We start from the raw sequence: 141,680 nt of genomic DNA, 5'->3' as shown, positions 1-141,680 counted from the left end.
TCTCACTGAACCGAGGAGTGGGCTGGCCCTGTGGATCCCAGCAACCTCCAAATAGCAGGAAATATTCCAAAACCTGAGTTTTTAACTGTCTTCATTATATTAATTTGATTTCATCCCCATTTCACTTTTTGTTTTAATATCTTTTTCGGTGTCCTGGGGTTTTACAGCGCACATTGCAAGGGGTTAAGTCTAGATAGGCTTTTCCTCTATAAAGATTGGGTGTAGAAACTCGTAGCTTTACTTTCTTATCGTTTCTGGGGAATAAAATAATTTCATGTGCCATATTTTCCCTTTCCTTCTTTCCCTTTTTAAGAACATGTTGTAACCAGTGGTGCACAAATGACTCCTTGCTTAGATAAGACATTATGTTTTTATCCTTGGACTGTGCCCCAGGCTCCCAGTAATGCCAGCATCAGCTAAGTTGGGATCTGATTACTCGTTCTTGCCTCTTACTCAATGTCAGCCTTGATTATTATGCCCATTAATCTGGTTTTTTTTAATTTAACTGAGCTGTGGGCACAATCCTGCTTCATTCTCAGCACTCTGCTCTTATTACAGCAAAGGTTTTTCATATTTCTACAACTCTGTTTGGTTTTATTTTTGTTTTTAATGGATTTCTCACCATTAAAATAGCCATTTTGGTACTTACCAAGCTTTTGGGCAGCTGTGGCTCAGAGAGGAGAAATCTGGGCTCCTGCCCTGATCTTGTTGGCTTTAGAGATCTCTCAATATTTTCCATCTCTCAGTGAGGGATGAGGATAATTTCCAAGGAAAGTTGTGGGATGAGGATGTGCTTGGACGATTTTCATTCTGAGAATGACAAAAGGTTATAGAGCAAATTTCATATTTCAGGACCAGATTTCAGCACCACATCCACACTGATAATCAGGACTGATTTGTGGAGGGTGGTGTTGGAGGGACAGAACCTGGCACTTTTTCCAAACAGATGTCAGAGACCTGTTCCAAACCACTCCAGCACAAAAGCAGCCCTGAAGATGGACAAAACCTTGCTGAGGTTTGAGCAGTTTCTCCTTTTTCCTCTCCCTGCTTTCTTACATAATTTTCTGAGTCACAGCTGCAATTCAGCTGGGACCTACTCAAGGCTGGGGCTGAATTTTGTCAATATCAGGAGAAATCAGACTCACTCAGAGGTGGCAGCACATCTCCTGAGCACTGTGAAGGGACAATGGCACAGCCAAGAGCCAGGAATCTCGAGCTGGTTTCTCCTTCCCCTTCCATGATCCAACCTCACAGAGCAGCCAGGGAGATGGGAAGAGCACTCAGACCCTTCCCAGACTGTGGCCACAGGAAGGATGGGTTTGAGCAGGGATTGGTGAGGCTGACCCTCACTTTCTGCTTGCTGGGTGTTTTCCTTGGGTGCTCAACTCACCTGCACAGGCACTTGGGTTGATAACCAAAGGCAAAACTGCTGGTACAGCTCAATCCTCCCAGCTTGGAAATGGATATCAATCCTCCATATGGACATAATCCTCTTTCCAATGTGTTTTCCATTTATTCCTGTTTTGACTCAGAGGGTGGATACAGTTGGAGGGTGAAGGGGAAAGGGGAGAAGAAAGAATCAGAGGAAAGTTTAATAAAAATAATATGAGCGTTCAAAGTTCGAGCTCTGGGAATGAATCAATGTGGATTCTCCTACGAGAGGGCACAGGGCAGGCTCTGGAGAACACATGGTCCCAATAAGACAACACATTTATTCCTAGAAATAAACTTCAGGTGTTTTTGTTAGACAAGATGGAGTGCAGCAAAGATAAGGACACTTTGATTGATTATGAGAGAACACAAAGTACTGTGGGCAGGGCGTCAGAAATAACATTTCTTTGGCAAGGTAAGTGCTGGGGGAAGATGCTTGCAAGCCATGGAAGCTGCACATCCATCTCTGGAGCTGATTTTAATGGAAAGGAACTCAGTGCTGCACATGGGGAGAGGTGTCTGAGAGACTAAACCTTAATGAAGGACTTGTTGCCATGCAGAATGGTGAGGCAGAAGTCACTAGATGTATTTTTGGAAGAGAAGTTTTCTTCTTTTATTCATAGAAAGCCATTTAAAATCCCCTGCCACCGTTTTGAAATTTTCTCTGACTGAAATGCAGCAATAATTCTATTTTTGTGAACTTGCAGGGTTCAGGAAAAGGATTTTTATGCAGTGAGCATGAATCCATCAGTGATCAGGTGGTTCTAAGAAACAACAACAGTCATAATATTACCTACCTGGACAGGTGGTGTCTGGATAAAAACAGTAATTTGAAGACAGAAGGTAGCAAGGTCCTTTTCTAGGTAAAATGTTAATTAGAAACAGTGTGCTTCTGACATTATGAGCAGTGTGACATCACATCCTTAACACGTAATTACCATAGCAGACATTAGAAAGTTATCTGGACCAGAGGTTATTAAATCAGCTCCCTGCTTTCCTGGGTGCAGTTTGATATTTGTCATAAACTACACAGCAAAAGGTTTCTTTACATTTTCAGATATTTCTTATTACCATGAACATTACATTTCTACATGTTGACTTCCACTGTGGGGGTTTCCTCGTTCTCCCAAATATCTCCCAGAAAGATTTTGTCTGTGCATGATTATTCATAAATAAAAATAATTTAAGAAATTTCTCAAGTCCAATAATAGACAATGACCTGATGGACGTGGGAGAGCATCACCCATCATGCAGGAGGATGAAGAGGAGAAAAAAAAAAAAAATTCAGGACCTTCACCTCCTTTCTCTCCAGACAAACTTATTTTGCTTTACTGTTGCCAAACACATTCAGTTATCATTTACTCATTCTGCTTTAGAGCAATGAGGTTTGCTCTTCCTTAACAACCTTTTGGAGTAAATAGAAACTTCAAAAAGCTCCAGGCACTATGCTGGAAAAAATTCTTTTACAACAATTTAAACAAACAAGCAAACAAACAAAATACAAACCACAATACCTCCCAAAAAAAACCCCACAACAACAAAAGATCAAACCTAAATCAAATTAATAAACCTTAAAAAATTCTTTCCACCAGGTTGGAATGATGGATTCTGGTCTTTACACATGGTCAGGTACAAATCTCCCAGACCCAGTGCCAGCAGTGATTTCAGGTTGGGTAATTCATGAAATTCCCATTTATTTCACCAAATACTCAGCACAGAGGAAACCTGACTTGGATTTGGGGAATAACTCGAAGATGTTTTACATTTTTCTGATGACCAAAGGTCAGGCTGATGACTTGTTCTTTCTGAGTTCACTTAACTTTTGTTCTTGGCTGCAGAGCCCTTGGCCAAGGCCAGAATTTCAGAAGCACAAAGGGCTCCTGTTGATTTCCAAATGTGCAGCAGCCTGAATTTCAGCTCTGCTGAGAAATGGGAGCTCCCACTGGGAACAACAACTGGATTTGCAAAGATGTGGCCACAGGTCACTGGTGATTTAGAAATAAATCCCATTTCTTTGGACACCTGAGTGAAATCTGATTAAAACCTCATTTCCTCTATGTGGGGTCTAAGATTTTTATAAATCTGTCCCTGCCTGGCAAATGCTTCAGAGCCAGCACCTGATCCATCCATGCACCAGTTGGAATTTCTCTCCTTTGTTTTCCATAAGCAGAAGGAAATTCTCAGAAATAAGAAATGCCTGCGATATTTTTTTTAAAAAAAAGTAAATATTTTTCCTCACATTAACAAATACTTCCATCAGTGGATATTCCTTGAGGATATTTCAGAGAACTTCTTGTCTCTTTTCCTTTCTGGAAAGAGATCAGCTGATCAACACTTGAAATAATTATAGCAAAACAGGAACAAGCTTCATTTAATACTTTTTTGTGGAAAGAATGTGTTGGTTCCATTTGTAATTGAACCTTGAAGGGAAGGCAATTAAAATATTTAATAATGAACAAAATTAAAAGTACTAAAAGGACAGAAACAAAACACTTTGGTTCTTATGTTTGTTTGCAAATGTTAGGCATGGTACCAGTGACCCAATTTTGGGACCCTTGGAAACTAAAATTAAAATTATCTCCCAGGTAAAAAAAATGACAAATTTGTGGGAACATCCTCTTCTGTCTGAAAATTTAAGAATTTCGACAGAGATCATATCTGGTACAATCAATGTGTGAAAATATCAACTTGTGAAACTCCACCTCACCAAAATTCAGATGGGACTTACTTCAATGAATTTATATTGTGTTTCACAGGTGAGATTTTAGCAGTGTTTAAGGCAGGGAAATGTTCTTTTCCCAGTTATTTCCTACAAGGATAGCAGGTTTTTTCTAGGCTGGGCTTACATGGGACAATCCAAACTCAAATAATTGCAAGAGTTTGGGCTGAGCTCTGCTCCATCTGAGCACAATCCATCCCAAACTCCTTCAAACTGTTGATATACAGAATAGAAACTGGAAACCACAGCTCTGGAATATTCTGTCCAGGAGACAGAAAGAAATCATCACAGAACCAAACTTCCTTTTTTCCCCTCAGTGCCCTTGGGCTGGGTTGTTCCCATGAGTTCATCCAGGATTTTTCAGTCAGAACTAGGAGGTTCCATCAGAGCCCCTTCTCCAGGTCACCACCACTCAGTTCTGATTTTCACCACCCCAAAGTAAGATTTCACACAGGGATTGGGAAAATCAGTAACTCTGCAACCCCTGAAGGAAAACTGGCAACTCATAGAATTATTAAAATTGGGAAGGACCTCCCAGAGCCCATCCATTCCCCCAGCACTGCCAAGCCCACCAGCATTCCACATCCACAGGGATTTTAAATCTCTGCAGGGATGGTGACTTCACCACTGCCCTGGGCAGCCAGTCCAAAACTTGATAACCCTTTCCATGAAGAAATTTTTCCTTCTCTCCAATCTCAACCTCCCCTGGCTGAGCTTGAGGCTGTTTCCTCTCCAGAGGGTGATTCATCCCAAACTCAGGTGTCCAAGAGACCTCAGAGGAACTGCACAGCAGTGCCAACCTCCCTCCTCAGAGCTCATGGAGGTGACTTCCACTCAACCTGCAAACTTTATGGAAGGTGAAGTCACAGAAAATAAACTCCTCCCTGCCAAGATGAAAATGTCACCTGGAGCCATCAGGAATTAGGCTCCACCGTGGGTGGAGCAAACAGCAAATAAATAAACAGCAAGGAGTAAATAGTAAATAAATCAGAAATAATAAATAAAAAATAAATAAATAGGAAATATCCCAGGCTGAGTCAGGCAGCAGGAGAGGAGAGAGGAGAGAGGAGCCAGGACAGCATTACCTCACTGTGCTGGAGTGGGCATGGGACTCATCTGGAGCACTTACTGCCTCTGGGCAAGGCTTTGGCTTTTCCTGCTGCAAACACTGCTGGGTCAGGAGCCAGCAGCCTTGAGGAGAGTGTTTGCTGGGATTTCCACATCCCCTGGGAACAGCTCTCCTGCCACCTCGAGCTCTTTGGGCCGTGGTGTTGACACTTGTGCAGATCTGTCCTTAGCGCGGCTGAGGAGAGAACAGAAATGCTGTTCAGCGTGGGAGGGTGGGAGTGCAAATCCTTCAGGGTGGGAGTGCAAATCCTTCAGGGTAGGAGTGCACATCCTTGCCTTGCACTGAAAACACCATTAGTGTTTTATACTGGTGCTGTGCCTATTTTAGGGAATGCCTTTGTTGTGTTACCAGCCCTTTCCTGGCTGGTTTTTAAGGGGTTCTTCTATCACAGCTGTACTCATCTATTCTAAACTGCAATCTCCCACAAAAATTTTTTGCAATTCCCAAAAATTAACTCAGGACTTGGGTTCTGACTTGCATCTTACACATCCCTATTTCTGTGTTTAAAAGCATTTATCTTATCCCTTGCTTTTCTTTTGGAATTTAGGATTTCTCTGGTAAAATCTGGACCCAATTTTCTCTCAATGAAGACTCAAATGTCACCAAAATTCACCTTTTCTGGTTGTTAGATGTTTTTCTAAACCATCCTCCTCAGTGTCCTCACACTGTATTTTTGTTTTCTGAGATAAACCAGCAGATTGTATCTCAGAGAATCACCAGGGATGGGCTGATCTTTGACAGTGATCACAGGAACCATCAGCAGGTTTACAATAAACTGAACAATGTTCCTTCCAGGAAAACTAGCCCAAAAGTGCTGTACCATTGTGATTTCTGTTTCTGGCCCCCAGAATTTCTGCCTTTGACATTCTTAAATTAATAATTCAGGACAAAGATGGAATTCCTCCAAAATACTCATTTCAGTGTTGCCTTCTAAGTCAACTAAGTGCAAATATAAAAATTTCAGAGAGAAGACAGATCACTTTTTTTAAGCCAAAATAAAAGCCAAAGCTTAAGTCCATTTTATCTGCAACAATCCATTATAGATTTGCAAATCTGACCTTGCAGCTCATTCACACACACAAACATTGTGCTGGAATTCCGCATCAGGGTAAAAGGGAGAAGTCTTCAACCAACATGTGAAGTGCTCTGGAAAGCAATTTTCCATTTCTGCAGGGGTCTGGAAAGCTGGAATAGGCACAAACCTAAATAAATATTGATTTTTGTTGCTGTTTTAAATGATGGATTATCTGAAGTGTTTATTGTGTTGAAACTGATGGGGTTTTGGAGTAAACATCTATGAGTTATAATAGCATCAAAGGGGTATAGCCAAGAAGAAAAATGAGAAAACTTACCAGAAAAGATCAGAGAATTACAGAATATTCTGAGCTGGAAGGGATGAGAATCATTGAGTACAACTCCATCAGGTGCAATAGATTTTCTAGTGAACTGAGGCACAGGAACCAATCCTCATTTTATCTATTTTTAAAACCAGAGGTGAGAAACCCCAGTAATTCTGGGTCTCACTGTTTGTCTCTGCTCTCCAGATCTGCACCCATTAAAAATACCCATTATAAATACTCAGCAGGACATGGGGAGAGAGAAAATGAGACTCATCAGCAAATCTCCAATCCAGCACTGCTGTTTTGTGTGCTGTGACTGCTTCACAAAGCAGAGCTCTGAGGGACATGAATGTGGGGAATGGTTGGTTGGGTGCATTATTGCACCCTCAGAGCACACCCCAGAACATCTCTAACAGGCTCTCAGGTCTATAGCCCATGGAGGCTTTTTCTTTTTTCTTATTTTCTTTTAAAAATGCCTTAGGGACTGTGGAGAAAGCACAGAATTACAGATTGAACAGTGTCCACAAGGAAAGCTGTGGCTGTCCATCAATCAGACACCTCTTACTCAGCCCCTGGAGTTTCAGGATTTTGTTCACCTGCTGGAGAGGGCATTGCTGATGGATTTAAACTGCAAAAATTTAGGTTTAGATGGGAAATTAGGAAAAAAATTCCTCCCTATGAGCATGGGCAAGCCCTGGCACAGGTGTCCAGAGAAGCTGTGGCTGCCCATGGATCCCTGGAATTGTTCAAGGTCAGGTTGGACAGGGTTTGGAACACCTGGGACAGTGGAAGGTGATCCCATTGCAGATTGAGATGATGTTTTAAATCCTTTCCAACCCAAATCATCCTCCAGAATCCAAAATGACAGGCTATTTTTAAATTCTTTGGGACAAATCCAGACAGATTTTCCTTTCTAAAAGATCCCCCACCCCCGCCCCCCCCCAAAATAAAAAAGGCAGTAAGCAGAATTACTGACATGTGGAAAGATGCTTCTCATGACTTTAAATTGAACAAATTATTGGAAACATCCAGCTATATTTTCCCCATAACATCAATTTTTGAACTCCTCAGTCTCTCCCAGGCTGTCTCACTCATAATTGCTGCCCTCTCAGTGGGTGCAGTAAAAGCAAGTGACTCTTTGCCAAGTGACAAACACACATCTCCAAACCCCTGAGTCTCACAGATATTTTCAGGAAGCTGCAACCCCTGATAAATCCTTGCAGACCACTGAGATGAATAATATTTAATAATATTTGTGGATGCATTTTTGAGGCTGCCATCCTGGAGAGGTATTTGTGGCTTTGCCACTCACATGGGAAAGTATGCTCTCCCTATATCCATCCTATAGGCTGTATTTTGCACATCTGCCTTTAATTAGAAGCATTTCATATCTTCAGGAATATGTGACATCAAATGAATCATTTAGAAATTGGAGTTAACCAGCAAATTATACACTCCTCTGGTTTTTTTCATTCATGAATTGCCAGTGTCAGAATTCCCTCAGGGCAGAGTTTTTAGCAAATCTGGTGAACCCAAATATATGGCAAATGTCACAGGCTCAGGGAGAGATCAGACCTGCATTTTTACACCATTATACCTATTTACTGCAGCTGTTTTCCCACTGACACATGGAACAACCTCATCTCTGTCCTCCTGTTTGTTTGGGGTTTTCTCCTCCAGATATTCAGGGAAGGAATGGGGAAAACAGCCTTAAATCCTGGAGGAGCTCTCCAAGCCAAGCTTTCTTTCTGATTTCAGTGATGTTTAGAGCATCACATGGGGTTGTTATTCCCTGGTCCCTTGCTGAAACAGGTCACTGTGGCCTCCCCTGTTAAAAGCTGCTGCCAATTATGTTTTGCTGCAGGCCAGAATTCTGCATAAAAACACTAAAGGATTATTAGCAGAGGGAAAGGGCTCTTTATTGCTCTTATTTAGATTTCAGCAGCACTTAGGGGATGGAGCTCCCAGCCCAGGAGCTGCTCAGAAATGCTGCAAGGAACGTTCCTGCTGATAATAACTGCAGGCAGGAGGAGAGGGGGAGAAGGGAAGAGGGAAACCAGAACAGCTCAGCCCCACATGCACATCTTAAACAGAAAATAAAGCCACTGCACTGGGAGAATCACCCAAACCTGATCTCTCAAAATGGAGAGAGTTCAATCAGCTAATTGCTTTAATTGAAAGAGGAGCTGATCCACAGAACTGATTTCACCATGAGAATGAGAAAGAATGGAACAATTACTGACAAAGATTGAGCCACTGGAGTCTCCATGAACTCAGAGAAACACCATCACCAAGGACTGGAACAATTCCTTTTTGGCCTGAATTTCATTGATGGGTACACAAGGTATATATAAAACAAATTACCTGTCACTCTGGAACTCTGCTTTCCCAATTTCATACAGCAGCTCATCTCATCTTTCTTCTGGACATCTCCAGCCTTGCTGCTCTCTTCCAGTTAGGAGTTTACCAGCCTGGCAGCAATTTATGCTCCACAGTTGCAATATTCTCTTTATGCACTTAGGTTTTGGCCCATTTTTCTCTCTAGAAGATTATGCAACACTAATTACATTTTTTTTTTTTCTAGGAGAGTTGATAGAAACAGATCCAAAGGCACATTTCCCCAGGCAATAGCCTGCTTTAATAAATTCTGGTTGCACTGGAAATATTTGTATTTTAATCTGTAAAACAGAGATTAGGCAAAAGTTTCTGACATTGCTTAAGCACTTCAAGCCAAGAAACAATTCCATTGTACTTTAAATTAAATATGTGATTTTCATGTCATTCTAAAGGAGAGTGAATACATTTCTTTCCCAAATGTGTGTTCCAGTTGTATATTCACGAGTTTAGACCAAGATATTAAGAAAATAACCAACATTTGCTGTGAGCACAGCAGGTGACACACCAATGCATTGCTAAACCCCACACTGCTGATCAAGTGTATCAAATATTTTTACAGAAATTTAATCTAATTTATCTTTGAAAAATAAAACCCAGACCAGAGCAAGGAGGATAAGGGGCTTTCAGAGAAAGCAGTACATGCTTAGGCAAGATGGATAAATTAAATAATGAAATCCACACCTTCAGAAATTATTTTTCTATGTTATCTTAGCAGGCAGATCCACAGATATTGTGATAATCTACAGACAATGAGATTTAGCTACTGGATAACTCATCCCAGTAAGAAATATCCACAATTTAGGGGGGAAATCCCTTCTCTTCTACACATTTCAATCTACAGCAGCAGCACTGAAAGCAGCACACCTAGAACAGAGTTATTCTGGATTTACCACCATTCTGAACAGAATCTCTCCCAACTAAATCACCCAGAGCATAGAGAAATCCTGCTGGTGCTACAAAACCCATTTTGCTTCATTTGCCCTCAATTTCCAGCAGCACAAGGACACTCAGCTCACTCCTGGTGAGCACAGAAACATTTCCTGGTGCAAACAGCATTCCCAAAACTTTGGGCACCACATACCAGTTTGGCTAATTGAACAAAAACCATTTTAAAAACCCTGATTAGATGCTCAGGCTTTCCTCTTACTCAAGATGGCAGCAGAGATACTGAGTCCCTGAGCAGAGCTGGGCTCATTTTCTGCACCTCTAAAGGGGCTGGTCCTGGAATGGAACAAGGCAGAACTCAACAGAAAATAAAATAAAATATAAAATAAAAAATAAAAAATAAAATAAAAAATAAAATTAAATAAAATAAAATAAAAAATAAAATAAAAAAAAAATTTAAAAATAAAATAAAAAATAAATAAAATTAAATTAAAAAATAAAATAAAAGCAGGAGTCAGGAGCTGATTCCGGATGTTCCTCACCATGTCCTGTTGCTCCTGGCCACCTCCCCTGCTTTCCACACAGGAACTCATGATGTTTGCACAGCCCTGCTGCAGGGATGACTTGTCTCCAGGTTGCAGCATCAGAGAGACAAAGCAGAGGAGTATCCTGGAAGAGGAGAAACGGCTGATGTGGAACAGATGTTTTCCCTTAATTGCTTATTGCAGAGGCAGCCCAGTAACGAATCCACCTGCTGTGTTCCCACAGGGATAATTACTCACCCCGTGCTCCCAGCCAGCTGAATTTATGTTTTCCACGCCTCATTATACCCATCTCTGCCCAACAACATGCCCCAAAGTGCCACCCTCGTACAAACACCCAGCTCCTGCATCCCTGGAAGTGTCCAAGGCCAGGTTGGACATTGGGGCTTGGAGCAGCCTGGGATAGTGGAAGGTGGATTGGAACAAGGGGATTTTTAAGGTCCCTTCCAGCCCAAACCATTCTGTGATTCTGCAGCTCTGGGTACAGTTAGGAGAGGCATTTTCTCTGTTGTTTACATGTAGAGATTCACGTGGCAGGTTTTCCAGAGAATCTGGAGATGTTGATTAAAAATAATAGTATGGTAAATGTGAGAGGAGAGCTTGCCAATCACAGCAGTAAAAAATTCATGTCTGAAATCCCTGGTTTTTCTGACGCCTTTGCCATAGAACTGATCAGAAACACAGTGAGGCCTTCTGAATACCCAAGAGATGTTAGTGCTGATTTTTAATTTACTCATACATTGTTATTCAGCACAGAGCAATGGTTGATGTTTACCCATCATTTCCCCCAAATATTTCAAGACTTGCCCTCAAAGGTGCTGCTCAGCAAGAAGCCCTTGGTAGTGAGTTCTGATCATGGTTAACATGCAATTAACAGTTACAAAACATTAATTGAGTGAAGAAAACCAAAGTTTTGATGGATCTCTGCTTCTCACCTGGACCTTGGGAGCAGGGGCATGTGTCCAATGCTCCAACAGTGGGACTGGATCCTTCCTCCCTGCCAGAGGAATTTGTCTTTGATGGAGTGGCTGGTGCACAAGTGAAAAATTGTCACTGCCTGGACTTGCTAGGGCTGGAACAGAGCTCCAAGCTTGGTTCTGCTCTCCTCAGCACAGCCTTCATCCTCCCTTCTTTTCCAGGGAGCTGCTTATTTCTGAGCCTCAGGCTAGAGCCAGCACCAGCTGGAGATAATTTAGTCCTACTTCACTAATGTTGATGTCTCTGGATTTAATATTGGCTTTTCTGGAACCCTGCTAGGGCTCTTTGGCTTGGCAAGGTGGCTCAGGTAGTTATCCTGAGCATAATATTTTGTTAACCAAGCGGGTGCAGATCTATTTCAAATACAAAACAGGACTCTGCTCATCCAGCACTAACAAAGCTCCCCAAACTCTTCCCCTGCTGGATGCTCAGCAGCCCTCAGCTCTGGGGAACATCTTCAAAAGCTTTTCAGGCTTAACTAATGCCTGCTGGAGCAGCACTCACAACCAAAATGAAGTCCTCAGAGGGAAAATCCAGTGGCTGGAGAGATGGATGTGGATGGAAGGGGATGTGCAGAGAGCAGGGGAGAGCACTGGGCTTGGTCAGGGTGGTCACAAAGTACTGGGCTTGGTCAGAGTGGTCAGCAAAGCACTGAGCTTGGTCAGAGTGGTCACAAAGCACTGAGATTGGTCAGGGTGGTCACAAAGCACTGAGATTGGTCAGGGTGGTACCAAAGCACTGAGATTGGTCAGGGTGGTCACAAAGCACTGAGATTGGTCAGGGTGGTACCAAAGCACTGAGATTGGTCAGGGTGGTCACAAAGCACTGAGATTGGTCAGGGTGGTCACAAAGCAGAGATTGGTCAGGGTGGTCACCAAAGCACTGGGTTGGTCAGGGTGGTCACCAAAATATTGGGCTTGGTCAGGGTGGTCAGCAAAGCACTGGGCTTGGTCAGGGTGGTCAGCAAAGCATTGAGATTGGTCAGAGTGGTCACAAAGCACTGGGCTTGGTCAGAGTGGTCACAAAGCACTGAGCTTGGTCAGGGTGGTCACCAAAGCACTGAGATTGGTCAGGGTGGTCACCAAAGCACTGGGATTGGTCAGGGTGGTCACCAAAGCGCTGAGATTGGTCAGGGTGGTCACCAAAGTACTGAGATTGGTCAGGGTGGTACCAAAGCACTGAGCTTGGTCAGGGTGGTCACCAAGGGCTTTGCTCAGTGGAAGAGGCACCAGGTGCATCCCCCCTGCTCTCCCCATGGCTCCTGGGAATACCTGATCCAAGGGACCTTGGGAGAAGCTGGGAGGGAGCCCAGATAGAGGCAGCTTTGAGAAGAGCAGACCATAAAAAGCTGAGGCACACCACAATGGGGACAGGCACAAACCCTGAGCTGAAATCCCTGGCAAAGCAGAAATCCAGAGGCACATTCAAGAATTGTCCCTTGCCAGACTGGCCATGGAATATTTTCCTGTCCTGCTCTGTCCAGGATCTTTCCCAGCCTTGTCTTGCCTGTGTTTCTCTGTGCAGGATGATTTGGGACAGATCCCAAATGTGACCCCATCAGTGCTATAAAAACCACGGGGGTTATCCCAGGAGCAGGACAAAGACCACAGAGACTGAAGAAACCTGTAGGTTTAAAGCAACTTTAATTTGCCAGTCTCCCCTCAGCTGTGTCCAGCAAAGCCAAATTTAGAATATCTTTTTGCTTTAATTTCAATCAATTCTGTTTGTTGCCTGCCTTTCACTCAGGTCTGGTGAGGAATGTTGGTGTGATATAAAGTTTTTCCTTCAAGCCTCCCAAAATCTCCTGTTTTATCAGTGGCTGCTGTTACATGCAGTTATTTATGCAGGTAACTGCAGTCCCATTACTTGCCAGTGGCATGGAAAAGCCCTGGAATTAACCCAGCAGTTTTGATGTCTGCAGTAATTGTAGCCTGCCTCCTCTTTCATGAAGAGAAAAATTTGCTACAAGACTCAAGATAAAACAAATAAATCCAATATAAAAGCCCATCTAATTGAATTAAATGAAAGTAGCCTCTCAGACTGCCCGTTCTGTGAATCACATTATCTTCATGTTTACTGACTCTTTGACAGGAGTCTAAATGATCCCAAATTTTATCAGAATAAATCAACTAAACACAAAAAAAACCCTTCTAAAAAGGACAGGCGTTCTTAGCAGTCATCTGGAACAGATTATTCCTCTCCAAGTAGCATTGTTGATACTGAAAGTGTTGTAACAATATCCTTTTCTAATGTGGTTCTGCTCTGGCTCCATCCATAATAAAACCAGCTGATGCCAAAGAACCCACTTAGCATGACAAGCTCCCCAAAACCTGGATTATTTGTGTAAGACTCTGATTTGACGTTCCAAGCTCCATGATCTGATGAAATTTCATTTAATATTTTTAAGGGAGACCAAGGAATGAGCATCACCTAATCTGGGGAAATGTTTTTGCTGAACCATGCACCCTCCAAGTCCTTGTAAATGCCACTAAAGAGAGATGGAGACTGGAAATCAAAACAGTTCCCCTTGTTCCCAGCCTTGTAAAGCCTAAAATTACTGCACCTTTTTTATTTTCTTGAGTATATATTGTCAGCTCTGCAGTGTGGCTGCATTCAAAGGTTACAACAGATAAAGCAGAATGTGTATCAGTCTCATAAATAAATGTCAATCAAAGAACACCACCTTTACACCAAGATACTGAGAAAAATCCAATAATATTGGGGGCTCTAAAGGAGGCAGCTGAGACAAAACTACCCAGCAGAAAGAACTGAACACTCACCACTTTTTATCTCAAATGGATACAGGAGTGCCAGGATCCCAAATAAAGGCATTTCTAGCACATTCATGGTGCTTAGTGTGGAAGGTGCCTTCTCTTCCTGAAAACCATCTCCACTTCTGCCACCTCACAGATATTTGTGTCTCACTGCCTAGCACTTTTCTGTCTGAATCCATAAAAACTGATCAGGGACAGAGAGATAAGGATGGCAATTCCCTAGGAAAATGGTATTTAAAATTATAGAACTGATTTTCACCCCAATTTTTTCCTTTTCCCACTGCTCACTCACTGATGTATGATCTGCTCCTGCCCTACTTGTGCAAGCTCAGTTTCTGTCATGGTCACACCAACAAATAGTTATTCTTTGTGAAAGCCCTTCAGAACTTTGTGGGGAAAAACAAGTAAAACAACATCCCAACAGAGCCTGTCAGATGCTGGACATTACCAGTTCCAGCTGTTCTATCAGCCAAACACTTCCAAACAATTTAGCCCAGAGCAGCAAATCTCAAAAAAAAAAAAAAAAAAAAAAAAAAAAAAAAAAAAAAAAAAAAAAAGAGGGGATGAGAAGAATCAGAGCCACTTCAGAACTTCTTTGAAGTCTCATCATTGCTGTTCCCTGAGGTCAGTGGCTGCTGCTGAGCTCCAGTTCCATCCCCTGACACAGAACTGAGCAGCCCTGGCCGCACGAGCAGCGGTGAGAGGATCCTCTCCGTGTGTTTTTGGGACAGAGCACAGCTTGGGCTCACACCAGGGCTTGGTGCCCTCCCTGCAGCCCTGCCACCCTCGCTGGGAGCCTTTCTTCTGCTTCTCTTTGTTGTCTGTGCTGTCTGATAGCAGAGGTCCTGCCAACCTACAATTAGAAACAAGAGCTGTGCTTTGTGCTCTGTCTGCCCAGAGATAGGGCAGTAATTTATGTGGCCAGCATGCCAAGGGCTTGCCAACAATGGCAAAAGCAAGTTCATCATAAATTACTCTTTTTGGGGCTCTTCCTCTGCTTGCCAATGGAGGAAAAGCAAAGAAAAATGACAAAGAGCCCTGCTCCTTTCCTTCAGACAACTGTGATTTATTACAGGCGAAACAAGGAGGATTCCAAAAACATTACTGCTATAAGGGAAGGTAACTCAATCTCCAGCAAAAATAAACAGCCATGTTTAAATAAACCTTCTGAGAAGTGCTACTGCTCTTTTCCCTGGAAGCTGGGGGAGCATTTCTTTGCCCTGACATTGCTCTGCTGTGTGAGACGCTGTCCCAGGGATCTCAGCTGGTTTGGGTGGCCTGGTAAGTCATCAAAGGATAAAAGGCAGAGAACAAAGGGGAAAATAAAAGTATTATGAGCTGCAGCTGAAGTGGCTGACAGATGTTGGGTTGTGGGAACTGCCCTCCATCCCCAGGGCAGAGGGTTCACCCCTCTCCCTGCTGGGGCAGGGGTGGCATGGCCAAGATCTGTGCCCAGTAACCATCCCAGAGCCACTGCTCAGCTGTCCAGGGGCTGGCCCCAGCTCTGCCATGGGCAGTGAATTCAATAAATCACAACAGCTCTTAGGTCACACACCCTGCAAGGGCCCTCACAGACTCCAGAGCTTTCAGCAGCACCAACAAACCCAGGAACAGCCTCCCAGGACAGGAGCTGGCCCCTCTGCACTGACCCTCTCCAGACTTCTCTCCCTGGTGGGAAAGGTGGGAAGGTTCAATATCACCTCCTTTCCCCTCTTCTTTGGCACCAGGATGGTGAATTGCTCAACCATAGAAGAATTCGCATAGAATTCACATAGAATTCACATAGAATTCGCATAGAATTCACATGGAATACACATGGAATACACATGGAATTCACATGGAATTCACACAGAATTCACACAGAATTCACACAGAATTCACATAGAATTCACACAATCACCAGGTTGGAAGATACCTTCAGTATCAGAGTCCAACCCATCCCTCACACCTCAACTAAACCACAGCACCCAGTGCCACATCCAGTGTTTTTATAAACACATCCAGGGATGGAGACTCCACCACCACCCTGGGCAGACCATTCCAGTTTATTATCATTCTTTCTGTGAAAAACATTTTCCTAATATCCATCCTGTACAGAATAGGCTAATAAGAGTTTGGGGACAATGCAGACCTTGAAGAGAAGCCAGGCCATGGCTGCTGCAGGAATGGCACCCACTGCTCTGAGTCCTTGTCCTCCCTGTCCCACACGCAGCACCCAGCCTGTGAGCACGTGGGGAGTGTGGGGAGCCCCAGGAAAGTGCCCTGGCATAACCCCCAGGATTTACTGCCTCAACCCAGAGTGATCCCAAGGCACGCCCTCTGCCTGCTCTGCTGCTGGCCTTGCTCTTTGCTGGACTTCCTTATTCCAGACTCGCTCCTTAATTAGCAAAGCCATTAGGAAAACTCCCTGCAGCAATGTCGATCCTGTTCTCTCTGCTGGGATGAGGCACAATTAATGACACAAGACAAATTAGTCATTGGTAGATGTCTCAGATGCTGTGAGCACATCGCTCAGACTGAGGGTGGATTTTTTATTGTTGCTTGATGAGGTTCATCAGCAAGAGGAAGGTAATTAAACCAGCCTTTTCTACCACACTTTTAAACTAGCAGGATAAAGGAGTGGGGGAGAAAAATAGCAAGACTTGTCTTTATGGATTTCTGTGATGATGAAAAGGCTGGCAAGGATAATTTACTCATTAATAGTGATCTGAGCTGCTGTGATCAGCTGAGAACAAGAGCTTGCCTGCAGCATCAGGCAAATCAGGCAGGGTTAAATCTGTCCCAGGCAGCTGGGACATCATAAGTGCCAAGCAGGCAGTGCTGCCAAGGCTCCTTTTCCAGCATGTGGAGACAGCAAGACACCTTGGCCCGGGCTCCAAAATAGCTGGCATGGCACTCAGGAGCTGCTGGCCAAAAGAAAATGCCAAGGGAAGAATCTGCCTGCAGGCACAGCCATGCAGGGAGCTGGGTGCTGGTCCCAGTCTGAGCTATCCACCCACAGCTGGATAAACGCCCTGAGCAGAGCTCACCCAGTGCTCCAGGGTCACCTTGGAGCTGTGGGACATCTCCCCCATCCCTGGGCCAGCAATTCTTCTCTGTCCCACGCCCTGCTGGCAGCCCTTGGCTCTGGGGATGGCTCAGCTCTCAATCAACTCTCCAGACTGAGCTCCAGGACTGAAAATGCTCTGGGAACACCCTCCCACCCTTCCCCAGAGGGAACAGCCTCTCCTCTGGAGAAGACAGGACAAATGGAGGGGTGCTCATGGTAGTATGGGAATGGAGAGATGGAAATCTGTGCCCTCCCCTGAGGGCAGTGATGGTCAGAAACATCAGCACAAGGGACATTCTTAAGCCTCAGGAGTCTCCTGGTGGAAATGGAGGTGGATTTTTGTGTATTTTCAGGGGTTTTCTAATGGGCAGCAAGCCAAAGAGGGCAAGATTAAAGTCTATACTTTGGGCTGAGACACCCTGAGCTAAACCATGATCAAGTTTTCCATTTGTGACTTCGGCCCCAAGTGCTGAACTGTCTGATTCTCATCATGATTCTCATCATGATGCAGCCATCACCATCACCCCCAGCCCCTGGCAGGCAGGAGTCCCCCCTGGGACCCTGTGCAGAGCTCCTGACCCACACAGCCTGCACCCAGAACCTGCAGGACAGCTCCAGGGCAGAGCAGTTTGCAGTGAAAATAAAACACTTCACCACTTCAGAGTACATACCTGCATGTGGTGTTGTGATCTTTTTGTATCATTTCCCAAACTGATTAGAAATGTACTATTAAAAAAAAAATAAAATCTTCAGAGTGGTCAGGAAAACCCCAGCTGAGTTATGTTCTCCTCTGGTGTGAATTGTGTCAGACATCCAAACACAGCTTCAAAGGAGACACTTGAAAATACTCAGAAGCCACCACCATAAACTGACTGGGAGAGCATTTTAAAAATTATTTTAACAACTCAGCTGAAATACCTTTCAGATACAACACTGAACTGCAGGGCTTTCTTTCTACCCCAATGGGGTAGTTAATTTGATTCCCCACCAAAAATCCAACACTTACATCCCTGCTCTTTCTGGCAGCTTTCACATTTCCATCATTTGGCAGCACAGCAAGGATTAGGAGCCTTCCTGATATCCCCTCCTCCCTGGAGAAGAACACATGGCTGATGTAAATGCTTTCTTGATTGTAATATTTGGGCACACAACCAGTGGGGATCTCTTACCTGCTTTGTTGTCACTTTTTGTGCTTTGCCTGCCACTGATCTGATAAAATCACAGCCAATGGAACAGGTTTATATCTTAGCCTGGGAAGTAGAATCCTCTCCCCATAACCATCCCCTGCTTCTAAAGCTGCAGAAACACAGCTCGGAGCTCCTAAAAGGGAGAAGAAAACAGAGAAAAGAAAACACCACATCTGCCAGGTAACAGGGTTTTGCAGGATTGGTTAGAACAGGGAGCACATCCAGGTTATTGTAAAGGTTTGGTACCTCCTTAACATTTTTTGGTTCAAAAAGTTCATCTCAGTCTGGGCCTTTTTGGGCAGATCACCCCAGGAAGGGGGAATGGAAATGCACTGATTAAAGAGTGCACATTTGCAACTCTGAGAGATATCAGCCAGCCATAAAAGAGCTGTGAATCAATATTTCATATCTGGCCACAGCAGTGGCCATTAGCAATTTGTGCCACTCTCACGTGCCTGGGCCATGACATCTTTTATGGCTTTATCTGCAGATTTCCTCTGAAGTGTTCAAGGCCAGCTTGGAGCAACCTGAGATAGAGGAAGGTCCCTGAGCATGGCAGGGGGAGAACAAGATGAGGTTTAAGGTCCCTTCTAACCCAAACCATTCTGTGGTTCCATGGCACTCCCAGCATCTGAACACCAAGGGTATTTCTCTATAAGCTCAGAAATTAAAGCTGCCTGAACAAACCTGCATCTCCCACCCCAGGTTTCACAGCACCAGCACAACACCAAGGCAGAGCTGTGCAATTGGGGTGTGTTTCAATAAACGTTTCATCCAAAGCAAAAGGCTTCATACCTGAGTGAAGGCTCAGACAGAGCTTTCTCCCAAATTACCTCAGCTCTGTATTCCCATCTCCTCCAAGCCAGGATGATTCTACAGGTGATACACCCTTCTCTTATTATCCTATTACTACATTTAAAACTTCCATCTCCTCACCACTGCCACATTTTAAGTAAATTTAAGGGCACAGGTATTTTTTAGCTGTTTGAGAACATTAACTCATGGAAATTTAGATTTCCCTGGCAGTTGAGTATGGGGTTTGAAGCTGTAAAATTTAATTAAACCACTTAAGGAAGGATAAAATAGGACTAATTGTTGTGCTCCAGCTAAAAGTAACTTGGCTGACATCACCTGGGCAGCAAACAGAAAACCAGGGAGCTCCACACATCTCCCACACTTGGCTGGAGACTTTGGTGCAAGGAAAGACAAACTCCCCACTGAGCTGGATGAGTCTGTGCCCTCCCCACATCAGGAACAAGGACATCTCAGACCTGCCTGACCTTGAGGATGAGCTTTCCTGTTTAATTTGACTGCCCTAAAACTTGGGAGTAGAACTGCAATTTCAAACTGGTAATTACTTGGCAAGTAAATAAACTACAGCAGTGCTGGACCCTGAAAAGTTAAATACCATGTGAGCTTTCACTAAGGGCTTTATTCATACTTGTTTTCCAGAGAGAGCCCCCGAATTTGAATTAAAACAGAGGAGTCAGCAGGAGGAGAAAGTGCAAGCTAAGTGCAAGATATTTCTTTTGCTTTCAGTTGCTGCATTAAGGACAAGAAGCCAAGAGGAAAATATTAAATAAACACTAGGAAATACTAAGGTTTTGCTGTTTCATGACAATTGTTTTCAGATGGATAGACATAAAACAATCCCACATCAAACTAACTGTGTCTGACATGCCTGCCACCAGGTATGGTCCAAGAGAGGCAGAGATGGAGGAAGTGGGAAAGGGAGGAGAAATCACTGAGCCAAAACCCACTCCCAGTTCCTCCAGTCCATTCCAGTGAGCAGTGAGGGCTGCTAACACCCACCCCTCTCCATCCAGGCTGTGCCAGGGTTTTCTCCAAGCAGCATTCCTGCAAGGTCACCACTGACAGAAGCATCCTGCTGTAAAACCTGTCCTCAAACACCTGTGGAACAAACTGGTTCAGAAAGGACCAGGAGCTGGACTGGGCAGGAAGATGCTGCACATGGGATCTGCTGTGCTGAGAGTAAAACCTGAATTAGGACAGGGAATTAAACCTCACTCAGGTGACACCAGCAGGGACTGACACTGCCCTGGCTCCTCTGCTTGAAGGGACATCAGGAAAGAGCTTTGCCAAGATCCCACCAGGGCTGTGGAGAGCTTTTGGCAGCTCATGGAATGGCTCCCCTGAAGTTGTTCCATCTCTGGAAGGAGCTGTTTTGACCAGCAGCACCAAGCTAAACCTGTTCAAAACTGAAAATCGACCTGGAGGAGCTAATTCAGAAAGGGGTGTGAATTCCAGGAAACAACAATGGAAGATCAGTATTCCTTCCCTCACAGCTGCAGGAGGAAAAAGCCAAGTTTTTTCTGTCTGTTCCAGGTCATCTCTTTCAGGACATCCAGGAGACAATCTGCCCATGAAGTCAGGCAGGGCACTCAGACACTGAATTCCATCCTGGAGAACAAACAGTAAGGAGAAGGAATTTCTTGCCTTGCCTTTCCTGAAACCTGAACTGCTGTTAACCAGCCCTGCTGAGCAGCAAACCCACACAGTATCTGTGCATTCAGCAGAAGGAAACCTGGGATTTTGTGATTTCTGCCTCCAGAGAGGTGCCCCCCTCTGACATCCCCAGCCACAGGACACACCACAACTCATGTTCTCAACCACAGCCCTTAGAGGAGCGAAGGAAGACATTTCTCCAAGACTTCTCTCTTCCAGAAATGAAAATATAAGACCAGATTTACTCACAAGTTTCTTGCAGGGATGGCAAAAAGGAGAATTGGAAAGGCAGGAGCATTCCCAGCAGGTCCCTTCTGAGAGGTCCACATAACCCATGCCAGCATTACCACAGCTTACACTGAATATTTCCTCTTAGAAACAAAATTTAAGGCTGAAATCTGAGCTCTTGGGACCCTGGTAACTTGAATGCCACAACAAAAACGCAGCTCTATACCTGCTCTTTATTTATTCATACATGAAATATGGAATATAAAATATCTGGGCAATAAGAAGGCTGAAGCTAGCTGAGCTGTAAGGTCCCTTATAACCTAAATCACTCTGTGATTCTGTGAAATATGAAAACTTCAAGTTGCAAGCACAATTCTGCCCATGCTCTGCAGGCCACCTTCCCTCTTCCAGGTGCAGAAAAACAAAAGTCTCCATGCAAACCTTCCCTTTCCATTGCCCTGAGTGTGCTTGGAGCCCATCTGGCAGGCCACCTCTATCCCTTAATTCTGGAATTTTCTTAGGGAGTTGAAGGAGCTTTTTGGAGTGGCTCTTTATTTTTTTTGCTGTGCTGTGGACAAAAGGAGTCCTCTGCACTGCAGGACATCCTTTTTAATGCAGCTCCTTGGAAGGAGGTGACCTCCAGCTCTGCTCAGAGATGGGTGTTTATTGCTTTCCCAGCAAGATAAAGCTGAGCTCAGTCCCTTTCACGCCAGCACTACTGAACCATTCTGATTTCCTGTATGTGGAGGTGGAAATGTCATGCTTCAGCCCTGATTTGCTGCCTTTTTTTTTTTCTTATTTTGTGGTTTCCATGTGCTAAAAGTGCCTGGGAGATGTGTGCTCTGTAAAGTGCTGCTTTCATGTGAGCTCACAGCCCCTAAAGCAGCGCCAGCACTGAAGGTGTTACTGGAGGAAATGTTTTTATTGCCAGGATTTCTTCTGTCTCCGGGGCTGAGGCACCACAGCAGATTGTCAACACTGCTCAGAGCAGCAGCAAAAACCCCTCAGAGCTCTTTGGGCTCAACTCTTGGGTTTCTGCCTTGGTGCAGAGCATTAAAACACAAATCTGAATCTCTTTGTGCTGCTGCATCTGTCAGGAGCCAGCACTGGAACCAGTGAGTTCTTGCAGCTCCTTACTGAGCAGAGCAGCAATTTAACCCCATTTTAAAAATAAACAAACTGGCTTTATTTTCCTTGGAGTCAGGGCTGGTTAATCTGGCCCTCTGCTCTTCACAAGGGCACCAGGACAGCAGTGACATCCAGCAGCAGCAAGAGATCCAGGCAGAAACAGCTCAAGAGAAGTTCCAAACCCTCAGTTATTCCCCTGGAACACATGGGAGCAGTTTAATGAATCTGGGAAATTCTGTGCAAGGGAGAGCTGGAAGGCAAAGGCTCTGAGCCAGTGTAAGAGCTTGAGCAAGGGGGCATTATAGTGACATTAATATTTATTATAATTACAGCAGTAATTGTACTCAGGGAGAGGATTTCTACTTCTTTTGTGCTGGATACAAAAGGTAAACTTCAGTTTAGCTGCTTTCAATTACAGACATCTCTCAAGGCACAATAGTTATCCTATTTACAGATAATTTCCCCATATTTGTACCTTCAAAAAAGCAATTAAAGAGTATCTGAGAAAGCAACTAAAGAATATCTGTCCAACCAAATATCATCTCACCTCTGGCCAGCACACCTTTCCTCTTGGTGAATCCCCCACAAACCAAGTTTGGTGCTATGGAAACAAAGAATTGTCCCAAATCATGTCACTCTTTCTGTTCTTAACAAATCAATTGTCATAAAGATTTCAGATATCCTAAACAACTCACTGAGCTGCTGAGATGAGAAAGATCAAATGAAGAAAAGATGATTCTGGCAGTATGATTCCATTAAAATGCCTGTTAAACTTGCAGTGGGGACAGCAAAAATAGGAAAAAAAACCTCCCAAGAGCTCCAGAGTGCAGCCCCTGCTGCCTTGATAAAATGGGAATTCATCCAATGGAGCAGAAAATTCTGAGAGTGACATCCTGTCTTGCAAACTTACAGCCTAATTAGAGAAGCTACAGGGAGATTAGACAGCTCTTCTTGACAGCAAACCCAGGAGCTGCTGAACTCCCAGCAGAAATTATTGCACTCTCAAAGTCATCATGTAATTCAAAACATCCCCTCAGATATGGAGCAGGGGGAAATCTTCCATAAGAAGCAGATCAGGAACTTCCTTTTATTCCCTGCTTCTCAGAACTTTATAATGAAGGGAATTTAATTTTTTTTTCTTAATTTTAAAATATTGCATCATCTTAAAAGCTAGAGTATTTTATCTAGAAGCTTGATTTTCCTACAAACAATTATTACCAAAGAATAATGAGGGTAGAATTGTACCTAATTTCTGGCCCCTTTGGTTCCTTTCCTGGGATGGTCTTGCAGAGTGGTTTACACATCCCTCAGCATCTTCTCCTAGAAATAAAATAATATAAATAAATAATGTGCCTTTCAGGGTGTTTCTTTTTAAAACAAAACCAGAAATAACTCCACTGCACCCTCCACTTTTTCCAAAAGCACTTGAGAAACAAAAAGCTCCTACAGCCCGAGGTGAGGTGCTGAGGGCAGAAATAAAGAGGAGGGTGTTTATTGCAGGGTAAACACCAATCAAAGAACAGCCAAAGTGCCTCTGGTGATGGGCAAATCTCCTGACAACAACCATCAGCTGAGGTACAAACCCATGAGGGGCTCCCTGGAGGATCCCAGAGCACTTGGAGGACACCCAGGATATTCCAAAAAGTCTCAGTGCCATGGGAGCATCCCCAGCACAGAGCTGAAATCTAAGCAGTCAAACCACAAGGAATTGCTCTTGCTTCAATCAGAAAAATTAATTTTTTTTTTTTCCTTTCTTTATGGATGGAATTTCTCAATAAAAGCTTTGCAATGACACAATGTCTATGGGGAAAAAAAAAAAATAAAAACCACTGTGCCTGTCCCTGGCAGGACTGAGGGACTCTGAGCAGCCCCCAGGGTTGGGAGGTTCCTGCATCTCCTCCCTGTCCCAAATCTCTGTCCATCCCCACCTGGGACCCCTCCTGCCACAGAGGGCACCCAGGTAATTCCTGGGGCTGAAATCCCCTGTGCCAACAACCCAGCCCTTCCCAGGAGCAGCAGGTTTAGGGGAGTGTGGATGGGATCTTTCAGAGGTCAGCACTGCAAACCCCAAACTCGCTTCTCATCACACAAAATTTCCATTTTTGCAATATTAGCTCTTAGGGAAGGGGAGGGGGCCTCGCTGTGGCCCCATTTGGAAGCCAGGCTAGAGACACTGGTTGTTTGCTCAGGCACATCCTCTTCCCATCCCATCCTATTTTCCCTAAAATAACTCGACCAAGCAGTAATTCATGGTTATTGACTAAGCTATAGAAAATCTCAGGGGAATCAAGGAGATAAATGGCCTTTGGTTTGCCATAAATAGGAGTGATGGAAACAGAGCCTTTATGTTGCCTCAGGCACTGCCAGGAGGGTTTGCAGCTCCTCTGCAAATCTGTAGGATTATATTGCTCTGTGCCTAAAAACATATTTACACTGGGAACAACAGGCTGGGTGGAAATGGCACTTTTTATACTGACAAACCACTGGAAAATGAAGTCCTTGACAGATTTTTGCACCACACTGAAAAATAGAATTTAGGAAAACATGAAGGCACGAGAATTGACATTAATAAAGGTGAAAATCTCTGCTTTTTTTTTGCTTTCCAGAGCAGCTCCCAGCTGTGTCCACCCCTGCAGCTCCCCCATTTGCTCCCTGTGGAAATGTGGTGCTGGTACTGGATACAACCCAGTCTTCCTTGGTCATTTGTATTTTTCTGGGAAATCTCAGACTCTTCCAGCTGGGGAGGCTGTTGGAGCAAGGTGAATTCTATTGAACACAGCTGCTCCTGGAGCTGTTTGGAAGATGGGATTGCTGCTGCATGAGCAACCCTTCACCCTTGCTCCTACAGCCTTACCCTTCCTTTTAAACACCCAGATTATACAATGGGTGATGATTTCCCTGGATCTGCAGCACAATTCCTGGGTGTGATTTGGGCTGTGACCATGTCTGGGGTTACAACACAGAGTGTGATAAAAGGTATCTGTTCTATCACCATCTGTTGAGGGTGGGGGCAGTGATCCTGATCTCCATGGGAGATATTCTGCTAATGGGCATCCATTGAAACCAGGCAGGGCATTGTTCTTTATCTTTTCACAACCCATCCTTCCTCCAGCCAGTCATTTTCTGCTCATGGCCATTGAGTCCCACTGTGGCACTGATAAAATTACTGCATCCCGTTGGGAGTTGCTCCAGCCAGGGGGAAGAGCCCAACATTTCTTACCAAGATAAAAACAGAGGTTTTGGGACACTAAGGGAGCCCCTTTCTCCACTGGACTCCAGAGGAAAACCGGATTTCTCCACATCCCCACTGGAGCTCCAGAGGGAAACTGCACCTTGTACAGGAGCACTGCTCCAACTGAGCCACATCTGTCACTGCAGGAGGATGCAGCCACCATGGGATGGGACTGCTGCCAACACCCTGCCTGCCTGACGGGTGTCAGGTTGTACTCTGACTGTGTCAGGGTTTGGGGTTTGTTCTTTGTAGTACTGTATTTCTATTTTAATTTCCCTAGTAAAGAACTGTTATTCCTATTCCCATATCTTTGCCTGAGAGCCTCTTGATTTCAAAATTAAAATAATTTGGAGGGAGGGGGTTTACATTCTCCATTTCAAAGAGAAGCTCCTGCCTTTCTCAGCAGACACCTGTCCTCCAAACTACACCAGACCAGCACCAGCAGCATCACAGGGGCAGTGCTCAGCCTGGCTTTGGTGTCACACAGGTGAGCAGACACCCAGGTGACATCTGCCACACCTTGGGGTGGTGACACCATGGCAGGACCCTGCAAACCCTCTGCTGGCATCCTGCCCAGCAGCAGCAGTAATTCAGAGGATACAAGAGGAAGGAAATCCCCTCCTTCCAGCCCAGGAGCAATAGCAGAGTTCCAGGAGCAAGAAGAGTTGCAGTTTGTTGGTTGTCAGCACTGATTCATGCACACAGCCTGGATGTACATCAAATCCTCGGCTGGAAAAGCAGCATTAGTCATTGTTTCCAGAAAAATACAGCTTGCAGCAGACACCACAATGTATCTCTTCTGCAGTTACTCATGCAGTTCTTGCTTACAGTCTTCGTTGGCTGATTCGAAAAATTCAAACAGAAATTAATTATGCTGCTCGTTAATTCCTCTGCTCCTGGACAAAACCTACACAGACAAAGGAAAGGTTTTGTCTGGTCTGCCATGGCTGAGGGGTCTGTTCCTTCTTTATGGGGCTGCACATCATCCCCCAAGGAAAAGGGTCAACCTTTCTGAAGGACAGAAATTCAAACTTGGCACGAGGGCAGGAAACACTTTGGGTTTTCTTTCTCTGTGACATCCCTTTCCCTGAAAAGATTTTCCCTCTTCCCTGGGCAGGGCAGGCAGAGCTTTGCATCCAGATTTCAGCTGCAATCCCTTTTTTGAGTGAGCTGCTGCTGCCCTTCCCCAGGACTGCTCTTCCTGACGCTGGTGGCGTTTGTTTGTCATGGCTGGGGCACAGGAGGGAATGGAATCACACATATATCCATTTCTAAGAAAGGCTTTTAAAGCTCTCCAAGATGCTTTTCCTCCAAGTGTTCCTATGGATCATCTGCCAGACCACCAGCCATGAGGCACTACTGAGCTCTCTGCTATTTTATGTGCTCCTCCAGTTGGAAATAATCAAACCTTGCTAGAGCTGTGTGGAAAAGCAGGCTGGAAATATTAGATATGTTAGGAAAGGAGTAGGATTGTCATCACATAATAATGGGCAAAATTATCTTTGTGGCTGTCATTGCTGCCACTTTTCCTGGAACACCAGTGGAAGGAAGAAAACTTAAATTTATCTTTGCTGAACTAGATACCAGCACCACCTTTGCTTTCATTGCTGCTGGACTCTGTAATGGTTTTTCTGCTAGTGTAGCTAACAGAAAACAGTGCAAATGTAAAGATTTTCACAAATTCTGAAGTTCAGGATCATGTGAGCTCTTGGACCCTGACAAACCTGCACAGAGCTACCAAACCCCACCTCTGCAGGGGAGGAGACACTGCAAGGACCATTATTTTAGAAATCATTTTGCAGAGACCATTATTTTTAAAATAATTTTGCAAAGACCATTATTTTAGAAATCATTTTACAAATACCTGCCTGTTTCCACAACTCTTGCCTTGCTTCCCCTCCCACACCTTTTGCCCACCAATTGGAGCATTTTCTCAGAGCCCCAGCATCTCTCCAGAGCATCCCTTTTGGATAACAAGCTGTGACACTCAGGGAGATCAGCAGGAAAAGATGTGAGTGTGTTATGGAGATCAATCCCTGTCCAGAGCAGGCTGCTGCCAGCTCCATGTTGTATTTGCATTTTCAGCTCACTCAGGTGCCTTGGGAAGGTTTCTTGGACGAGGGACAAACCACAGGAGTCTCGTTTGGGCATTTTGTTGGTTCTGGGCAGCTGGGGAGACACCTTTTTTTGTTTTTTTTTTTTTCGCTTGCTGCAAAGGAATAATGCCAAAAAACCATCTGGAGGTGATGGAGAGTTGAGAGGCAGAAGAACTCCAGAAAATCCTGTCCTTAAACCATCCCCTGCTTTCAAATGCAAAATATCAACACCCAAAATTTCTCACATGTGAACTTGCATGGAGCAGACAATACCTCTGTTGCCCTTTTCCTAACCCAGATAAAGTCAATTATTTCAAAAAGGAACTCAAAATGCAGCTCTTTTCTTCACCCTGAAGAATCTGCAGCTTTAACTTGATTAGGGGAAAAAAGACAAGAAAATTATCAATGTACAAACAAATACAAACCCTTCCTGGGGAGAACAGGACTGGGGAGATTTGTTAATGGTGTTGAGAGGATTTGGAGGAAAGGAGAATATACAGGGATATACAAGAATATACAAAAATACCACAGCTATCAGGGAAATGAACTGAAAACATTTCTTCCAGCTGTGGAAAAGGATGTTGGACCTTTGCTGGAAAACAGAAATTAAAACAAAGAAACTTTTGTTTTCAAGTTGTTCAATAGAACTTTCCCAGATTTTGGCAACCTGGTCAGTGATATTTGTGACCCACAGTCTAGGGGAGTTTTTTTCCCCCAGTTTTTTTTTTATCTTTGGAGTATAGAAATTGTCTTAATGTCTCTCTTTTTGAATTTTCATATGTGAATTGTCCCGCCAGCAACTTTTCCAGCCACTCCACAGCAGGCTTAACTCACACATGGAAAGATGCAACATCTAACAGGAAAAAAAAAAGGCAGAAATGGACAGATCAAGCACTTGGCTCTTTGTGGCATTGACTAAAAAGATCTAAAAAGCAGCTTTGGGGATATCTGGCTGGGCTTTTCTTTGCTGCTTAAAGCCCCATCATCAAAGCAACACAGGGACCAGAGGAGACAACAAAACTGCTCCTAATTGCAGTGCTTGGGTGCAAAGCAGTGAGAGGATGCCCAGGCAGTGTCTGGGCTGCTAAAAGGAACAGTGTGGAAAGGCCAGGCTTAAAGAAATAAAAAAGAGAAGACAGACCTCTTCTGGGAGTGGGATAAATCAGTTCTGCCTAAAGAAAATCCATAAACTGCTTTTCAGGCCGTAAAGAGAAATGTGCTGCACATGAGGAATTTGTTCTTAGCTTTTCTTTATGAACAGCCTGAAAGAAGTCACTGTCATTTTTATAGACAGAAAATATTTTAACAGGATGTTCTGTCCTCGAGCAGAGGCTCTTCCCTGTGCCTTGGAGCCCTTGATCCCCCAGAGCCAAACTGGGAATGGAAAAGCAGCAGAGGGGCAGCTCCCTGTGTGCCCCCAGTGCCAGCAGAGCTGCTGGGACAGGCTCTGCTCCTGTCACACATGGAAATCTACAGTAATTTCACCATTATAAGCCGCACCATTTTGACTAAAATTTTGGTCCGAACCCGAAGTGCGGCTTATAATCAGGTGCGGCTTATATATGGACAAAGAATGAAAAGTTGCTGTTTTAGTTTGGAGAACAGGTGTCTGCTGAGAAAGGCAGGAGCTTCTCTTTGAAAAGGAGAATGTAAACCCCCTCCCTCCAAATTATTATAATTTTGAAATCAAGGGGCTTTCAGGCAAAAATATGGGAATAGGAATAACAGTTCTGTACTAGGGAAATTAAAATAGAAATACAGCACTACAAAGAACAAATCCCAAACCCTGACACAGTCAGAGTACAGCCTGACACCCGTCAGGCAGGGTGTTGGTAGCAGTCCCATCCCATGGTGGCTGCATCCTCCTGCAGTGACAGATGTGGCTCAGTTGGAGCAGTGCTCCTGTACAAGGTGCAGTTTCCCTCCGGAGCTCCAGTGGTGATGTGGAGAAATCCGGTTTTCCTCTGGAGTCCAGTGGAGAAAGGGGCTCCCTTAGTGTCCCAAAACCTCTGTTTTTATCTTGGTAAGAAATGTTGGGCTCTTCCCCCTGGCTGGAGCAACTCCCAATGGGATGCAGTAATTTTATCAGTGCCACAGTGGGACTCAATGGCCATGAGCAGAAAATGACTGGCTGGAGGAAGGATGGGTTGTGAAAAGATAAAGAACACTGCCCCAGGTGGTTTCAATGGATGCCCATTAGCAGAATATCTCCCGTGGAGATCAGGATCACTGCCCCACCCTCAACAGATGGTGATAGAACAGACACCTTTTATCACACTCTGGATTGTAATGTGCGGCTTATAATCAGGTGCGGCTTAAGTATGGACAAAGAATGAAAAGTTGCTGCACCTGGAAGTGCAGCTTATACTCAGTGTGGCTTATAATCATGAAATTACTGTAAGTCTCTGCTCCTGAGCAGCTGCTGCTGGCCCTGCCCATGGGAGCACCCCAGGGATGCTGGCTCCAGGTGTGCTGGGTGCACCTGCAGCCCCTTCCCAGTGTCCCTGCACTGCTGCTGCCCCAGTTTGGAAAACAAGAGGATAAACGAGGTGGTTTCCCTGCCTGGAATGATTCCTGCCTCACTGAGGGGGTGAAATTGGGATGATCCCTTCAGGGCAGCCAGCAGGGGTTCATTATCCCAGCAGTGTTCCTGTGCCTGCCCTTGCATGAGGAGCAGGAGGAGATCACTGCTCCCCTCTGGGATAACCTGCCTGCACGATGCCAGCAGCATCCCTTCCTCCTGTGATTCAGCCTCTCCTTTCCTGCTGTGGCACAGCTCTCAGCCTTGCAACACCCCACAGTTATTCCCCTTTAGGGACTGATGGCTAAATTTCCACATTTCAGGGCAAGCTGGCAAAAAAAGCCACATCCTGTGTGAGTCAGGTGCAATGGCCCTGTGGTTGCTCCATGCTGTGATGTGACATCCTGGGCACATTCCTCCTGCTTCTGCTGATTCCTGGGCCCCCATCCATGAATGTGACAAGGGAACACTGTCCTCAGTCAAGCCTTTAAGCTCTTGGGGGTGTTGGAAATAAATAAAAATTAAAATTAAAAATAAAAATAAAAATAAAAATAAAAATAAAAATAAAAATAAAAACAAAAAATAAAAATAAAATAAAAATAAAAATAAAAAATAAAAATAAATATACCTGTGTTTATTCAGAAATAAATAGGAATAAACACAGTGTTTATCATTGCTGGCTCTGACAGGTGTAACCCCTGGGGGTGGTAAGGGGTTGGTGATGGCACCCAAAGCATCAGCCAGGACATTTGGGCAAAATCCAAGCTCATCTCCAAGCCACAGCATTTATTCCAAGCCCAGTGTAAGGGTATTTTTCTTTCCAACAGCTCATGATTTGTGCTAAGTTGTTGTTGGCTACTCTGCATTTGTGGATATTTTCACATCTGTCAGCCTGTGAAAGGTGACATTGATCTCTCTCTGTTTCTGTGGGTGAGATTATTTTGGAAAAGGTGTAGGAGGGGCTTCACCTCACCCTTAAATCACATCAAAACTCAGGTCAAAAAAATTAATATATATATATGTATATATAAGAAAGACCCAGTTTCAATTTTGGAATTTCTAGGGATTGCCATCCCTCTGTAAAGTCAAAGCTCTTGGGGCCATTTTCACCAAATGATGACCAAAAGCAGTTCAAAAATGTCAAGAGTAAATGCACTCTGACTGCAATACAGCTTAATTTTAACCAGCAGGAGTTTCAGGGGAATTAAAAAAAAAAAAAAGGAAGAGAACTTGTTGACATGAAGCATGTGGAGTCACTCATCCAGCATTGTGTAAGGGCTGTAAATCTGCCTGGAAATGAGACATGAAGTGCATCATAAAAAAGTATATCATCAGAACTATAAGATCAGCTTAAAATTTATGGTAGGTAACTTGGGGAGAGCATTACATGTCTGGACTTTAAATCAAATGCTCTTCAGCTGTGTATTCCTGCAAGCTTTTGCACAGAACTTTCCCTTATTTCCCTCTCCTTGCAGCAGCTCCAGCTCTCAGCAAAACCCCCAAGTTATTTTCTGTAAATTCAAAACCCCCAAGTTATTTTCTGTAAATTCAAACCCCCCCAAGTTATTTTCTGTAAATTCAGCAATGAAAACTCTGCAATCTGAAAGCCAATACAAAACCTGCCACAGCGAGTGAGTTACAGCAGAAACATCCCTGGTTTAAACTTTGGGGGAAATAAAGCTCAGTAATGAAGCAGAGGATTTGTTCTCTCCTGGAAAGGTTTTGTTGACTCTAAGGCAGCTCCTCATTCTCCTCATTGCTTTAAGATGTTCTCCTGACCCCCACAACCCCACTGTAATTATCTTCTTAGTGCCTGTTTCTCTTTCTTCATCTCCCCAAAGACTGTTATTGTCTTTCTGTGACCAGATGAGAACCAGATGGGGAGGATAAAGGGGAAAAGATGAGGATTTGGGTGCCTACCTGATTTTTTTGCTGTGCCCGGTGAGTATGGGCAAGCATGATCACAATTAAATCATTAAATTACTCTCTAAAGCCTAATAAAAATCATTATTTTGACTTTACTGTTGTGCCAAGGGGGTGGGGGTCATGATCCTTTCAAATTACATGGGCCCAGAGGTTTATCTCACCCAAATTTCTCTGCACTACAAACCAGCCAGCAAATTACCCAGCACAAATCTACAGGAGGTCTCTCAGTCTCTGATCATTCATCAGTGGTGCAGACAGCAGAGGGGGAAAGATTCTCCTGCCCACTGAGGAAACACAAAATAAGAGCAATTTCTAAAACAAACCAAGGCTCATCTTCTCCCTGATATCTCCTGCAGCTTCTTGGTTTTTCTGACAATTCTTGCAGAGGAAGCAATGAATCACAGTCCTTACACCTGGAGCAATTCATGCCACATATTTACATTATTGAACAGTTTCATCTTCATTCTTACTGCAGTCTGGGATGCTCTGTGCCTTCTCCCTGTTTTTTGGAGCCCTGGGACCCAGCATTGTGCAATCCCCCATTGCTGCAGCTCTGCCAGTTGTAGTGGAAAAGTTTGAGCAAGAAAAAAACTCCTTGGCAGGACACCAAACTCCTCAAAATGAACGTCAGGGTTTGCTGAGGCTCAGCTTTCATGGCTAGCAGAGCTGATGTGATTGGCAGCAGGCTGCTGACCCCTCCATCCATCCTGCTGGGACTCTCCCCAGGGGCTGTTTGCAGGGGAACCCTGGGTTTGCTCTGCTCAGCTTTGCTCAAAGCCTGGGCTGGGCTGGAGCATTTCCCTGCTCTGACAGATGATCTGGAGCTTGCTGCTCCCCCAGCAAACAGAAACCTTTTCTGTCACCTTCTCTGTCACCTTTTCTGTCACCTCATCATCATTGCCAAAGCCAGGCTCAGAGACCAGAGAGCAATTCAGAATCCTTCACCAAACATAAAAACTGTGAGCGAGCTCATGCCAGGACCAAAAACAAACAGCCATGGTTGTGTTTAGGCAACCTAAAAGCTGCTGAAGCCTGACCTGCTATGAACATGTGGCACATGAAATAAATTTTGCTGAGTATCTCCAGATTAAGCTGAACACTGCTGGCACAGATATTTTGTGTTGAAGAGGTACAATAAGCAGAGCAGAAATTTGGGTTCACAGGTGTAAGCCCTGAGTGAGCAGGGATGGTTGTGTGACCCTAAAACTCACACCCAAGATCTCTCCTGGGCAAGGGGAGGAGGAGCAGATGTTACCTTCACTCCTTGCTCAGCTCACTGATGCCTTCTCAGTCTGGAATTGGAGACCAAGATTTCCCAGCCTTCATTCAGCTCTGGGTTAACAAGGGAGAAATCAAAGGAGTTTCCCAGTGACTGCTTCCCACAGTGCTGATAAACCTGGGTAGAGAAGAGACAAATGGGTCTGTGGTGCCTTGCTTGGTGCAAAAGGTGACTCTCAGCAGGCCCTGGAAAGAAGCTGGCATGATCACCCAGAGTGACAACAATTCTGCTGGCATGGCCCAGGAAATCCTGGGGTAAAGTGAGGGTGAAACACGGAAGGAAAGGACAGGATGGAAGGCAGAGCAAAGCAGAAACAACCAAAATATCTGAGCCACCAATACCTGAGTGCAAGCACTGTGGGTCTCCTTTTCCAGGCTCTTGCTCTGTCCTCTGCTCCTGCACATCCCATCCCATCCAAACCCTCTCCAGGCTGGGTTTCTGCCCCTTGGTGACACAGTGCTTTGACATTTGGCCCATCAGGGCAGCAAACACTGATCTCTGAGGAGCCACTCCTGCTTCCAGCACATTCTGTGCTGCAGTCCAAGTCTCCTCTGCTCCATTTTATCACTGAAGTCTTGGCTGCATCTTCTGCCTTTTTCCTTTTTTTTCCTTTTTGTCCTTTTGCCTATTTCTATTTTTTTTTTTCATCAAGCTTTTCTCTAGCAATGTGCTGGAATGCATCAGCTGGGATGGAGCTGAACATGGAGCTGAGATTTATGTGACTGAATGCTCAGACAGTTGTTCAGGGTGGAAACTCTTACCCAGCCCAGCCTGGTGGGTGATTTTACTCAAGGCTCTCCATCCAATCTCTAGGAATCTTTGCATGCAAACCTTGTAGGTGTGCCCACCAGGAGATGCAGCAGCTACAGAGCAGTTTGGGCTCCAGCCCTTTGCCACCACTGGCCAAACCCAAACCCTGCAGGTCCCTGAATATTCCCCAGGCTGGATTTTGCTGGATTTTGCTGAATTTTGTTGGATTCAGGACTGCCCACCACTTCTGCAAACATTGGATGTGCTCTGGAGGAGTTTAAGAGCTGGGAGGTATCTCAGCACTTTACACCAGATTTTGGATAGGTTGAGAATCCAAAATAATTTTCAGGTGTCCCCATGAGAGCAAATTCTTTTCAGTCCAGCCCTTCCTCACCCTTCACAGTCCTATAAATCCAAGGGCTGTGCCACAGGGAACATCCCAGAGCCCTTCATCTGCAGCAAGGAAGAAAATCCCCTGGAGAAAAAGAGGAGAAAGAAGCACCCCCTGGCACCACCTCTAAAGAGCTGTCCAGTATTTTGGGACCTCAGGTTCTGGGAATAAATCAGGGTTTTTTGCTATTTTGATTTTGGGTTTTATCCCTTTGCAAAGGATCTTTCTTGACTTTAAAACAAAAGCATTAAAGAAGGGAAAATAACAGATCCCCAGAAGAAAAAGAGTTTTATGTTCTAATTATCTAGTTAGACCATAAAAGTTGTTAGATTTTAAAACTGCATTCCTTTTTAAACCAGTCATTTGGAGGCTGGTGATGCTCTTGGTACCCTGAAAGGTGGATCCACGAGGCTCAGAAAATTCAGAGTAGGGGATAAATGACCTCAGCTCCTTTGACTAAGCAGAGCTTGGTGACATTTTTCCTCCTCCTTTCTCAACCCAAAGCTCCTGAGCTCACTTCAGGTCTGAGTTGGGTTGTGTAGCAGGACATTTGCATGGGAACAGCTCTCTGCACAGGTAAGAGAAAAAACTGCAGTAAATTATTCAAGTAAGAAAAATTGAAGTAACCTTTTATAGTAAAGAATATTTCAGTAAACTGAGTTGGAATGAGGGTGCAGAGATGTGCCCCAAGGACTGTCACTTGTCTGCCCCATCACATGTGGATGCTCCTGAATGCTCCAGAGCTGGAGGCATCCCAGTTTTGGGAGAGGAATTCCTTGGGACAGCTCCTGGCAGGGCTTTGAGGGGAAGCCCCAGCTCTGTGATCCCCTTTGCACCAAATCAAAGGCACCAGGAGCAGCTCTGGGCCCAGCCTGGCTGTTTGCTGTGGAAAACATAACAGTGTGTAACGTTCCTCGTGCCAGTGGGGAGCCCAAAAACTATTTTAATTATTGTTTATGGTAACTGAATCTCAGCAGAGAATTCAATAGGACATTTTTGGGTTCTTAACTCACACTCAATACATTCCTCCTCCATATCCTGTAGCCAGGATTATTCTGGTTTGGAGACACTTAAACCAGTTTTGTGTAAGGGTAGTCATGGCACATTTGTCCAAATTCTACCCAAGATTCTCCCAGACATTTTTGGTTGGTTTGGATGGCTGATGGGACCAGGAGCACCTTGCAACTCTGAGCCCACAAAAAGCCACTTCAAGGTTCCAACAACCAGTTGAAAAAATTATTTTGGAAGGATCATGGAAGGCAAGATGGCTTTACAAAAGGAAGGATTTCTATATAAATATATATTTATATATAAAATATATATTTATAGATAAAGTATATAAAGTATATATTTATATATAAAGTATATAAAGTATATAAAGTATATATTTATATATAAATATGATGGAGGAGGTGGAAAGGAGCTGTGAGGGAGAAGTGCTGCACTGTGCCCCTGCAAAACCTGCACAGACCCAGCAGTGACTGATGTGCAGAAAACACAGGATCAGCATTAACCACCCCTCTTTCCTTCCCCTGCACTCACACTGTTTGGTTTCAAAGCTGCCACACCCCTTTGATTAATTTTAATTAATCAGAGCCAGCCAGGTGTCCACCTATCCCCCTCCGAGTGAAGTGAAAATCCATTAAAAACCAGCACACAGGACACAGCCCAGCTTTCCAGAAATGAAACAAAACCCTAGGAAATACCTCAGTGCTTGTCCCAGGCACTGACTCTGCTTTCTGGGGGATGAAGCTCCCTTCAGCCCTGGACTGTTTCCAGGATTCAGGAACTGGGGGAGGACACCTGTACCCAAAAGCAAAGCCATCCAAGTCTGGATATGCTGCCTGAGAGAGATTATTCTTTTCAGATGAGAAGGAACTATTCAGCCTTGGTTATACTGGAAAGACAATACTGTATTTCTTACAAGAACTGGGATGTTAATTCCTGGCACAACTCAGGACTTTTTTTTTTTTTTTTTTTCTCTCCTGAAATTCCCCCACCCTGAGTTTACAGTTAGTGCATTAATCTTTATTTCCCCCACAAAAAAAAATACAAACTCAACTCCCGCTGCCTTGCCAGCACTGTCTGTCTGTCCTGGAGTTACAGTGGGGGAGGAATGTGCTGCAGTGCTGAGTTTGGATTATTTAAAAACAGACATATTTTGCTCCCTACCCTGCTCTCCTGATGGAAGCAGCTCTGCAGCCCCTCAGATGTGCTGCAGGAACAGGGTGGGTGCTGTCCCCCAGCTCTTGGGGGGCTCTCACTGCTCTCTGGAGGATGATGGATCAGTCAGATTTGGCACAGATAAAATAATCTGAATATTTTTGCCACCAGCGTTCTGGGAGTCACCCTGGGCTGTCTGCTCACTGCTGTTGCTGTAAAGATTGAAGGTTAAAGATTAAATTAGAGGCACAGCAGTGACAGCTCTGGGCATGGAGGAGCTTTGGCCACAGAGGGATCAGGGAGCAGTGGATTTTACAGTGCAGCATCATCACAGCATCAGCCACAGGGCAGACAGAAAACAGCTCCACCTGGAACAATCCAATCTAAATCTCAGCCTCCAAATAAATACCCTTGATGCCATTGCTAAGACACACCCTCTCCACCTCAGGCTTTTTCTAATGAGCAAGAGTGAAGACTCAAATAAATCTGGCTCTTGCCAAGCTCGCAGCTCCTGGGCTGGACCAGCCCAAAAGGCAAAAATCACCCCAGGAAGATCTGAACTGCTCCAGGCACGGAGCAAACAGCTCTGCAAGCACAGGGCTTGGAGCTATTTATCATCAGCAGGGGCCAGGGGGAGGTGAAGTGACCTGTGAGGCCAGAGCTGCTGTGGCTGGGATGGGAATGTGCAATATTCCCTTCCAGGACCCGACACAATGGCTGAGTCTGGCCGGACGTGCCTGGAGGGATTGAGCTCCAGCTCTGTCTGGGCAAGGCATCAAACTCCACAGATCCCCATCCAAGCCTCACACCTGATGCACTTTGAGCCAGTCCAGACAATCATCTGCAGTTTGTGCTCTGCTCCTTCCAGTTGAGCAGAGAAATTCCAGCAGATCCTTCAAAAAAAAAAAAAAAAATTAATCCTGGGGGGAAAATCAGGTTTTAGGCAATATTTGATGAGACCATGTGGCTGGGTGGGCTCTAATGGGACCAGCTCTGACCCATGAGTTTAGGGCTTCTAAACTCATGGAATCTTCTAAATTCATGGAATCACAGAATGGATTGTGCTGGAAGGACATCATCCTTCCATGGGCAGGGACACCTTCCATGACAAGGAATTCCATCAGGTTATTCATGACCTCATCCAGCCAAGCTTTGAAAATCTCCAAAAAAGGGGATTTCACAGCCCCTCCAAGGCTTTGTTCCAGCATTTGAGCACAGCTGAGCAGCTCCTGTCTGTGCTGGCTCCTCATTCCACAGAGCATCAGCACTGCCCACCATTCCTAGGGGGACAGAATTGACTGAAATTGGAAATGAAGCCTTTGTTGATGGACTCATATCCAGAAGTCAGGAATATGTTGGTTTTTTCACAGTGACTCACTCTCAATGTTGTTGCAGTGTCAGGGTGGCTGTCATCTCAAAATAAGGCAGAAAGTCTGAAAATCATCAGAGCTGTAACTGCATGAGACACAGACCTGGCAGCTCCAAATGAAAGGGATAAAACACAATTTCCCTGGCGTTCCATTAACCTCAGAAATGCAATAGAAAAACTGAAGTCTCAATTCAGGAAAAAAAAAATCATTAAATGAAATCAGCACCTAAGTTGTTCCTGAAGAACCTGCTCTTGTAAATCCTGAGCAGAGATTCCCTCCAGCCTCAAATATCCTGTGTGATTTTGGTGGGATTTCAAATAATTTTTCACATTGTTTCGAATTTAACTGTATTGAAATGTGCATTTATGTGCATTCCTGAAATGTAGCATTAGTGGGGAACCTGTTGATAAAGCCATGGAGTAAAACTGAGAAATTGTTTCAATTATATTTGATGCAATTCCAAGCTTGCTCTGGAAGTTAATTTATTTTTTTATGGATTTCTCTGCATGAGCTCCTTAAGTCCTCTGTTTACCAGGGGCTGTTCTGCTCATACTTATTTCCTCCCTATCAAAACCACACACCTTCTTTATTTCATTTATTGCACCAATTGCTGAAATTGTGCAACTCCTGTGGATTCTTTCTAAAGCCTTCAGACAGATTACATCCAACAGGGGAAAAAAGAAAAAAGCCAAATTAAAAACACCCTTCTCAGAGAGGAAGAACCTGAAGTCTTCTACACCTGGCTTCCAATTTTTGGCAACAGCAAGCCCCAATATGCAAATTTGCATAAATAATTGCAAAAATAACATGCAGAGTTTTGATAGAAATTTGGAATGAGCATCCTGAGGAAAATATTGCCTTGTATTCTTAGAAAAAGAATGGGAAAATGGATAAAATCTTCAAACTGGGCATTGAGTGCTGGGAAGGGAAGTGGAGAAGGATTTGAAAAGGGAACCAGAGGGGGAATTGGGGTGGTCTGGGCAGGAATGCACACACAGCACTGTGGAATTTCTGCTCCAAAGGACATCACCTGCCCCAGCCATCCCACATTTCAGTAAATTTAGACCAAAAATGCCAAATGTCCCGAGCACAAAGCCTTGTGCAGCTCAGCTCACGGGGAGGACAGTTTGCTCAGGAAGGAGATGACTCACAAAGCTCTCCTCATCTTCTGAAAGCTCTGAGAGGCAACAGCCTGTCCCTGAAGATAATCCAGTCCTAGAACTGGGACAAAATCTGGGAATACACTGGCAGCAGAACAGACAGGCTCATCCTGGGGACAAAAGCCAGAATACTGATTGATGGCAAGGGGAGGGATTTATTTTTATTATCCAAGCCAACCTGAATCACTGTAGAAGCAAGAGATCAAAAATAAAGACCAGCCCCATGTCCTTTCTTGCTTTAATTGCAGTCACTCCAAGAGGATTTTGTTTGAACAAGGGTTCATGATGTTATGTCTATGCTGAAAAGAAAAAAAAAAAAGTTTCCATTTCAGTTTGGTCAAGCCCCATGAGCTAACCTGGGCTAAAATAGAGGTGAGCAGACTGCAGGAGCAAGGGAGGCATGGACTGGGTCACATCAAAGGTCCCCATGTGCTCAGGGAGGAACACCCAAGCCTAGGAAGCTGTGACTAATTCCCACAGCATAGAAACCCACAGCTCTGGGGAGGTTGGAAGTCACAGGTCCCGACCTGGACATTTTTGTGAGCCCTTCACAGGACAGCTGAGCCTCCCCAGCTCCCCACAGAAATGAGCTCCTGGCTTGCAGAATGGCTTGTGGGACAAATTGCTGCTCCTCAGCTGGGTTCAAGCTGCTGGGTGGGCACCCCAGCCCCTCCAGGTCAGAGACACAGCCCAGAGGTGATTTGGGTTTGGGGTGGATTAAAATTGCTGGATTTACTCAGAGCCTATGTTGGTTTTCCTTCTTTCTCCTTATTTTCATTAGAGATAATTAATGTGAATTGGTTAACTGGCACTAAAAATATATTTTCCTCTTTCTGCCTTAAATTCAAACAGAGTCAGAATGTAGGCATGAACTAAGCCAGGGATCCAAACACACTCCAGGCTTAAGGAAAGTCCAAGCTCCAATCTAAATTTTGTCCTTGAAATCAAGGGAAATAAATTTCAGTTTGGTGAGAAGAGTTTCTTAGTCTATAGAATAGTATTCTATCCCATTTGTATTTTATGTGAGCCCTAATATTCTATCCCATTTATATTTTTGAGCCCTAATATTCTATCCCTTTTTTATTTTTGAGCCCTAGTATTCTATCCCATTTGTATTTTATGTGAGCCCTAATATTCTATCCCATTTGTATTTTTTTTGAGCAGTAATATTCTATCCTATTTGTATTTTTTGAGCCTTAATATTCTATCCCATTTGTGTTTTATCTGAGCCCTAATATTCTATCCCATTTATATTTTTGAGCCCTAATATTCTATCCCTTTTTTATTTTTGAGCCCTAGTATTCTATCCCATTTGTATTTTATGTGAGCCCTAATATTCTATCCCATTTGTATTTTTGAGCCCTAATATTCTATCCCATTTGTATTTTATTTGAGCCCTAATATTCTATCCCATTTGTATTTTATTTTAGCCCCAATATTCTATCCCATTTGTATTTTATCTGAACCCTAATATTCTATCCCATTTGTATTTTATTTGAGCCCTAATATTCTATCCCATTTGTATTTTATTTTAGCCCCAATATTCTATCCCATTTGTATTTTATCTGAACCCTAATATTCTATCCCATTTGTATTTTATCTGAGCCCTAATATTCTATCCCATTTGTTTTTATCTGAGCACTAATATTCTATCCTATTTGTATTTTTGAGCCCTAATATTCTATCCCATTTGTATTTTTGAGCCCTAATATTCTATCCCATTTGTTTTTATCTGAGCCCTAATATTCTATCCCATTTGTATTTTTTGAGCCCTAATATTCTATCCCATTTGTATTTTATTTTAGCTCCAATATTCTATCCCATTTGTATTTTTGAGCCCACCTGATTACAAGGATCAATGATTGTTTTTCCCAAGGCTCCAACCCCAGTAGTACACATCCCTTCATTTTTCTTTCTTTTTCCTAAAGATTTTTGGCAAGTAATTTCCATCTCTGGCTTCTTCCCCCCTATTTTGTATAGGAAGGCTCAGGACATGCCTGGCTGCACCAAGGGGTCACCCTCCAGGTTACTGGTTAGGAAATAGTAGGGTTTGTCAACATCTGGCCCTGACAAACTTGTAAAATATAAATACAGATGGTTTTATTTAAAAGGTAAAAGGTCCAAATTCAACTCAAGGATGAAGCCTTGTCTGCTTTCCAATCTCATTTTTTCCCCTGGATGTTTGGTACATTGTGTTCCATTGCTGTGAAGCGTGAATCACATTTATGTAATAAAAGATAATTAAAAAATTAAAGTATAAATTAGGAGTTCTTTTGTTTTGTGACTTATTCAAGAAATTTCTAGGCCAAATTGAGTAGAATTCTTATATGTCAGGTATTTCTGAGAGCTGATTCCCATGATAAGAGGGAACACAAGCCTCAGTGAAGTAGAATAAAGAGAATAATTTCTCTAACCGCAACATCTGTGGACCAGAAAATTAATTCCCTTCATCCAGAGTTTGAAGTGCTGCAGCTGAACCTCTTTGTGTGAGCTCTGATTCTGTTTAATTGTACAGCACCTCAAGTGCAGATCCTATTGCAGCAGGTAGAGATTGCTACCCTTAGAAAATATAAGCCTTTAAAATCTGTGCCCATAACTTTTCTCTGCAGCAGGGTGCTGAATTACCAAAGAAAATTGCACAATAAATTCTGCATAACAAGAACAAACTCTCCACCAAACCCCTCCAGTTCAGGGACGGGGTTATTATCCACCATAACAGAAATATGTTCTATATCCACCTAAATATAAATATATATAAATAAATATAAATATAAATATAAATATAAATATAAATATAAATATAAATATAAATATAAATATAAATATAAATATAAATATAAATATAAATATAAATATAAATATAAATATAAATATATATAAATATGTATATATAAAAATGTTGAGTGGATAATAACCCAGCATTTGGCTCTCAATCAACCCTGTGAGCAGGCACCTGAACTTCAAGAAATCACCAGGCTGGATCTCAGCTCTGACACTTTCAGTGACCTTTGGATGCTGCTGCTTTAAAAATACCATCTCACGCAATCCTGGTGCCCCAGGGCTGATAACCCAATAAACCAACCTCTTGTCCTCTCTTCCTGTTTTGCTGAGCCTTCTCTTCTCTCTCCCTGACACAAGCAGAGGGATTCACTCTCTCTGTGGAGCCCTGAGCTGAGCGCAGCAAAGCCAGGGTTTTGTTGGGAAAAGCACAGAATGAGCATTGTGAAGGGAAAGGGGCTGGGCTGAGAACACTGTATTTATCAAAAGGGGTGAAAAAATATGGCATTGCATATCTAAGAGCTGGATAATGCTCATAGCAGGGCAGCAGCCAGCCTGGAGCAGTGTCTTGGGTTCTATCACCATCTGTTCAGGGTGGGGCAGTGATTCTGATCTCTATGGGAGATATTCTGCTAATGGGCCATCCATTGAAACCAGGCAGGGCATTGTTCTTTATCTTTTCACACCCCATCCTTCCTCCAGCCAGTCATTTTCTGCTCATGGCCATTGAGTCCCACTGTGGGACTGATAAAATTACTGCATCCCATTGGGAGTTGCTCCAGCCAGGGGGAAGAGCCCAACATTTCTTACCAAGATAAAAACAGAGGGTTTGGGACACTAAGGGAGCCCCTTTCTCCACTGGACTCCAGAGGAAAACCGGATTTCTCCACATCCCCACTGGAGCTCCGGAGGGAAACTGCACCTTGTACAGGAGCACTGCTCCAACTGAGCCACATCTGTCACTGCAGGAGGATGCAGCCACCATGAAATGGGACTGCTGCCAACACCCTGCCTGACGGGTGTCAGGTTGTACTCTGACTGTGTCAGGGTTTGGGGTTTGTTCCTTTGTAGTGCTGTATTTCTATTTTAATTTCCCTAGTAAAGAACTGTTATTCCTAATTCCCAAATCTTTGCCTGAAAGCTCCTTGATTTCAAAATTATAATAATTTGGAGGGAGGGGGTTTACATTCTCCATTTCAAAGAGAAGCTCCTGCCTTTCTCAGCAGACACCTGTCCTCCAAACTAGGACAAACAGAGAGAAAGTTTGGGAGATTTCTGTGCTGGGAATTTGTGATTCTGCATGGCTCAGAGCAGTGAGGGGTGAGGGTGGTGGGGATAAAACCCCTTTAACAACAATGTGGAACTCATTAAAACATCCAGAGTCAGGCGTTTGGGAAGAGTCTGCTCTGAGTGGTGTTTGTGTCCCATAAAGGAACAAGGAGAGAACTTGGAAAAGGCTGAGCTTGTATTGCACTAGGAAGGGTTTTACAGGACAAGGATTAAATTCCAAATATTCTCAGAAAACTGCTGAAATGAAAATCATCAAATTGCACAAAGGAACAAAGGGTTGTACATAGAAAGGGGAAACCAGTTGTGAGTGAGGGGCTGGGAGCAGGGGCTGGAGGGGATGAGAAATGGGAAAGGTGATGGGAATAAACTCAAAGGGAGGCAGAAGAGAACAGCTGGGGAAAACAAAACAAAACAAACTAATTTTGGAAAACACAGCGCATGACCAAGAACTTTTTGTCTAACCTAGAAAAGCAGCACCAGGAGATGGGAAATGTGTGTTCACAGCTAAGCACATAAAGATCTTTATCAAGGCAAAAGCAGCCTGCAGCTCTCCAGGAACGCTCCAAGGAGCACATGAGGCTTTTGGCTTCATTTGCAGCAAATATCTTGGATTTGTCTTCAGATCTAAGCACTCCATGAACTTGTTATTTGTTAGGATTTGTTTTTCCCTCCTTGGCATGAAACATCCTGAAGGCAGCAGTAAATAATATATATATATATAAAATAAATTAAATACATGCAGCAAATATATATTAACAACACATCTTAGACATAGAAACCCTGGGAAACTTCAATTTGGCACACAAACAAGGGTGATTCTGCCACAGGGACTCTGTTTTCAGTGCAGTTTTTGCACCAAGCCCATAAAACTGTGACACCTGAACCCCTGGGAGCAGCAGGAGCACTGAGTCACACCTTGGCTGTTCTGCCCTCATCGTGCAAGGCTGCTGTTGTGCACAGCATGAGGTCCAAATGCACTAAACTCTACTTCACAAACAGATTTTTTGTTAAAATATGGGTTTAATTTAGGATTTAAGATGATTAAAAGAAAAGGGGGAGGACCCAGCACCATTTATTTCAACATTTGCCCGCTGCCCTGCAGCACAGTGACATCAGGGTGACATTTGAACCCTCAAAACTGAGTGGCAGCAAAATAAATCACTGAGGCACGAGCTGAAATCCCCCCAAAGCCCCACCAGTGACCTCAACAGCCACCAATGGATCCTTTGTGCAAGGCACAGATCTCACCCCAAACCCCTCATTTTTGTCTCCTGCTCTGCTGGAGCTTTGTGGAAGCAAAATTCCTGCAGCACCTGCACTCCTGCAGAGTTTGGGGGACATCCCAGGCTCTGATGGGATGGAAATAATCAGGATTTTACTCTGTGACCTGTGGCCATGCTGGGCAATGTTTCCTGGAGCAATCCATCCACCATCCAGAAAATAACACTGGAGGTTCAGGAGATTGCAGGAAATATTCCTGAAGCTTTCAGGAAATTGCAGGAAATATTCCTGAAGCTTTCAGGAGATTGCAGGAGATATTTCTGGAACTTTCACGAGATTTCAGGAAATATTCTTGGAGTTTTCAGAAATTGCAGGAAATATTCCTGGAGCTTTCAGGAGATTGTAGGAAATATTCCTGAAGTTTTCAGGGGATTTCAGGAAATATTCCTGGAGGTTTCATACTCCATGTGCAGCTGCAGCACGGAAGGCAAAACAGGATGTTGGCTGCACTGGCAGAGGAATGTCCTCTAATTGAAAAGATTTGGTTATTATTGTACGAGGAAATGATAAAATCTAGTGCAGAGCATGTTCTGGTCAAGAAGTGATATGGGAAATAACTTGTATCAGCTCTCCAGGCTATAGGCAGGGAAGCATTCAGGACAATGGGCTCACTCTCATTTCTCACAGCCTGTGCTGGAGGGATCAGCTCTAACCTCCAGGAGAATGATGTTTTGTGTGTGTGTCTGTTCAGCTGCCAAGTGGGAAAAGACTTTGAAGCAGGCTCTGTGAAAGTTCTTCTGTCAGCACAGCTCTGCAGCCACACTCAGAGCAGAGCAGAGACTCCACTCCACACCACCAGAAACAGAACCCAAAAAACCCTCAAAGGAAAGCAAGAAGCTGCCTCAACATGAGATAACTCTCAGGATCACCCCTGGTGATGTGCCCTCACACAACTCTGGTTTTTATACCAGGAGCTGCATCCCAGAGACCTCAGGAGCAGCAAATGCCAGCCTGGACATCCTCAGTGACATTTCACACTTTGCCACATGTAACCCAAATATTTTGCAGACATTTCTCCAGCAGTGAAAGAGAACAGAAGGACAGAAGTGCCACTGAATGGAGCCAGTCACACAAGGCTGATTAATGAAGGAGGGGAGTGCTGTCCTGCTGGGAGGTCAGAGCCAGGGGCAGTTTGTGGATATACCTTCACAAATAGGTGGAGGAGCCAGAACAGATGTGCTCCCGTGGAAAACACAGCTCTGGAGAGAGGTGGAGCTTGCCTGGGTCAGCCACACACGATGATTTGTCAACCACGGGCTGGGAAATGGGCACAGAGACACGAAATGAAAGCCACACTTCTGCAATAAAGGCAGGACAGCTATTGGATTTGGAGAGTGAGAAAGAGCAGCAGTGCTGACACCTGCAGATATCAAACCCTGCTTTTCAGAGGGGGTTTGTGGCATCCCTCCAAACCCTCTGTGTCCCTTGGTGCTTCCCACACAGCCAAGCCCAGCACCAGAACCTCAGGGGTTCAGACTGGGTGAGCCTCCTTGTCCCTCCCATAATGCAGAATTCCCTCAGAAATTTCCTAGAGAATAACCTCAGTTAAGGGCTGAGCTCCTTCTCCAGGCTCTCAGGCATCAGCAGAAGATTTTCTGGGTCCCCAGGGATGTTTGGTGCTCTCCAGGGATGCAGAAGCAGCCCAGATCTCAGGTCTTGCTTCTCATGGATCCCTGTGGGGAAAACAAAAATAAACCCCAAACCCAAATCCAGAGGTTGATGTAGAGGCAGAAGGTTTTCTCCAGGCATCAGCAGATTGTCTTTTTTTAAAATTTTGACTCATTCTGAATTTTATGTGTCCAGAGGTTGATATAGAGACACAGCGTTTTCTCCAAGCATCAGCAGATTATATTTTATTTTTTTATTTTTTTTACTCATTCTGAATTTTATGTGTCCAGAGGTTGATGTAGAGACACAGCGTTTTCTCCAAGCATCAGCAGATTTCATTTATTTTTTTTTTTATTTTGACTCATTCTGAATTTTATGTGTCCAGAGGTTGATGTAGAGACACAGTGTTTTCTCCAAGCATCAGCAGATTTCTATTTTTTTTTTTTTAAATTTTGACTCATTCTGAATTTTATGTGTCATCTCCTGGAGAATACCATGGTTCTTTCTACACAGTAGCAGAGGTGTCACAAAAGCAGTTTGTGTTTTCTGACATCATCAAGAGAACAGAAAAGAGAAAATTATCTGTCTGGGATATTTGAAAACATTCCCTTTGCTTTGGTTGATTGTGGCAGGCCAGATTTCTGTCACAGAAAAATTCAGCAAATGGGAGAGATTTGAAGGAAACTTGAAACTGGCAGAAAAGAGAAGGAAAATAAATTAAGGAGATTTATTTTAGCCTATTATTTCATTTCTGAAGTCTTATATTTGAGCATTATCTGACTATATATACAGGTCATTTTTGCTAAAGCATTTAACTGTTTATCCTTTCTGCTCTCCATGCCATGGTATTTCAGGCCAGAAATGAGTTATGCATCCAATTCACACCTTTCTACTGATTTCTTAATAAAAACCAGCTAATTGCATCACCTCTTCTCCCTGCCAAGTGGAGATTGTCATTTTTATTTGGCCTGTTCCAACTTGTAGAAATCACAATATTTTTGGCTGTTTCTTTCTCATTTGAGAAAGTAAACTTTGCAAAACAGCATCAAACTTCCACAAACACAAAAAAGTGTTGCCTTCAGAGCAGGGCATTTCTCCTGAGCCAGTGCAATCATTACTCAGTGTTTACCCATGAAAAAAAATGTTTAAATTTTGTCTAAATGTCTTCAGCTTGTGTTACCTCCAGTGCAGGGCTTTGATGCTTGGGTGAAGGAGTTGAGTGAAGCAAATGGAAATATTTGCTGGGTCTCAACTTGCAGTTCCACCATGTGAATTGGGACAATCACACTCACCCTGGAGAGCAGAACATCCAAAGTTGGTTACAGTTCACAGGTGCTGATTCATCCTCCCTGTGTCCATCTCTTTGTGTCCCAGCCCTCTTGGCTCATCAGCAAACAGAGCATCCCATCCTCACCTCAGCAGTGTCTGCAGGAAGATAAAGGGGAATAAGAAGAATGCAAACACCACTCAGCATTTCCAGTGATACTGGAAATATCCACTTTTGGGACAAAGCCTTTTCTTTCTCAGACAGAGAGCTTGAAAATGATCTGCTGCTGGGAGCTCAGCCTGGTTTTCTAAGGAAACAACAAATCAAACACTGCAGTGGAGGTTGGCACTGGGGTCCTGTGGGTGTTTGGCTGCTCCTGTGTTCCCTCCTCCTCCTCCCTGCTACTCCAGCTTGAGCTGACTCCAACAATGTGACCCAGACTATCTGCCCTGGTTGCTTTTCCAGATTACATCCTACCTGCAGATGTCCCCAAATTCAGATCATGATGCTTGCTGCTGTCCAAAGCTGATTCTGGGCTGGAGGAGCCCAAGAGCCCTGAGCTCAGCCCCAGGGGCTCCTCCAGCCTCCCCAGGGTCCCAGCCCAGCTCCCACCACACCAGTGAGCAGATTTGGCCCAGAATTTTAAAGCAAAGCAAAGCAAAACCCAGTGCAGATGCCCAGAGTCAGGAAAAGCACAAATGGTTTGCCTTGGCCTGCTGAAACTTTGGCCATGTTGTTTAATTGTACCTTTGTACATCAGATTCCAAGAAAGATTAAAAAAAAAGCAACTCTGTGCATTTTATTGCTGAGGTCAGGTTCCTGTTTCTCATTCTCTAATCAAATCATTCCTCTTAACACAACCAGTTCCTAAAAGTCTGCTTGCCATAAAAAATCTTATTTACTATGACTTTAATTGAAGGGTTTGTTCAGACTTCATCTATAAAATGTTTTGTGTAATCAGCCAAAAGCTCGAGATCAACAGCAAACCTGAGCCCAGAAATCAGCTCTGCCAAGCCCAGCCACTCTCAAGGTGACCTTAAACTGGGTTGCAAAAACACTCTCTGGAAGTCCAGAACAATGCAGCACTTTTAGAAAAAAACATCCCAACCTCAGCAAGACCAAAAATCCTTTGTGAGGATGTAAGGCCAACCTAGAATAAAGCTGGGCTTGGGCCATCTCACTTTGGGACTTCATTTTTCTTGGGAGAAGGGACCAAGAATCTGGCACAGTCTCAGGAATTCTGCAGGGAAAAAGCATGGCCTGGGAAAAAGAGATTTTTGTGATCATTCCATGGCCTGCTCATTTGTTTGCAAGGAATAATCCAGATTTGGGTCTGAAGGTAAAACTGTCCCCCACACACCTCCAGCTATTGGTTTGTTACACAAGACACTTTTTAAGAAATAAATCAAGTGAAGTCTCTCCTGACAGTGACTTTATGGGGCTGCTGTGTCATTTTACAGATCACTTGTAGGTTCCCACACTGAAAGAGATTCTGCTCAGCTCAAAGCACCCATGGACAGTCATGTCTCTATGGTCACAGCTTGGATTTCACATGGCTCTAAATAAAACAACAACAACAAAACAAAACAAAAAAAACCACCCAACAAAACAACAACACCAAAAATCAAACCAAAAAAACCAAACCAAAAAACCCTCACGTGCCCCAAACATGTTTTCTGGAACCATTTTGATTTTCAAATTATGTGTGTACCCTAAAATGAGAAAAATCCTTGCCCAAGAAGAGCTGCTTGTTGAAAGCATTGCTTGTTTCTTATTTCAAAGGGAAAATTGAAAACACTTATGAAGGGTGTAACTATTTACTAGTCCAGAGTGTTCTTATAAACAAAATAATATAAAACATATCCTCTTTGCTGTTTTGTTGTTTAATGTCTTCCAGTGCATCACAATATGGAGAGCAGAACAGAGGAGAAAATAGAGCTTATTTCCAAAAAGCCTTGCAACAAGAAAAAGGGGGAAGGACAATGTGTTTCAGCTTTAAATGCACAGAAAATATGAGAGAGGTACCAAATTTCCATCAGAAGAGCTGAGGAAAACCTCCTGTGCAATTTACCTGCAGTTCCAGTTGGGCACATCAGGAAAAGTGAAGAAATCTGAAGGCCAAGAGAAGAGCTGAGTTCATCCAATGGACAAATCCATGCTGGAAATCCTTGAGCTTCTCTGACAACCTCTCCACAGAAATTCAGCTTGAGAAAACAGCAACAAAGTCGAGTTCACCATTAAACTGTCCTTACTAACATTGCTTCCAATTTTATTGACAGCTGTGATGGCTGTAATAATTGCTTTACTCACATTGTTTTACCCACAGAGAGCTCTGAGACCATGAAAAATAATTCCATGTGCAAAGCCTCAAACACATCTCAGGCAGATGGGTTTCCATGAAGGATGGGGAGGATATTTGTTCTTTCCCTGGGGGGGACAGGCTGTGACAGTGCTCCAGAGGCTGCAGAAGAGGAGCTGGTTTGTTTTAAAAGGAGACAGAACCAGAAGGCTCACTGTCCTTGCACATCTGTACAACAGCTGGTTCTCCCCGTGCTTCACTCAGGTGTTTGGTCAGGATTTTGTCCTTTATAAAGCCAGCAAGGGTCCAGGAATGAGGCAGCAGTGAGGGACAGGGATGCATTTACTGATGCAGGCACCCACACCTCAGAGGAGCAGGCACAGAGAGAAATGCCATGGGAAGTTATTTCTGTTCTTGTGATTCCCTGGGAGAGGGCAGCTCTGCCCAAATCCAGCTGTAACAGGAAACCATCCTCAGCAATGTCACAACTCACAGCTGGGAGAGCTGCTCATGGTCAGGGTGGGGTTGTCTCCAGCTGCCCCTGAATTTTGGGGGGGTTTGAGCGTGTTTGACTTTCCCCATCTCTGTTGGGATCACCAGTGTGGGGCTAAAATAAATCCAGCAGCAGCAGTGAGGTTGTATTTGTGGTTATTTTTTGTTCCTCTGCCTTCAGTCAGAATTGAAGTACAAGAGATGAAGTTTCATGTTTGGACTCTGTTGTTTGTTAATTCTTATCTATGTACTGTGACTTTTACAGCACTTCCAGCTAGCAAGACAAAAGTGAGAAAATGTTGGTGGATTTTGCTAGTTGCAAGGTATTTTAAAGGAAAACAATCTAATTAAAAGCTAACATCTATATTATTTATACTTTTTACTTAATAACCAAACACCCATGACCCACAGTGCAGAACTTTTATCCAATTACAAAATACTGCTTGACACCAAGAAGGAACAAGAAGGAAGAAGAGCCACCACCCCAAACCCTTAATCTTGTCCCATATTTATTGTTATATCCTAAAATTCCTTCCCCACATGATATTACACACTTCTAATGACACACCAGCGATTCTAAGTCTATCACTCAATTTTGGAAGCCTTCTCCAGGGTCTTTTTTGGGGTCAGTGTTCTTTGGGGGGTCAGAAAGCACAGAAAGTTCCAAACTCCCAGGGTTCCATCAAGGTTGTGCCAATTCACACCCTGTGGGTGTTGCTGATCAGGGCTTACAGTGCCTGAAAAATTGAGTGTCCCATTCACACCCTGAAAAAGCCATTTACAGCTTCAGCCTCATGGATAACCCAGCACAGAATACCAGTTTGCTTTAGGGAAAAATAAATTTCTGGGATGAAACTTGCCTCATTTAATTGAGCTGAGAAGTTGAAGTAGGATTAAAAATTGTATTTCCCAGATGCCTGGGACTGGATTCTCTGAGACACCAAAAGATTCACCACAAGGCAGAGAAATTGTGTCTTCTAAAATCAGAAGTACAGAGCCCAGGCCAAGATCTTTGATTCCTGCTGTCCAAATCCAGACCATGCAACATCAGAACTCAGGATGACACAACTACAGGGCAGGGTGGAGGGGTTTTCTGTAAAGCAACAGAGCAACACAGAGAAACTGGCCACTTCAGGGAGCACAGAAAAACTGTTTCAAGCAATATGTGACTTTATTTAGCATTTAGATTGGCCATGCTGTCATTTTCCCACGAGAGAATTAAAACTTTCCGTAGGAAAAGTCAACTCCCAGCTTAAAATGCCACGAAATTCAGATGTCAGAAGTTCAGCTTTCCCACCAAAAAATAGGTTTGATCAGAAAACAGCCACACCTCAGACCAATATTGCTAAAGCAGGTACCAAAACCTTTCAAATGTCCTGAGCATCCCTGTTCCAGGCCATCCAAAGAAATACTGCAAGCTCTGCTGGCCATGGACAAAATCCCAGTTGCTTTCTCAGGGTCAATAATTCACAAAGGCCAGCACAGAATTGTGTTTATCTGCTCCATGATCAAAAGAGTGGCCTGAGTGAAGTTTCTGGAGGGGTTCCAGGCAATCTCATGCTCATTCCAAAAATAAATCTCAGATTGATGCAAGTGGACATTGTGCCAAAGAGGACAAGGCAGAGCACGAGAGCAGCAAAGTGAAACGTGGAGCTGTTTGTTGTTGGCATCCTTTGATGACGACTGCTGGGAAACTTCAGCTGGAAATCATCCTCAAAAAGAGCTTCAGAGCCCAGCATGTGGTTTGGGTGAATTGGAAGCAGTTGGATTTCTGAGCAGGCAACGCTGATTTCTCCCTTTCCCAAAGCCATGAGTCAGGCTGGGCACAGGGATCCACCATGAGAAGCACAAAGAAGGAAAATCCAGCAAGCTCCAACACGTGGCTGGGTTTGCTGTGGCTCAGGACACGGCTCCAGTTCCTTTTTTTGGCTCCAAAAGCTCCTGGTTAAGGTTGGTCCCTCTGGGTGGACGAGGATGTGAGCAGCTCCTGCTTTTATGGTGATGAGGCACAAGCCCTGGAAATCCTGAACCAGCCAAACTGGGCTGCCAACAATGCAACAACATCCCTGACGTTATTGGAAAGATGTCCCACAGCCTTTCTTCTCCCCAGCCCTCCTGTCCAGGATCCATCACTCACTGTCCTTCTGACAGCCATTTATTTCTGGGTGGCTGATTTCACCTCCTGGCACACCACAAAGGTTTTCATGTCTCCTCTAGACACAGCTGAGAGCTGCAGTAGCTCTGTTGTGCTCCCTTGAGCCCTTCTTGCTTTTCTAACATCTATTTTATGAAAACATGGTCTCTCTTCATGAAAGATCATTTTGTTCCCTCCTGTCTTGTTACCAGCTACCCAGTACTGAGTAATCTATTCCCATGTCCCTAAAAAAGAGTTTTGTGTTTAAAATAAGACTGGATGTGGCACTGTGTGCCATGGTTGAGATGTTGGGGCATGGGTTGGACTCGATGATCTTGATCTCTTTCAGCCTGGTGATTCTGTAAAGCACTGATTCCAAGGCCAGTCCCAATGACAAGAGTGTGCAGCACTGTCCCAGCTGGTGTGAGGCAGAAGAGTGACTAAAGATCATCCCACCAGCCCATCACTGTCACATCCTGTCCCCCAAAGTCCAGACTTACTTGGAAATGTCCTCCTTGGCTCTGGTGTGGGATGGGAGCTGCCTTTCCTGCCCTGCAAACCCAAACCCAGGGTCAGGCACTGTTCATGATACAATTCCTCCAAAGCCATCTTCCCCTGGAACTTGCTATAATAGATAAGGTACCCTAGATACCAAGGTTGAGCCAAATTCCTTAAGAATTTGGTCACTCTCCCAACACTTTGGAAGATAATTGGTTAGAAATTAATTTGTGTAATTGGTCAGTTTACCCTTAGAACTTCTCACTTAGATTGGATGCTGTTCTTTGTATAAACTTTTATTGGTTGTAGTTTGAATCCTCCCTGAACCTGTAAATATGACTGTCTGCCCTTTGTTCTGAGAGAATCCTGCTTGACCACCCTTCTCATGAAATAAAGATCCTTGTGGAACTCCAGTCTTTCTCTGCTGGCTAAATGTGAGCTTTTCTGAGAGACTGGTAAATGTTAGCACTCTCTGGCCCTGGCAAAGACCACCAGGGACCAAAAAAAGAAAAGCCACAAGGCACCAGGAGCTGGGATGAGGCTGAGACAGAAGGTGCTCATCCCAGCACTGCTGACTCAGCTGGCACTCATGGGTTTGAGGAGGGTGATTTTGGTCAGGATGAGGTGCTGCCATGCCTGGAGGGCACTGTCTGCTCCAGACACCTCACCCAAATGTGACACAGCCCAGACATTGCTCCACACCTGCAGCAATTCCAACCACTGGAGCAGAGCTCAATAAACCCAGGGAGGGAAGGAGCAGCTCCAGCTCAGTGAGGGCTGTGACCAAGCAGTGCATCACAGTTTGAAAATCCACAGTGCAGTTTCCATAGGAGGAATTACACAGCTCTGGTTCCTGTGACACATTTGCCTATTTTTTAATTCCTGTGCAATATCCTTTAACAGATCAGGAGGAGCACTCATGGTCTGTAATTAGGGAATGGGTGAGCCAGTGTTACCAGCCCTGTGCCCACACCTTTTTCTCAGTGCCAGAGGGGACAGCACAGCCATGGGCAGCCAGAACCATGGGCTGGTGCCACCTCCTGCCCTGCTTCTGCCACAGTCGAATTCCTTCACCCTCTCAGAGATGCCACCACTAAATCTACATTTTCCTGCATTCCTTGCATGTTTGGAGCCCCTGATTTGTGCAGAACTTTGAGCAGATCTACAATGACCAGCTCAGGTCCTGGTTTATGAGATCCATAAATGAGATCCTGACAGGATTTGGGGAGCCTTGCTTGTCAGAAGGGATCTGTATCTTTGCAATTTTCTCTTCCTGCCCAGTCAAAACAGATGTTGAAATCTACAGTAATTCTCAGTACACTTATTAAAAACGAGTCAGTGATTCATTTCTGCTTCCTCTTCCAATAATTTTCTTGTCTCCCCCCTCTCACAGGAACATCCTCCCCCACCAGCAGCACGAGGGGGTTCCCTGAGCTCAGCTGCTGCCACCACTGTCCCCAGTGCCAGCACAGCCTGGGTGTGCATGTCCCAGGGGCTCAGTTCTGCCTCTAATTAAAGGCAGAGATCACAGAAGATAATGAGAAGGTGCAGGAGAGCTCAGTTTAGTGGGGCTTTGTGTGTGCAGTGTGCCCAGAGGGCTGCTAGGGCAGGGCTGGGGGTGGGAGCAGCATTTCCCTCTGGGAGTGACTCCTGTGCTCATCCACCGAGCCAGGGATGCTCCCATGGATGGGATGCAGGTTAGGAAGGCTCAGCATCCTCAGGGCTGGTGAAACTCTGCCTACAGATGGAGCAGCTGAAAGGGAGCAAGGACCTGCCAGTGCCCCAGCACAGAACCAGAGTGTCCATTGCTGCTGGAGCAGCAGGAGCTGGGATTCCACCCAGCCTCCTCATCCTGGGCAGTTTTCCAGGCTGCCTGTGCTGTTTGACCAGCTGAGTGAGCTGTTCCATTAATTTTCCCTGAGGAAAATCCCCTGGGAAGCTGTTGATATGGAGAGGTAGAGACAAAGGCTGTGTTGTCTGCCCAGCCACCGAGCTGGAACAGTGCCCATAATTTCCAGAAAAACCAAATGTTAGCTTAGGAAAAGAGAGGCTGCTTGTGGCTGTCTTTTCCTAGTGAGAAAATTTCCTTTACATTGCTTTTAGCTGGAAGAATGACATCCTGCAGTGTCCCACAGAAGATGGCTTTCCTGGAATCAGGCAGAGCCTGCAGTGAAACTCCTCCAGGTGATTTCAGGGGAGGGAAAAATGTGTCCAGAGCATCTCTGGATAATTTCAGCACCATGTGAGAATCTGTCTGGAGAAGATTAGTAGATGATGTCTGAGACCCTCAGGTTAAAGGAAAGGAAAACTGGCTCTGTGTGTCCTCTCAGTGCCACCACAGCACTGTCCCTACAGCCACAGTGTCCCTTTGCTCCTTTTCTTTTCTCCTTTTCTTTTCTCCTTTTCTTTTCTCCTTTTCTCCTGCCACTGGACCAACTCAAAAAGCAAATGTAAAGAGGAGCATCCATTCCCCATTCCTGGAAAAAGAACCTCCACCTGCACAGCCACCAAAAAACTCTGACCTTTCAAGCTAATACAGGTGCTGATTAATGAATCAACAGCTCAGAGCTCAAAGCTCCCACAGAACCTTTCCAAAACTGGGGTTTGGATAAAGGAGATGAGGAACTGGGAGCAAGAAGTGATTTGGGACCACCTAAGTGGCAGCAGGATTGGGCTGCAGAGCCAGGACACAGCATTGTGGGATTACTGGTGATGAAACTGGGTCTTTCATAACAGAATAATTGGGGAATAAAAAGAAAATAAATTTGAGAGGGTTCAAAGAATAAGGGTCACCTCCCATCCTGACTTCTCCTGGATTCTGGGGACTGGATTTCATTCAAAGTGCTCAGCAAAGCTTCCCTCAGGTTTCACAGAAATGAGGTGTTGGGCTCCAGTTTGAGTTCTTGTCATGGCCCTGTGCCCTTCTCTCCTCCTTCAGCTCCATTCTTCAGGAAAAACCTTTATCCTCCACAGTTTTTAGGTTTTTCATCTGACACTCCCTCTCAATTTCAACAAAAAAATTGCTCCTCTCTTCACCCAGATAGCATCTCAGTCTCCACACCAGCCAGCAAATGCCAGTGAAACACCATGGGGAAATTTTAAAAATCCAAACAACAAAATTAATTAAAATTTTTCATTAATGCTTTTCAACTGCAAAAAGCTTTTAAGAAGCCACACTTTCAAACATGAAATTACTGAAATAGCTGCAATTTCACTTTTTAAAACTCAGCATATTTTTAGGGGGTTTTTAAAAATATATTTTGATCAACAAAACCACTTTTTACTTAAAACTCCAAAAATGACAATTGGCTTTCACTCCATTTTGATCCTTAATGAGACAAAAATGCTTTGGGGGTTTGGGTAGTTGCATAAATTGATTTATTTTTTTTTCCCTAAAGGTCAGTCAATCAAAAAAATGACCCTCATTTATCTGTAATTTGCAATTATGGAATCAGAGCCTCCAGTTCCCTGGGAATGCCCCACTGCTGACCCTTGGATGAGGAGTGCTGCTCTGTGCCCTCCCTGCTTGGCTCCCTTCCAGGGAAATTTCTCCCCCTGTGGGACTGAGATTCCACCCAGCTCCACTGACCCAAGGCCTCGGAGCAGCTCCAAGCCTGTTCCCAAATGGGAAAGGTTGGCACACACACAAAAAAAAAAATAAAATAAAAAAATAGAGGAACACATACCCAATTCTGTAATATTGCACATTTAAAAGCCTGCCTTACAGGTCCTGCTGATATTTCTGCTCCCAGTGTATGAATTATTAATATTTAGTATCTGTGAGTCACTGAGTCACTTTAGGAGGTGTTTTTATACAGTTTGAGTGTTTTGTCCGTGCAGGAGCTAACGGAGGCTCCTGTTGTTAAGGGCCAGGGAGCCCTCCCTGAACAAACTTTTCTGGTCACTGTTTAAACTGGGCTGCTGGGCTCTTTTGGGACCCTACAGGGCTGAGCAGCAAGGCTGGCAGGGATGGCCAGGGATGGGAATTTTAACCTAATTTTAACCTAATTTTAACCCTGCATCCCAAAGGAAAAACCTCGATTTTACTGGCAGAGCTGTCCCAGCCCGGATTACGGGAAGAGGGAGCGCGCTGACAATCCCTTTTTTGGGTACTTGGCATGGATTTTATCTGAAGTCATGGATTATATAAGAGCAGAGACCTCCCACCACTGTGTCCTACGTCAGTGCAGGACTCCAGGGCGGGGGGACCCTCCCCTCCAAGCCCCCCTGTTGTGCCACTCCGCGTCCGTGCCCGCTTTTCCAGTAACTCCCCTTAAAAGTGGATCACAAGCATTTGCTGGAACTGCATCCAGAGCTGTCCACAACATCAGCTAGAGCTGGCTCCTAAAGTCCTTTTCTTGGTCTAGACACAGAGCTCATGAAGAGTTGGGTGTTTTCATAATTTTGTGGCTCTCGTTAAAACGGTCGCAGTCCAAACAAATCCCCGTGCAGCGCTTTGGATCTGCAGAGATCTTTGTCTGCTGATCATGAAGCTGTTCCCAAGGACAGCAGTGTCCAGCACTGGGCTCCTCAGCTCCCTGCATCTGTTTTGCTGTAAGGGTTTGAGGCAGCCTGGTGTCTTTGGAAAGGCACTCACAGCCTGCTGGGCTGGCCAGCTGCCCTCACATGCCTGACATGGTTTCATGACTCTGCTGATGAGAAAATTTCCATGGTGTCCCTCTCCCCACCCAAAGCCTGTCCTGGGATGGTGCTGGCATGGCAGGGGGTGCCTGCAGCTCAGTGACACCCAGGGCATGCCCTAAATCCTTGCCACCACTGCAGAGCTGCATTGCTGAAGGGTTGTCCCCACTATTTCAGCTCAGACACAGCAGCCACGGGTCCATCAGCAGCTGGACCTCAGAATTCATCTGTCTGCCAAAAGACCTAAAAAAAAAACCCAAAAACCAACCAAAAAGACCCTGAAAAACAGAGTTAAAAGAACAATGACTGTTTTTTATCATGACATGCACACCTTTACCTAAATTTCTTCTGCCATGTCATCTCTATGTGTGCAATCCACGGGAAGATGACAGTCCCTGCTTGTGCACCATCCTGCTCCAGACAGAGGACAGCCTGTCCCATCTGATGGAATGTTCCCTTTAACTTTGAAAATTATAGGGAAAAAACACCATCAATGCATTTTCTAGTCCATCCTCCACTCCAAGCAGAATCTCCTTCTGGAGCTATCAACCAGAATAATCTTAAAAATCTGGAATGGTGGCTTGGGAAGACCACACAGATAATCTGCTCCTGTCAGAACCTTTACCAATGGTCTTGGTGTTTCCTGTTTCCTCTCTCCCTTTCCTGTACCTTTACACACTCCAGGCATCCTCTTCCTCACCTTTTTCCTCCTCAGAGATCTCTCCTGCTTTTCCAGGAGTTGTTTCAGCTCTCAGGCCTCTCTTTCTTTCCTCCTGGACTCCCCACCAGGCAATATTGAGTATTTTCCAGGCAGTAACTGTATAAACCCAGGCACTGTGATATTGCAGAGCAAAGGAAGCAAAGCTGAAAGGTTTCTCACCTGCCTTGCTGATCCTTTCACACCTGATATGATTTTCATCTCCTTGGCCATGATGTGATGATTTTGACTCTTCTTTATCTCTTTCAGGCTGTTCCTTACTGGTTGATCTCCATCTTTTATTATTCCTTGTACTCTTCCCTTCCAAGTGTCATCTGATTTTTCATCCTGTTTCTTCCAGAACAGGTGCTGATGCGGTTTTGGAGCTCCCTGCAGTAATATAAACAATATTTTCATTACAAACAGATCAGCTAAGATGGTGTGAATACCCCTGCCTCCTACAGTCAATCTGTATTGGTTTTTACTCTCTTTTTTCAAACTTACAATGTCTGCTCAGCTGGTGGAGTGGGAAATTAGGCAGCTTTTGGGATTTGTTTCTGATAAACTTGTCCTCTGAGTGATGAGGACATGATTGATATTTTCTCAGCTTCCACGTGTGCAAAAGATAGATGTGCAGAAACAAGGCTTGAGGCAGATATTAAATAAAACCTTCAGCTGTCAGTCAAGCACTCCTCAGAACAGCTGCATGTGTTAGCAGGTCCCCCCTTGGGGTCACAGCCACCCTAAACCCCAGGAGCCCCAACCTGACAGAACCCCAAAACTCTGGATTTATTTTGCTCCCTTCTGCTTCCAGCTCTCATATTCCACCTGTGCCTCCTGACTTCTCACCTGCTATAAATATCTCGTGCTCCTCTGGCCCCTGGGTCTCCCTGCCAGGTGCTGGGCAGTGCAGGGCTGGGGGACTCTGTGGCCAGCCCTGCTCCTGTGGCTCTGAGGAGCAGAGGGAGCTGCACAAGGCAGACCTTGTGTATTGACTTAACTCCCTAACCCAATTTTAACCACTGTCAACAAGATAGAAGGGTGGTTTCTGTTTGCACTGAGGCTTCTTTACGCTGCTCTCCCCACACCCTAAAGTGGCATAAATGCCTCCTAAGTGCCTTAAAGTAGGTCCTTAGTGTAAATGAGAGCCAGCCCCAGCGTTTGCAGAATGGCTTTGAAAACATCACATCCTATAAATGACTGTGGGTTTTTGGAAGGACACCCACCCCAAGCTATGCCCAGGCTATACATAGGCTCTGATGAGCTCAGCACAGGCTCAAGGCAAAACAACCAGCAAGCAGATATTTGTGCCTGGAGCAGCAAGCAGAGAGAGCCCTGCTGCTTGTTGACCCCCAAGGATTCCCAGCAATGTGGGAATGTCAGATCTGCCACCCCCACTCTGCTCCGCTTGGGTTTCTCTTTCCTTCAACCTTTCAATCCTCATCTTCTCAGCAGAAGCAGAATCTGAATCCCACTCCAGCTGGGAAAAAAAGAATTAATTTTTGTCTGAGTTCCACCCTAAGCCTTCACTCACCTGGTTTCATGTCCATTGTACAGGAGGAATACACAGCTTTGTTTGCACATTGCTCTCACCAATTTCTGGGGACAAGCACAGGACAAAGCCCAGGACTCGAGCAGGAGCAGACAAAACCAGAGACAGTGCCAAAGGAGGGCAAGCTGACCCAAAGGATGGGTTAGGTTCAGCCCTAAATTTTGAGTATTTTGCTCTTTAGGACCTAAATTTTACCACAGAATTCACAGAATCGTAGCATGGAGTTGGTTGGAAGGGACCTTAAAGATCATCCAGTTGCAAATCACAGGGTGGGAAACTTTATAGCATCACCAAATAGGATATCAGACAACTGCTGCCATTAATGGGATGCTCTAGGCAGCCTCACAATAACCATTACTCTCAATTCCCTTCTCTGCTTACCTTTAAGCTCTGCTTAGGAAAATCTTCCCAAATATTTCCAGCAAAGGAGGCATTTTTGCAGCAGTAAGAATGGGGATAAGAAAGCACAGAGTAAATTCAAATGGGCAGTGAATTCAAATTGGCAGAAAATTTCCTTTTTTACAGAAATCACTGGCAGGGCAATAATGATGTTATCTCATCAGTCCTAGGCTGGGATTTACAGGGAAATATTGTTCAACCACAACTGCATCAGCCCTGAAATAAAGCAAACACCTCTGGATTTAACATTAATCCTCTTGCATAGGTAATGAAAAATGCAAATTTCAATCAGGACCCCATCCCATGGCCCAGCCCACATTTTTGGTCCAAACCCATCTGGTGTTCATTGTCTGGAGGATGAGTTATGAACTCCCTGTGTTGCTCTCTCAACCAAATGGGGTTGGATTACCAGGAAAAAAACTTGGTTTGATTTGTGGTTCTGTCAGCAAGGATGAGCCTGGAGAAAATTTCAAAGGGAATTACAAAATCTGAATACTTTTCCTTTCAAAAAAATGAGGGTACAATTCACACCAGCCTGCTCAGGTGGGGAGGAGTTCACCTCACTTGTAATTTGCAGCACTAAATCATTAAATGCAATTTTCAACCCATTAATCTAATTCAGCCCTCATGCTGCAGGGATTCAAAGACAGGCAGTGATTTTCCCTCACTCTCAGCATGTTTCACTAAGGATACCTCTTATTTTTGATGGAGTAAAGATTGAGTTTTAATGCCTGGGTACTGGGTAATTTATTTGTTTCTTTGCACATCCCAATCTCATTTGGAGACTCCAGGGGACTCTCCAGTCCCCAGGATTAATCCCAAATTGCTCTTCTGAACACAAACCCAGCTCTGGCTGAGCATTAAAGACAAGGGAAGCATTCATTCTGGGAAGGTTTTATTTCACAAATAATTCAGAAATCAAAAGAAAATGGAAGGGTAGGGAGGAAAAGATATTTTACAATTCTGTATTCAGAAAAAAAAAAAAAATCTAGTTTATAAACAACCACAGCCCCTTGGAAAACATGCAAAGGCACACAAAAATTTACAAGTAACTTTTATACATAGGAAGTAAAATACACCATTTTTCATAGAAAAAAAAAAAAAAGAAAAGCAACTCTATGAACTGGCCCTAAATATTTAGACTGCACAAGGGACCAACTGGAGCCTCCTCAACCAGCTGTTGGCTGAAAGTCTTTAAAAGAAGGAATGAGTGGAGCCAAGGCCCCAGCAGCACTGGATTTCACCCTGGTTGTGTTTCCTGGAGATTTGGCTGAGGCAGATGTTCTGCAGTGACCATGCCATTGCTCCCAAATCCCAAATTACTGGGAAAAAAACCAACCAGGCAGCATCAGCTTTGGCCACACCTGGATGCTACAGGTGCCTAGAGATGTGCTGAGCTGGGGCTGAGGAGGAACAGGCCTGGTGATGCATCTTTAAGCTGCACTGAAATATAGCAGGCTGAGAAATGGCTTGGTATCAGAAATAAAATCTGTCAATATTTGGTTAAAAACTGGTACTGTCCCACCTAGTCATGAATAGCTAGCACACATTGCGAGTCACTGATAGGTCAGGACTGCCTTGGAGGACCTGATCACCCCTAATTCTGGTGGAGGTATGTTTAAATTAATAGCACCCAGGACCTCGAAAAATATTTGTGTAGTAAAGTCACAATTTCTCTTTTGTACAACAAATACAAAAATAAACAGATACAGACTTAAATTAACATCGGTTTCTAAAAATCCAAACCAGTTGGCTGAAGATAAAAATACGCAATTGTAACTTGAATGAAGCATTTTAGGATATTTCTGTCGGAATAATAACCCTTCCCCTGTCCCCTTCCCGTCACCTAGGTACATCCCCAGCTGTTTGGGTTTTTATGTGCTCACAGTAATCCCAAAAATTGGAGTTTTACTCCAAGAGCCCTCGTTCCTTTCCATCCCCTTCCAGCCGGGATTTCCGCGGATGCTCCGTTTCCAGCGAGGTGTTTGCTGTGCTCCTGCAGTCCCCACGGACCTGACTGCTCCTCTCACCCTCTCCAATGCAATTCCCACCATCCCAGGATGTCCCAGATTCCTGCTGCAGTGTTGGATGGGTTTGAGCCAGACTGTGAACCCAACGGGCACAAACGGGGAAGATTTCCCTCACTGCCAACACCCCAAGTGCTCCCACCCAGCAGCTTTCCTAGGATGTGTTCCAGCTGTTTTTAACACCAATTTACTCAGTGAGAAAAGGAAATAGTTCATTTTTCCTGTCTGAAGTCAATACTGTACACCTTGGATGACAATACCACATAAACAAAGACAACACGAAGAGTCACTTCTCTCTATCCGCCCCAAAAGTGGCTTTTCTGTGCAGTATTTTTAGAGACAGTAGCTTCAATTTCAGGTTTTACAAAAGGTTTCTTTTCCAAATTCAGATTTTAACAAGAAATGAATCCCAGTGGTGGGAGAAACTAAGTGATAAATGTCATTTAAATGTCATTTCCTTGTTGATTTCATGGTGTTTACAGAACTAAAGAAGCGTTTAATCATATAAATGCTTTTGGTCTGTGTTTTGAAAGAGTTTGATGAGATGGCTCTTACATCTGTCCAGATTAAACCAAACATGTTCTGGGCTTAAGAGCAGCTGTGAAACATCTGCCAAGGAGAGGGAAATCTTTTCCCATTTGTTGTCCAGTACTACAATTCAGTTATTGAGCAGAAGGGCTGTTCATTTACAAGAATTGAAGAACCACTGTTGACTTTGTCTTCTCATGAAATTATTGGATGTGTGTGTATCAAAAACCCACCAGATTTGTGCTTAGACCAATCATAAAAACTAATTTCCAATATGCAGCAGAGAATATCCTTCTGCATTAAAAAGCAGCTCATTCTGAGCCCTTCCTTTGGCTTTGAAATGCATTTGGGTGCAAAAAATCAAAATATGGAATAATGTCACTACAGCACCAGGTGAGTTTTGTAAAACCACCACCCTGGATGTCAAATGCTCACGGGTGCAGCATTTGCACTGGAAGTGGGGATCTGTTGGCTTCACAAATTGGACAGGAAAAATTAATCTACCCCAATTTATGCCTCATCTTTAAAGTCTCAGAACTGCACACACCACAAGGAGCTTCACGGAGGGAAAGTGAACCTGCTTCCTACAGATGCAACCATTCCTAGCAGAAATAAGATAAATTTGATCACTATATTACTATAAAACAACCAGCACTGCTGTATAAACCAATACACTGCATTTAACTGAAGTTATGGCGTGGATATAGGATGAGATGTGCCAGCACAGGAGCCCCAGTTCTCTGACTGCTCAGAGGTTTGCAAAATCCCTGGGAGTGTTTGACCAGCAAACACCAAACCTGCTCTTTGGATGATGTGGTGGCCTCATTTTCTGCAGTGAGGATCTCTGCCACCATTTCACACTAAACCTCAATTTTGGCTGCCAAGAACATCCCCAAACCCCCATCACTCGAGGTACCCAGCAGCCTCACAGCTCAGTGGGAAAACACCACTTTCATCCTCTTTTTGCACAGAAACCATCCAACATCCCACCAGCACTCTGTCAGAGCCCAAAGGATTCCATTTTCCATTCCCTCTCCCCAAAGGATTCCATCTTCCAATGAGTTCCTCATTCCAAAGTGTCCAGCGCCTGCACAGCCGGGTCTGCTCATCCTCACACCCATCCCAGGAGAAGCTCCACGCCCTAAAATCACCATCCAGGCCCGGGCTGAGATCCCTGAATCCGCTGCACACGGAGCCACTGCCGTTTCTGCGTAGCAACACCTCTGGTAAAATGAAACTTGGAACAGTTCTTGGGCGCTGAACGCCCCTAGAGAAACAAAAACACGAGACAAAGATACGACGCTGCACGGGTGCGATGAGATGCCAACAGCTGAGTCAGAACCTGGGGTCTTTTTTTGGGGAATTTTTTTTTTTTTCCCCCTTTTCTTTTGGAATTCCCTGAAGGAGATCGGCAAGGAGGGTGCGGGCAGAGCTGATGCCGTTCGGAGCTTTGGCGTCCCTGGAGATCCACAGAGCTCTCCCAAAGAAACTGCACCTTCCCTGGGGATTTACTGCTTCACAGCAAAGACTCGGAAAGCATTCCCATCTGAAGGATTCTTCAAGCTGGAGACAAAGGAAAGAGGAAAAGAAAACAAATCTGGAATGAACAAAACAAAGACACAGCAGGACCCACCCATGAACTCTGATTTTTTCCCATCTCTTTGCTACCAGGAGCAGGAAAATGATAAAGGATGAAAAAGAAGTGGCACAAATCCATGGTTTCACCTTTTTTTTTTTATGTTTTCAATCCAAATCTGCAGTGCTGATGCCAACAAAAGGAGCTGGAAGGCAACAGACTCTCATACAGCCCTAGCTTTTATCCAAGGAACACTGTGCTCCCTTGTGCAGAGATTCAGGCATAAAGAGAAATATGTTTTCCTAAAAAAAACCAGTTGTCAAATAGGCTGGCAGGTTCCCAGGGCTTTGCTGGCTTGGCTCCTGGTGCTGGCAGTGGGAATGGCCAGATCAGCTCACGTTAAATGACAATAAATATGGATATTCATTTTCAATCTGCAAGGTGTCCCCAGAGGCTCTGACTCCAAGCTGCTTGGGGTGGCATGGGGAAAGGAGGTGTTTCTATTCCCAGGTCCTACTGCACTGAAAAAACCCAGGAAAAATACAACATTTCATATTCCCACAAAATAAACATTGCAGCAATGGGAAGGACCCAGTGAATCCTTCAGGTCATCTTTTCCCACACCTGTTTGGGTGTGAATCTTTACCCAAGGTTATTTCCAGTGCCCTAAAGGCTGAGGGTTCACCCTGATCTTGGAAAAGCTGTTTCACTGTCTGGTGGATCTCACAGCATGGAGCTGCTCCTTATTGCTGAGTGTAAATAACACTTTCCAAATCTTCATCCCCACTCTGAGGTCTCTGGTTTCCCTCACCCCTCAGATCAGCACTGGCTGCTCACATTGCACATCCCTGAGAGTGGTGGGATTTATTCTTAGCTAGGGCACAGTTTTCCATCCCAGTAAAAATCTTTTAGTATAAAAGATAAGTGAAAGCAAGATTGAGATAGAAAAAAATTCAAAGGAGCAGGAGGTTTTTCACCTAAATCCAATTTATCAAATAATAATCTATATTAAACCCCCCATATTTAACAGCTATAGCTTTCCTGTCTTAGTCTGTTTTTATTTCTTGAGATGCTCTAAAGCATTCTGGAATATCCATTGTTAGAATAAAATCAGTAAACTTGATAGAATTCCTTATGGTCTTTATAAGAGAAGAACTGCACAGAGCAGAGTTAGCAGTGACAAAAAAAACCCCAAATTGTGGGAAATTCTAAACTTGCAAAGATTAGAGAAATCAGTGCCATCACACTAATATCTGAAAAAATACATTACAGATTGAAAGTGAAGTCTCAAATTAGAAAGGACTGGGTTGTTGTGATCATAAGGAGGTGCAGGATTTTGGAAGCACAGATTTGTAATTGGTCACTGAAACCAGCGTGGCTGGCCCAACAGAAACTACAAAAAAGCTACAAGGGTGGCAAAATCATCTTCAAAAAGTGTTTGATCATGTCTCAAGGGGTTAATTTACTCGTGCTTCTTTCAAAGAGAATAGAGGACATGAATCAACTAATAGAAATTAATCCCATATCTAGAATTGAATGGAAATCCAAATCATGAAACCCAAACCATGACCCAGGCTGAAAACTGAAAATACCTGTGCTTATCTCCTGATGTGTGAAACACACAGCAAAGTGTGTTAACATGGACTTGTGCTGAAACAAAATCCAACAAGGCTTAACACCACCCCCCACCTTCCTCAGCAGCCTGAGCACCCTGGGCAGGACAGCACGCTCCAGTTGTTTGGGTGTCACAATTCACAGTGACACTGCAAAGTCACATCCTCCCACACCAGCCCAGCTGATCCTGCTGGCTCACACAGCAGCTGAGCCACTGTGGAAAAGGGGAGTGCAAAGGGAGGAAATCCCACCTCTCTGACTGGACACCGTTCTTTAGGGAGCCAACGTAGATTTTCTTCTTTTCTACAGGCATCACGTCCACCAAGCCGCCTCTCTCATCTGAAATTACTCCTGCATGCACTGCAGCTTTGCAGATACTGGAGCTCTGAAAAAATAACAAATTGATTTGGCTTATGCATTGTCTGTATTTTATATATGAGGATTTATCAGTTCTATAAGCACCAAGAGAAACGGGGAATAGAAAAAGAAACAGTTATGAAATAATTTTTTCCTCTTTTGGGCAAACTAGGAACTTGATCTTGCAGGTGTGGCATAATCCCTGGGTGGAAGAAGATCCACCATCACCACAGAGGACAAGCAGATTTTCCACAATTCTCAGGTGGAGCTGCACCTGTGAGATCATCACAGAATCATGGAGTGGGTTGGGTGGAAGAAAAGCTCATCCAGTCCCCCCACTGCCATGGCAGGGACACCTTCCACTGTCCCAGGGTGCTCCAAGCCCCATCCAGCCTGGCCTTGGACACTTCCAGGGATCCACACGTGGCACCCTGTGCCTCCCCACCCTCCCAGGGAACAATTCCTTCCCAATATCCCAACTAAATCCACATCTTATCCAGGGCCAAGACTGAATTGAGGACAACTTTCCAGCCAGTGCCTCTTGGGACTGCCCCAGAGAAACCTCTGAGGTGAAACTCTGTGCTCTGACCTCAGCAAAGGTTATTCACACAGTTACTTGACAAAGAAATTCTTCTGAATTAAGGTAAATGGCCACTAATTATCTGGGCCAGTTCACATCCTTTTTTTCTAGGAAAGACAGAAGGGCTGCTCCCATGGGCTGGTGTAGTTTTTGGATGGGCATTACCCCATAAACAGCAAATGTGGAGGGAGATTACTCCTCTGGACAGACTGAAGTGTCTCTGTTGCACATCCCAGACGTGCAGAGTCAGAGTTGGAGGAACACAAACCACTGATGACTAACCCCCAAAGCATCCAGGAAAAGGCAGCAAAAGTAGAGAAGGCTGAGGGATAGTGTAAACTTGGCCACCAGCTCTCTGCAGGGTTTACATACAGCAAGCTGGGAGAGCAGAAAGCAAAAACCAACTTTGCAGGTGAAAATCCCAACCCCAGAAATGCCCTGATTGCTAAAAATCCAAGCAGCACAAAACCAGTGCCAAGTGCAACTGTTCCCATTGCATATGTACAATAGGGCCCAGGCTCCCAGAGCCATTTATGGCAGCTTTGCCTTGTCCCCTATATATTTATCTCTTTGGATGGCCTATCTCTTGGCAGCCCTTGGGGTTTTGAGTGCCAGTTTGGTGTTTTGCTTCTATATATGGTCAAGGGAGCAAGGGAATGCTGTGTTTGGAAGATATGCAGTGAATTTCCCCTAATATGTGGTGGGAAATCTATAAATCTAAAACTGGCTCGTAAAATTAAACTGTCCTGGATCAATTTGCAGCACTCTCCACTGGGAGACATCCTGAACAATGTTCTTTTCAAAGCATTCCTGTTATTTTTTGTTCCAGGACTTGCTGTTCCACACTCACTCAGAGCTCTGACGAACAGACTTAGCCCAAACCTCCTCTTATCACCCTGCTGGATCCCAGCCCTCTCGTGTCCCAGGCCAGGCTGTGCTTTGATGAATTGATTGCAGAGATTTTGGAAGATGAGCTATCAGAAGAACAAGGCCTTCCCTTCCAGGTTCAGGAGTACAACACAGCAGTTTTCCATGGTGAAGCCCCTTGGGATGCTCTGAGACCAGTTCCTGATGAAATGAGCCCCAGGGCACACACCATAAAATGACAACACAATTTGTAGTGGGGTCATTAACAATATTCTCTGACTATGAGCTTAATCACCCAGAATTTCCTCACTGGTGTGACTGGTTTAATTAAGTTCATATCTCCTGAGAGCTGACTCCCAGCTTGGTTTGCTCTGGTGACAAATTCCTGCCTCTCTGCAGGCCATCCAATCATCCATCCATCCATCCTCCAAGCAATCACTCTCAGCTATGGATAAAATCTTATCTCAAAAAGGGGAATTTGTTCTCTTTCCTGGCTCCACAGGGCTCCTGGGGAGGGATGGGGATGGGTTTCCCCTGCAGGATTATGTCACAGCAGGAGCCTGGCAGAGTGACAAATGACAGAAGTCAAAATCTCTTTTGCAACCTTCATAAGGATCCCTGGCTGCTCCCACAGCTCCAGCATCAAGGACAGGGCTTGGAGCAGCCCAGGCTATGGAAAGTGTCCCTGCCCATGGCAGGGTGGAACTGGAGGAGCTTTGAAGTCCCTTCCAACCCAAACCATTCCATGGTCCTATGATCATCCCAGAACCAGGCCTCTCCACTTTTACCTTTGCATATTTCTTGCCTTTTACTCATTTACCCCAAAATTCAAGTCTTCTCTATGTCCCTCTTGCACAGTCTTACTGATTTCCCCACTAACAATTCCCTGAACTGCTTTTTAAAGCAAAGTGCAGACTGGAAATGGGGCTAAATTCTTCATTTTCTTTTAGGTAACTTATTTAAGAAGCCTCAGTTGGAGCCCAAGTGCCCCCAGGGCCATGCAGGTGCCACACCAGACATGAACTTGGCTTCCCAAAGCCCTCCCAGGAGACCAGCCCTTGTCTCCTCCAGCTCATCATTATCCCTCAGCAGTGAGCTTGGGTTAATTCCCAGCATCCTGCACAGGTTTTTCTCCCTGGAAAAAGCTTTTCCCCAGATTCCCCTGGTGTGGTGTGGTTATTTCTCTCCTTGAGTCCCCATTCTGAGAATTCCCTTTGCAGAACCATTCAGTCACCTCAAACTCTTTGTCCCAGCTGGTTTCACCTGCTTTGCCACCAACCTCAACACTTTCCTGTCACCTCCACATCCCCCTGTTAGCTCAGCAGTCCAAAAAAAAAAAAAAAGTTAACCATACCCTGGAGGAAGTGACAAAGTACTTTTACCATTACCAAATATTTTTTACCATTACCAAATACTTTTTTGCCATTACCAAATACTTTTTTACCATTATTTCTTTTTGTTTTCTCCCAGGCCACCATCCATGCCCCTGTTTATGAAACAATACCCAGGAGGGAGAGTAGGAACTGGGTTCATTAAAGGACACTAATCCTTTTACGTCAGCACAGTGCCAGCCTGGGATGCTGCTCCTCACCTAATTCCTTTGTAATCACTGCCCTGTTCAGGGGTGAGCTGAGGGAGGTAAAAAAGAGAAAACTATTTCCCATTTCCTGCAGGTGGCAGGTACTGCAGGGGGGCAGCTGCTCCATGGATTTGCCTGTGAGCTAGTCCAGGATAACCTGTTTGTGCAGCTCTGCCTCGAAACAAAAATGGTCTTGAGTAAAATTAAAAATAGTGTGGGTGTTTTTTAAAAAAATTGCTTTCAAAATTGCTTCTCCAAATTGCTGGGTGATTCCTGCAGGATGGATTTTCTCAGCAGTCTGCAAAGCTCCTGGGTGACACAAAATTGGGGGTGCACAAGCTGCTGACTGCTTTCCCCAGGTTTTCAAAAGCCAGGATCCTACAGGGCAGCCAGGGAGCTGGAATTCCTGAGCACAGTCCCCAATGGAAAAAAGAAAATGAGGAAAAAGCCCAAAATAACCAGACACCCGCAAATGGAAAAACATTGAGACCCAGTTTTCAGAGGCCTAATATTAAGAGATTTCAAGAAAATGACACTGCCCAGTTTTAGCATCAAGTCTCTGCTCATCTCCATGAGCAGAGCTCAGAAAAACAAACCCATAAAAGCAGCTCACACACTTTCTTTCCACTGCTCTGAGCTCTGTCCTGGCTGCTCAGAAATTGTTCCTGTCCCAGAAAGAGGGGGAGAGGGGAGGGAGGGCTCATCCTGTCAATTATAGTGGGGTAGGATGGAACAAAAGCCCTTTGGTGCTCATCCATAAATCCCAAAGTGCTTTACAAAGGTAAAAATGTGTGAAATGTGATTTCACAGTCAGATCCCAAAGGCCTGGGGAGGTTAAGAGACATGTCCAAACCTCTAGGAAGGAGTCAGTGCTGGAGATTTGAAGACCAAACCCAGTGGCCACAACTCCAGGAGCTGTGCAGTGACACACCCAAATCCTTCAGAATAAATCCGAGTTGGGGAGCAGAATGGCTCCCCAAGTGTGTTTACCCCATCTTTCACCCCTATTTCCCCATCCCCACATTGGAATTTCTCCAGAGTGAGCCCATCTCTGGGACAGGACCACCACAACACTCAGAGAAAGGTTTTACTCACATCTGCATAAACGTTGGTGCCAAACAGGGGCGCCCAGTACGAGGGCTCGTCCTTGCAGTGGGCTGGGCAATAAATCCTGGAAAACAAAGGATTCACATTTATTCTCCACAGCAGGGCTGCACAGGAAGGCCAAGCTGCATTCCTGGGAGATTTCGAGTGCCTGCATCTGGTCTGCAGGTGGCAACAGTGAATTTGATTATTGGCTCCCCTCAGATGACATTTGGTTGTTGCTGCAGAGCTGCAGATGGAGGGACTGGGAGCACTACAAGAGGAATGGTCTTTTATGGCCCTTTCAAGGGGGAGTACCTGTATTTTTGCTCAATTCTGTGCAATCTCTGCATGTGTTGGTGCCTCTCTGCCCCGTCACTTACTCCTGCACCGTTTCCAGTTCAAACTCCTTCCATGTTTTAAGGTGGGAAGGAAAAGCGCATCCAAAACCCAGCCAGTGCAGAAGCAAATAGACAAAGGGTGTGCAGTTGCACCCTCACACATGAGAGTGTGCTGGGACAGGGCTGTGCAGCCTGGCTGAAGCCATCCAAACACAAAAAGTGAATTTTTTACAGTGATGCCAAGAAGAGCATGGCATGGTGGCAGGAGGAAACACCATTCCCAACCCCCTTCTCCAGTCCAACCAGCATGATCAGCTCTTCTCCCACCAGCCCTCCAGTTCAGGGCCCCAGCCCCTCCTCAGGACAGAGGGTTTGAACCCAGATTTGTGTTACCTTGGGCAGTGGCTGGCTGGCTTTTTGAAGTGGCACAGTTCAGCTACTGTGGTGTAACAATCCAGGGTCTGTGCTGCCAAGATAAACGTGGAGAGGCAAATTGTTAGACCCAAAAACTCAGGCTGCTGCAGCAAACACAAGCCAGAGGCACACAGAGCATTTGGTGAGAGCACCAGAGCAAAGCTGCTCCAGCAGCAGATCCCAGCAGGGGTTTGCCCAGCTCTGGAATCCTACACCCACCCACCAGGTGCCCTTAAAAATGTCACAGCTTCCAGAAGGGACAAACAGCTGATCCACAACACGTGGGTTTGTCACAGCTCCAGATGTGGAGCCCAAATATCCTGACACCTTCAGTTCTTCCTGAAAGGGGCTCAGGTGGAGCTAATCAAAAAGATGGTTCTGCATTGAGGAATTGTTCAAAGATACTCAGGAAGTGGGAATTGTTTAAAAAGTAGAGCAGTGTTTATTTATATGCCCATCAGAAATGTGATGACTCGCTGTTCAAAGCTAATTTGTGATTTTCATTACATTACTGCACTAGGACATTAGCCACTTTTTTATTTTTCAGTTTTTGTAAATGCTGACACTTCACTGAGGTTATTAAAGATGGATGGCTCAGCCTCCATCCCATTATCAGCAGCTGAAGTCTGGACCCACCATGACCCATCAGCAGGAGGTGCTGCTGGAATTGGCCCAGAATCACTCATTTCTCTGCCTTTCTCTTAGACATCCCCAGGAAAATGAGGTGGGTGGAGGTGGAATTGCCCATGGAGGGTGGGCAGCCACTCCAAGGTTCCAGATCATTCCAAACCACCACTGCAGGGCTTGGTTGTGGCCCAGAACCATTTCACACAACCAGAAAATGAAAAAGAGCCCTGAAAGAATGATGTTTTCAAACACCCCCTAAAACCCCAGCTAAAATATTTTCCCCCCTTAACTTTTAAAACTTACTTGTGACTTTGGAAACCATGAATGCATTTGAGGGTTTACTTTTCCTGCAAAACAAACAAATAACAAAAATAAATCATTAAAAAACAAGCAGAATAGAATTACTTGGATCACTGTGTCTACATGAGAGCAACAAAGATTACTGAACATCAGCTGGTATTTAAAGCAAATAATTTTATTTATTTTATTATTAATTATTAATTAATAATTTATTTATTTTATTACTTATCAATAATTTTTTTGGTGAAGGCAGTACCTGAATGACTCCACACCATTCCTGCTGGACTTCACAAAAGCAGGTGTCCTCCCTTTCCTGGTGATATCCACCAGCCCTCCTTTGTTGTCCAGGATTCCATAATGGATTGCAGCACGGCAGATGCTGGAGGACTGAACAGCAGATAAATAAATGAGGTGTGAAACAAATCAAACCAATCTCATCCACAGAGCAACGCTGCCCAACTGCTACGTGAAAAAGGGAGAAGAAATGAAACCACCACCAAGCACCAAGTGGAAAATGAGCTGAGTACACTCCTCTGGAATCTGGTTGTTAAATCTTCCTCTCCCAACACTGCCTGATTCTTTCATTATTATTATTTTAAGCACTGGTTGAATAGCTTTTTTTTTTTTTTTTTTTAAATAACAAAACCATACATTTAAATACAATTTAGAGGAGAAGCAGTGTTGGAAGTGAGCAGGCAGTCTGAAATATTTCCAGTTCTCGACAAAATATTCAAACCCAAAATATTTCTGCTGACGCCACTTGGAGGGGTTGGGTGTCTGAAATCACAGAAGTTTCAGGGCAAAGAAATTTCAGGGGTGATTCAGTCACGCACCACCAGTTGGAATAGGGAAAGAAAATGGGATTTTACAAAAAAAAAATCGTTTTTATCTTCAAACTTCCTTCACCCCAAAAGTAGTTTTGATGGGGAAATGGCGCCATGCTTTATTTATAAATGATCTTACCAATTTAAGATCAAGCAAATCAGCCCAAAGTATTAATTAGCTACAAAATTTGACAGTGTTTGTTTATATAAAGTTTCTGTTCAGATGACAGCTGCCCACATGAACAAAGAGATCTTTGTAGGAGCTGCCCATTGATGCTCATCCCTCACTTTCCATGGGTGTCCACATCAAGGACAATTCCTGACAAAATCACGTCTGGAACCGCTTTGCCTTCCCTTTTTTCAACACCCAGATGAGGAAAATACAGATAATCCTTATTAGCACCATTTCACAGCAGCACAGCCAGAGGATGTGAGCAGTCAAACTACACCAGAATGGCTGGCATTTCCCATTTCTGTCATTCCCACTGACTCCCACAAATTACATCCAGGAGCTATTAAAAGGTACTTACACTTTCATAATAAAATGTTCCAAAGATCTTTCCCTTACTGTACAAGCAGCCAGCTGGGCACAAATACCTAGTAAAGATAAATATCTCTGAGGGTGGTGAAAAACAATTCAAGAAAAACAGACTTTGACTCTGCTTCATTTAATAGTCATTCCATTCATTTCACGTAGCTCTCCTGTTTTAAAAACAAGATTGCAAAATAGCTACTTTCTAAAACAGTCTCTCCACCCTCCTCAAGAGCCTGACCAATATTTAGGTTCTGTGGATTTGGTTTTTCTCCAAGTGATAAACTGTCCTGTTCTCTGCAGAAACCTGAACCAGAAGTTCTTGACTGGCTGGGAGGGGACAAGCCATGAATTATTGGTCTGGCTTGGACAGCAGTGGAATGCAAGAAGAAGGCTCAAAAAATGGTTCTGCCAAAATTTATTAAATTATTTTGGACACCTGAAATTTGGGGTCATCGTGGCTGAATAAAATCAACCCCATCACTTTATTGCCAGGCTTGGCTGAAGGTTTGAATTAAGAGAATTTTAGGGGATATTTTTGGTTGGATTTTGGGGATTTTCCTAAAGAGAGCTACCTAGAGAGTCACAAAAAATACATAGTGCAAACCATCCTATGTTTGCAAGAACCAAGTCATATTTACTAATAAAATGTAAATATTTATTAAAAATATTTAGCAATAAAAAGCAAATATTTATTTACTTTTCCCCTCAGCACTTCAAGAAATTCCAACAAAACCCTACCTGTTGCACGTTGAGCCTCTGCACTTGTCTCTCATCTTGGTTTCACAGGTAATGACTTGTGCTGGGGAAGAAAAAAAAAAACTTAATAAATACATTTTTTAAAAAGGAAATTGCTCAGCCTGCTACAGAAATGAGCAACCTCCACACATCTTTCCCGGAGGTCTTTGGTGCAGCAAGATAAAAATCTGATTTTATCCAGCCTGGAGCAGTTGGTGCCTCTTTAGCCCTTCACCTGAGACAGGTGTCTCTGCAGCATTAGCAAGGAAGATGCAGCTGAAGGCTTTGATTTACAGCCCGAGGTCTGCAGTCAGAGCTCTCATTCTCCTTTTAATTACAGACTCTCCAGATGCTGGCAGATAAACTTGAAAAGGACCCGCTGGCTTGCCCCACCTTGTTTTCTCAGTAAGTGTCTTTTAATTAACAGCGGTTGGAAAACAACTCAGGAAGTACCAGCAGCTCCACAAACAAATTCAGAAATATTCCCAAGCAAGAAATAAAGAGGAAACAAGCCATAAACCCCAGAAAAGTTGTGAAGGGTAAGTGCTGAGTGTAGAGTTTTTTAAAGGAGAAATAACTCAAATATTTCCTGAATTTATTACTGATTGAGGGGACTTTTGGTGCATGGATGTTTTATGGAGATAAGGAGCACAGGGACTGCTGGAGTCAAGTCACAGGATGCTCTGAGAGCTGGAGCCAGGCTGGGAGAGCTGGAGGTGACACCTGGAGAGGAGAAGGATTCAGGGAAAGATCCAGGAGAGCTGGAGAGAGACTGGGGACAAAGGAGGGAGGGACAGGCCACAGGGAATGGCTCCCACTGCCCTTAGATGGGATTTTGGGAAGGAATTGTTCCCTGGGAGGGTGGGGAGGGCTGGCACAGGGTGCTCAGAGCAGCTGTGGCTGCCCCTGGATCCCTGGAGTGTCCAAGGCCAGGCTGGACAGAGCTTGGAGCAGCTGGGACACTGCCAGGTGTCCCTGCCATGGCAGGACAGGATGGGTTTTAGTGTCCCCTCCAAACCAAACCATTCTGGGATTCTATGAAATGACTGGAACAAACTCATAACTTGTGCAGATCCATGTGCAGAAGGTTGGTTTTGAGAGCTTTGCACACCACCAGTGAGTTTTCACACAGATCACCTCTTCCCCCCAGTTTCTTTATCCCTGAGCCTCCCCATCACTTTCCACCCCTTTTCCCACAGAGGTGCTTCAAAACCCATAGGAGATAAAGAAGAGAAAGGCTGTGTCTTACTCATGTAGGATTGTGGGGTGGTTTTCTGGAGCTTGGTGGTTGTGCTGGCTTTGTTTTCTGGGAGGTGGAACTGCACTGGTATCTGCTCTGCCACCTGTGGAATCTCCACCTCGTTGGTCTCCTCTGTCTCAGCAAGGTTGGGATCTTCATAACGGTGAGCTTGGCAGAAGAGGGGATTCAGAATAATTACAGAGTGTTCACACTGGGGGAAATCAGGTTCCTGTTCTGTGGGATGGTTTGGTTGGACAAGGATCTGTTTTTAAGCAGCTGGGAGATCAGGAACACCCATTGGGTACAGCACAGGGCTGAATCCTCTCCTGCTCCTCTGCATTTACAGCACCTCACAACAAAGGTTGGAAGGGATCCCCACTAATCAGTGAAAAAAAAGTGCTGATATTCCTCCCTCTGCTCCCCACTCAGCTCTTCCCTCTGGAGGAAAACACAAATTTGCTGAAGGGCTCACATCCCATTGGGGCATCCCCTTCCTTCTCCTGCCCACCTGCACCCTGGGCTCCTCCTTCAAACCCCACAAGATAAAAAATGAGAAATGCATGGTGGCAGCAAAATGAGCCTCTGCTTTGGGCAGGCCTCCAGGGAATCTCCCAGTTTCCAGTTCTCTGGGAAGGAAAACACTTGGGAGGAGAGAAATGACCCCAGGAGATCCTGGATGCCACTGCTGCATTATTAATGTGTTTCACTCTGTTGACCTCTCTTCCAGAAATGCTCCTCAGGTCAGGAGAAATCCTTCAGGATCCCCTGCTCTCCTCCAAGGGACACAAATCACTGCACTCATTTTGCATCCCTGAAATGCAAGGTGGGAGGGAGGCAAAGGCTCCATCCCTGGCCCCTGAAGGAGCAGGGCAGGCAGCCAAGCTGTGCCCACCTAAAATGCCTCTGCTAAGCAGAGAAAATTCAAAAATTCCCTTCCTCAGAAATGCCACCAGGATGGAATCACTCCTGCTCCAGCTCCCATGGCAAACCCTTGGAGGTGCTTCTCCCCATCCAAGCTCTCTGCTGGATCCCAGCTCCACATTTCCAGCAGCTCAGGGATTCTCACTTTCAGTGCCTGACCATTCCCCACCTTTCCCACCATCAGAATATTGAGGATAGCTAATTAATGAGGGCATGGAGCTGTGGCTGGTCCTGATGAGAAGCTTGCAGAGGTTTTCCCCAGCCCTGTCCCCAGCCCAGGGGTGCCCCCAGGTACCTTTGTAGCACAGGTTGTTCTGGCAGCTCCCCCCGTAGCTGGGCGGGCACTCGGAGCAGGGACGGCCGGTCTTGTACGGAGCTTCTCCAATCCAGTTACCCCTGGGAGCACAGCAGAAATGAGCACCCATCACACACCCAAACACCCTCCCCAGCCTCCAAAACCAGCAACAGCATCCTGGCTGACAGCAGCTAAATAAGGACTAAACAGCCAGCCTTGTAGGAAAGAGGTTCCTGCTCGTTTCATGTCCAAAATGACATTTTTAGGGGTTTACTTAAATCCTGTGCCATATTGCTTTTATCTTACATTTCAATATAAACACCTTATGGACCAAATGTAAACAGAAATAAATCAATGGATTACTGCATTTTGCTGAAGAAACTCCCCAGAAACAACAGCCCCCTTTGGCATTCTGCCCTGCAGGTTTTAGGGGATGGGGAGGTTGAAGGAGGCAGAGTTGAGCTGTGGCTATAAACTCCTGGGTTATGCTCTTTCAGCTGTCTCCACCTATAAGGCCACATGAGGACAATGTGCACCCATGCCAGAGAGAAAAGATTAAGCAGAACCTGCAGAAATAGAGTGTTTTTCCGTGCAGCAGCTCTGAATGGATGACGTGCAAGTGGCCCAGCCTGCCGTGGGGGCTCTGTGGGAGATGCTGCCATCCCTCAGGTTGTTAAATCCCACCACACCACCAGCACAATGAGCTCATCTGATGTGGGGAGAGGAGCTTAGAGAGCCCAGAGAGCTCTGCCTGGGACTGACAGCTGCAGACCCACTCCTCTTTTTCCTTTGCATTATTCTGCACTGTGATCCCCTCAATCAGATGCTCCCCAAGCCACTCGGTTTGCACAGAGAGATTTCCCTCTTTCATTTTGTTTTGAAGTTTTGGATGGGAATGTTTCTCCTATTAGCCATTAATCCAGAAAATATTAACTGCCACTGCCAGGTAGTAAACTTCTGGATGTAGTAGGCAATATGATTTTCATTTTGAAATTTAATCAAGCCGTCGAGCTAGCGAAACCTTGACTGCTGCAGTTATTTCAGGGTTTTTTTGGCATTAGCCACCACCCCATCCCTTCCCACCCTGTGACAGCAGAGCCTTGCTCAGCAGCACACGCCAGCTCCATCCTGGCCATCTCCTGCTCCTCCTTTCCCTTCCCATGGCAGCAACATCAAAGCCCCAGCCTGGCCCCAGCCTCCCATTCACTTTTCCAGGCAGCTCTCAGTAGTTTTTGAACCAACCCTTTTTTTGCTGCTGTCTAAAGAAAAAATTTAAAGCCACAACCACCAGTCTAGACTGCCTGAAATCTCTTCCCCAGACCCTGAGCTAGCTGAGCAAGCTGCCAGTTTTGGGGGAGCTGGAGGGAGCCCAGCTGCTGTGCCTTACTTGGGGGAGTAGTTGCACACCAGGTAGACTGCATTCTCCCAGATCTCTCCCCAAACATTCATCTGCTTGCAGACATTCACAGCACAGCCAATCCTGTTGGTCGTGGCCCAGACTATCTGTAAGGGAAATGTAATTATTGGAAATGAGTAAATCAGCCCAACCTGGAGATGGGGGGGTGTGGGGAGTGTGGGTGCAGACCCCCTGGAGTGCTTTACCTGGGTGTAATGTGTGCACATGGCACCTGTGCACCTGTCTGGGCACCATGGGTTGCACTCATGAGGGTATGGGAATGTGTAATCCTTCACTTCATCATACCAGGACTGCACATGGAACGCTGGGGAGCGATACCTGCGGGGGGAAAAGGCAGCTGGAATCAGGATCTTCTTATAAAAATTCTCAAATTAAAAAAAAAAAATAAATTAAAATGTTAAAGATGAAGGGTTAGATGGGATATTGGGAAGGAATTCCTCCCTGGGAGGGTGGGCAGGGCTGGAACAGGTGCCCAGAGCAGCCTGGAATGTCCAAGGCCAGGCTGGACAGGGCTTGGAACCACCTGGGACAGTGGAAGGTGGCCCTGCCCATGTCAGGGTAGCTGGAACTGGAAGATCTTTGAGGTCCCTTCCAACCCAAACTGTTGTGTGTTTCTATGATTTTTTTCCCTCAGATTCACAGCCTGACCTGACTCTGTATTATTTATAGGTTTGACATGATCCTCAAGTGCTGCTGACCTGAAATGCCCTCTCCCTTTTCCACTCAACTACAAAATAACTTCTAGTTTGGCAGAAAGCTGTGTTTTGAGAGTAAACAGAAGTTAGGCTTTGCCAAACATCTTAAACCAAAAGCCATCATGTACCTATTTTACCGTGGGGCACTTTGTTAAATCTGGAAGTTAATTCACAGCCAATCCTGGGAGAGCTCTGACAGTGAGAGGGCTTTTCCCATCACATCCCACCAGGAGCTGGATGGAATATTGGTGCACTGCACTCCTATCCTGCCTTTTTTTGGCAGCAATTTTCCCCTGCACCAAGCCCCCTTTTCCCTGTGTGTATTCTCTGCCTCAAACACCATGGTTTGAGGCAGTGCTGATGCTGTTTGGGGAGCAAAAATGGTGTCAAAGCTACCTGTAGGAACTCACACACATTTTACACAGAGCTCTGCAAACTGTACCAAAGCCACTGCTTTTTGATTGCTTCCAACAGCTCACACCAAGCAAGCTGCCAGAAATCCAAATGATATCATTACCAACTGGAGCTTATCCTTTCAGCCAACTTTTCATTAAAAATCATTCATTAGAAGCATTTCAAAAACATCCATCTCATGATGTCATGAGGCAAATACTTTCCAAATCCCATTTTACAGGAGAGGAAATGGAGGCAATCAAGTTATGGCCCGCTCCTGAAAAAGCTGAGATAAATCTGATTTTTCTTTCCTCTCAGGGACCAAGATTGGATCTTCCTCCATCAGGAGCCCATGGCCATCCTGAGCAATTGTGGGACAGCCAAGAACAGCACGATCCTTTCTCTTTGTTTCCAATGAATTAACCACTCTGCTTTCCAAACATTAAAATGGGCCCAGTTTTCACATCAGGCTAATTTCACACCAGCAAATTTCCTTTGTTTTCCACCAAATTTCAGCTGATTTACAACACAGATAACTGGACTTCCACCCAGGAATTGGGGGAAAACACTCAGGGCTCCTGAGTAAGTACAAAATTTGCTGTGCAAAGCAGGTTTAACCTATAGCAAGCTTAAAAACAGGGGTTTAACAATAAACAAATTTCAGCTTGAGATGGAGAGAAAAATCCCTTGGGAAGCCTTGATGTCAGCTTTCCTAACTGGGTTAATGACTCTAATTTAACAACTTGTCCCAGGAATTGAAAAAAAAAAAACCTGCAAAGTGTTTTCAGTAAAGAAAATTCAGGAGCTAGATAAATATTTATGGAAAACCCAGCAAGAGATAATTAAATTCTGAACTGAATCCAGGCACAAATTCTGAGCTGAATGCAGGCATTGCTCCTGAGAAACTTCAGCTGCATGATGGCAGAACCCCCCAAAACAGCAATGTAGGAGCAAGGGTTCAGACTTCTCTATTTTAAGGAGTTGGAGTGAGTTTAGCTATGTTATCCCAAGATCCAGAGGGATGGAGGAGCCCAAATCCATGCTGGTTTCCTGGGAAGTCTCAGTGGAAGGTGGCTGCAGGCATTACCCCCAAAACCATCCCAGTGAAGCCACCACAATTAAAATTTTGATCTTTTCTCCCCAGCTTTCCTCCATCTCCCAGGTGCTACCAAGCAAATTTCCCAGCTGTCCCCAAAGGAGGGGACACAAATCACTGCCTGCAAAGATCCTGCAGCCCCCAGGTCTCACCTGCCCCAGTGAACAGCCAGGTTCTGCCCAATGGACCTGATGAGGTCGCTGGGGCCGTGGTCCCAGATGCACTGCTGAGCCCAGGCGTGTGCTGTCCTCTCCAGCTCCTCATCCCAGCTCTTCAGGGTGTGGGGAGAGAAAAGAACAGGTCAGGTTTTCATCTCAGACTGGCTGGATCAGGAGGTTAAATCAACAGCAGGTAGTGGAGAAAGATCTAAGGTACAGATCACCCCCACACAAACACACATATGACTGGCCTGTCCTGGTGAAGCCACCACATTTCTGTGCTAAAATCACATTTCTCAGCATGTTCCCCTGCCATTAAAGTCCAGGGCACTAGGATTTAATTCCAGGTCTATGAATTTCCCCAGTTGATGATGATTTAAGTCCAGGTCTATGATTTTCCCCAGCTGATGCCATGCTGCTGAGGAAGTGCTTCACTCAGGTCACCAGAAAACACAAACTCATGTAGGAAGACCTCAAGAACACATCCACCCTAAACCACAAGATATTCCCATTAAAAATTAAAATTCGAGGTTGGGGATCCCATGCTGTCCAACATGACACACATTTCTGAGTCCTGTAGGAGTTCTGACAGACACTCAGTGCTTTGATGTATTTCAGCATGATTTTTCATCCATTGTCCTTACTGTGGGGATATCTCCAGGCTGTCCCACCGAGGGGAACTCCAGCAGTGGAGAGCTCCACCATCCCCACTGGAGATTTAGATTAAACCTCTTAAAGAGATTGGGTCTGAGTCTCTCAGCTCCTTCCAGAATAAATGAGAGTCCACCAGTGGATAGAGTCAAACGCATCAGAGGTGGCAAAGTCCCAGGGCTTTTTAAGCTTTTTGCACTCTCACTGAAACAGGCATCACGTTAGAAGTGACAAATCCCATTTCTATTCCCACTGAGGGCAGGGTGCTGGGCTGAGATCACTCCTCATCGAATATCCCCCAGCTGGGAGCCAAAGGAGAGCTCCAGCACGGCACAAAGGCAAACAGGAAAGCAGCTCTGCTGTCTCTGCTGCCCAGGAGAGCGTTTGTTCTAAAGGCCAGACTGGTTGGGCCCAGCAGCCATGCCCTGAATTCATTGTGTAATTACTGACAGCTGCTCTATTCAGAGCAGCCCTTAGAGGACAATTCGTTGGGATTAAAATATTACTGCACATTCCTACAGATAAAACCAAAGAGAAAAGAGGTCTTGTAGTGTGCATCCAGCCCATCCATGTGCCAGCACGAGACTGTCCTCTCTGGACATTCATTCTCTGGACATTCATTCTCTGGACATTCCCTCTCTGGACATTCACTCTCTGGACATTCACCCTCTGGACATTCACTCTCTGGACATTCACTCTCTGGACATTCCCTCTCTGGACATTCACTCTCTGGACATTCACTCTCTGGACATTCCCTCTCTGGACATTCATTCTCTGGACATTCATTCTCTGGACATTCCCTCTCTGGACATTCATTCTCTGGACATTCCCTCTCTGGACATTCCCTCTCTGGACATTCATTCTCTGGACATTCACTCTCTGGACATTCATTCTCTGGACATTCCCTCTCTGGACATTCATTCTCTGGACATTCACCATCACAACCAGCTGCTCTTTCCCTGTCTTCTCCAGAGGAAAATCCATTTCTGATCTCAAACATTTCAAAGGACCTGTCAGAGCCTGGAGGGCTGCAGGGCATCCAGGCTCTCAAACACATTTAAAAGCCACCAGGTGCTCACTATGAGCACATCTGGACACAGCTGGGCAGTTTTAGCTGGGCTGGGGAAGGACTGTGCAGGAAAACGCAGTGTCTGCTGGAACTTGGTGTGTCTGCTGGAACTTGGTGTGTCTCCACCATCTCAGTGAGGCAAACATGACCTCATGTCCCTGAGCTCACAGCCCTCCAGAACAGATTATCACAAAGCACTCTCAGCAATCCAGACTCCAGCAGCATCCCAGAGCTGTCCCAGGCTCAGCAAATTCACCATGTGGACACAGCCCTGACACAGGGAACAAAACCATTTTCCTTCTCAGCCCTCCAGCTCCTTGGAGTGATGGGATGAGACCCACCACACATCCCCAGCCCTCTGCTCAGCTTCTTGCCATGCCCAGACCCAGCTTTTTGTGGTTTCCCACTCTGTGACCGCCCTTCCATCCAGCACAAAAGCCACAGAAACTCTCCCAAGAAGTTCTGCACTCCGAGCTCCTCAGACTTCCTTCCCAGCTTTATTCCCTTTATTCTCCTCATTTACTGCAGAGACATCCCGAGCAGCAGGCTGTTAAATGGGAATTAATGCCAGCGTGGGTGTTGCATCTCCCTTTGACGCCTGCAGCTAAAATAAATGAACTCGGAGAAAAGGCACCTCACAGGTGACTGGGAAGGAGCTCCATCTCTGCTGCAGGAGGAGAGGAGCTCCTTTCTGCAGGCATCACATTACAAAGCCATCCCATCTAAATTAGAGCAGTTATTTGCCTCTTGCTCTCAGACGGGAATGCGGTCAGGAAGCTGGAATTATTTCAGAGCAATAAACATAGAGGGGGGGAAAAAAGAGATTTCAGACTTTCCCAGCTACACTTGCAAGAATTCTTTATGCCAATATTCAAAGCAGTATCTAGGAAGATGACTGAAGCCAGAGGTTGAAAATTTTTGGGGTGTATGCGATTCCAAGTGGCTTAGCACTCTCTTTTTTCACTCCTGGAAATTCCTAATGGTCTTTCAGAGTGGAGTGGACAGTGTGTATGCAGAATGCATGCATGGCAAGCACACATCACACCACAGCCTGTAATAATGCATCCCACAAGGAGCCTGCTCTCAGCCCGAGCAGCCTGCAAACCCCATTCAGACACCTGGATCGCAGTGAGCAGCTTCCTCGCTCATTTTCCTCCCCAGCTCAGACTTTCTGCAACACTGGCAGCTTCCTTTTGAAAGTGGCATCAAACTGCAGGGCTGACATGTTCTGGCAGAGGTCTGGAGATTTGCTAACCCCCCAGAAACACGATCCCCCCGACAGTTGAGAGGAAGGATGCATACCTTACACATGAAAAAAAACTATTTTCCTTCCAGCAATCTGCACTGAGAACAATTTTGCTTTATCCAGCTGTCTCTGAGGCCGTGGCAAGAGGAAAGATTCCTGCCTTTCATCACTGCTGAAAGCATCTGACTAAGCCATCTTAAAAGGTCACCCTGCCTCAGGATCTATTATGTCCTTTTTCCTCTGAGTCCGTTATGTCCTGTTCACTCTGGCACTGCTAACAAGGAGTTTGTTTTGGCCTTGGCCCCCATCCACCTCTGCTAAACAGTCCCAGTGCACTCTGCAAGTGTCCATCATGTTGCTGCTAGAGGGGTTAAGGTAATTCTGAGCTGAATTTTGTCAGGAAGTCGTGCCCTGCTCATTCATTTTGCATTAGCACTGAATACCTGTGCCAGCTTTCAATTAATTACACAGACCCAGCAGCTAAACCATTTCTTTCTTCATTTTTCAGCCCACTTTGCCTTTGTCCCATATGTATATAACAATTCTTTTGATAGGACTCATTGTGTTCTTGCTTTCTTATTAACAGCATCCAGCAACTGAAGTTCATCCAGTAGCAGTTAAATGTGTCCCTTTCCTGGATTACATCAGGTCCCATTTCCCTTTCAGACCACTCAAATATATCAGATATAGAGAAAGGGTTTTCACAAGGGAGGTTTATGGGTGAGAACAAGCTCTACCTACTCATCCACAAATTATCCCAGCACATCTCCACTCTGGCACCAAAGGGAAAGTTTATCTATGGTTCTAAAGACAGACCATCCTCTTCAACGAGTCCAAATGAGAAATGTCCTCTGCAGGACAAAGGATTAAAGAGAAATTCCCCTTCAGCACATACATGGCATTTCCAAGTCATGCTGGGTAAACAGGAGCACATGAAAGGCTGATTATGGCCCTTCCAAGCTGCCCCATCTCATGCCCAGCTCCTTTCTCCAGAGCACATAAGGCCCTTTCATTTGCCCTCAATCACCCATAAAAACCACTAGAAAAGCTCCCAGAGCAAAGGCAAACACAGGAGTGCAAACAGTGGCCAAGCCTGGGCTGCTCTGCCAGCCCCACAGCCAAACAAAACACCTTGGGCTTGCTCATGCTTTGTGTTTACCCTCTGCAAATCCATCCAGTGCCTCTTCTGGCAGCACCTCCCTGCAGGATAACACTCAGAGAGGGATACAGTCCCTGGTTCTTAGAAAGGCACAGGATTTCTGGCTAAAGCAGGACCAAAAGCCAGCTGGTGTGGACAGAGCAAGGGACAGCTGTCCTTCCTCACCACCCCCTGCCCTCCCTTCCCTTCCCTCTCTCCCTGCAGTCACAAAAGGCAGGATTTTCCATTTGCAGCCCTCACTTCAGCACAGCTGGCAAACTATTTTATACTACATTTAAGTGTACTTTTCTTTTACCCTTTAAACAAGGTCTTAACAAGCCATCCATCATTTGGTCCATCAGCAGGAGCACACAGTTAAAGTCAGACTAGGTTTGGTCAGAGCTATATTTGGACACTGGGAAAAGGCACACAAAAAATAATTATTTGCCTACATCGTTTTGTGGCCCTGTAATATTTTGATGGCATGGCAAAAATAGCTCAGAGTAGGGTCTGTGGCATCAGGTGAAAAGAATATATTAATGTGAATTGTTGATGGCAAAGGCATATTTGATACTCCTGCAAGTTTTAAGTTCTCCCTCTGAAGTGGGAGAATACATTGACCAAACTTTTATTTTGGTTTCCTGAACTACCCATCCACCCAGGAACTCCCAAAGCCTTTCCAGCTATTTCCAGTGATCAAAATTCTTTCCAGATGGAGCCACATTCCTCAGGCCCCGTTTCCCTGTGCTGCTGTGCAGATTCCCAGGTGATCAGTGTGTGACTGAGGGCAGGTGCCACCTCCAGCGTTGGGTTGGCAACCCAAAAACCACCAGAAAATTCCCTGAGCAGACTGTGGTGTCCCCACAGGGAGAGCAGGGGTTAAACACTGGGTAAAATTTGCTGGTTTTATGACTTGGAGGTAATGGAAGAACCTGCTGAGGCAGGCTGGGGAGTTGCCATCACCGGAGATGCATCCAGGGCTGGGCCAGATGCTCCTTTGTGAATAATGGAAGCAGTCCTGAAACTCTGCAGAGGATGGACTCCATCAGCAGCTCCCTCCAACCAAAACAGGCCACTGGTCTAAAGCATCATTCACTCTGGAAGGAAAAGCTTCAGGAAACCTCCTGAGAAATTCTTACTTTCAGAGGAAATTCACTCCACCTCTCACACCACAAGGAAAATGAAAATACAGTTAGGAATAAAAAAAAAAAGGAGCAATAAAGTGATGTATCAGGTTTCAGACTCACCATGTGTTCCATGTTAGAGGCCACTGGATACACCTGGCCTCTCAATTTATTGTGGAGCATCAGTATCTCCTGTCTGTCTGAGAATAGGATGGCTCTCTTGGACCTGGAGTGAGCTTCCCCATCCTGGTACTTGCTCAGGATGCTCTCCAGGTGGCTGGAGTTGGGCAAGATAAAGCACTCAGCTGTCTTTGCCAGCAGCAGCACACATCCAAGAGGAATGATCCAAGGCAGGGCAGGGCTCATGCTGCCAGCAGAAGCAGAGATGAAGGTGAGGGTTGGTTTTTGTGCAGGGGCTCCCGTGGCTCAGTGCAGGTCTGCAATCTGGGGAGAAACAGGCGGTCAGAGCAATGCCACAGGAGCTCCTGTCCCCAACAACAAGGTCACACACCCCAGATCTGAGCTTGGAAAAGAGTGGTGCTCAAAATTACTGCTCACCCCAAAGACAGGGAGACCCAAACACCACCATAAGAGGTGAGGACTCAGTTTCTTACACCTGATGCTGCTTTGGGAGTGAACACTTCCTAGGCATGCAGGAGGATGCCTGCTGCACCCCTGGCATCCTGCTAACCCCAGCTCCCCCTTCACAGGCAGGGGAACATCCCCAAAAATACAGCTGATAAAGCCCAGAACGCTTTTATTTTATGAATAAAAGGGAAGGCAAAACCCGCAGCGAGCTGGATGAGGAGGCGAGGCAGCAGCAAGAGCTGCTGTGCTGGGGCTGCAGGAGCTGCGGGGCTGCAGGAGCTGTGCTGGGGCTGCAGCAGCAACAAGAGCTGCTGTGCTAGGGCTGCAGGAGCTGTGCAGGAGCTGTGCAGGGCTGCAGGAGCTGTGCAGGGCTGCAGGAGCTGTGCAGGGCTGCAGGAGCTGCTGCTGGGGCTGCAGGGCTGGTTTTGGGCAGGGCTGCAGGGCTGCAGGAGCTGTGTTGAGGCTGCAGGAGCAGTGCGGGGCTGCAGGAGCCGTGCAGGAGCTGTGCAGGGCTGGTTTTGAGCTGCGCAGGGCCGGTTTTGCAGGGCTGCAGGAGCTGTGCTGGGGCTGGTTTTGGACAGGGCTGCAGGAGGTGCTGGGGCTGTGCAGGGCTGTTTTTGGGTAGGGCTGCAGGAGGTGCAGGAGCTGTGCGGGGCTGTGCAGGGCTGTTTTTGAGCTGTTCAGGGCTGTTTTTGAGCTGTGCAGGGCTGTTTTTGAGCTGTGCAGGGCTGTTTTTGCAGGGCTGGTTTGGGCAGGGTCCCGCACACAGCAGCCCCGCTCCGGGCAGTGACGCACCGGGGTTCTCGCTGACGCTGCAGGGATGCGGGTGATGGAGCAGCAGAGCAGCCTGAGCCGCCCTCCCCCGGCTCCCCCGGTCACATTTGGCGTTCCCAGGCACTCTGGTGCCGTCAGCACCCAGAGAGGGTCTCGCCTTTGGTCCTTGAACAGCGTCATTTAATCCCCGTCCCTTGCTCCATCTGTCATTGCCCCCCCCGTGCTCCAGTTTGTCCATCAGCGATCCCGGAGCGTCCTGGCTGGTTTGGTTTGGCTCGGATCTATTCACAGGAGGTGAGATGTGCTGCTGCAGGGGATCCCAGGATCAATCCAGCCGGGGCAAGAAGCACCCTGCAGACAGATCTCCCTCCTTGGGGCTAACTTTTGGGGGAAAGCTCCCCCTTCCCTGTGTCCAACACGAGGTGAGGATCTGGTTTTGACAGCACTGTTAAACACCACGCTGAAAGCATTCCTCTGCAGCAGCAGGAAACAAACCCCAGCTTAGCAGGAATTATTCGAGAAGTTTCATCCAATGACACGGAATTTGGACACTGAGACCAGATGAGTTGGAAGCCAACCAGAGCAGAGCAAAGCCATCTAACTCCTGGCTGAAAAAGCTGTGAAACCCCTGTTCCCCCAACCCACTACAGCATCACCTGGGGAGAACAGAGAGGTGCTTTGCACAGGCAGGGACCCCAAAAAAACTTCTGAGAACCCCAAGAACTTGTTGGCTGGCTGCACAAAAGACGCAGAGTCCCTGTTTGAGGCTTCGTTCTTGGACTGAGCAGGCAGATGAAAACCAGCTGCCCCGAGGCTCTCTCCAGGCAGCGCATTAAGCCTTTGGGTACAGCAGTGCGCGATGTCATTTGCTCGGTTTAGGCAACAGCTCCTCATCATTTCCTGCTCCTAGCAGCAAGGCGAACACACACACGCCTTGTGCCCGGCTCCAGGCACACCTGGGAGACAGGAGGTTGGGTGGCAGGGGACAAACACTCCTTTAACCTCATCCTCTGCTCAGTCCTGCCCGCAGCATTCGCTTCCCCCCGGGCAGGAACCCGAATTTCCAACCGGGCTGCGCAGGGGTAGGGGAGGCAAAAGGAGCAGTTGCTTTTGTAGACTGTCTGACCCAAATTCAGGGAACAATTCCTACTTTGAGGCACTTCCCTAAGAGTTTAAAAATAGCTGCAGTGCCAGGGCCATTGACAATGTGGCCATTTAGCCCCGGCAGCTCTCCCTGCAGGAACAGCCGCTCTCAGAGCGGCCGTTGCACCCCTCGTTTGGCCGGGTGCCCTTGGCTAAACAGGAGCCCAAATCCACCACCCATCTAAGGCAAACACTGAACTTTCAGAAAGGGCAGATTGAAAAAATCAGCTGTAGCATCTGAGGGCCAGAGGAGCTGCCCCGCTCACGGCTCCGCAGCGAAGCCAGCGCGTCTGGCTGGGCGAGCCAGCCAAAACCTCACAACAGATGCTGCTTTATTCCTCGGGATGTGCTTCCCTGGGTCCCACTTGCCAGCAAAGGGATACCAGCACCTCCTCAAAATTAGGTCATTTTGGCTTTATCTTCTGTTTCACTCGGGGTGTGCAGGTCCCTTCCTCTGCTTTGCTTGGGGTGAGGAGCGCTGAGCATCCCAAGGAAGGATAAAGGATCAGAGAGGGACAGGGAGCAGAGGGTTCCCTGGCCAGATTAACTGAAAGCAGCTGAAAGATGCTCACGTTTCAGAAAGCTCTCAGATTTCCATCCATCTCCTATCAAAATCCCATGCCCAGGTGCAAGGAAGCACTTGGACACGTGTCAAAGTGAAATCACATTGCTTCAGGCTGGGGTTGGACATTATTCACAGAACATTATCAGCTGACAGTCAGCTGAGGAAGCCTCTGCTGTGGATTTCAAGGGTTCAAGAGGAGCACAACCTCCCTTTAAACACAGCAGGCCCTTGACACTGCTGCCAGGTGAACATCTGGGAGCCATCAGAAACGGCTGAGTCAGCAGAAAAGGACTCCTGAGTATGCTGCAAAGCCTGTCCAAAGTGGGGAGAAATGGGAGGCCTTCTTCTGGGGTCTGAGGGAGTTAAAGTGCAGCACTGGACTTTGGGAAAGATTATTTTTAGAAAGCTATTTCCCCAGCTAATGGATGGTGTCTGCTTTGCACGGAAAGCAGGAGAGCTGGTCACATCTGAAGCCTGGCAGAGACACTGCTGAAGCCACATGCAGGCTGGTCCTGCACTCATGTCCCCATGTCACCTCTCTCCTTAGGGACTCTGAGCTTTGGCTGCCTCCCTGGTGAAGCACAGGAGCTGGTGCCTGCTCCTGGGTTAGGGGTGACAATTTGCAGCTAAAACATCCCAGGGCCTGGGGAGTTACACAGGGCACCAGCTGACAAGGGAGGAAAATGCAAAGTTAGCTCAGGATGTCAGGAGAGCAATTAAACAGCAAAGCAGAGGGGAGTTAGCATGGGATCAACTTCTAAAGTGGGATCAGCTTTTAGCCTGTGTTAGCCTGGAATCAACTTTAACCTGTGCAAAGAAATCCAGGGATAAAACCACAACAAAAGCACTAAACTCCAGGTCATCTCTTTCCCTGGGATGCACACACTGCAAGCTTTGCAGAATTGTGTTGGCTTCCCCAGACAAGCAGGGTGACAAGTTCCTAGACACAGGACAACAGTGACACACTGCACTGAACACACCACAGCTCAGCATCTTCATGGCCCTAAACGTCTGGATATTCCATTTCAGTCCACTCCCACAGAACCCTAGTGGGTGATTTCCTATGGAAAACCACACGGAAAACCCACTGGTAGCACACCACGTGTGGTGACACTGAAATTCCTTTCCTACAGGACTGGAGAGCAGAGCTGCACAAACACAAATGTGCCCACAGGTATCAGCTCCTGGCGACTGCAACAGCATCCCTTGGATATTTTCTGTTTGCATAGAAATCCACTCCTGTACTTGCAAACTCCTCCCATTCATTCCAGATTAATGCTTGTTAATCTTGCATTAAATTCTGCAGAGCACACACGAGGGAAGCTCAGACAGTATTGTGTTATTTTATACCATCCACACAACTTTTTGGAGAAGTTACTAAAACTCTGCCTTTTTAAAGAGTTATTTCTTGCACTCCCACCACCCCCCAAAACCACATTTCAGAAGCCAGGACGAAACTTTCAACTTACCTTGCTGAGTACTTCCAAATCTCCAGGTAATTGCAGCTCCTCCAAACCCTCTCGTAGAAAATAAATTATTGTATCTGAAATATGTAAACGAGGAGCAGAAGGAAAGGATGGAATAAGCCTCAGGAGGTGCAAGGTCTGGGCTCAGCAACTCGGACCAAGTGCAGTCTCACAGAGCTCCCCAGTGGTATTTATGCAGAGGGGAGCAGCCTGGATCATCTCCTGTCACAACGGGCGTGGAGCAAGAAGGAAAAGGAGAGGGAGGGGAAAAGGGGGGAGAAAAGGAGCGGGGTGTTGGTTGGGATCCAGCTGCTCGAGGGCGGTCATTGGGGCTCGGAGGAGCGGGACCATCCTCCCTGAGCGGGGAGGAGGAGGAGGAGGAGGAGGGCAGCCCCTGGTCTATAAAGTGTTGGCTGTGCTGTCCCCAGCAGTCGGCTCTGGGACTCGCACCAGGAATTCCAGGGGCACGGGGAATCCTCCCCGCACAGGGGGGACCGCGACCCCCGGCCAGCCCCGGGGACAAGGGAGGGGCAATTCCAGAACTGGAATTGGAATTCTCTGTGAGGGACTGAAGGCAGCTGCCTCCTCCCGGCTGTCTCAGCCATTCCTGCTCCTCACAGGGATTTAATTCGCCAGCTCCAGCCCCCCAGTAAACCCCATTGCATCCCTTTTTTTTTTTTTTTTTTTTCCAGAGCCGGACTTTTGCTGGGAACAGAATATTAATGCACTCTGTAGTTTGCTGCCCAAGCTCTCCCAGCATTCCTCCGGTGTAAGAGCAGGAGCTACAGGGAATAGGGAATGTAAAAAGTTGGTGAAACACAGGCAGGACTCACCTCTCCGCCGATGTCCCAACAGCTCCAGCTTTGGCACCCAGCTCCGTGGTTTTACTCACTGTGAAAGGAAACGATTGAGCAAATGACAAGCTAAAAGTTCCTTCCTTTTTCTTGAAGTAAACAAACAGGGAAAACCCAAACCACGATCGTAAACAACAACGTGAGTGTGTCACGGCACCGGGCATCAGCACCCGCGGCGTTCCCGTGGGATCCGCATCCCGAGCAGGGGCAGAGCATCCCCCGGGATGTCCCCTGAGCTGCCACACCCAGCACCCTGCTCCTGCGAGCTGCCACATCCAACAAAAGCAGCTTGGATTTTTCCAAATCCTTGTCCTCTTTCCAAAGTTCTTAGGGAAAAAAAATTAAAAAAAAAAAAAAAGTCCTATTCTTCTAACCAGTCAATATTTATTTCTTCAGGCAAAACACCAACTGCTTTTATTTACTGTTTACTAGGAGGGAGTTTACAAGATATTCCCAGAGGTTTGTTTAAGGCCAGCAGCGCTCAGAAAGCAGAGGGACGTTTATCAAACTTGCTCAGCAGAGCAGAGGAGAGCAGAGGAGCAATTGTTGGCAGCTGGGAGAGCAGAGCAAAGACCCCTCTGAAGTCAGCACCAAGGCTATTCCATCACCAACACCATTTTCCTGAGAATTTCTCAAGAAGGAACAGACTGTCATCACTGGGGTTGTGTCTTCCAGCCTGTTTCAAGCTGAGATGGGCAGCCAGTCCCAGTCCCAGTCAGTCCCAGTCAGTCCCAGTCAGCCCCAGAGCCTGGTGCAGCCACACCAGCCCCTCTGGCTGCTCTCCCCGCTGCCCACACTCTCCCAGCTGTATTTACAAAGAGTTTCTGTTTACTTCCAAACAAACTGGGTACGAGAACCAACAACACGTGGTCCAGCTTGGAGCTGGCACTTCTGCCCTGCCAGGAGCTACTCAGTGCAGCTTGGGCAGTTTGCTCCCAAAAAAAGCTCAGACACCAACACAGGCAACTCAAAGACCACCCAGGACTGGGCTGACAGAAGGTTCTGCACTTCTTTACTGTAAAATCACTGTGTCCTCTTGTTTTGGTTTTTTTTTCCTTGTTCTTATGATTCCCTCTGGATCAGTGAGTTTGCTGTGGGGCTTACTCAATTAGCTGAAAGATGCTGCAGCCCCCCCGTTCCTGATTTCCCCAGAACAGCAAATTTTACCCCAACACATTGAACCCTCATGCCCCCACACCACACAGCTCCCCAGCCCTGACTCACAGCCCTCTGAAGGTGCTGCTCACCCCCATTACCATAAAGCTGAATTAACTCATTTTAAATCTCACATACCCACGGACAAATAATTTCCAGACCTCAGAGGAATTTGGTATTTTGTAATCTCCGCAAATATCCCTATGGGAAATGAATCCCTGTAGGATGGTTTGGGCTGTCTGATTGCTCCATCAACCTGGCTGCTTTACAAAGATTTGATTTTTTAATTTATTTTTTTAATATACACCAGGATGGTTTCACTGTACAAGACATACACAGGGCCTGGTTGTGCTCAGGGATGAGCACAGCCTGGAACAAGAATTTTTACCCACCTCATTTTGTCTTGAGTCAGCAGCTTGGGGTCATATGTTCCACCAAAGCCAAAACAATCAGAAATTACTTTTAATCATTCCTCGTTATTACTGCCTTGATTATAACGTCTCCATTTCATATGTGGTAAAAGCCACATAAAGCAGGCTGCATATATAAGTATATATTAGCAGAGAGGCTTTTAATGGAATAGCCAATGAATGGGAAGAGACACAGATTTCCCTATGCCCTCCTAATTGAGCAGGCAGACAGCGAGTCTTGATCTCCACTGGAATTAATGCCCCTTTATTTCCTACCCAAACACAGCTTGGCAGAAACGGCCCCAAAGCAGGGCAGGGTGAGAGGCACAGAGCTGCAGGGGATTCATTCCCTGGTTTGACTCCTGCTCTGGAGCAGAGGGAGCACAAGGGGGTGAAGAGAACCCAGTGGCAGCAGGGATTGTCTGTGATCATCAGTAGTGAGAGCACAGGGGGAGCAGCAGCCCCTGAGCTGCTCCTGCTGGAACTGGGCACAGCCACTTTCAGGTTTGGGGGAATCAGAGCCCCTGAGCTGCTCCTGCTGGGCACAGCCACATTCAGGTTTGGGGAATCAGAGCTCCTGAGCTGCTCCTGCTGGGCACAGCCACATTCAAGTTTGGGGGAACCACAGCCCCTGGGCTGCTCCTGCTGGCACTGGGCACAGCCACGTTCAGGTTTGGGGGAATCAGAGCCCCTGAGCTGCTCCTGCTGGGCACAGCCACATTCAGGTTTGGGGGAATCAGATTCTCTGAGCTGCTTCTGCTGGAACTGGGCACAGCCACGTTCAGGTTTGGGGGAATCAGAGCTCCTGAGCTGCTCCTGCTGGGCACTGGGCACAGCCACGTTCAGGTTTGGGGGAATCACCCCCCATTTCCTTCCCCTCCTGCCTGAACTGTCTGTAGCTGAGGGAACCAAGAAATCCCTGCCACATCCATCACCCCAGCAGGGTGGAGATGCTCCTCTCTCGACCACGCTGCAACTCAGAGGCTGCTCCAGCAGATGAATTAACAGTGAGGATCCAAATCACAGGAAGGAAAGCCAGGCATTGATGGATTTATCCCCAAACACAAATTACTTGGCACTGTCAGCCCTTATTTGTTCTTTCTTGCTGCTCTCCTGTTTTGGGGTAGCCTGGACTGAGCACCCAGGTTCATCTGCAGCTTCTCCACCTTCTCATTCTAAAGAACATTCCCCCAGATGCTTCATCAGCTAAGAAAACAACTCCCCAGAAATGTGCCCTGTTTCATCAGTGACCAGGAAAAAGCTGATGTAAAACAATGAAATAAGAACACAAACTGCAGCAATTTCAGAAAATTTGGGAGGCACCAGTGACTGCACTAAGTACAAGTCAGATGTGAACTGATACCCACAAAATCCTTCTCTGTGAAGGAGATGAGGCACAGGCTGTCCTGAGCAGCTCTGGCTGCCCCAGTTTAAGGCAAGGTTGGAGGGCTTGGAGCAAACTGGCCTAGTGGAAGATAAGCCAAGATGAGTTTTAAGGTCCCAAATCAGTCTGGGATTCCATAAAAACCCTCTCCCCATATTCCCTGGTCACATCTGCAGACTGGAGCAGCTCAGGACTCCTAACACAGCACCCACCTTTGGAGACTTCACCCCAAACCACGTGGTGAGCTGCATTCACAAGCTCTGCAGCCACCACATCTGGTTATTTACAAATATAAATTATTTCCAAAAAATCCTTTGGGTCATTAAGACAGTCTGAAATAAATCCCCAGTTGCACAAACTCCAACAGGTTGGGAACACCCCCTGCACATCCAAGGCTTGCTCTTCATTCCTACAGAAAATCAGCATATCCAGAGCACATTTACACAGAAAACCCTCTGCTGCCAGCTCAGGATCCATCCTGGCAGCAGCCTCAGAGCTGGACCCCCAGAGCTGGCACAGCCCAGCCTCAAGGGACATCATCCCTTGTGCAAAACAGCAATTTCCTACCTCAAACCCCTTCCCCCAGCCCCAAACACCTCTGGTTTAACAACACTCCTCCCCCAGCCCATCCTCTGCACATCTGGCTCAAGGTTTTCCCCACAGCCCTTTGGACCTGCACATCCAGTTTCTCATTTTGAAAACTTTAGATCTTAAAGTGCATTAAAAAAAAAAAAAATAACCAACCATAAAAACCCCCAAACCCCACAATTTCCCAAAAGCTGGTTTAAAATTCAGTAAACAACCACTGGATTGACGGTGTTGCATTTTTCTTTTACATAATCACACACAGAGCAAATGATCAAAAGCTGCAAGTCTCTTGTTTTGCAACAATGGGAGGAGTTAATAGAGACAATAAAAATCGTGGCTCTGTGTCCACATCACTGTTGCCACACTCTTCTATTTCCCTTCTAGTGACAAATACATTTGTAATATCCTCAGTAAAAAATGCAAAAATTCATTTTTAAGTCATACTGAGAATTTCAAGTCACACTGAATTTCAACACTTGATTTTTAGACTATTTGCTATTTTGCCATTTCTTAAAACAGTAACATATGTAACCTCTATTAAGTAATATTAATTACTGATCACCTGCAAGCTTTTCTCTGGACTGTTCAGGTCAACCTGCACTATCAGAAATGCACTTTTTCACAATGCACTGGAGATAGAGCTAAATAAATACCCAACACAGGCACAGGATTAATTAAAAACAGGATTTCTGCTGTACAGAAAACCACTTCAACCAGGTTCCAAGAACAGGATGTGAATAATAAGAACAGTAAATTCAAAACCTGGTTTCTTTCTTTTTTGGAACAACCTCCCAATTCCCCAAGAATCCCAGTTCCCACCAGTGGGGCTCTGGGGCAATTCCCATCACAGGGATGCCCTGGGAGCACCAAGTCCTTTTGCATCCCCAGCTCTAGGAGCTGAGTTTTCCTTGCAACCAGCTAAAACCCAAGTCAGCTTTGCACAGAAAACTGGGATTGGTGGAATGGCACCAAAATCACGAGCAGTGACCATCTGTAAATAAGAAAATACTTATAAAGCATGAGCAGAAAAACGTAACAACACATTTGGACATCCAAAACAATGGCAGAGCATCACTAAACCTTCTCAGCAGAGCAGGAGCATCCCAAAGAGCCATGGGGGGTTGGGATGCTCCTTCCAGAGCTCTGGGCAGGAAACTCCTTCCCCTGTGGGACAGCACAAGAGGGCAGAAGTGTCAGGACAAGTCAGGGAGCTTCCACCATCCCATGATGAAATAAGGACACAACACCACCACCATCAAAGAATTAAATAATACATAGGAGATTTTAGAGAAAGCAACAGGGAGCTGATCAAGGAAATATTTTTACCACAAGTTCTCCAGGGCAATGTCAGCTGGCTGAAGAAGAGACAAACAAAACCAGAACCAACAGTGCAGGGTTTCCAGGAGGACACAGAAGGAATTCCATCCCCTCTCCTGGCTGCTCAGAGCTCAGCCCTGGCACGGCCACATCCCTTTCCCTCTCCCCTCCAAGTTCAGTTCCATCTGAATGCAAAACACGAACATTTCTGAAGTCTCAAGAAGTTGTAAAAGCAAAGAAAAATCATCTTCACTTTGTTTCCCTACACCTTGAGAAGTGCTAGACAGAAACCTTTGGAGTTTCCAAGGGTAGGATTCACACCTGAGGAAAAACAAAACCCACACACACACCTTAAACCAACTTTGTGACTTTTATTGATGGGCGACAACTTTATACTTCTAGGTATCACTAAACTGTGTACAATTAGGAACTCAACATTATAGGAGAGCAGACAGCAAAATTAAACAAAGCAGACTTAAAGAAATATCAATCTTAATTATTTTGCCCATTTTCTTAATTTCATGTACACAGAAGCATAAATGCAGTTTGAAATTTCTTAATAGCAATAAAGTTACAATCACCCATCTATATAGACTAACATCTTAACTCCAAATATTTGATCTGCAATGTGTACTTAAGCAGTTTCTCATCGCACAATTATTAAAATGTGTCTTCCTATCAGGAACCAGCAACTCTGCAGTTTGTACATGTTCTGAAGCACAAAGGACCATTTCCATCTCATACACATCGGCTCATATTTCACCACTTATCAAAAAACTATTGGGGAAGCAGAGAGAGCTTTTTATTATTTTTTTTTAATTTTTTTTTCTTTTTTTACTGAAGTAAAGATAAAACATTTTCACAGAAATCTACAAGTTCTGTTGCTGGTGCAGGGTTTTTCTTCTACTACGCAATTAGAAAGTGGGAATTTAATGCAAATCCCCTTTTTATTATCTTAGGATTCAGCATTAACTCGGATGAACTTTATTTCATTTTTAATATTTTTTTTTCTTGTGTGATTCACGAGGCTTCCAACCAAGCCACTTCATTCTGCAAAGTCAAAAAAAGCCAACACAAACTACGTTGTGCACAAACGGCAGCTTCCTTTATCACTCTATCCCATAGTCGCGAGGGGGACAAAAAAAAAAGAATAAAAACAGGGGAGGGAAAAAAAAAAAAAACGGAAAAAGAAAAACCAAACAAAACGAAACAAAAAAAATAAAAAGGGAAAGATTCACTCAGAAGAGCATTTACAGGAGGAGGAGGTGGTGGTGTTGGGTCACAGCAGGTCCACCTGGCGGTAGTACAGGAGGTAGGCTGTGCGCTCCAGGGCCGCCTTCACCACCTGCGAGTGGTGCACCACCCTGACGGCCTGGTCGTCGATGCGCAGCCACCCGTTGAGGCCGATCTGGAACACGTCCGTCGTGTAGTGCCCGCCCGTGGCGCTGTTGCCGTGGTGGTACACAACTGTGGGCATGTGGAGATGGCACAGAAGGGGTTAAATGGTGCCCAGAGATTCCCCTCCCCACGCTGCTGATCTAGGGAAAGCCTCGGGGTTTAGGGATGTCTTGGGTTGTAATACGGGATGTGAGCAAAAGTGTGTGTTCTATGTGTTGAAATCAGGTGGGGCAGTGATCCTTATTTCTGTGGGAGATATCCTCTGCTAATGGGTCACCTCTTAAAAACCAGGTGGGGCAGTGATCCTTATCTCTGTGGGAGATATCTCCTGTTAATGGGACAGCTATTAAAACAGGTGGGGTAGTGATCCTTCTCTCTGTGGGAGATATCCTCTGCTAATGGGTCCTTTGTTCAAACCAGGTGGGGCAGTCATCTTTTATCTTTTCCACAACCCATCTTTCTTCCAGGAGGTATCTCCTGCTAATGGTCCATTGAGTCCCATTGTATGACTGATAAAATTCCATCATCTCTTTTGGGAGATGCTCCAGCCAAGGGGAAAAGCCAAGCCTTTCCTACCTAGATAAAACTGAGATTTGGAACCCCAAAGCAGCCTTTTCCACTGGATTCCAGAGGAAAACTGGACCTTTCCACATCATCACTGGGCCTTTGGAGGAAACTGTACCTAGTACAGGAGCACTGCTCCAACTGAGCCACATCTGTCACTGCAGGAGGATGCAGCCACCATGGGATGGGACTGCTGCCAACACCCTGCCTGACGGGTGTCAGGTTGTATCTGACTGTGTCAGGGTTTGTTCTTTGTAATACTGTATTTCTATTTTAATTTTCCTAGTAAAAAAACATTATTCCTATTCCCACATCTTTGCCTGAGAGCCCCTTGATTTCAAAATTATAATAATTCAGAGGGAGGGGGTTTACATTCTCCATTTCAAAGAGAGGCTCCTGCCTTTCTTAGCAGACACCTGTCCTCCACACCAGGACAAGGGCATCCCTGGGTTTTGGGTGGTGCAGGTCATAGAATGGCAGCTGAAAGCTCAGCTTCTTCCCTGTCCCCTGCCTTGGACACCCTAGCATGGAGAAGTCCACATGTGGGACAGACACAGAATCATGAAATGGTTTGGGATTGGGAGGGTTCTTAAAGCTCATCCAATCCCACCCCCTGTCATGGGACACCTGCCACTGTCCCAGGTTGCACCAAACCCTTGTCCAGATCAGTTTCCCCAGCACACCAAATCTCCCAATTCTCAACAAATCCCACCAAACACATGGATTTTCACACCCACAAGCTGCTCCAGTGCAATTTAAAAGAAAACACTCCATGTAACCCAGTGTTTCTATAAAGGGATCAGGCAGATAAAATACCTGCAAAGAGCCGGTAGGTTCTTTGGCCTTTGGAAATTTTACTTTTCACACCAGGGGATAGTAGCTCTGGAGGAAGAAAAAGTCACACATTAGAAATTCCACATCAAGAGGATCAATTACTTTTCAGAGAAACCAACATTATCACAGAGGAGAACATTTAATTGAAGTTTCTTCTACAGCCTTTAAAGAATGATCAAGGTTCTAATAACTGGTACTCAAGGGAATGGATTTGCAGGTTTGCTGAACACTGTAGTTTATGAAAGGTTTACAGATACCACCAAAAAATGAAGGGAAAAAAAGACAAAGTAAAACATCAGACTATTCAATTTTCCCCCTTTCATTCCTGCTGTCAGACAATGACAGAAACAATTTCAGATTCCAAGTCATGCTTACATTCCTGAAGTGAAACTGCAAAATAAAACACTAAGTAAACAAAAGGGCACTACCTGACAAGGTCCAGATTTCAGTTGAGATATGAGTATACATTGATTTTATTTATTCCTATTTGAGCTACTGGCTTGCTAATAGTCCATTTGTCAGCTCAAAACAAAAGGCATTATTTTGGCAAGCTTCAGATGCTGGACAATTTCCAATCTCACACTATTTAAATACTTGTTAAATAAAGGATCCTTGTTTAACCTCTGCACTATGGATTGTTTACTTCAGGCTGCATTTTCAATAAAACACAAGTTTCCTGTCACCAGCACCTCATTAATTAAATAATTTGACACTTCTCTGAATTAAATTTGTGATAAAAATATCCAGTATTGGCAGTCTTGTACAGAGAGGGACACAGATCCAATAGGATATTTGCCCTCAGCAGCCTATATCCTTACTCCATAAATCCACAGGAAGCTCTCATTTGGCCAACTCATTGCCCAGAAGTGCCAAAGGCTTTAAGATCTTTCATCATTTAAAAAAAACCCCAAATGACCAAATTTTCAGGAAACGATGAGGACAAAACTATGTGTGGGAGAAAATGAAAACACAGAAACCTGTAGGAAATACAACATCATCTTTCCCATGAAGAGAAGGAAATGCTGTTCATAAATCTTTTACCTTTACTGATTTCCAGATCAACAGTGTACTCAATATTCTTGATCAGCTTCTGGCATCCTCCGGTCTTCTCATACACGAAGCGTTTGAGGTGTAAAACAAGAACAGGGGGCAGCTTTTCTAGGGTGAGCCTTCGACTGATCTCCACCTGACACAGACCCAGAGGAAGAAAACTCTCATTTTTTGTTACCTCCTCAAAATTCCTCCTTTAAATAAGTATTGAATTTCAAATACACTAGCAGTAAACCCTCCAGGTTATTACTGCAATATTAATTTATGATAAACGCTTCTTTGTGACTTGAAACCCGCTGGATCTTCAATCCTAACATTATTTCAGAGAACTCAGTATATTCAAAAAGAAAAACATGAGTTATGACCACACTTTTCTCTACTAAACAGTGATTTTTACATAATTATAGGCAAACAATCCACAAAATTTCTGCTTGGAAACCAGGAGGCGAGCTCAGAATTGCAGAACAAAAATGTTTTGCCTTCCTAGAAATGAAGACATAAAAATATTTCTCAAAATAACTGCTTAAGGTTTTTCTCCATTTTTAATTGAGAAAAATCTCTTTATTGGTAACCATTGGCATATTGTTTTTCAATACATGGCTTGATTCTGCTAGAATCCAATTGGAGTTGGATAGAAACTCATGGGGAAAAAGTTTTTTTTCTTTCCAAGGTTCTACAGACAATTGTTCAGTGCTTTTACTACAATTTTAATACAAAACCCACTATTTCAATTTGAATTTATTTTGTGTGTGCTTGTATTTCCATCCAAACTCTGAAATATCACGCAGCACCAAATTTGAATATCCATTTCTTCCAACCCAGCACTGGGTTGTCAGTCAAAAGCTTTTAACCTTTTGCAGTAAAAGCTAAAAAAAATTAATGGGAAGCAAAACAAGATCTTTGTGGCAAATCATAATCAGCTTGTAAATGTTCCTTACACATGGAAAACAACTGGAGAAATATATGTTCTGAATATTCAAAGTAAACATATTTCTGCTTTTCATGGAAAATGAACCATCCTTTATGTAATTCTGTTCTCACTTGGAAGATTTTGAAAACTTGCAGACATGAAGGTCAGAGGGAACACCTACAACTGCAGAGCTACCAACAGTGCACACAGAATTCCCATGTGAGCAATCCCTGCACACCAGAGCTGCCTTTATCACCACCCCCCACAGGAAACAAGGCAGGGCCTTAATGAGGGAAGTTTAATTATTATCCTCTATCACAAGTTCTCAAACTGCCAAACTAAAGGCATGCTTTTCCTCCTTGTAAGTACTTCTCTATTGTAATTATTGCTACAATGTATTATTTGTCAAATAAAGAAGTTTACTCTGAGGAGCTGCTCCTTCACTAAGGCAATCCCCAGGAATCAGTAAGTTATGATGTTGAACATAATATTATGTACCTTTACCACAGTTCAGCCTGTTAATTTAATTAAATTCCCCAATAAATTATAATATCACCTCAAACCCCAGCTATTTGTTTCAGAGCTGACATTTCAGTGCTGCAGGACACTCTGGGAAGGTTCGTACCTCTTCTGTTAAAGTGTGTTCTGACAACTCTTTGTAAAGCCACATCTCTATGAAAACTAAATTAAAAATTTAGCACTTGGCTGTGAGCAAGGGGTGAAGAGAACCCACCTCTTGCTTGGTTTTTGTGGTGTATCCCTGCACAGACTCTCTTGCCACCAAGCTTTCCAAGGCGTCCTGCACGGTGCGGATCTTGTCTGACTGGATGTCCAGCTGCAGGGTGAAGAAAAGCTGCAGGGTGGCAGACTCCTTGGAACTCTGCTGGTAAACAACAGATCTGTGGAGAAACAAAGACAATAAAATGTCATAAAGTGTGATTTGCAATCAGGCAGAACCTCCAAGGAAGAATGACTTAATTCACTAACTCAATTTATAGTTAATTCAAGGTGACACATACAAATAGAAAGGTTAAACATCAAGTTTTAACAATTTACCCCAATTTAAATTAATTTAACATCTACTAAGAGTATTCTGAATGGGACTGGAACTGAATTGTTTTATTTATGCAAAGCTATTGGATAAGCATCCAAAGTTTAAAGAAAAAGACGGAAAATTTTGATAAGCATTTTTTAAAAATTCACCTCCTGGCTCTTCTTGTTAGTTTAGTTTTTTAACAGCTCTTCACCAGTGTTTACCTGTATTCTACTGTAAAAATCTGATTCCAGATTCTCCAATAAAAACACACAATTTTTTCAGTCACTTCTCTAAGACAAATTTCACAGTGATTTTAAATTGTTTAAATTTAAATTGTTTGCTTGAATCTTGCCATAGGAAATATAAACTATGCTCCACTGAGGACTGGCAGTTCATTTTCTTCCCATCATTTTCTGTATCTAGATTTTGCTCATGTATATAAATTATTATATTGTTATATATTGAAACCAGAATTATAATTAACACAGCTCTGACTGATTTGGCCATGCTGGAATATTTCCAGGTCAGGTAGGAAATGTTAATGTTCAGGATAATAAAGAGAACCCTTTTTACTCAGGTAAAGCCCTGAAGCACCAACAGAAAATCAGTGCAGCTTAATATTGGCAAATATTTATCCTTTAGAGGGAAGAGAATGCATAAAAGCAGCAGCACCTTTATTTTAAAAAGCAGAAATCATATTGTAATATCTATTCAGGACACTTTCTTCACAAGATATGCAGAAATTGATTTGAAAGCAAAACTTTTGCTGGGCTATGATTTCTCTGTAACAATGTCCCCAATTAGAATAATTACAAATCTCAGCTGGACATGGGAAAATGAATCATTTTAAATGAAAAATTACTCAGGCACTGCAAGAATTTTCAGGGAAACCTGGTATTTTCCCACTTAAGCCTCATGTTGCTAAGAAAGACTTTATAGGGTGGGGTTTTAATGTAATTATGCCTCAATAGACATTTAATAGACTCAAGCCTCCAAGGACAGCCTAAAAATTCCCAAGTCTGAAGTTTCCCAACTCAAATCATTTTCTCCTCACTGCTTTTCCCATTGGGTTTTTCCAGTTTCTGATGCTGTCATTTAGTGGAATTCTACTGGCAGTTTTATATTCAGTCCTTCCTATGTCCAGCCCTGAGGATGAAGCTTTCCAACACCCCATGGGATGCTGTTTCTGTGTTTCTGTGCCCTGCTGTGAAGGATAAATAAAGTGGATGTGGTGCCAACAGATGTTGGGTTGGATCCTGTGGTTCTGCTGCTCATGGCAAGTTTTTGCCTTTTTCCAGTATTATTTTTGCTTTGTATCATTTTCTGTGGACTTCTACAGAAAACTGCAATATCTCAGTATTTTTAATATAAAAACTGATGGAGTCATGTAGAGATCTAAACAATTGTGACCAATTCTGGTAAATATACCTGGGGTATTAACAGGGCTCCATCAATACCTACAAGCACCTGTCTGCCAAATTCTATGGAAAATATAATTCTATTTACCAGCTGTCTGGCTCAAAACCCAGAAGAATAAATAATTTCAGAGCATTTCCAAGGCAGAAGGCACTAGGCAACATTATTCACACTTCTAGACTCAATATCTGGCAACACAGAGAGTCAAACACCAGCAATTAAGTGTCTGTCTCCAATTTAAAAATAATTCTTCAAGTCTAGCAGTTTTGTTTTGCTGTAGGTTTTTAGTCAGTGTTTACTTTGCTTTCATTTTAAATTATACATCTCTCCAAACAAGTCAGGAGGTTTCCTTTCCAAAAAATATTCTTTTAGGTTCCACTTTCTGCCTTGTCTGGTATCAGACCTGCAGAGAAGTGATATCCCACATTCTTTTCATTCCAGTAGCATCTTGTAGCAATTTACATTTTTCCAGACTTGAACATTTACTATTAAACACAGTTTTCTCTGGGAAGCATGAAGGGTTTAATAACCTATAATTCACAATTTTAAGTTTCAGTTTATTGTTTTACTGTTAAGATTTAACTCTGTAAATCTCATTCTCTCTCAGTATACTTATTTATAACATGAGAGATCAGCTGTAGGATTGGAATTCTTAGACAACATTCAAAGCTTAAATATTCCAAACTCCTTTTCCACATGTAATTCATGGAATCTCAGAACAGTCTGTTCATTAAAAACATTTTTCAAAAGATTCAGCCACAGCAAGTCAAGAACTTGTAGGAAAAAGTACTGTACCTTATGTGACCACCAAAAATATCAGTGATTGGAGTCTGGACAAAGTCAGCCTGGCGAGTGACTGAGGATTTGTTGCGAGGTCCCACCTGCTCCCACTCATCCTCACTGCCTTCCCCCTGCTCCTCCTGCTCCTCCTCCTTGGGAACACTCTGAGCCTCAGGGCCGTTGGACACCGACACTTCTTGGAGTGATAAAGAAAAAAAAAACACATTGGGGTTTGTGACAGATGGAACATCCAGACAGATAAAGGATTTGAAAGGTAAAAATCTCTAATATAAATAATTTTCTGATGATATCATGCTTTCATGCATCATTGAATTAAGAGGACAAGCATATTCCAGCTTTGCTCCCAACATGGCACATCCATGTATTAACAGAAGGCAGCTCACTGATGACTGAATGTAAATAGCAAAGTTGGAACTAATTTTAGTAGTAAATTTATGGGGTTTCTAGAAAATTAGAAAGTCAAGTGTTATTCTGGAAACAGAATTATGCCATTATTAAATACAACTCCTTTTCTGCACAGGTATTTTACAGGGAACCCAAAGCTTAGCAAATATTTTCCCAGCCAGTGCCAAAGTCAGGAGGTTATAAACTGCACGCAGCTAAGGAACAAAATATGGTATGACTTTATATCCTAAAAAATTTACCCTACCAAAGAGAAATTGGGTAACTAGTGATCTGGATTCTTCCTTGGCTATGGTTTGCAGGATTTTATTTGTAAAGGGGTTCAAGCTAAAGCCTCTATAAGCTAAAATGGCATTTTACAAGCATACAAATTCTAGTAATTCTTTCAAAGTAAATTCTCTTCCAACTCTGTCAGCAAGAATTTTCAAGTAATTTAGTATGTTGGTTTGTATTAGAAAAAAAAATCTTAACAGTTGGTTTAAAGATCAGTGAGAAAGACACTGATATATTTTTGAACTCCCATGGACAGTCAAAATCCAGTGACATTGCAGGTGTTATAAATGACAAGACTGATCAACTCCAGTTAGCCCCAAATAATGCTTAGCTGTGCTCAGTAAAAATGTTTGAGTTTTGTTGTTTAGGAGAACCAGATATGTGAGTTATTGTCATTCAGAGCATTGACAGAGCCATGCTGCCTTTCCAGAAACCCAGTAATTCTTCAGATCATTCATGAACTGGGCAGAATGGACTCACTGTATCCAGATTTTAATAAAATATTATTTGCTTATGTCCCAGTCCTTTAAAACATGGCATTCTTACTCCAAGCATTACTCTGTATTATGGAATCACCACACCAAATCAGCATTTGAAATTAATTTTTTGCTATTAAAAAAGAAATGCACTAACTTTCATTATGTGGAGAGAGAAGTTTCTTGAGGGTCAGCATTTCTTCATGTAGTCCATTGAGGATAAATCCCAAGTACTCCTCAGCATCCTCTTGCCTGCCCTGAAGGAAATATTTTTTCCCATCAATTCTATGATTTTTCATGGTTTCCTTTTAACAGAAGGTTCATGACACTGAACAAATTAATTTAGCAACTACTGAGTCTAAAGGTATGTCAAATAAAGTTTAAATTTTATTATAACATGAATTATTTTTTAACCAGTTAAACTCAAACTGCAATAAGCAATAAATACACACATCAGCTACACAATGACTTTAAGAACTCTGCATTTTTCTCAATACAAATTCCATTTAACATGTAAGTTGGAATTTTCCTCCCCCCATTTCTTTTACAACCATTAAAAGTTGCTGTCAAGCCAAGGCCAAACCAAAGGATGGTTTGAATTATTATCTTCTTTTACACTGAAATTAAACCTGAACAGGTATTTTAAAGTTTCTGGACCTTCAATCAATCTTAGCTGAATTCCCCATAAAAATGAACAACTGCTCATATCTTAAATGTAAATCAATTGCTAACTCCATTATAAAAAGAGATATTTTATTCCAACAGTAATTTTGCCATTATTCTGACATCTCCAACTGCCAAACCTGTAATTAACATTTTCCTGCAATTCAGGTCCCAAGACAGTTGAGTTTCATCACCATGAACTGGCAATGAGCTGATTTTAGTGGCATTTAGCAGAGCCTGAGGTTTGGCTTTGCAGAGGTTTAAGGGCTGTGCCTGGCCTGCAATGCAGCTCCACAAGGCAAGGATCTGAAGTCTCACCTTTTCTGACAGACTTGACTTTATAACTGTCAAGAGCCTGTAAATGTAGGTTGGTTCAAAGGCAGCTCCTGGTCGGATGTCTCTCACTATTTTATCACCTAAAGCTGCAAGGTGAAAGAGAATTAATGTAAGTGATAATAAATAAAAGGTTTTCTTACATTATACCTCCACAGTCTCTTTATACATCACTACTTTTGGAGTCCAGCACTTTTTTAATTGTAATTTTGGGGTGTTGAGCTCAGAAGTTATGACAACTCTTATCTCTAGACATTGTTTTAAAACATACCAGCCTGCAGAAACTTAGAGATAATCAGGAAAAGATAAACCAGAATATCAACAGCCATCATAAAAGAGCACTTTTAGTGCTATTTGCATTTTTTTGCATTTCTTTTGTACTCAAAGCACACATCCTTAAACCTTCTGTGTATTTGCAATTCTAACAGATCCCTTTTGCTCTCTGCAGAATAAAACCCTCAAGAACAGCCTGACAGAACCTAATGGCAACACAAGGCCTCAGAACTACACTTGAAAACTATACAAGAAAATGACCTACAAGTAAAATAAATTGCATAAGCCAGTGAGATTTGTTTTACAGAAAGAAACCACAGAAATGTCTGAACTGTTTGGAAATCACTGGAACAACCAGCTCCTCCTGATATTTCCTTATCATGTTACATAAAGAAACCTTTCAGGAATGTGCTTGTTTCTACAAGTTTGAAATACAACAGACTTGGTTTTAAAATTAAGATTAAACAACTGAAACTTTTAAGATAATTTATTTGCATTAAAAAAAAAAAAGCTATTCCTCACTCCATAATCATCACTGAGCCTAAATATGTATCAGGAGACATCAGACACATCTGAAGTTTTCCCACTGGAATCAGAAGCCAGGATAATATTCCTGCAGGCAATCTCCAACTGCTTATGGCCCCATTTTGTTCCAAATCAGTGAGCGTTCAGGATTTAAGGAGCAGAATTGAGCAATATGATAAATAAACAGCTGGAAATATGTAAGGAAGTGGAGGAAAATAGGAGTATCACTTGATTTTCTTTGAAAGGGCATGTTCTTAGAAGGCAGCTCCACAATTAAGTGAACCTACAACAAAAACTGCTCCTATTGCACTTGTACACTTGGTCCACCAAACAGAAGAAAAAATCCAAGGTGCAACACCTCCCCCCACGTAGATCTGTACCCCAAAGGCTTCTCCCCATCATTTTCTGCTTTGTGCCCCTGCTCCCACTCACCTTGCTTTGCTTTAGGAGGTACAGGCATATTAGTGAACTCATTCATTAAACGAACACTGAAACAGAAGGGAAGCAACTGCACATGAGCAGCAAGTTAACTCTTAAAAGGACAGGTAATAAAATTATATAATTGTCACTCTAAAACACAAAATCAGAGAATAGCACCACGAAATCTGGGTAAAATTCAGACATAACAATTCATCTGATCATGGCAGTGAAACCCAGGCTGGTCCTTGCACCTGTCTCAGTTCATTTTCGCACATTAAACACCACACAAAACTGATCCTCCCAAGGCAAAAGGAACTGCCTTCCCTGACAACCAAGGTGTAGAATGCCAAGTTCATTATAAAAGTGGCACCCAAAAACACACAAAAAATTTCTGGATACATATCAACTTCTAACACCAGCCATTGTTAGGTATTTTTGATGGCGTTTTAACAGATCCCAGAGTTTTATTCCTTTTTCCCAAGCTACTTACAAACTGTCTAGCACAAAATCAGAATAGTACCACGAAATCTGGGTAAAATTCAGACATAACAATCCATCTGACCATGGCAGTGAAACCCAGGCTGGTCCTTGCACCAGTCTCAGTTCATTTTGATCCTCCCAAGGCAACAGGAACTGCCTTCCCTGACAACCAAGGTGTAGAATGCCAAGCTCATTATAAAAGTGTCACCCAAAAACACACAAAAAAATTCTGGATACATATCAACTTCTAACACCAGCCATTGTTAGGTAATTCTGAAGGAGTTTAGCCAGACCCCAGAGTTTTATTCCTTTTTCCCAAGCTACTTACAAACTGTCTAGCACAAAATCAGAATAGCACCATGAAATCTGGGTAAAATTCAGATGTAACAATCCATCTGATCATGGCAGTGAAACCCAGGTTGGTCCTTGCACCAGTCTCAGTTCATTTTTACACATTAAACACCACACAAAACTGATATTCCCAAAGCAACAGGAACTGCCTTCCTTGACAAGCCAAGGTGTAAACACCAAGTTCATTATAAAACTGTCACCCAAAAACACACAAAAAATTTCTGGATACATATCAACTTCTAACACCAGCCATTGTTAGGTATTTCTGAAGGAGTTTAGCCAGACCCCAGAGTTTTATTCCTTTTTCCCAAGCTACTTACAAACTGTCTAGCATTGGTGTGGAGGTGCACGGCCGCTGCGATTTGGAATACATTGGAATGGACTTCATTAAATGATACATTGGAGGGCAAGCAACCAAGGCTTGCAGGGTCTATGCAGTGGCATTAAGGAAACATGCAGAAAATGGCATCTTGTGTATTAACCAAATATTCAATTGTATACAAAATTATATGGAAAACAGAGCTGTATTTTTATTGCATAGATCAATCTAAGAATTAAACTGGAAAATAGGATGAAGTTTTATCACAACATGTACAGAAGTTATACTAAAAAAAATCCCAACATCTTGTAACATGCAGTGATTTCAGTGACATTTTAATCATGGCAAAAACTTTAATGGGTAAGGAAACATTTCATCCAGGAGCAGGAGAGGAAAAGAACTTTCATAGGAAAGACTTCAGAGAATTAACCATTTGAAAATTGGCAGGAGACAACCTGGAACACATCTGAGAAGAATGGAAGAAACCAGCTGAAACTTAAAGGTGCTGAGTCACCCCTGCAAGCAAAGCAAAACCCACTGAGATGTGAGACACAGCACTGCAAAGAGCTGGGAGCAGCCTGAAAACTCCAGAGCATGCTGGAAGAATAATGCTCTAAAAACATCACAACTTGAGCTATGAACACAGGAAATGCACTCAAAAACTGCAGGGAAAGAGAAATGGCAAAATCAGGGATCAACCTCAACAGCTGAAAAGAGAAAATAATTTGATCCCTACTGTGTGCAAAAACTGAGTAATAAATTCCAATGTAAAACTGTAAGATTGAAAAGATGGGAGTTAAGATGTATAGAGTATATAACCAAAGGGTGCAGAACTGGTTATATATGATAAAAGCTTTACTTAGAAATTTAGAAATAGTTTATTATTAGGATCTCCCATGATCAGTCCTGAAATTGGTGTTAATATTTTTCACTAGCAGTATCAGTGCTGGAAGTATCCCAAGTGTCACTTGCAGTCAGTCTTAATTTCTTAATTTCTTAATTATTAATATTTTCATTAATATCAAAATACAGCATGGAGGGAAGGTGCTTTCTGTTCCTCAGGGTAAAAGTTATTTTTGCAGGGGAATACAACACCAATTCATTAAGAGTAGCTCATCCTCCATATGCAAGGTTGTAGTAGGATTAATTTAAATTAAATGCTGCTTTACACAGCTGATACAACAGTGACAACCTGCTCAGCACAAACCCAAATGATCCAGTGAGACTGCAAAACAAAGCCCAAGTGTAAGAACACTCACTTCAAGTGCAAAAGAGAAATAACCATTTAAATGGATGCACAGAGTCATGGGGAAACGTTGCTACAATTACAAGGGTTTCAGTCAGAGAAGTTACAGTTCTGAAATATTTTGACCCAGGTAACAAACAGCAAAGAGGATTGCAGCAGAACCCTGCACACCAGGTTCAATGATCAAAATCCCCCTGGATTTCTGGCTGCTACACCTCAACATTTTAACCACAGCAGCAGGATCTGGGAGAACAAAACACTTTTAAAAAATACTTACCAGAACAATCCAAAAAACCTCTGACAGATACAATATAAAACTAGCAATTTAAGAGCATTAATTTTTTCCCAGGGAAGGATACAGCATTGATGTAGCACCAGTTTCCTTTGTTGATCAGCCCTCGGGGTTGCAAAGACACTGGTTTATGTATTAGCCTTACATTTTCCAGTATTTCTGCAGAATGAGAAACAGCAAATTGAGCATCAACAAAACTCTTGTGGCCATCAAACAAACACTTGCTGCAGCATTACACAGTCATTCAAATCACTGAACAAGATTCCCAGAAATGTCAGCAAATGATTTCCACTCCATTTAAGCACTGATTTTTTCCCATTCCAGATCAGAGGTTTCTCCTCCACCGAAGACATCCTGCGATTCGGATCAGGAGATGCCGATACAAAACTGATCACTGCCATTCAACAAGACCTAGTGATTTGGATGTTTGTTCTCCTAAATCCAGGTATTTTATTTATATTGCTACATAGATACATACACAGCTATAAAATGCCATTAGCTGGAATCACTTGGCACCAGATTTATGAAGTGTTTTCCACATTTCTCTGCTCTGAGGAGGGATGAAGCCAACGCAGCAGTCTCAGTTTAGAAGTTTCACCATCCACTATCTTGCAACAAAATCATCTCGGTGCAAACACACAGACAGATGTGCTCTGCTCTTCAGAACAGGCTGATTTATTTAACACTTCCAAAATCTATGAGATAACAGCCTTACATAACAGAATTTCTACTCTTTCCTGCTTTCAAAAGCTTCAGCAATGGCCCAAGTTTAAAACTTAAAAACCACTGCATGTTAGCCTGTCCCAGTTATGAAACCAAGAACAACAAAGGGAGCTTTTCCAGTAATCCTGAGCTGTTATTTACACACCTAAATAAGAACTGTTGAAGGAAAATATTAGAGCTCATATACTTTAAACTTGCAAAATAAGGTATATACAAGACAAAATACAAATTGTAAATAAATATAGCAATTGTGTACCAGTGGGATTATTTATTTTTATAATAAATGTGAGGGCCTCTAAAGCTCTTACACCCTATAAAGAAATTGGAGCTGTTCACTACAGGACTAAAAAGATAAAATAACATGATATAGGTACAAAAACAGAGGTACAAAGTGTAAGTAAGTAGAGGAGGTGGCAGAACAGCTAACAAAATCCCACTGCAAAGATATTTCCCTACAGTATTTCCTGCAGACAACAACAGTGCTAAATAAACTGACCAAAAAAAAAAGAAACTGTTAATTGAGTTGTCTGTTACATAAAGAATGTGCCACCTGAAAGAGCAGACAGCAAAGAAATGTAAAATGGAAGATGCAGCACACATGCAGAAGATTCTTTTCTACTGAGGGTTAAAACAAGTTATTAAATTACTGTTAAAGTACTTCAGAATGCATTGTTAGAGCAGCAAAATTTGAACTTTGTTCATACACTATTTCTGTTAACATAATTCATCATTGCTGAAAATAAGGATAAAAATAATGGAAAAAGCTTCTATTTTTTGTGTCTATCAATAACTTTTTACATTAACTCTTTTCTTCCTCATTTTTGCCTCATGCTAAATAAAGACATGAAGAGGACCTTTAGCATCCTCTTGTGGTCACAGTGCTGCTTTGTGAGCAGGCTCCAGTGCAGCTCCTGGGAGTTTTGCTTCTTTTAACCAAGACCTGGGTTTGTGTACAGCAGTTACATTCCACAGCACATTTCCAGCTCACATCTAACACACAGTAACTAAAAGAACTTTTACAAGGGGATCAGAAGAAAAATACACTTACAACCGTGAGAAAATCTTAAAAATTCAAACCCTGTTGGAAAGCTCATGTTATCACCCAGAAAACTCATTTCTTTTGGAGGGTACTGATTTGTGAAATGAGGGGAGGTTTAGATAATTCTGTTGGCAGAGAGCATTTTGCTGAAGTTCATTCATTGGGTTTTGTTATTACAATTACCTCTCAAATGTTTTTAACAAGGTGATTTCCTACACAGAGCAAGCCCAGAGTTTCAGGAAAGAGAAGCCCTGTGGATCTGTGTCCACTGAAGAGATAGGGGTGGTTACAAGTTGGGAACTGAACACTTGGCTTAGGGCCCTGACTTAAAGAATATTGTCTCTGTCACTCTGATCTTTCTTCAAATCTGGACAATGATTAAAAAAATCCCAGGACAACACTGCTGGATGGTCCCAAACAAAAACATTTCTGTAAGAACACAGTGTGAATGTACAAAAGGCTGCATTTCTCAATTTTATAAAACCCTCCAGAACCTGGATGTCTCCACAACTCCTTGCTCTAGCATTTACCTAGCTCTAAAATGAGAAAAAATATCTTCAACTATGTAACACTGGAACATCTTTCTTACAATCTGAATTAGTTTCATTTTATCATTGCCCCTTGGTAGAACTGTGAATCACCATCTTCTTTAAGAATCTGTTGTGTAAATTGAATTCCCAGCCAATCCAACAGGAGGATCTCAACTCAGGCACAGGGAAAAGAAGGAACACACCTGACAAACACACAGACCCTCACACAGTGATGATCACTGAGAAAGGAGATTTGAAATTAAATATATACAGAATGGAGCAAATTATCTGTCTGGAAATCATGAAGTGGAACTCTTGTAACATATTTTTGAGGGTGGGTGGATGAACAAAGCACTCAGGTACCTGTTTTCCAAACAGGACAGAGAATACTCAAGTACATATGAAGAAAATAAAGAAAAACACCTTTTCCCACAGAGCAAAGCACTGATCACATGGCATTCAGATCTTCAAGTAAACATTTTACACAGGTATCAGCATCATCTGAATTACAGGAATTGCAGCAATAATTCCTACCTAAATCAGCTACAATGAGCAGATGAATTCCTTTTATCTATACGCAGATTATTCCCCTGCCCTAACAGCAAGCTCATAGTGAAGGTGCAAAAGAACACTGGGTAAAAGTTACATTTGTGCTTCACTACATTGAAGAAAACTAAAAAGCTCTGCTCCCACCTGGTGGCAAAAATCAGTACAGAAAGAGTGAAAGTCTAGAAAGTTAACTTACAGCTGAACAACTTGGACAAGATAAAAAAACCTTTTCCATTTATGGCAAGCAATCCTAGCTTTATGACAGCCACAAAAAAAAGTTTTGAGTTAAAATCATTACCAAATGATACCTTGAGATTTTAACACAATATTCTCCATATGGGTTCATACAGACTGTAATCACCTGTTTATATATATATATGTAGTTTTCATACAGTGTTTGTGGCACCTAAGTGGAAAATGCACTGAAATATAAATTATTCTGACAGCTTTTCTCTCAACAGACAATTCTGAGTGATGAAACCATTGCTGAGTAAGGAGGGGAGGAGAGGCAGCACACAGTTCTGGGTACTCTGAACATCATCTCCAGGCCAGCTTCTGTTCAGAGTGGAAATGTGACTTGAAGCTGTCTCATTCAAAACCTGTGAATTAGCTTGTAGCATAAACAGCAGGACTCTGATAAAGCCTTCACACACATGGACCACTGCATAGATTTCAAATCATTACTTTGGTTCCACCACTTGTGAGTCAGTGACACAAAATGCACCCAGAGCTGGGAGAACTTCACCATTTCTGGTTGGATGTGCACAACTAACCTCCTGCAGTCTCTAGCATTTCCTACTAGGACCACAAATATGACAGGAGCAAGAGTCAAAGCTTTTGTATCACTCATTCCCTGTCTGATGTCCCCTCTGGACAGCTCCTTAGGGTTATTCTTGACCTGGGAACAGCTAACATTGGTTATGGATAAAGCAATACTGTTTATAATGGTTAAATTGGAAGGACAGACCCTTCAAAAAGCATATTAGCAAATATGATATTTCCTGAATTGAAATTTCTGAAGCAAGATCTATGTAACCATTACACTTAACTGCTGTTCAGTGCCCAGGAATTTCAGGTACTTTGGTATAAATACAGTAATACTCTTCTTGTAATGGAACACACTACAAAATTGTAAACACTGGATAATGTGACACACCATTTTCTGAACAAACCTAACATATTCTCCTTTTTATAACAGCACAGAGCCTATTTGAAACCACAGATCACTTCCACAGACTGTTTGACAAGTTGTTTGACAAGCAGCAATAGTTTCCCTGTATCTGGGATAATGACACGGCAGTGCCTGCTTGCAATGTTTACCCAGGGGGATCCAAACTGCCTTATTCAAATGACATCCTTCATGCAGTGTTTGAACAGCCAGCTCATTACCAGAGGAATGCCCTCTATCAATATTGCACACTCTGTTTTACAAGAGTTAATACCCTTCAGTGTAACATCCACTCGTGTGTATTAACTATACCTGCAATCTTTATGGCTACAGGATCCTCTGAAACTGGAACAGGTCCCTCTTTGACTTCAACCTGTTTTTCAGGGACCAGAGGAGATGTGGCAGGAGGGGTATACTTAGTCTCAACATAGACCACAGATGTGGAAGCAGAAGGCTTGGAATTGTGAAAAAGACTAGCCCACGATTTGGCAGGCTGGCTAACAGGGACCGATCCTGCAAGCGGGACCGTCGCCTCAGTAGTAGGTGAAGCTTCCTCAGGCTTAGCTTGGTCTGAGTCAGTGCTTTCCACAGTGTGCAATTCTACCCCATTGGCAGCTGTGTCCTCACCAGAGGATTCAAGTGTTTGTCCATTAGTAACGCCAAGAGTTTCAGTAGTATCAGTACCAGCGTAAGGCTGTACACCAGCTGTCCTTAGGGGGCTCTCTCTGACGGCCTCCGGGGGGAGGCACAACTGTTCAGAATGAGCAAGGCGGCAAAGCTCGGGCTGCCCGGCAGTCCTGCCGGGGGCTGCGGCGCCGGGGCCGGGCTCGGCACACGCAGCTCCGGCCAGGAAGTCCACGGAGCCGCCGGGGCTGCTGCAAGTCCTGGGCGCTGCCAGCGAGGGCAGCTCCGCGGGCAGCTCCGCGGGCAGCTCCGCGTCCTCCGCGCTCAGGCTGAGCCCCGCGGCCGTGGCGTGCCCGTTCACCAGCGCCTCCGGGGCGGCCACGCCGTCGGGGACATCTTCCAAGTAACTGTAGTATCCAGGGGGTCTTTTCTTCTTCTTTTTGCGCTCCCTCTGCCCGAGGCCTCCAGCCAAGGCGTCGCTGTCAGCGTTGGAGCCGCTGTCCAGAGCCAGGGAGGGGTCGCTGAACTGGCAGTCAATGGAGTTGTAGTTGGTGTCGCTGAGAGCATCGTCGGGGCTTTTCTGAGCAGGTGCACAGCTGAGAATGAATTCTGGAGCCTGAGGATTCAGAGTGCTCGAAATACTGTAGTCGGTGTTATTCAGGACAGATGACTGAGTCTCAATAACTTCATTAACACCAAATTCAATTCTCTGATATTCTTCCCCTGGACAAGAGAAAGCAAATCTCAGTTGGAGAATCACACTGAATGAAAAAGCTACAAAAGCAAGAAAAACTCTCTCCTAATTTCCCATCACTCAGAAAACAAAGTATGCTCCCCCAAACAAAAGGAGTTCTCATTCTCAACCAGGATGACTTCCTAAAGATCATTTCCTTAAAGACAGCAGAGCATGATTCAGGTTTTCTTAACCAGTTACATAACCTCCAAACCACTGCACAGCTCCTGCACACAACCCCTTTTCAATTCCCCTCTCAAGAAAATCTATTAAAGTCCAATGTCTATAGGAATAGTCTGCATTAAATTGATTGCTGGATAATTTCCTATAAAATATGGTGTAATATTTAATTCCACACTTTTTTCCAGCCAGTCTGTTCAACTGACAATTAAAAAATCCAAGCCTCTGCCTTTTTAACTCTCCCATATGAGAGGTTTGCTTTTTGAGGGGCTGGGTTTGGTGTGATTTATCATAATCAAACACTTACCATAATCCTTAATGAAATCCTTAACAGAAAAATTGAATCCTTAACTGAAAAACTGAATCCTTAACTGAAAAATATATTTATTAATTGCATGGAACAATGCAATTAAAGCTCTTGAGACTCTGGGTTCATTGATAACTTCTTCAATTTTATCACAATTACATTTACTACTATGTGAGAGTAATGGTATAGATGAATCCAGGATTTTATGACATGAAGTACAACACATTCCTCAACATAAATCAGCATTCAGCTTGTACACAGGAGTTGTACTGAAAACTTATGAACTGGTTTTGGTGTTTCATTGATTTATTAAGAAATATTTTCATGCCAGGCTGCAGGATCACAAATTTTTTTCAGTCACCAAGTTCTGCAATTTCCTGGAATTTATTTATTTATTGTTATAATGTATGTGTGCTAACTGGCAACACTGAACACTTCAGCTATTTCTGTAACTATGGAGCAAAGATAGAAAATTAATGAAACAGTTTCAGGAATTCTGAAGGTAAACTGACATTTTACAGCTCTGCAGGTCTGGATGGTATGGATGTTACTGTTTCAAAGACATTACATTTTAATATTTTGTGTTTCCTCAACGATGGGGGCTAAAACAATTTCCAATTTTTAAGATTTACTACAGAACCAAACAACACTAGATATTAGTCCCAGAGGAATTAAGTGGATACAGCACTAAACTTTTAAGATTTTGTGCAACTTACATGGTGCATGACATGTCAACAAATATGTATTTTCAAGTACATCACAGACTCACTAAAAATGAGGTGGATTTTTTTTTTAAACACAACAAAAAGCAACCAACAGTTTCCAGAAAATAAGTTATTCACACACCTAATGAAATAATCCCATGGGAAAACAATGTAGTAGGGAATGTTTGGATATATGGTTCTCAATATAAAAGTTTTGCAATTCTGGATATTTTCTAGAAAAATCTGCTAACAAATAATTTAGCTTTAAAAAATGTGAAAGGTACAAGAATCTGCATAGTTTAATATCAAATGAAGAGTAACATTCAGTATGTGTTGAGGTCTGACTTATCCATGCAATACCAACATATTATGATTTAATGAACAAATTATAAAGATGTTAATTGCTTTTCTGCTTTGATCTATTAACCTGACTAAATGAGAAGCAAACACGTCACATACCAACCTCAATCTTGCTGCCAGTCAGACTAAAGGAAATTTTTTAAAAATAAAAAAGGGTAAAAATTCCACACACATCTGGTTTCTGTACATCATCTTAGGAAGAAAGTGAATTTCAAATTTAATTTTTTTCCCTGTGAGAAAGCATTTTTAACACCCTGTCTGCCATTCAGCAAGCACTTCTGCAATCACTGAAGAGCCATCACCACCCAGAGGAGAGGGTTGAAGTTCCTTTTTTAAAAAATCAGCAGCCTGGAGCCAGGGAGGGGGAAGCTGTGCCTGGTCTGCACTGGAGAGGGAAGGGCTGGGAGAGCTCCTGTTCCTGCTTCATTTACACACAAATGCAGAATTTTGGGGGCTTTAAGGATGTAAATCCACAACAAAACCATTCCTAGTTTATCTGTTTATGGAGTGACTCCTCAGTTCAAGGCTGAATCAAGAGTTGGTTCTTTCTACCCTTTGTTACAACAGCACAGGCAACAGCTGGCAACACCAAATATTCCTCCAACCTTGACACAAATCAATTACTGGGCACATTTCAACTCCTTACCAGTTCAAACAATCCAGGACTTCTTCTTTTCCAAAATCCAAGTTAAAAAAAAAAAAATAGTAACTGCTTCAAAGCAAAGAATGTGGTTTCCCTCCATGGTAAGTCAATCTAGCACAGCCCAAGGTTAAAGCTGTCACCTCTGCACTCCTGTCCTGCTCCTCTCTCCCCAGCAAGCTCCCAGCACTGCTGGGACCCAAAGCTAACCTGGCAAAAATCATCATCTAAGGGAGCATTTTTTTCTAGTTTTGGTGAATTTATCTATTTATTCACAAGAGCCCACCCAGGGCTAGTGGGGAGCAGAAAACAGAACATGTCCTTTACTGTTATGGCACAATGAACATCAGGGGCTGAAACCTTGATGAGCAGAACTGATGTTGTAGCATTTAACACACAAATTAGGAAGTTACAGCTGAGCAATTAATCCTTGCACCTTACAGCAGGTTTAGAATAATAAATTCCAGTAGCTACTGTACAGTTAGTCTATGGAATGACTGGCAGAAACTCATTTGCTGTAAGATTGTGTCAAGTTCATTTGAGAAAAATAAGAGGTAACTTTTTTTTTATTTGTTTTGGTTTTCCACTTTGCTTCAGGGCATCTTTGTTTCAATCTAGTTCACAGCTCTATTTCTGAATGGACTGAAACAGATCTCTGTGCCATGAACAACATGGCACACATATTGAAACAAGCACCAACAGATGCTCCAAGGACAGTCTATGTACAACCCCAAAATGTGTGAATGCACAGTACTAACTAGTGAGAACAGATTAGAGCTTAAGCCATGATTTGATTACTCCTAGTAGGTATTAACAGAAATTCTGATTCTGTAATAAAGTTAAACACTGAAGATAAGTACAGAAAAAAATGAAGACTATGGGGAATGGTAACATGGTAAGTGTGTGTCATTATACATAAATATAAATATTCTGCATAACCAAGCATTCCAGTTAATTTGCACAGCTTCCTATGCAGCCACCACAGTGATAATGTGCATGCACAGTACAGTGGAAGCTTGTTAAAGACATTTTTCAAGCAAAACCTAATTTGCTGTCATTACCTAATCTCAGGGCTGGGAGGGGTTCTCTCAAGGTCTAGGAATGATCTGAAAGACATTTGTACAAACCATCTTTCTGTATGGCTTGTGAACATTAAAATCTCAGTCTGAAAGAACAAAACTTAAATCCAGTTAAACAAAGCAATAAATGACTGGATGCCCCTGTCACCAACAGACAATTCACACCACATGGTCTTTTTAAAGAAACTTTCTAACTCTATTTAAAACTACTCAGGGATCTAAAACTGGTCCTGTACTAAATAAAACTTCTGAATGGTCAGAAGTGCTACTGATCTGCTCTCAAATGAGACCTGTGCTTCTTCTTTGTCACTGCCTATCTTGTTTCTCTTCAAAAGCAAGGCTGAAGTCTCTAAGCACAATGATCAGGTGTCCTTAAACACTAATGTGGAGTCTGGTCCTCTTCTGAGCACTTTTGGGAAATGTTCAGTCAGATACTTCCATGATTTTCTAAGGAGATCTGGAGCCATTTTCATATACATCTGTCTGGGTCTCAGCTTCCTTGCTCTCCTCAGGGAGGAAAACAAAAACTAATTGACCTGCTGCTTAAAATACTGGGGAAGTTTGGTTAAAACTATTCAGAGTGAGGATGCCAGGGCAGCTCCTACCTACCTGTCCAATTCTTGCAACTCTGCAGCACAGTCAGGCTGTAAGAGGTAGGGGTTGAGGCAGAGGAGACCTGTGAGTGTTACAGCTTTAAAAGGGGAACTCTGGCATTTATTTTTACATCAAGTCAACACTTTCATGTAGAGATAAAAAAAACCAAACCAGGATTCTCCAGAAAAACAGCCAAGCCAGGCAGAAACAAGAGTCAAAGGGAGCAGAGAACAGAGCACTGCTTGCAGAGTAGCCTTGCTGTAACTGTTAGAAAATACTCATGCTCTGGCTCTTCAGCCCCCCTCATTTTCACAGCTACATCCCACAGAGTTTCCACAGCACTCTGTGTGGTAGCACAGTGAAGGAGGAGTGAGATGCCCACTGTAATTAGCTGAAGTTCAATGCAGGATTTTCAAACCTCTCACAGATATCATTCAGTAAAGCTTTAAAAACCAACCTGCCTAATATATGCCTATGTAGGTGCTGAAACAATTATATTTAAAGAGAGGTTACAGTAAATCTCAGAAAGTGCCACAACCTTGAAGTTTAAAAAAAAAAAAAATCTGGATTTCTTACCATCATGAAACTTACCTGTGGATTTAATACCACATGAAACTGTTTCATTGTATGGGGGGAGCTGTACAAAAAAGAAATGAAACTTATTTAAAGGCAAAGCAAATCTATGAACATTTCATATCAGTTTTATATGAAACATCCAAATCCTTTAAAAATAACATCACAACTGAGATTTGATTTTGGGAGAGGATGCCTTGAACTCATGTTTCTATATTTATCAAATCCCACACTGCAGCTTCAGGTGTCCTTGCAGATTACCCCAAGTACTGAAAGATAAAGATTAACTTGGTTACACACTGCAGGCTCACCAGCCTCTCAAACAATTCACCTCCCAGCATCAGCATCTTTCTTATAACTCACTTTAGGATGAGGAACATATCCTCTTTTTAAAAGCTGAAGGTAGACCAAATTGGCAAAGGACTGGCAAAACTGGTAAAGTTTTCAATTCCCTAAAGCTACAGATACTTCTATTGCCTTTTTAATGCACTGCAGACACCAGTGCAGCAGAAACCACAAGAAAAATATTCCTCAAATTCCATTGAAAAAGTATATAAAAAAAGACATGCTGTACAATACATCTTAATGTATCATCTTTTCAAGTCAGAAACAAGAATCAGTGGGTCAAGCTCCATATTAATTTTGAACACAAGTTGCATATAATTTTAATCAGAGCTAAATAATCACTCTACATGTCTGTAACAAACAGTTTATGATACACCTTGCAATTTTTTGTTTTTATCCAAAGCAAAGAGCTTCAGAGAATACAAAGATTTTTTAAAAAGCAGTCAGCCTCTTGGTCCCCAACATATCTGCTTAATGAACAGCACTTCTGCAAAGCTGACTTGTTCCATACAGCTGTGATGTGAACCAACCCAGACAACAGGTAGTGCCAAAAATGTAAAAGGGACATTTCAGCCAACAGAACCACACACAATCACCAGGGTGGAAGAGACCTTCAAGATCAGAGTCCAACTCAGCCCTCACACCTCAACTAAACCATGGCACCCAGTGCCACATCCAGACTTTTTATAAACACATCCAGGGATGGAGACCCCACCACCTCCCCAGCACTTGATCACTCTTTCCATAATGAACTGCTTCTTAATATCCAACCCCTATTTCCCTTTAGCTTTAACCACTCCCTTGCCAGAGTGCCCCTGGGGTGTGTGGCTGAGGGACCTCAGAGGGACAGCAGCACATTTGGGGACTGTCCCCAGCACCATGTGTGTCAAACATCACTGCGGCGTTACCGTCTCTGCCTCGTCCTTCTTGAGTTTCACCCTGCCTTCTTCTGACCAATTTTTTACACCAATTAGTGTAAAACTAATAAGCAGCATTTTTATTTCATCACCTAGGTAATTAAAACATTGAACTGAACCAGATCAAGGACAAACTTAAGGAACATTGTTGAACAGCTCTTTATTTTGGCAGCTAACCAGAAGTGGCAGACTGAGAAAATGAACTCACACTGGTTCTTGTGCTGCTGGTTCATACTTTGAGAACAGTTTTACACAAGTCAAGATATGATATTTTCATCATTGGAACAGCTAATGGGGCACTTCAGATGACAGTACAGGGGTGAAAATGTCCCACTGCTGTGGTTGAATTGCTGGTGAGGGAACAGCAGGATCATCACAGCTAACAGATATCACCTAAAGATCCATTCTGCTTTCCACAGCTCTCCCCCCAAAAACCAAGAAATGCTCTTTTTCCTTTCTGCACTTCCCTCACTCCCCACCCCATTCCCTTTGTGCCCTTTCATTGTTCAGCAGTTGATTGCACTAATTATCCTTGGAAAATTAAACGACAGGAAACTAAGTCCCATTAACAATGGTTTGTAAACTGTGACAAAAGGATTTCCCCATCCACAGCTCAAGTGTTCCTTTCCTTTATGTTGAGAGGGCAGGATGGCAGCACCACTGAAATGTTTGAATGGAAATGTCTGGAGGAAATACATGGAAATTGACCCAGAGGAAAATTATTTTTCAAGTCTGGAGATGAGGACAATGGGATAAAACTCTTCTCTATGAAGGAAAATGGTTTCATCATTGTACCAAGAACTAGAGAATAAGAGCCCACAATTCTATGTACTGAGGATGCAATGAACTCCACCACACAAAGACAACTGTTCCCACTCTGTGGTTCTGTGTCACTAATTAGATCATTATTGATGCACTTCTCAGACCTCCCACACAGCCTTGCCTGTGAGCACAGCTCTGAGGGTCAGCAGTGCTCCACCCCACCAAAAATATCAACAATACTGTGCTTCCAAAGGCTGCCCAGACTTAGCAGCCCACCTTGCACCCAAGAACTCTGCTGGGACAGTTCTCAGTATCCACCTCTTAAAAAAAGCCACCAAAACTAAGCTGTAGGGCTGGAAAATTCATTGTCAACATCCCACCACTATTGTCAGTCCAGCTCTGAAAGATGACAGCAGAAGGTGGAATCATTAATTCACAACTAAAAATTGACTTTATATCCACATACCTGGAAAGAAGACTACTGAATGAATTTTTCAGTTTGTAAATTAGCAAGCCAAGTGAATGATAAATATTTGTATTATTGCATTTCAAATTCACACAAGGAGATGGAGCTTTCAAATGTTATTTCTAAAACAAGTTTAAAGGAGATCTTACCTCAACAGAGCATCGTGGAGTCACAAAGAACTGATTAAATTCATCAGGGCTGAACTCCCCAAAAATATACTAAAAATAAAAGAGAAGGATCTTTGTTAAAGAATTATTTATATTCAACACAATTAATACATTCATATTAAAATCCATTAGGATACTAGAATTCAAAAAGACCCAAGTGCTGGGAGTCAGAAACTCCACCTTGCATCCCAACTCCCATCTTGGTTCTTTCCTACATCTTTAGCAATGAACTTTAAGCTCTGAAACTGTAAATTTTCCTTCAAATTCCCACTGGAGGTGATCACAAACTGCTCCTCACCCTGTGACCAGTTTAAAACCATCCTGTGGGGTGAGGAGTTCATCAGCTCATACAAGCCCCAGGCAAAGGCTGGTTTGCTTTCTAAACCCACCCCTCACAAAAAAACCCCAAGAATTATTTCTCCAGAGTTCTGCTAAACTGAGGAGTTACACAAGACTAAATGTGCTGAGGGCACAAAGAACTGAAACTGCTCAGGTGTAGGAAAATACACAAAAATCATAAATTCTCTGTGCCTGAAACTCTCTAACAAACCTCAGATAAAACATCTTTCTCCAGTATTATCTTACTGCAGCTTTGCAGATATTAGATACTCTCTGAAAAAAGTACCTAACAAGAAACTGAATTTACAGAAAGCAGAAGATTCCCAATAAAAAGGCTGGAGCTATTGGCATTTCACAGCTCCTGGAAGTTTCTATCAACCTCCACCTCCAGCCGTAATTGACTGAACACCCAAACATTCAGGACAGAGATACCAGAACAGAGAAAAGTTAAACAAGGAGCTGAATAAACTGACAAAATAGACAAAGAGGACTGAAAAACACCATCCTTGGCATGTGGATAAAAGCAGCAGTACACCACAGCCCCCACTCCCGTTTATCTCCTGCTCTCCCAGGGTCACTCTGGACAATTCTTTGCTCTCCTCCACCCTCCCACACCAGAAAAGCTTTTTCAGCAATGTCCAGTCCTGCTCGTGGTAAATCCTCAGCTTGGCTGTATTGAGGCACAACAAAACCAGAGTGGGAGTTGAGCCAGAGAAAAGAATTCCTAAAATCTGGGAAATCATCTCTTCTGAAGCACAGGCTGCTGCCACACACAATAACCAAATCACAGGATTTTTTTCCCAGACTTTAGGTGGTTTATTCCAAAGGAACTTGCTGTTTACATGACTTACAGCCATCCACATTCATAAATTTCACAGCTTAACTGAAAGCCAAATTCCACAGCAATTACAAACCATCATTTTCTTACACAAAAAGTGATTTATACACACATCACTTTTACATGTGGCAGAGTGTGCCCATGTAATGCCCTCAGGGTTTTTAAAAAACTAGTCATGTAATCTGGTTTAGACTACAAACAGCTCTAACAGTCAAAACAAACTGGAACATCTGTGATTCAAAGGGTGAAGAACAGTTAAACATTTAATGCTTCAAAAACTCTTCCCTCAGCCAACTGCTGCCCACCAAGGGAGAATCCAACAGCCAAACCCAACAGATCCCAAAATTGCACCCGAGTGGCTTCAGAGGTGCTGGCACAGACTCAGCCTTGGTTTATACTTCCAATATAACCAAGGCATTTTTATTCAGCAACATATGAACTAGAATTTATCACATTCCAGAAACAAACCTAAGAAAATCACTTTCTGACTCATCAGTAAAATTATGTTTTAGGAGGTATTTTTGATGCTGTCATGCAACAGAACAAAACAATGATCTCAAGTGGAGTCTATTGAAAGTTATAGAAATCCAACCCTAATTTCTCCATCTAATAATATAATACAGACATTTCATTAACCAACATTTTTAAGGAAAGTATCACAGCCTGGTACCTCTTTCTGAGCTTCTTTTTTAATGAGGAAACACAAGACAAAAGTTAAACAAAGTGATCATTAATACTGTATTAATGAACTGTTTTAATGGTGTATTCATATAGAGAAATTTATGTCTATGCAACTCTTCCTGCATAATTTAAAACAAGACTTTAACTATTTACCAACATTTCATCCTGGTCAGATTAAAGCTCAAAAACCCATCCTATTTGGGCTTGAAATAAATAGAATTTGATCTGATTTGGTTTTATTTACCAATGCTTTAAACCTGCATTAAGTCACCAAAAAGATCCCTGCATTATAACTGAGAGAAATAATGTTGCAAAATAAATTTAAGGCCACAGGACTGATGACACCAAACCTGCCCAGTTTAACCAACCTCCTCTGCCTCCAGTCAGCCTCATCTCCCCAGAAATAACTTCTGCAAGCTGGGCAGAATTTTCTACCCTTTTCAAGACACAACGACGCACTCGAGTGAAAAAACTGTGATTTCACATCCCTTGGAAAAGTATAACAATCCCTACCAAAAAAAACAGGATTCAGAGAGGGGGAAATGTATTTTAAGGAATTTGAAAGACACTGTAACTCCCTGCCTGCTGTCCCTCCATCCCAAGAAATGTGTGTACCCAGCATTCTTCAAGTTACCTGTGTGAGAAAATACTTATTTAGCTCTAAGACAGCAGTAGCACTGCTGCAGTTCTTACCCTGCACCATCAATTCAAATTTAGAAGGTTTTTCCTGCAATAAGAAATTTTAAGCAAGAGCAGACTAAGATCCTATAAAAAGGAGCACACCCTTACACAAATAATCTCATTATTAGCATGAGCTTTTGGGGTCCTAGCTTGTTTGCACACTCAAAACTGTTTCACCCAACCTCAAAATTCTCAAAGTTGCCTCCTTTTCCAAACTGAAAAGTAAAATCTAATGCTTGGAACATCAAACATTTAATTAAATTATTTCCACAGCTTATCAAGCTACTGACAACAAGCATTAATTTCTCCCCCACTCTATAAATAACATTTTAACACATGACAGAGACACATCAGCACGTGTTAATGCTTGGCCAAACTTATTTCAGATGATTTCAATTCCAATTTTAGTATTTTCAAGTGTGTAAGAAACACACTCCCATTCCAACTCCTGATGGCTTTAATGCCCAGCTAACCTGTCCCAATCTCTGATCCTGTACGTCACAACACTTCAAGGTCCCAGGCAGGGATTACAGACGGACTCCACAAGCTCCAAGGAAAAGTGGGAGTCAGACCCAGCTCAGGGTCAGCCCTGGAGCAGGTGAGAGATTGTGCAGTGCTCATAAGCTGCTTGTGCTGCTCCATCACTGCTGTGCCAGGGCAGCAGGAGCCTCTCACCTGCCCCAACAACTGCAGAGCCCCGAGTGAAGGTCGGGCACTGCACGTGAGCACAGAGCTCACCTGGCCCAGCTCTGTTCCCATCACTCACACACAAACTCAGGGCAGCTGGCAACCCACAAATCCAAAATATTAAAAAATATTACCTGTGAAAAGTTGAGGTTTGATTAATAGCTCTACACAAATTTCATTTTAAGACAAAAGTAAAAATAAATTTTAAAAATATCAAGATTTCTTCAACACAGTTTAACATTCAATTGCTGATTTCAAAACCTGATTTTGATTTATAGCCTCAGACAAAAATGCAGCTGTTTGAAAAGCACATTAAAGAGCAGTCAGTGGTGTCAGTGTTCACTTACAGGAGAGCATAGACAAAGTTGAGGAGACCCAGGGTCACACCAAGACTGAATGGGAAGAAAATCTATAGAGAACATTGGGAGAAAGTTCTGAAAATTTCCAAATGCAACGATCCCCCCAGACTAACTTTTAAAGATACCTAATCCCTAAGAGGCTTAATTCAGCCCCATCTGCCCTCCCTCTGCTCCCAAAGCCTCTCTAAGAGCTGGCTGGCTGTGCTGGCTCCTGGAAGGAATCTCTGCTCTTTTGGGGAGCACAAACTTCACTCCTCCCTCTCCTCCCTGGATAATTTAACTCTGCAGAGCATCACTGACCCTGCACTGAGTGTGCTCAGGACACCCCAGCCTGGGCAGCTTCATTTCTGTCCCACAATAAAAGCAGCACCACAACAGTATCAAACAGATCCCAATGACCTTCCACTTGTAACTGTATAAAAAAGCAGAAATAATAACCTCCTCTGGGGTGTGTGGGAAGAATGAGGCCTTGGGAATTCTTGGAAAAAAGGGAGACACAGGACAGCTCTACCTCTGCTACCTTTCCACTTCCTCATCAGGGCTACCAAACTTCTGCTTTGGGATGGAAAAACTTCACCCAACACAAAATGTACTGATGGATATATTGCATTCTGCAATTCCTCAGCAGAAACCCAGTGTGACCATTTACCACAGATGTACAGTGTTAACAAACAAACTAAAATTACCATGATTTCACTCGTGAGCAAACATACACCAACATAATCAATGCTTTGCTTGCACTGAACAATCAAGTATTTCTGTATTTTCCATTAAATATCTTCCATACTGGGGTTCTATAACCAATCACTTTAAAGAGACAATTATCTACCAGGGCTGCTTTCCACACTGGTTTCAACACACACAAGCTCTGAACTTCTGGGAGTTTTCAAATGTGAATGTTTCCCTGCAGATGTTACTTGTATGAGACCAAGGATGAAAATAAAACTAACAGTGCTTGAATAAACCTTCAAAATGAGGTTGTTTTAGACAGGACATAATTAAAATCTTTTCCTTCAGAAACTGACACTAACAACAACTAGCACATTTATTAAAGAAAAAACTGCAAAATTAAACATACTTTATGCCATTCTGAAATGGAATCTTTCCTCATGAAGCTGCTGGTGACATGAGTGTTCCAGTACTTCAAATTTAATTTATTTGCCTTATTTCCACCTATCAAGATTTTGCAATAAAGTTTGGGCATTGAATGCAAAAACACTGTCATACTCTTGGGACTACCAAAAAAACCCACAACTAAATTCTTAAAACTAACCAGTTAAAGAACCAGTTAAAACTGTAGTTCTGAACTGCTTCCTGTGAGACTGAAGACAGGATAAAAAAAGAGCCGCATCTTCACTCTTTTCTTGAATTTAAATTTTTAAGACTAGAATATTACACAAACACTCTGCAGATGAGAATATTCTTTAAAATATAGCATTATTGAAATATGTTTAGTTAGGAATATTGAATGGATGACACTTAAAGCTGGAGCAGTGTTTCCAGCTCACCAACTTCCATGCTCAGTCTGACATGCTGCAAGGAATCAAGTTCCTTATATTGAATCCCTGCCTCTCAACATGAATTCTCTTTAGAAAAATCCTCCTGTTAAACACCTTCCTTAGAGCAAATCCCACATCCTGCTGATTGTCAGAGGCTGGTGCTTCCAGTCACAACAAAACTGGAATCAGTTTCTAACTTAATCTCTGCAGTGTGATTACAGCAGTGTGTAACATCCAGCTGCACTCCAGGGGATTCTACAGCACTTGGAACAAATCACTTCATCAATAACATCCCCTTTACATCTTCAAGATATTATCTGCAGCTAGATTGTAACACAAATTACAGAAAATGAATTAACCAAACAAATCTATCCAAGGAGATTTGTTTTTTACCTCTCAGGAATGAAACCAAAAGTATTTATTTATTTGTGTAATAACTCTGATCACCAAGCAGCATCTTAACTCTGCAGATAAAAGAACTAATTCCAAGGATGGGGGGAAAGACCCCAAAGGGTTAAAATACCTGACCTGCAAGCTCTCCCCATGCTGACTGGGTTTTGCTGTGCTCCCCCTAAGCATTAAAAACCAAATGCTGATGTTGCCCCACTGCCTGCAATGAGAGCTGCACTGGTGTTCCTGTCTGGCAGCACGAACACTGTCCTGGAGGAATAAAAGGAGGATGAGTACGTGTTCCACAGCTGCTTGGCCTAGAAAAAAAGGCAGAAATAGCACTGCTGCTGCATCATCATCCTGGGATCACCTGTGCTACAAGAAAGCCAGGAAAATGAAGTGTCAACTTTGGCTTTCAGAGAGCATTAACGTGGCTTTCATCTACCACCCAACAGCTTCAGATCTTCAGTCAAATCAGTTAAAGCTGCAAATACTCCCACTTCAACTGCTTTTCCATGAAGGAGTTAAAAATACAGCTTTTACAGCTGGATTATTCCTTGCCACCACTAAATGTCTAAGCAGAAGTTTGAACAAGTCAAACTAGTTCATGTTTGAACTGAAATGATGAAATAGCTGATGTATACCCTAAGCTATACTTATATATACTATACATATATAATCTTGCCCACCAAGTTACTCCTACAAAGTGGAATTACTCTTGCAGCTCTGGGATAGGCTGGAGTAGAGCAGGAAAAGGAAGCATTCAGCCAGAAGTGTGTTTTCTGGCAAGGAAAAAAGGGCACATGCATATGACTGCACTTGGGTTTTATTAGCAGAGAAAACACTCTGCCATTAGTCATCCCTGCAGCAAACAAGGCATTGCTTCCTCACCCTTCACTTCTCTCCCAGTTTCTCAAGGTTTATCAGCTTTTTTAGGGAAAATGCAAGAAAAGCCTTCCCAAAGGTTGTCCTTTTCTCTGAGCTGAAATTCAAGTCTTAGTACACACATTACTTCACTGGAGACAAGGTTTTACAAACTAACACATCTCAAGAAACTTATTACTAAAATGCTTTTAAAAGTACAGAGAAAATTATGAAACTGAAAAACAGGTTTGCTGTTTGGGCTTTTTTTAGATTCTGAATTTACAACCAGCATCCCATAACCAGGAGCTATGAAAACCACTGGCCATGTATTTACAGTTGTACCACAACCTAAATAATATTTTAGGCAAAGCATATATCAATATCCCCTCTTTACAAAAAAATAAAGCTGACTTTGATAAACACAAATGTATTCAAACTGAGCCACACTTAAAGGTGGAGCAGTTGCACATTAAAACTTTTAACAGCTGAAAATTCAACAAATTGTGAGCAAACTCTCAGTGAATCTGCCAGTCCTTTATCATTAGCCTGCAGCTCAAAACTAGAACATGAACACATCTCCACAGTGCCTGGAGAAAGATCAGAGCTAGGTAAATGTAGGTCACCTAAGCCCATGAGTCAGTGCAACTCCTCCTGCCCACCATTTAAGTTATCAAAGGCTCAAAAATACAGTGCATGACTGAACCTTCCCTTTTTTCTTTCTCCCCAATTCTGGGGTTTTTTGGATGTTATTATAGAAGGAAGGAGTAACAGATTTTCTACATGTTTTACCTAAATTGATCTGATGGGTTTTATTCCTTCATGAAAAAAAAAAAAAAAGAATTCTCATCCTCAGAAATTCCTTTTCTGGTCAGAGCTAAAGCCAGATAGTGAAGCACAGTTGTGACTGTCACATTACTGGAAGGACAGGTTTCCTGGCCAAATGGCCTTGATGTAATCAAGGGAGCACAACGTGGATCTCAGCAGTTTATCTGGAATATTTTAACTCAAATACTCACAAAAACAGAGCAGGTTGTACTCTTTTTATCAATTATATAACGTACTTCAAATCAAAGCAACAAAGTGAACACTAACTACAGAAAATGCTGCCAAGAGACAAGCCAATTTCTTACACCCAAACAAGTTCTGTTTATGTATGCTCCTCATTCTATCTCCAATAATGAGGTGCCTGTTGGCACTGCTCTGTTTCAAACAGCAGCTGCCACAAAGTGCATCCAGCCCAGGGAAGTTGTCTGTAACATGGTCAGTGCAGTTAGCAGTGGGGAGAAAAACGGAGGGGAAGAATAAAAACCAACCCAGCTCACACAGGCACCACTGCATTTCTGAGTGAGCTGTTCCAGAAAGACTCCTTCCTTCTCTTCCCATGTCCAGGACTGCACCAGCAGAAAACTTCTGCTGCTTCACATGTCAGATTTTCCCCAGCTGATATTCTTCTGTTGCACAAAACAAGAAAGAGCCCACTAAAACAGACACATATTATTTTGTAAATAAACTCAGCATAAGGAGGGCAATGCAATTGTAGCATTTGTACATGATCATAAAGCAATGCTCCTGACAGGAGAATTGTGTCCACATCTTACACACAACTTTTAATTTGCATCCTGTGGCACACACCATTCTCTTGATGAGAAAACACCTTCCCTGCACCTTCCCCTGGGACACAAGGTGGGAACACACGTGATAAAAAAGAGCTGCAATGAAGAGCTGGCATTTGGGGACTATAGCAGGAATACCTGCAAAGTGCATTCCTGGCAGAGCAGAGGGAGGGAACTGAATTGTGAGAGGTGATTACATCAACTCTTGGCTCTGTGGAGGGCAAAAAAGGAATTTCTGACACCTTTCCACCACCACTACAAACCCACAGAACATCTGCCTGTGATAATGAGAAGTAGTAACATTTTCCTATCTGTTTTCTTGCTATGTTAAATCTAAATACAAGCCAAACAAAAATACTTTCCTATCATAAGCTGCAAGCTGGCAGTCCTCCCAAACATCAAATGAGAAAGAAATACTTCCCAAACAGGGAGATGGGTCCTTTTCAGTTCTGAATTCAAGTACAGTGGTTGGTAAAACACCTCTGGCCAAGGCTCTATCTCTTCACACCCTCTAAAAGTTTGAAAACACCAGCTCCAGGTTGGCTGCTCATAACTCAGCAAACACATTTATTTCAAGCTCTGCAGGCTCCTCTTGCACTGAACTAGTTATTGAGTCTATGTGCAAATTGGAAACTCTCCCTATAATGAAGAACAGAAATAATTAAGACTTGCATTATTCTGATTTACCACTGCATGATAAGCTCTGAGGAGAGAGAAGTTGGAACATGAAGTTCCTCAAGAACACAGCCAGTTTAACTACTCTTTTATTACAGGTGGGGCAGGCAAAACAATCCCTCAGTAATTTTATCTAACACTTCCCAGCAGAAAACCCTTGGTGTTGGCCCTTGTTTGTTTTTCTCCTCTCTGCCAAACTAAAATCATTAGGGTTGCAACCTTCAGTGCCAGACACCTTCAGTGGGATGAAATTCTAAGAACATAGTGGCAAAATCAGTTCTGCATCTGGAGAACACCTCAAACATCTCAGAGTTCACCCCAAGTTCCAGGCACACTCCATAAATCCACCTTTTCCTGTGATTTACAGAATCTTTATTTAGCAGCTACTCCAGCAGCTGAGATCCTGAAGGATTGTTCTCCACAAGCTGCTCTCAGCTCCTCAAGGTGGAAACCAGCACATGCATCTTTGCTGCCATCCCCACAGCATCCAGGAGGCAGCACATTCCTCCCCTGGCCAGGCAGGATGCTCTGGGCTGCCGGAACAAAGAGAGGCTTTTCCTGGAATGGCTTCCAGCTCCAAAACTGCAGAGCTGCTCAGCACTGCCCTGCCACAGCAAAGCCTTTCTTCTGTTCTTACTCTGTCTGAATTTACCTCACAGCCTGCTTTTATCTTTCAAATCCATGGTTTAAAGAAGTAAAACTAACAGATCTAGACTGGGATGAGGTTATTAAAAAGAAAAAAAATCAGAAGAGGAGCTCTAGGAGTAAAAAGTGCAAAAATCTGAATTTTAAGAACTGGACAGATGAAATATGGGCACATTGTAAGTAATTCAAAAATATTACCATTGGTTTGATGAGGCTAAAGATTAGGAACAAGAGTTAGATGAAGAGCTGACAGAGAATCTGAAATTATCGGTAGAGGCAGCAAAGGAGAAAAAAAGAAACTGAAAACAGGTTTTGTGCCTGCCAGATAACTCTCCCTTCCAAAAGCTGAACTATCACCCAAAATTCTGGAGTCATGAAATCCTTGTACTGTTGTGAGGAATCTCTTTAAATCCTTCCATCAGTTTATATCTCATACTCCCTCTCTGCAGGTGCCTGGACAGTGAGTGCCCCTTCCATGCAGGTGAAGGTGCCAAACTTACAGATAAAATTCAGGATGCCACCCTATTATTTTAAATATGGAAATTACACTAAAAATTATTGCTTCTAAAATACAGCAAGCAAAAGCAAAGCTGCACAAAAATTCAGACTGTATCTTCATTAGATTCCCATTTGTTTGTGTATGTTTGATATTTTCCTTGCTTATTTCCACTACTCTCATCTTCACAGAGGACAAACACCTCAAGGGATCAATATAGACCCATCCAAGAGAAAATTCCACCCTGGACAGTGAGGAAACTGCTGCTGTTATTTGTCAAGTAAGCTGGAAAACACACTGGAATATAAAGAAAATTGGGAAAGAATGCATAATGTCTGAATTACTGCAGCTAAATACTGTGGAAAACTAAAATCTCCAACAGCACCTCAGCAAACGAGTCACCCACACAATGCTTTTCACAAGCAATTACTCAGGGCAGGATTTAGGATGGCTAAGATTAGGTGAGGCAGAAATTAGCTAGCTGGACTCCATCCTGACAAGGAACACAGATTAGCACTTTTGGAAAGCAGCTAAGCCCACCTGCCCAGGACTCTTTTGATGGCTTAACTTCACATCTCAACCCTATATTTTTGAAGAGCTGAATGCTTAGAACATTTTGCTGGATTCACAATCTCATCTCTCCAGAGGCTGAATGATCAGCAAGGTGATTATTGTCAAATTGAGAAAAAATTATCCAGATGATGGTTTTTGTCTATTTTTTTCCACTGGTGGAAGGAGTGTTAAAGAATTGAGGAACCAGTGTCAAGCAGAACATACAAGTGGCCAGGAACAAGGAAGAGACTTTCCTCTCTGTGAGTTGTGACCTGCCAAAAATGGGTTATCTCATAGAGAAAAAGGCAAAAATAAACCAGAGAATATGTGAAAAACACAATGATTGGTAAATGACTCAGGGATATCACAGAAATGAAACACAACTACATAATAAAGTCTCCAACATTTGAAGTTCAGTGTCAGCTGAAGTTTGGGAGTAATAGTTCTGCAGAGGTTCTTGCTGTGCTTTCTCCTGAAGGAACTCCAGCCCCTTCCAGGATTCCACCAGGTGACACACATGGATGTGGGATGTCCCATGAGACACCATCCCACGTTCAGATTCCCAGAAAATTCTCAGCCATCCACCTCCTCTATCAGCCCAACACGTGGCAGGTGGAAACCTGCGAGGATCTGGCAAAGCCCCTGACAGCAACTTTGTATTTTGAAAGGGTTTGCAAGTCAAAATGAAAATTGGGACACCACACATATGTCACCACCTCCCGAGACTGTTTCAGAGCTTAAGTATCTGCAAAACAATTTTATGTAGATGCAACATAGCTGCTAAAACAAATGCACAATTAATACACTGCTGCCACCAAACCCCAAACAGTAAGCATGCTAAACACTCATATTTTTGAGTAGCAGCACTAAAAACTGGGTATGTGTATGGCAGTAGAAAAAAAGGCTGAAAATTGTCAAAGTTAAGTAGCTCATTTCAAAAGCCTAACACTGATAATGCTGCTACTTTATGTGTGTCCTTGTACAAGATCTTCTGTCAGCATGCAGAATTCTTTTGCACATATGAATGAACAGAATGCACAAACAGCACTCCAGATATTTCCCAACACATTTACAGTCTCAAAGATACTGAAACTATTTTGCTTTCTGAAGGTGCAAAAAGCGATTTAACCAGAATATAGTGACAGATAAAGCCCCCAGTGCTCACTCACAGCTTGGGAGCTGAGTCACCACTTCCTTGGCCTGCTCATCCAGGCATCTCAGAAGGGGAATATCAGAAATATTGACACCCAGCAGGAGCACACACAGCTCTGCACTGGCTCTTCAGTGCAAGCACAGGGGAGCAGCTCTGTCTGCAGTGTCCCTGCTCTCACCCACAGCTCCACCAGCACCTCCTGCTCTCCTCTCCCTCCTCCATGCACGGCTTTGAAGACCCCACACAGGTACTCACAAATTGTCACCTGCCCCACCATGCACACAAGGTTGAGCAACACCCATGAAACCACACCCTCAACCCTCCCACCTCTGCACACTCTGAACCTGCAACACTTTCAAACAACACCAACTGAGGCAGTTTTTGGAAGAACGTGCTTCTCACGGGCCTCACATTGCCTCCTTGGTCCCAAATCTAATTAAGAGATCATGCAACTCATCATGACATTCGGTAAAGCAGTGAGTTACACAATTGTTCAAAATGGTTGTTTTTCAAGTAAGGCAGAAAAATCAGCTTGTATTTTCTAGTTCAGTTTGTGTTAAGTTTCACACTAGTGATGTCTGCCATGATCAATATTGCTACTCAGTAAACACCCTGGATGTGCTGGACACTCAGACCTGCCAACGAGCAGTAGTTCACTAATTGCAGGCATTTTATATTTCAAGCTGTCACCAAAAAAATCAATTTAGAGCGCACACACTTTAAAAAAAATGGTAAAAAACATCTTTGTTCTTAGCTTATCTCCTTTTTAACTACAAAAATCCAACAGAAATTCAGACCAACTGTGAAGTGACTTTACCATGAAAACACACACCCCAGTGGAGCTCTGCTGCTCTGGTACCCACCACTGCCAGCAGCACAAGGCACAGGGGAAAAATGTGCCCAACTGCCCTACCACACCCTGCAGGGCTCAATGCTGATGAGAACCAGGGGGAATCTCCATTTCAAAGATGTGATTACACCAAATCAGAAAATCATATCAGCTCTAACGTGACAATTATTAGTACCAAGTGTAATACACATCCATTGCCTTTATCCCCTCCAATTCAGGAAACTCAGCTGTGGCAACATCTGGAACACCATGGCAGTATCTGCTCATGGACTCACAGCTGGAAGGGTGACCAGTGAGCACCACAGCCCAGCACTGTGCTTGGACTACAGTGAAGTTCAAGACACTGAGACCATGAACCTGTTGACAGGAACAAATTCAACAGCTTTATTTCTTCTGCTCCTCTTTCACACTTCTGGTTCTGCTGCACTCACATTTTCTGTCACTTGCAATGCCAGGATGACAGTTTTATGTATTTCATTCTTTCCTGCTCTGAAAGCACACTAACTGCATAAACTCTTTTTGTTGTTGTTGCTGTCTCAAGTTCTGTTAGGGAGTTCTCACTATGTGTGATGAAATGTGGAAGCCTAAACTTTTTGTTAAGAGTAATGGTCTATGGGCACAGTCCTTAGCTGAGAAGAAAGTGAGTACTGCCCAAGCAAGTGGAAATTGCCTCAATAAGTTATCTTTGACTTTTTTCCAACTTTGTATCAATTAACTACAGTGCTCCACAGACATTTTCGAACAGTTGTGGTTTTGGTTTTGTATCCCAAAGGCAGCAGCAGAACAGAAAGTGAGGTTTTCCATGCTGTAAGGACATCAGAGTGCTATTTCTTACTTTCTTTGGTCAGCCAGCTATTATTAGAACCCATAAGATTTAATGGATAGACTAAGTAGACTGGAACTCAAGAGAACTTGATTCTTTTTGCAATTCAGCTGTTACCTGTGCTGACAATGACTTTTTTCTTTCTGCTTGACTGCCCTTTCCTTTTTACCCTATCTACTCATATCTAAAATGACAAGGCCATCCCACACTATGCAGCAGCCTCATTTTGAACCAAATACCCTCCCTAAGTAACATGGTCCAAAACCATTATTTGAATACAACTAATGTAATTGCCTGCCCCTACCAATAAATAAATTCACTGAACTTTTTCCACTTCCCTCTGCATCCAGCCCTAATGCTTGCACCAAGAATTCCAGGCATTATCAGCACCTTACCTATTGGTCACAGGTTGTTATTGTACCTACAAAGGCATCCCACTCCAACAAAACATTTTCACAGAAACCTTCACTTCTTTGTATGAATGATACACAACTTCTGTATTTTGAGTTACAGTGGCAAATCCATTGCCAGCCTGCAACATTCACCAGGAAAAATGGGGCAGGAAATCTGTGAATCACTACAGCAGGCTCTAAATGTTGTATGAGAAAACATGCCCAGTGCACTGAGGGAATCACTCAGCTATTTTTGCTGGTCTGCTCAGTGGAGTTCAAACAAAATAAGAAGTCTTTCATACACAGAATTCTTTGAAGAAAACCTACTTTCTTGCATGTTTTTTTAAATGCATCTTTTTACACAACCTTTAGAGACATGGTCTTCTTTACAGCTTCTTACAGATGGTGCATTTTTCTCTTCCACCTCAAAGCTGAGCCTCACTTGAGGTATTTACTTTTTTAACAAAGTAAAAAAATTTCTGATCCCTTAAGTGGTTTTCCAGTTTGTGTTAACATTACCCTCGATGGCAGCTGATCTATACCCCTTTCTTTCCTACTATAATTCCAATGCAAATAACACACAGTACTTCTTTTAAAGCCTCCATCCATGATATGAATTCACATACAATACTACAAGCAGCAGAATTCCCCAAAGTGCTCCTGCACATTTCTTTCCTACGGCACAGGCATTGGTGACTACCACAGAATCTCAACAAGCCTTTCTTGATTTGAAGAACAGATGCTTTTTTCACAAGGTGTATGATTCAAAGAAGCCTTACACAAACACTTTGTTAAGGCTACTGTGATTTAATCTTCCTCCTGCCTAACTGCAGGTGAAGAAAAACAGACCTTGTAGCACACACTGAAGATCAATAAATTGTATGCTGTCAAACAAGGAGGAAAAGTTCTTACGCAAATTTAAAATATCAAGAACATCTGGAAATAAATTAGGTATTAGAGAGTCAAATCCAAAATGAAAAGACTAATGTACTTCAAAGTTTTACTCTATTAAAGCATTAATGAATATATTAACATGAGCACTAACAAAACAGAATCCTTTTAAGTGCTTTAAAAATAAGCAACACAGCCCCATTATTGGAAATACTTAAAACACAGGCTTAAATAGCTACATTACAATTTCATAAAACCAAAATAGGGTTCAGAACGCCAATTTTAAACCATCAGACTATTCTATTATGGAATGTCTGAATATACAAACACACACACATGTACACACACACACACTTTTTTCACCATGAAGCATAACCCTTTGTTCCCTAATCCCCAGTTGTATGTTTAATGATCACACATAAAACACTTCCATCAAAAAGAAAAACCGCAGTTCCAGCATGTTTAATTCTTTGGAAATGAACATCTACATTGCTGAAATGGCATTAGAGTGACAAATGACTATAATCCAATGGCCCAAGGCCAGCAACTTCTATTCTAACAGATTTGGCAGTTTTGTACGACGCAGCACGTTGTGTGTCGATCGCTGAACAGAAACGAGACTGCTCAGTTTACCTATCAACAAAACCCCACTTCACTTTACAAGAATTTTAACAGCTACATGAATGGAAAGACCAGCATGTCTGAGCAACTGCCTACAGAAACTGGATTTATTAATAGGTAAATGGCTGGATCCATTCTGAGAAGTCTCCAGATCAGTGCTATAGTCTAGAATGCACAGAATAAATAGCAGTGATTCACAAAACCTGTGGGTTTTAGCCTATTTGCATGCTGCCATATAGTTCCAAATTTAAGTTCTATGTCAGTTTTCCCAGACTTCCTTTTTTTAAGTCAACCAACCCACATTCACCCACTTTACTCTGTGTGGATTCACCATTCACATTTTAGAAAGGCAAATGATCCCTTCTGGCTACCGAAACTCCCAGCCTCAGCTGCAGCCTGAATTCCCAAGATCACCGAAGCCTGGAATAACTGCTCACTCCATGGGCAAAAGATGAGCCCAGACCCTTCTGAGCAATGAAAAAGAAGTGGGGAGAGACAAACCCAGCTTCTTCAGCCCTTTAAAATATGGGACAGCAAGTGAGCAGTAGCAAGATGGGGCACTCACACACCTCCCTCCAATTCCACCCCCAGCAGCCCTTTCCCACAGCCACCTTTTATTTTGTGTTCAGGGTGTCCCCCATATCCTCAGTGGATTTCACAAACCTGACAGAATCCAACTGTCCTGTCCCCAGACACTTCTTTCTGCCCCTGAGGACATTCCAGTGTTACACGTATGTGCACAAGAAACTCATCCAGCTGCATAACAACCATTTTCTGGACATTATTTTCAAGACATCGATTTCCTAATCACCACAAACATCAGGCAAGGCACTGCAAAGGCAGCACAGCACAAATGCCTGCAGACTGTTTTTTTCTTTTTTTTGTCTTCTAGAAAGAGCCCTGGCTTAGGGAAACATCAAACTACACCCTGGCAGGGAGCAGCCCTCCAAGCCGGCCATAAAAGAGGCAGTTTGCAGTGCAGTATTTCAGGGAGTCAGGTTGCATGCCATGTTCCGAGTTCCAGTTCTTCTGGTTGCCAGGCCAGACACAACCTGGGTGAGGATGAGCAGCTTAGGAGCTTGTTCAGCTTTTTTCCTCAACTCAAACTCGCCTGGTTTTCACTTCAGCTGGGTTTGGGGGCAACGTGGTACATTTAAAATGGCACCGAGTTCATTTGACACCACGGTAATGGTGAAAGAACAAAACAAGCATAAATGATTCATTCTGCTCTGGTATCCTTTCTTCTGCTTAACTTGTTTTCACAGGATTTACAAATGATGCATCTGTGTTAATTCTTTCTATGAAAAACAATAGAAAAAGTGGCTAAAACAACTGTTTATACAGTTCCTACAGAGTTTTATTCTTTCCAAACAGGGAAATAGTTTTTAAGCTGTCTTGTCTTTTTTTTAAGAGATTTTTAGCTGCCCTTGATGACAAGTGGTTTTAACTGGATCAGCTTAACATCTTTAGTGTCATGGAGTGATACAGCAGGTTTACTTCTAGCTCACCTTAAAAAAAGGACAGACTGTGAATACAGGCAGCACACAGCCAGCACCACTTAAACCTCTCACGAGATGATTATGAAATAGTGACATGGAACAGAGGTACAAACCAGCAATATCTAAACTGTGCTATCCACCTCTTCTGTGCTTGCTGAGCTGGCCACCCAAAATCAATGTCCCTATGGAAATATTCAATATGATGGTGTTTCAGGATTCATTTGTCACAGTGTGCAAACTGACTGATGAGATATTTCTGCCCACGATTCCATGAATCCATCCATTGGCAGAAATCTGACTCGGCATTTTAGCTGGAGGAGCAGCAGGATTTTCTTGGAGATGTTTTTTCCCCCTGTGTGACAAAAAATGCCTCAATGATGGTACACCCACATTAGAGATATGGAAGAACACACTTTTGTCTGCTTCTGCATCATGACATGAACATAATGACTCAATAATCTTATTTAACTTCTACTCAGAACAGGCAACTTTTAGCAAAATTTTCTTCTTTTTTCTACTGATCTGCAACACTACCCTCCTAAAACAAAAAGGAAACACCCAGATCTAAAACTGCATCCCTGAACTTATCTTCAGGTTTTCCATCCCAAAGGGTCCAAAACATGGTTGCCTTAATTCAGCATCACAGCACTGTTCTGGAAGATGTACTCACATAAATCCTAGACAGCATCTAAATAAACTGCTAAATTTGAAAGGAAAAAAACAAAACAAAACAAAATAGGTTGTGTTTAATAACATGAACAAAGCATCAGCTAAACAGTATCTTACAAATGTGCTTCCCAAATGATACGTGTTCCACATTATATAGCAACTATGTAATACAAATAATATATTTTAACTTAAGCAGCAACTCTAAAAATTTTAACCTTTTAAACCTTTACCTACAGAGGGGGATGATTTAAAACAGTCTATGCTCAAGTTACTACTAAAGATGAATTTGCAGCCCTGTTTTCATTTCAGCTATGGAGCACTTCACCATAAACTAAATCATCAGCCTGACTTTTTTTTGTTTTAAAGTACACCAACATAATTATGTACAGACCAAAACACATCATTAACTCCTCTAAATCGTGAATAAACTGCATTTTAAACTCCAAATGAATCAAACTGACGTGAATCAAACATGCACTGCTGAGAGGGGAGAAAGCAGGGAGTGAAATAACTCTGGAGCTGGACACTGAATGTCTTCTGATGTATCTGCATTGCAAAAATCATTCACTGGGACAGTAAACAAAAGGTCCAAAAGCAGAGAGTTTCCTTCACTTTGAAATGAAACTTGAAGGACACAAAATTTTAAAATTAGTCTTAAATTTGAAACAAACTCCAGACACTGCAGCTGCCTTAAGAACACCCGCACTAACAAAAGCACTCACGTTTTTCTCTCAAACATAAATAAACCAAGCTGGACAAGAAATGTTGGTATAGTTTTCACCGATTACAAACTTCTTTTAATGGAAAAATCAGTGTCAGTGCCACCAGAGAACACCTTCATTTGATGTATAACTTAACTTCATTCAGAAAAAAGAAAGGAAAAAAAACAACAAAAAGAAAACACCAAACCCCACAGAATCCATAATAAAGCATCACCCTGCTCGAAATGACTTACATTTTATGAAATGTGCTTTCTATGACAGAAACACCGATCCGTAACAAAATTACGTTTAACGCCACCACAGTTTTCTAAACTTTATTATTTGCTAAACAACAAAGTTGCTCCAAGTCTTGCAAATAAAACACTCCAGTGCTCCACACGCTTCTCCTGACACTCACGCTTTCAAGAAAAACCTTAAGGGAAAGAAACAGCGAAGCGAACCCATTCAATCATTCGCTCTAAGCACACACTGGATTAGCCCAGGAACCGAGCTGTAAACTTCCAGCGAAAAACCACCACGACTGCAGTTTTTTTTCCACTCGGTGCACAAATGTCCGGGCTGGTTCAGCCAGTGGGATCCAGGGAATCCGCACACGCATCCCCGTGCACGGCGATCTTGCAACACTCAGCCCTTTGCACCCCGATGCGCAGGGGTTTATCGAGTGTTTGGGCGGGGGGGAGGGGGGAGGATTAGTTTACAAATCTCCTTATTCCCTTCTCGTTATAGAATCGCTTCTGCCTCTCTCCCCCGCCAAAAAATAAAAAAGAGCGGCCGGAGCGATGGGCTCCGTGCGAGGCAGCCTCGGGCGGGGGCTCAGCACCGGCACCCCCCGGCCCGGGCCCCGGCGTGCTGACACCGACCCCGGCCCCCCGCACCCGGGACCCCTCCGCGATGGGAATTCCGCCCCGGCAGCGCCGGATCCGCCATCCCCGCGGGCAGCGAGGCCGCCCCACCGCCCTCAGCACATTCAATGAACGTGCACAATCACCCTGGGCCTACTCTCGGCCACCACGCTCCCCCCCCACCCCGGGGCCCGCCCGCCGCCGGGAGCCCGGCGGGGTCCGGGCGCGGTTCCGCAGGGGTGCCCGCGGGCCCGGACGGTACCTGCGCGCCGTGCAGGGCCATGGCGCCCCGCGTCCCCGGGGAGCTCGGCGGTCCCGGCCCCTCACGCCGCCGCCCCCGCCGCCGCCATCTTCTCCCTCGCACGCACCAGCCGGGCCGGGCGGGCGGGCGCGCGCCGCACCGCGCATGCGCAGTCCCCGCCCGCCCCGCTGCGCGCGCACGGGGCGGGAGCTGAGGGCGCCCAGCGAGGAGGGCGGGAGCGGCTCCGCCTCCGTGAGGGGAGCGCGGGGAGCCGCGCTGGGACCGCGCTCCGGGCGTCCCCGTGAGGGGCTGAGGGAGAGGGGAGGGTTTGGAGAAGGGAAGGCTGAGAGGATATCGTTAATGCATATGAATATCGCTAGGGTGG

General features: G+C 43.8%; 2 protein-coding genes across 2 annotated transcripts; both read right to left on the bottom strand.

Moving 5' to 3' along the window:
- Positions 1–60,958: 60,958 nt before the first annotated feature.
- Positions 60,959–90,405, bottom strand: CRISPLD2 (cysteine rich secretory protein LCCL domain containing 2). The gene is made up of 15 exons (XM_033069929.2): positions 90,047–90,405; positions 85,631–85,951; positions 80,274–80,392; positions 78,123–78,255; positions 77,908–78,023; positions 76,521–76,621; positions 75,314–75,472; positions 74,068–74,128; positions 73,325–73,391; positions 72,227–72,357; positions 71,974–72,017; positions 71,023–71,095; positions 70,301–70,376; positions 66,074–66,207; positions 60,959–64,195 (listed from the first exon to the last, which is right to left on the bottom strand). The coding sequence occupies exons 2-15, from the start codon at positions 85,871–85,873 to the stop codon at positions 64,141–64,143; spliced, it is 1,512 nt and encodes a 503-aa protein (XP_032925820.1). The 5' UTR covers positions 85,874–85,951; positions 90,047–90,405; the 3' UTR covers positions 60,959–64,140.
- A 5,697-nt stretch (positions 90,406–96,102) lies between these two features.
- On the bottom strand, positions 96,103–141,392 carry USP10 (ubiquitin specific peptidase 10). The gene is made up of 14 exons (XM_033069869.1): positions 141,317–141,392; positions 122,256–122,324; positions 119,635–119,680; positions 114,135–115,169; positions 109,881–109,972; positions 108,277–108,386; positions 107,138–107,193; positions 105,893–105,996; positions 105,069–105,168; positions 103,755–103,935; positions 101,241–101,406; positions 99,589–99,733; positions 98,530–98,595; positions 96,103–97,218 (listed from the first exon to the last, which is right to left on the bottom strand). Exons 1-14 carry the CDS (start codon positions 141,335–141,337, stop codon positions 97,031–97,033), a joined length of 2,379 nt encoding a protein of 792 aa, XP_032925760.1. The 5' UTR covers positions 141,338–141,392; the 3' UTR covers positions 96,103–97,030.
- Between the last annotated feature and the right edge of the window lie 288 nt (positions 141,393–141,680).

The sequence above is a fragment of the Catharus ustulatus genome, chromosome 11 (assembly GCF_009819885.2).
Source record: "Catharus ustulatus isolate bCatUst1 chromosome 11, bCatUst1.pri.v2, whole genome shotgun sequence".
Lineage (NCBI taxonomy): Eukaryota > Metazoa > Chordata > Aves > Passeriformes > Turdidae > Catharus > Catharus ustulatus.
This window is presented reverse-complemented; position numbering and strand designations above follow the sequence as displayed.

Excerpts from the sequence above, each read along its gene's own strand:
- CRISPLD2 (XM_033069929.2), bottom strand. The coding sequence starts at position 85,873 with ATGAGCCCTGCCCTGCCTTGGATCATTCCTCTTGGATGTGTGCTGCTG. Across the intron at positions 80,393-85,630 it reads CCTCTAACATGGAACACATG|AGCTGGGATGAGGAGCTGGA; the intron begins GTGAGTCTGAAA and ends CACACCCTGAAG. Across the intron at positions 78,024-78,122 it reads TGTGCACACATTACACCCAG|ATAGTCTGGGCCACGACCAA; the intron begins GTAAAGCACTCC and ends TTTCCCTTACAG.
- USP10 (XM_033069869.1), bottom strand. The coding sequence starts at position 141,337 with ATGGCCCTGCACGGCGCGCAG. Across the intron at positions 105,997-107,137 it reads ACCTCCTAAAGCAAAGCAAG|CTTTAGGTGATAAAATAGTG; the intron begins GTGAGTGGGAGC and ends TTCACCTTGCAG. Across the intron at positions 98,596-99,588 it reads TGATCTGGAAATCAGTAAAG|AGCTACTATCCCCTGGTGTG; the intron begins GTAAAAGATTTA and ends TTCTTCCTCCAG.